The following is a 144,179-nucleotide window of genomic DNA, read 5'->3' as shown; positions in this document are numbered from 1 at the left end:
TGACCCAGGTCAGCACCTCTGCAGGGAGACTCACACCTACTTCAGACAGCATGGAGATCCTCAGCCCTTTCCATAGGGCCGAGCCAAGTAAGTCATAAAGTACCTCTATTTGGGGGTGGGACTCCACTTGCGTGTGGAGTCTTGTCTTCCCACTCAGGAAGAATATACACATTTGATGCCCAGGTGGCCCCAAAAGAGTTTCAAACTGGTCCCATCATAGCTTAGTATTAGCCAGGAACTCAAGTATTATGTAACATGAAATATATAATTCCCCTAGAAACATCAAATTACAAAAGACAAGTCAAACACCCAGCTTGTTTTCCCATTTTCCCCTTCTCAAAGTGCATGATGAAGAGCAAGTCCTTGGTGAAAAGCCAGACTTTTGTGGGAGACAGTATTGAAAATCTCCAGGCTGCCAGAGACAGGTGGTGGGAAATTCCTCAGCCATCCAAAAGCTGGACATCTAGTTCTCCCTGTGGACAACCTCAAGAACCAGGCACAGGCAGAGCAGATTGATCACGTTCACTGTGATACAGAGGGTGGCTTAATGCCTTCCACTGTCACAAGTGGATGGGGCACTGGAGGCACAGCCATTCTCTGACTTCAGCTTGCACAGAGATGAGCTTCATCCAGAGCAGCATCTGGGGCTTTGTCATGGCACAGCTCCTGACATCGCTCTCAAATGTACCTCATAAAACTGTGGGGGAGGCGGGGAAGGGAAGCTGGGAGATCGTTCTAATCAACATTCTCACTCCTGGTTTTCCTCTCAATCAGCTCTACTGGGGATACCACCTTTCTGTTGCTGAAGGTGTTGGTGACATGCACTGAACAAGCTGCATGCGCCCATCCCCACACTCTCTACGCCTACATCTCTGCTCTCAGGAGCTGCCTGTTTCTCACAACTCACCAAGTCGATCCAAAAGTTTCTTTTAGCAATTATGTCTGGAGCTGTCTGCTACACTTCCTTGAAGGCTGGGCTACTTGTATTTAACATCAGGCAGTCAGGAAGGACCATGCTCATGGCTAGGGGAAAGGCAAGCAATTTATCATATTGCAAGGCAGGGCATGCCTCCACGTTTGTCATAGCTCATTACAGCAGAAGAGGGAAATGTCCCTTTTTCATTGAAACCAGGATTTGGCCTCAGCTTTCCTTCCTATTGCAGTCTCCTCTATAAAAATGATAAAATAAAACCTCAGTGTTCTCAATTCTCTCCTCTGCTACAACTATCTTTTGATCTCCACAGTATCCACCAAAGTAAAAAGAAAATCCAAGTACTACCCCTTACAAAAGTCCTCAGGGAGCTCAGCACTGGTGAGATGCAAAAGGCCAGCCCTGAGAAGAACATCACCTATCTCAAAAGAAAAGTTCAAGAATGGGCTGTGAGTTCCTTCAGAGACAAATCTGGCAGTTTTTTCACTTAGAAAAACCCTACCATGCACCTGGTATTTGATGTCTTTTTAAATAGGAAATTTCTCTGAGTTTTTGGGTCATGACCTATGTGATGCCGAGGGCCCAAGGTCCTCGGGTCATCACCACTTTGTCAGCCAAGTGACAAGGATAAATCGAAGTCACACAGAAATCACAATATCTACTTCAACATATTATTATTACTGTACAAAAAGCTAAAACTAATGGACCTGCTTTTTCAGTTCCAAGTCTGGAAAGCCAGTGAAATCACCAATCCCTGGCTAGCACATACATGGGCTGATTCAGCAGCTACCCCCCAACCCAAAATCTCAGAAAGGCAGAAGGGCTGCACAGTAGTTCATTTTCCTGGTGGTCAGGAATTTCTTTAACTTCTTCTCCCAACAGCCATCTTTGTTCAAATTCTTTGTCACCCCACAAGCCCCACCAAGTCACTCAAAACAAATGCGTGATGATTTTCTTGCACTTAAAACTGTTATTTTTTTTATACAGAATTCTGACTTTTTATTCAAAACCAAAAGTTTATTTTTAGATTGAAAAAATATAAAGGAAAGAAATTGCAGTCTGTGGGTAGGCAGAGTTCTCCCACAAAATATATGCAATTTTCTGACTACCACTTTCTCTTATTTCTAAAATTTCCATCGGTGCAGTAATTGAGCAGCCTGAAGACCAGATCACATTTGGTTTCATTTCAAAAGTGCTAAAGAGATTAAACAGCTTGCAGATTGGATGATATTGCATGATATGCCCTATACATAATCATATAGAAACTGGAGCTCAGCTTCCCATTAATTGTGCATTGATTCACTTTAAACAGGCTCTGGATACAGACTGCGATGTATTAATAATATTTTATTGTATTTTAACTCACTTCTGCTCTTATTAACTTGTTAATTTGTTCTAATGAATTATTGAGTTTTTCTCATAAGATTTATTAATGTGTCAGACCTTACTTCCACCTGTAGTTTTATATTATATATATATATATATATAATATATGTGTCTGAGAGGAAACACCAAGGAAAAAAAAAAAAAAAACAGGAAGAAATTTTGTAGAGTATCTTTGTTCTGGTTGTACTATGTTTTGTAATTTATTATTACCATTTTGTTGCCTTACTCTGCACAAGTAAATTAACCAATGAGTGCCTAAGGACATGTAGCACATGTTCAGGGTTTGTGGCATAGGAGTGGATAAACAAAGATGGTAATATCGGCTAATAGAACATTGCATCCCATGAGGGGTTTTCATTTCTTTTGTTTGTACGGTTCCAATAAGCAATGCTAACCCTTTAAATGAAGAGAGGCCTTTGTGCCTGTGAGTTTTAGGTGAGCATGCCACAGGCTGTCCAGTTGCATGTATTCTCTTCCTGATCATCTTGCAGTGGGGTGCAAAGTCATGCAGTTTTGCAGTTCCCTTACCTTCATATGACCTTCAAAATCTTCTGCAATGTTATCTCTTCAGCATCAAAAATCGCAACAGACTTGGGTAGAACTGGCACAAGAATCCTGGTCAAGAAACCACAACACCTTAAAAGAGGGTAAGGAGAATTATGAAGCAGTGACTACTTCCCTGCAACTGAAATCACTCCTTTCTTTGAACAGAAAGCTTCTGGTACCCCTCATTTGTCAGAACTGAGGATAATAGGGCAAACGTGAAAAGTTTCTGCAGCACTATCCTTATTGTGAAGCGTCTGATGCTGCCATTACACCCAGATCAGAATATTTTAAAGTTTTTCTGTGCTTGTGATACTTGGACTTTGACCATCTAATATCTTATTCCCTTGTAACTGACTTCTTCCAGTTAAAGAATCACCCACCCGAAGCACCACCCACCTGAAGCAGCACAGACCCTGAATCATAGATGCACTGCCTTTCCAAGAACAAAATAGCCCATTCTCTTATGCTCCCAAGTTGTGATGACTCATCTACAATGAAAGATTTATCATATTTGAGACTGTATACATACAAATATTTATTCAAGTAATTTACTCACCAATTTATCTTTGCTTAAAGACAACAAGAAACAAAAACTCCACCAGTTCCCTGGCTACCTTGCTTCACTTTTAATCACCTTCTCTATTAAGAACCTGCATGTAGCTCCTTGCGTGAATTTGTTTGACTTCAGCTTCCAGCCACCAGCACTGGCTGGAGCCCTTTAGTACCCAGTATTTTTCCCTCTGAAGGTCCTCACACTCACACACCATAGCTCAGCTATTTGTAACTCTCCAGCACTGTTTTCACTGGTTCCCACCTCCCCTTCACAGCACGAACATCAGAAATGCAAGCAGCACACCAGTACAGCTCTCATTTAGGCTTTCATAAATAGACTTCTCTGCTCCTGCCCATACAGACCTGCACAAGGAGCTCACTTCAACCTTTTCTGAGTGCTCCCCTTGTCCCTGCCTTACCCTATGGACTGCTCCAATGCCCGTCATGTATAGTGTGCATTCTTAATACTAAAATGTGTTTTGTTTAAACGGGTGCATCCTTTCAAATAATTTTGCTCACTTTGTAATTTTACTGCTGTTTATCACTTAGAGTTGTCTGCAAATATTGTTGGCAGTGGATTTGCAATTCCAGACCACTGGAAAAATGTTGAAGACCATCACCTTTAATATCTCCTTTTTTATTTTCCCCTGTTGGTTGCAAACCACTGATTTGCTGTGCTCACTCCTTCCTCTTTTGTAATGTCTATGGTATGGCTTTTGGGGGTGACGTGCTCACTCAGACTATCAGAGGTGAGGTCTTCTTACACAGCTGTGTCACTGGGAGAGCAGGACTGGGCTGGTGGAAGTATCAAGTCTCGGGTTTGACTGTGGGTTCAGGCCCTGGCCTCTTCTCTCTTAGTGCTGTCTCCAGGTGGCTCCAGGCTGACAGCAGGCTGCGTAGCTGGGGGCAGGAGAAGCACAGCAGGGTACCACCGGTGTGTGGCTTTTGGCTAATCAGGGAGAATGGGCAAAGCAAGCCGACATCTGCCTGCTGTGGGCCGTGTAGACATACCTCGGGGGCACAAATGGCCAAGCTGCTTCATGCGGTCTCCCCTTCCACCCCAGCACGCACCAAGGCAGCCAGCTAGAAACCCAGAATCTCAGCACTCCCACAGATGGGAAAGCAACCAACAAAACCCAGCCGAGAGATGTGCCTGGCAGCCCTCGAACTGTAGCAAAGGTCTGGGTGGCAGCATGCTGCAGTGGGGAGCGAGGAGGCCAGGGGTGGCCAGGAGCAATGTCCTGCCTCCAGTTTTGGCAGGACACCTGACAGGCAGCCCAAGAGGTGGGTGGGAGACAGGACACCATCCTGGGGACCGCTTCTCCCAACCCTGGGCATCAGCCAGCTGCATGGCAGAGGTAGCTGCAAGACATCTGCCTCCTTCCTCTGGCCTCTTACCCATGCCCTTATTAAAGCCAGCCAGGAGTTCTTCATGCTGCATCTTTAAGCAGACTGAAAGGAGAAGAAAAAAAAAAAAAGCAAAAAAAAAAAAAAAAGGCAATTGGATGGCATTTGCCTACCCTCCGCCAAATTTCAGGCAGAATTTTACTCATTCAAAGACATATAGATAGCAATCTTGACTGTTTTGTTTTCTGTTTGGATTGCAAAAGTATCAGGAAGCAAAGGTGCCCTGGAACTAATTTCTATTGTGTTCTCCAGACAGATTGCTCTGTAGCATAAATCCTATTAATAGATGACCTCAGATGTTGCCTTTTGAGCGGTGGTGAGTTTTTGAAGAGCATGAGCAATGCTTTTCTGTGGCTCTGTAATTTCTGTACTGAATAAACAATCCTCTTTCCTCTCCTACCCCCACGTGTGACTCCTTCATCAGCACTTCCCAGGCTGCACATGAAGCACAGGCACGCTAAACAATACACCCTCTGTTTTCTACAGCTGCACATATGCCAGAAAAACTCCTTATACGACTCATAGATAAAAAGCCCCCATCCCTCTCCTCATTCTCTTGGTGTGCACACCACAGATCCCCAGAGAAAAACCTGGCTTGTTCAGCTACAGCGAGCGGTACTTCATTAGCCCTTTAATTGATGAGAAGAAAGGCAGGGGAACAAGTGCCAGAGCTGCCGTCCTGGAGAGGGCTGCTGAGCCCTGCTTCCTGAGGGAGGCAGGTAGCTGAGGCCGGAAATAGTAGGTGGTGCTACTAAAATCATCTGCTGAGCACTCAAAACTGAACTTGTCACCTGCTGAGAAAAAGTCCCCTGCAGTCTCATTAGCAGTGGTCAATGCAGTGAAAACGCCTGTGTACGTCTCTCTTGGAAAGAACCCTGATCGAGAGATTAAAAAAATAACCTCGGGGCTTATTTTGTCTCCCTTTTCTTCTGTCAGTCCCATATGCTATTCTTTTCAAGTTCATGAATACCAGACATGGTGATGGTAAGGGATCCACTCAGAATGAAGATGCAGCAAAAGAGGAGAGCTGACACCAGGAAGATCAGCACTTCAGCTCTTACAAGATTTTAATATAAGGATGTGCAAAATTCATTGCTAAAGCCTTCTCTCAGTTTCTTTTGCTTACCTACATGAAGTGGGCTCTTACTAAAATCCCTTTTACACAATTTGCCCCAAATATGACAAAAACAGGGAAGAAGGTCCACAGTGGAAAGGAAAAATTACAGCTGAATTTTCTCAAACAAACCTCCACTCAGACAAAAGTACACCTTTTGTTATGACCTGGTCTGAGACATACACCCTCTCCCTGCCTCCTCTGCCTCAGCACATTCACCTTGAAAAGCCACGGGGCCTGCTGGGCTGTGAGCTGTGCATGGGTTTAACACACATGTTTGTGCCCTGCATCTGTCGCTATATGTAATTGTGCTTCCCCGCTGCTGTTTGCACAGTGTGGGACCACCACGCAGAGCTACAGCTCTCTCGTTATTAGAGCACTTGGATTTAATCAAGGGTACTGTAGCTTAGGGACGACACAGGCTGCCCATGGAACAGACAGCATCCCAAACTAGATTAACTAATGGAATAAATAGATAAAGAGGAGAGAAAGGAAGCAGGGCTTTTGTTCCTTTCACTTTGCACTTCTGCATTCCAGCTGCCAGGGCTGAGGGCCAGCACTTGCTTTTCCAGGCAGCCAAAACTGCAGGCTGTGTGTGTGTGCTTTCTCGTGTGTCAGAGCTGCTGAGCTCTGCACTGGGCAGACCATGGTGGATGCCAGCATGAGGGAGGACATCCCTCGGGCCACCCCTCCAGCTCGCCCTGCCTCTGGGGGAGGCTGGGAGACAGACATGGAGAGAGAGAGGCTAGAGGAGTGAGATATGAGCCAGGAGCCCTGCAACCCTGTGGCAGCCACAGTACTGTGTGCCATAGTCTTCTCATGCCTAGAAGCCTGGCTAGATTTTTCCCATCTGTAAATATTGTGCTTGCCACTGTCTAGCTAATTTTCCAGTGACACACTGAAATTTTCATAGCAGGGCATGGATTCTGCAAACAGCTGTGCCTGTCAAAGGCTATCATTCCTAGCAGGGGTTACCATGCCCCTACCAGAAAGCATTGTCACCTCCATTCTTCCAAGGAAAGGGCACAGGAGCCCTTCCTCATCTGCTTCAAGACAGTTAGCAAAACTATCTTCCTCAGCAGTGTAACCTCACCCAGCACCCTTGCCCAGGAGCTCTCACTGAATCACGTCTTGTGGCAGGAGTAGCACCTTCCAGCAGCCATGACAGGAACGTCTCCAACCCATGCAGCTCAATGCAGGGAGAACATAAACCGATAGCTTCATTCTGCAGCTCCAGCCACAGGTACAAGACCATGTTTGCATGTGCATCTCTTTCCTAGTCATGCCTACCACCTGTGCTTCTGCCATGTAACACCATCCCTGTGTGGACGTACACCTCAGAGGGCTCTAAGGCTTCAACAAGAATAGAGATGTCTCAGCTGGACATCCACTTCTGCTGTTTCCAGCTTTATGGCTGTGGAAAGGGGATGTGTTTGAAGTGCACTGGTATAGAAACCATGTCATCACTCTTTCTCATGGTCATGATGCTTTGGATATGGATTCTGTCATCTTTCCCAACTAGTCAAAATCAAGCCTAATCACCTGGGGGTGAATTCCCCAGTGAGACAATAAAGAACGGTCAGTGGGCACGGTTCCCTCCTGCAAGTTGGTTTGCCTGAAAGCTGTGTTCGTGTTGCTGCAGCACCATGCCTGAGCTTTTTAGCTTCACAATACCAGTAAATCAGGTAACATAATGTTTTGTGTTGGTGTTGAACCAGTTTCTTAATATGTGGTATGGACTGCTCCAAGCTTGGTCTCTAAAGGCACAAAAGATGTCTTGAATTTCTTCCCGAGGGGTGATGCTGTTTGCTAGTGGCCCAATTTTGAGTGACTGATCACAGCAATAGCTCATGTCAAAACACACTACTCTCATAACAAGTGCCAGAACAGTCAATACACTTTGCAATGTAATTGCAACCTCCTCATGCTTAGCACAACATGGTAGGAAACTCCAGACAAACAGGTGTGTCTTCGTTTTACTTTTTTCCAGGGCTGGAGTAATTAATCAGTTGTAGGATACAATTAACATTTGTTTGGGATTCACTGCCTGGGACCCTATCCCAAGTGGACCGTGGACCACTCCATTTTTAACAGTTGGCCAGAAAAGGAGCAGGTCATTTCTCCAGCTGGAGCTGCCTGGGATGGAGGACTTAGCACACAGGGGAACCAGCTCAGTGACCCTCATCCTTCAGGCTCCCCTGAGCTGAGAATAAGAGTCAAGGTCAAATCCCCTTCAACACAGGAGGGCAGAGAGCTGGAGAATATATCTTCATAGCACGTGTCCCACCTCTGGTCTCTTCTTACCTGGTCAGGGCAGAGTTTGGGTTTGTGTGCTTGCTTCAGGAAGAGCCAGGCCTTGCTTCAGGGGTGGCTGTGTGCAGTTGCGTAGCACTGAAACCATCACTGCAGACAACGCTTATAAGTAAAAGAAAAGTATAAGTAAGGCTGCCTAAATAATCCTTGCACAACTGTAGACTACATAACCACTATTTATTTTATTTTATTTTATTTTTTAATATGGAAGTTCTAAACTATTTGTGCCTGTCCTCACTTACCCAGAGCTGATTGGGACACAAAGGCTGAGGAATTTTAAGCACTACCACAAAGTACTGTTCCTCATTAAATTCTGTCCTTCCACACCCATGTCCCCTCTCCTCGCAGTATTAGGTGCGGGTGCTACCTCGCAGCACAAAGCCATCAGCCCCGAGAAGTGATGATAGCCTATTTCAGGACTGCAGCACTGCTGTGAACAAGGTGCTCAAGTATGATACATTATCCCTTCAAGGCTGAAAATATCACCTCTGCGATGCTCCTAAACTCTGAGCTTAACACCACAGCACAGGTTTCTCATGCGATAAAACATTATGCTCCTAACAAAAAAATAAACATAAAAATAAATAAAAAATCAAAGCTGTTTACACATACAGCACACTGGAGCTTATTGCTGTTTGCACTGTTCTGTGTGTGATTTGTGCAGCATCCTGTGTGGGCAGAATGGTTCTGAGCTCACAATGCTGTTCCAATAAGCTTGAACACATATGACACAATTTGGTTAGTGGAAACCCCACTACAAATTAATGTATTTTGTAAATTCTGAGTTGTAAAGACTATTAAATAAACCAGTACAGGATGCTTCACCAGATACTGGACTAATTTTCTTGACAGATGTGGTATAGTTTTAATGCCTATACTACATTTAAGGAAAGAGATTACATTGAGAGAATGTAAGCTTATACTTAAAACAGTTAAATATATTTAAAATGATACAACAAGTTCTGTAATAAAAACCCAAGGTGGTCCACTGAAATAGAGTTCCACTATTGCAGTGTCTTATACAGCCTGAATTTAAAAAAAAAAAAAAAAAAAAAAAAAAAAAGGATGCCTGCCACCACCTGTGCAATAAAGAACAGATTTATTTTAAGCTAATTTTTTCTGCCCTGACACATTAATGACCTGTACTGTAACTCATGTCATTCAAACGTTTAAATAAAGGTTTAAGTGGGCACTTCCATAACAGCAACCACTTTTCTCTGACCCTGTGTTTATAAAATTGGAGGCACCTGAAATATGACTCTTCTAAGGCTTCATTTGAACTCAAAATTCTCCCCCACAGCTGAGATGAGTCTTCCTCCAAGCAGAATGCACTTGCTAGACCTATCATAGAGTAACACCACACAAAACTGCTGGGAAACTGAAGAACACTATCCAATTGCAACTGCCTCAGGTCAATGAAGAAGATATTAGTTTTATTTTTAGCTTGCTTTTGTAGCCTGATTGAGTTTTCCACGAGATAATCCAGTAGACATTCTCCTCTCTGCTGCTTTGGGTTTCTTTTTAATCATCAGGTTGGCCACATAATTAATTAAGAAGTTCTTAATAAATCATTGACTCTTTAATGCGAATCAGAAGAAGCAAACACTGGCATCCCTTGACTAAATTCTTTCATAGTTTGTTATTAGAAACTTTAAGATGTTCATTACTGAAGTATCCCAGCCACTCTCAAACAATAAAGAATTTGGTCTCATGATACCGATGAGAAGTGGAAAAGTGATGTAAAAAGAGTCTAACAAGTAGGGAACAGAGCACAGACCAACTAAAAGACTCGCTTGCAGTCCCAGAGGAAATCAATGCCAAATTTAGCATCAATGCCAAAACATAGTAGGCCGTTTATCAGTTAGTCTTACCTGATGACCATTTTATAGTCTCTTGACAGTCTTGGTTTTATTTTTTATTTCAGAACAGAAGACTACAGAAAGAAGAACAGGCTGCAAAGAAAGTCAAGAGCCAAATTAGCTTGCAGACACATGCATTTGCTTTTGTGTGAAGCTGGGGTCCCAGAATGGAAAAATCTACAGCATGGTATTTTTAGTAATGTTAGCAGTAAGGGTTCAGAAATCATAAGACAGATTTCCAGAAATCATGAATTTAGTGTAAAAAATATCATGATGTTTTTATAGAAATACTCATTTGAGTTTTCATTTTTTCTTTTGTTCATATTTGCTTTGAAAAAGTCTTGAAAATTGTATGCAATGCCTTCAGGAGCTGGGTTTGTCTTAAAGACAAATGCCCAATGTTGTAAAACTCATGGAAAAATTTGCTAGAGTCTGTACTGTATTTATTCAATGGCATTGATTATTCAGGAGGATTAATTCTAACAACTTAAAAGGTTATGCCTTATAGAGCCTAGTGGCAGGTGAACATGAAGATTTTAGACAGAATTTCAATAATATTGAGTTGTCCGCTTTTGAGCCAAGACAGAGGTTTGGATCCCAAAGCAGTGTTATTGGTGTTGTCAGGTCTTCTCTGGCTATAAAGCCCAGGCCCACAAGAGGAGGAGGAGATCAGGATTTACTGGTGCAGTGGACAAGCACCCAGGTGCTACTGCCTCGTGCGTTTTCCTTGCTGCATCTGGCACTGAATTTGGGTGAGGGAGGAGGTGCTGAGGAGGTGGCACCATGCAGCTGCCTGTACAGAGGGGCTGATACCCCTGGGATGCTGGTGGGTACCCAAGGCTGGGCAGCTGGTGGGTATGGCCACCAGGGTCCAGCGTTAACCAGGGTCCTCCACATCTCCCATAGCACAAGTCCCCAGTGCTCAGACAAATGCGTTGAGCCCAGCTCTACCTACATCTACACAACCCTTCTTTGGATGGACGCGTCTGGGGGAGCTGAATGAATGCAGATCAGGATGAGACCTAACGAAGCAGAAACTTGTTTAGACATTTTTCCCAACCAAAGCAATTAAATCCTTTGTTACAACTCATGATCTTTCTGTCTTTCCCTACCAACATCCACCTGCCGTTGCCTCTATCTTTATTGGGATTCCTTAGACAAGTCACTCATCATAGATTTTGCTTCCCTGGTATTAATGGCATTGGGTTATTGGCTTTGTGCGACTGACAGTCAGAGCATGGTGTAAATCACAAGGAAGGAGAAAACTCCCACTGTGGAATTCTGAATCTTTTTGTAAAAATATTTAATTCTATGCACTTACCTGTCTTTTCAGTATGTAGAACATATCTGGTTCTGGTCTTCAAATGGTAGTTTTGTTCCTGTTAGCTAGTTCACAGGGCTCTTACACAGGGCTTTGTGGTCGGGAGCATTTAATTCCTCTCCTCACCCATTTTTTTTTACTCTTAAAATAAGTGTTTTGATCAGAAGCTAGAACACTGGAGCTGGCCGAGAGTTTATGCAAATCCAGCCAAAGCCTTTTGCCTAGTTGATTCAATCTTCCCTTTAATCCCCACGATGATCCGCAGTAATGGATAAAAATTCTGAGCAGGAGCAGGGAAAAAAAGCCCTCAGGAAGCAATTTTGATTGCTGTGAGGAAGCACTTGAGGCTCTTGGCCCCGGGGAGCTCTCCCCAGTTCATCGGAGGCATTCAGATACCATGGTGATGGGGGTCTTTATATGAATAACTAGATAGATAAATGGTGAGTGCTTTTGATCTCTGCTAGCCTGTATTTCATGTTGTCAGCTGGGGAAGAGGCTATTCAAATCTGTCGGCTGCAGGAGGTCAGCCAGGAGAGAGAAAATGTCTTCATTACAGCCTTCTGTTCAGCCAGACCTCCCAGCTGACCCTGCTGCCCAGGCTTGTCAGTCAGATGAGGAAAATTTTCTGACCGAGGGAAGGCATTGCTGTGCCAGATTTATTCCCAGTGTAGGAGCTTGGAGGTAGCAGCGTGAGACCCAGGAAGACTTCGCTAGCACTGGGGCATGTCCCAAACCAGGACAAATGTGTGACCACGCCATCTTGGTCTGTGTTGCGAAACCAGGCTGGCTTTTCTTGGTGTTATTTTCAGTGCCACTATTTGGAGGGCTCAGAAGGCAGGCCTCAAGCTGAGTGACTGCAGAAGAAAGCCTTACTTGGTAGTTAGAAGAACCTAAATATTAATTACACTTTCTGCATGAGTCTTTTCAATCAGTGAGTCCCCTTTCATGGGTCTGATATACATTCCAGGCAATGGAAATGGAGTTCATTCTAGTTTACATTTCAGGCTGGGAGTGAATTTATAGTGTTTCTTTAAAGATAGTGCTCTGGCTTTGTGTGCACAGCCCCACTGAGATCTGTGGCAATGCTCAGGAAGGAAACCTGGGCAGATCTCACAAGCTTCTAACAGAGAAAGAACACTTTGGCTATTGGAGGGCATGTTTTTGCAAGGGGATGCATGCAAAACTGCAACAGGAATTCCAATCCCATTATTTGTTAATGGGATTTTGTAAACCTCATGTTCACAGGCTGAGATAAACAATATATGCTTCCTGAATTCCTCTTGCAAGAAGAGCTCCTTACAGCTTAGCTAAATTACACAGTAGTTATCATTTACAAAGAATGAAAATGAGAAAAAGAGTCAGTGAAATTAATTTACGTCTGAAAGATTTCTCAGTTTTTGGATTGAAGGGTGGGGGAAACAGAGTGTCCTCCAAAACCACACTCTTAATGGGGATAGTTTTACTACGTTAGATCATTTCCAGAAAGCATTATAAAAATGTTCCCTTTACTCAAGCCAGCAAGGTTTTAATAGTATCAAAGCAAAATATAGTCTGCTATTAGCATGAAATAACATTAGCATAAATAGAAAAGAGTCAGGATGCTAAAAAAGAATTCCACATAATTGGCCTGCTCATTTCACTAGACATCACTGTGGCTGAGAAACTGTGAAATTTCCATAATAATCGAGTGCAGAGGAAAACAAACAACAATTTTATTGATAGGGAAATTACATCCTGTTGCTGAATATAAAACTACAGCACTGTTCAATGGCCCCTTAACAGCACTGAAAATATATATTAATTTTTAAGTGTAAATGAAATGTAAATAAAATATTCATTTCAATCTGGACACAGAATTCTCCTGATAGTGTTTCAGGGCAGAAACCCAGGAGATGTATATTTGGATTCCATGTCCTAGACTCTAAGCTAGTGGCATCTGATACCTTTGTGGAAAAGATTCACTCAGCTTCTCTGTGGTGATATACTTGTGCTGGAAAGCATGGTACCAACTGGTCTGTGAGAAGGTGCTGGCTTGGGAGAGAAGGGCTCCTTGGGATTTTTTCTTTCTTTCTTTTAAAAAAGACAATCCTTCAGCACTTTGTAGCAATAATCCCAGATATTACATCTTAAAATAATGCTGTTGCAGTGGTTAGGACTGTTACAGCAGGGCTGGATTGTGTCCAAAAAAGCAACCAGCTCCTTTTCCAGACCAGGGAGAGCAAGGAAAGCAGCTCTGGGAAACAAGTGACCACACCAGTCGTCACCACATGGACTCAGGGCTGGCAAATGGGCGTCCAAGCCCTGACTCCTTTGGGGCTGGGGCATGCATGGTGACAGCGAAGAAGCTGCTTGGGTTTCTCAATCAGCTTCACTGTGCCAGCAGCAGCAGCGAGCCAGGCAGCAGCCCTAGCAGAAGCAGGTTTCTCTCTTCCCCCGTCCATGTGGCCAGGCACTGGAGACCCCTCTCCCCACCACCTCCTGCAGCCAAAAGCCCTCCTGCACAGCCAGCCAGGAGCGCTGCCCCGCCAGCACGACTCTGCTTTGCATCCCCTATGCACTCTGCACAGCAGTAAATGATTTCCCCCCAGGGCAGCGCGATGGAGAAAAAAGGGCCCTGAAATTCAGCCGTGAGCCACCCCGAGACGGCTCGTCCTAAAAACCGCGGCTGGGGCGGGGGGGGGAAGGTTGGGAGGGAGATGGGAGCGATTGTGTGGCTGTACAAAGCCAGCGGAACAGTTAATGCTTTAACCTTGCGTATAATTTATACAATAAACAAAGTCACATGTTTCTCTAATAATTTAGATGTAAGCAAATGTTGATTTATTCAGGAAGGCTACTGCCGGCAGCAAAGCCTGCAGCACTGAAATTTGAATTAAACTAGGACAGAAGCAGGCTAGTCTATAATAACATTTGTATAATTTTATTTTTGCCCTTGGCTCAGTTCATTTCCTTCTACAGTAGATGCATGAAATTGGTTCTTCAGCCACCTTTAGCTGATGTTCATTGATATTGGGGGTAGGCAGAGAAGCAAGAGAATGTAACCTTTTTAGACTTTGTGTTTGCAATCACAAGGCCATGAATTCCTAGGTCATTTACAACAATAATTTTCTGCTCTGCCTTCCCTTCCTGCAGTAATCTCTGAGCAGCACCATTTAACCTGGGGTGATGGGGCTTTTCCCCCCATTTTTTCCTGCATGGAGACTTCTAGAACAGAGCCTGTTAAACAGATGCAAATGTTGTGTTGTTTTTATCCTTTTATTCAGGCCCGAGGGCATGAAATTGGAGTTCTCTTACTCTGCCTTCAAAAAGAAGGAAAGGGACTGTATGATACTTTAAAAATGATGCTGAAAAAAAGAGCACTAGCATGGATATCTGGAGAGGATCCCTTAGTTTGGCTTCCCTTCCAGAGCAGCCTTTGAGGAGCAGAAAACATGCTGGGTATGGGGAAAGATGCAGAGAAGCATGAGGCAGCGATATCATCAGGGAGATCTGGTGGAAGCAAAAACCCAAGCCTCAGAGGATTCACACTGATGAGAAAAAACATTTTACATCTACCCAGGAAGTCTGCAATAGGTCTTCAAGGGAAGTCAGAGGATGCTGCTCCGGGATGGAGATGTCACTGGGCACCATCCCACCATGGAGGGGACACCTCGTGTCGCATGGCTGGGCTGAAACACACAGCGAGCTTGCTTGAAACGCTCCCAAGGGCATGGTGTTTGCCTTTCCTGAGCCAGAAGGGACTGTCTTATGATGGGGGTAGAGGCGTGAAAGCGAAGGGGCGGCTGGAGAAGTGGGAGGGGAGGGGAGGGTGAGGGGAGCTGAGAGCACGCTGGCAGAAGAGCGATAACGTCTCTGCCTGGCAATGTGACAGGGATCATCTTTTAACAGCCGCCAGGACGAGCAAGATTGTTGCACAGGGATGACTCAAGTTGTTTTTTTTCCAGACTTAAGCCCGGCCAGGTGCAAGAACTTGAATGCCTATCACAAACTGAGGTAGTGGTGCTCTTACTCATAACACCCCTGTATTCGGTGATTTCATGGCTGTGGTATTTGCTAAAGAGTAACTTCATTCTCGCAGTCCTCTAGGTTACAAAGAAAAACTCCTTAACGTGACTGAAAATCAAAACAAGCTCTGTGGGCCCAGGGCAGTTCCTGGGAATCGGGAGCTGTCCCCAGTCATCCCAGCATGCCCAGACCCTGCATCCTCCCCGTGACACTTCCAAAGACCAGGAAAATAAGCATTTCAGCAGAAACAGCCACCTGACTGAGGGCATGGCTGACTGCCAGGGTTAGAAGTGCCAGCCTCAAGTTCTTCCCTTAAAAACATAGACAGGCTACATAAATGAAGGGTTTTCTAAACAAACTGAATCCAAAATGTTGGATTTCCTACCTGTATTAAACATCTCCATTTCAGTTCCTGTAACTTCGATTGTTATTTTTATTTCCTTCTTACAAATGGAAAACCCAAGCTGTGGGCAGCTGCAGTTTGAGATAGAGATAAACTCCCAGGATTTCTTCTGGTCCTCAATCCTAACATTATGTGAGCGATGGATACCTTGAGTCTTATGCCCCCATGAGTGTTGTCTTGCATATTCTCACCTGAAGGCTAAGGGCCATGATGTAGTCATGTTCTTCAGCAGCCTTCCCTGACCACAGCGAAGAGAGGAGAGCCACACCTTCGTGCCTTCTGTGTCTATCCACCTCTGCCCATGACAATACTTGCAGAACTTTCTTCCAGATTCCTCTCCCTGTGTGCTAAGCACCACAAGCAAGGGAAGGGCAATCCAGGGAGCAGATTGCCTACACTGACAGTCGCAGCTTCCCAGGCTGCTCCCTGGGTCAGGTGCTGCCCCTGACCTGGGGCAAAGTCGTGGCTGAGCCCTTCGTTCCCTTATTATAACTCAAAAGATTGGATGAAATCCTCAGCTGGAGTAAATACTCATTACTCCCGGCCCTCACCCACTGGTTTGCAAAAGCACACAGAAGTAGCCACATTTCTGCTGTTAAAACTGAGCTTGGTTCACACTTCTGTGGTTAAACAAGTAAGTATCGCTGCATTTTATTTAGCTCTGTTAATGCCACACTAAGAATGTCATGTGTTTTAACATAACCACACTTTCCCCCTTTTTTTAAAAGCCATAAATGAAACATTAAAAGTCTCAATCCATCACGGTGACATCAGATCAGTGGACTGTGACTTTTATGACATCAGAGCAATTGATTATATGACTCTTTTATGTGTAGCTTGCTATGCAATGATTGCTCTCCTCTCCATATATTACATCCTAACATCCTGGAATAATCTCTAGAGATAAAAAAGAATCGCTGTGAAGCAGTGAAGTACAGTAGTTACAGAATTGCCATAAAACTGTCATAAAAAAATTGTAGAAACAGAAATGCCTTTAAAGATAGCAATGTTCCATTATGGGTCCCTAGCTACTGGGCTGTATTTGCCCTATGCACACCTTACTATATTTACTGCTTCTGGATATTTCTGTACCTTTCTCCCAGCAGCTTAGATGGTTACCAAGACATGCAAGGGTGTTGGTCTGTGTGCTGCAAGTCCCTCCGTCCCATTATATCATCTCTAACAAGTCTCACACCTTTTGCACCACGCTACATGCAGAGCCTCTTCTCAAATCACTAAAAAGAAGCTGACAGTGAAAGGAAGGTGTGAGCTGTTTGTTGCCATGAAATTGCTGAAAGAAGACAGATATTCTGTAGTGCTTATAAATAAAGGTGCTGCTAAAATTCGATTCAGGGCACAGAATAAGTAGCTCTTTCTTACTGAGAGCTGATGTGGAAAGCTCTGCCCAGAAGACAGAGCTCCAACTGGATTTTTTGCTATGAAATCACACGTGCTTGAGCCCAGTCAACATGCAAGGTGCTGTGCTATGTAGCCGTGTGTTTTCTTGTGTTCTCCAGGTTATCTTCCACAGGGTTACTACTGGGAGCAATGAGCAAGCCAGTGTTTTTCTTTGCCAGTTACAAATTTGTTGCTGTGTGGGAGGATAAGTTCCAACAGGCAAAGACAAATGCTTTCTCTTTTTTTTCTCCCCCCTTTCTAATCTCAAGGCAATTTAATGTAAGCAGAAAGGTGCTACAGTCCTAAGGAAGGTATAAGTCATCTGAGAAGTTTATGCCTCCAGGTCCTGAAAGCCGAGCTCTGGCAAATCTCACCCCTGCTGCTGCGGATGTCCGTGTCCCCAGCGTCTACCCTGCTACCTCTGCTCCTGAAAGGGGTGGCCTCTGGCAGAGGAGAAGGTCCAGAGACCGGGGCAGGGGCTGTTTTCCCTTGAGGATCCGCAGCTGCTGCTGTTCTGCATGTGAGCGGGCACCTACAGATCATTCCCAGGTTGTCTGCCTTGCCAGAGAAATACAACAGCTTCAAGAAATACTTTAACATCTGCAAAATACTTTGGGATCCTTACACAGAAGGCACCAGAGAAAAGATGTTTGCACAATAAAAATTCCACAGGCAGCCCTTGATGCCAACATCCTCTAGTCACCCTCAGAAATGATGCAGTGCAGCCCTCTTCTTCCTCTGTCCTTCCCAAAGAGGCATATTTTGGCAATCTGAGAGACAACCTAAGCTATCTAAGGTGATGAATGGTTAGTACTTATCCCACTCACAAGGATCTGAGCTCTGTTTTATTAGGTCGGGAGGGGAGGGGGGGCGGTAGAGATGAGTGGCCGGGACCTTTTAAGGGTCCTTTGCAGAGTCCAGGGTGATTTCAAGGGCAGCTTATGGCATAGGATATTGACAACAACAGAGCCCAGCTTGAGCAGCCACCCTTAACTCATCCTAATTTATATGCAGACCAAGCAGCAACATTATTGTTCAGCTGGGGGCATATTTAATTGCTGAATGTTCTGCAGATGTCTTGCAGGCTGGATAGATAAAGGCATTTAAGTTGCTGACTTATAACAGCACATCTTTCTTCTTTTAACATAAAAATTCGTACCTTCTTTGATGGATGTGGAATTTATAGGACCGAAATCTTGTGCTAGTCCTTTAGAATATTTTAGCAAGCATTCAACTCCCCAGCACTGCAAAGGAGCAGCTAAACCACGATGCCTTTTCATCAGGAAAACAAATGAGCTTCATTACTGTAAAAGCAGTGCTTCCGCCTGGTATGAAATCGAGGAAGGTCCATTATTGTTTCTTTAAACCCAGCAGTACAATGTGTCGGGCTCTATCCAGACACCAAAGGGACTGCAGTTCCTTCAAGTGCCATCAGTCTGTTCAGTGCTGAATGAGATGTACAAGGACTCACGAGACTTGCCCCAAGGAGTGTGTGACCCCACGGCAGTCGTGCAAAGCACTGCTGGTGCCAGGGTCCTGCACAGCTCCTGTTTGTAGGAATATTGTGGGGTGCCAAGCAGTATGGGATCAGGCCCATGAATGTAAAGGTCTCTGGGAAGAGAAGTGTCTTGTCTGTCTCTAGGTCACAGCTTATATTAAGGGCTACATAGTGCATAGTGTCCTTTTTTTTTTTTTTTTCTACATTCTCTTTCAAATCCCTCCCAATTTTCAGGAATAATCAGATTTAAAAATGGACGTCCCTTATATTTTTTAATGGCACCTTTGATTCCCTTTTTGGCTTGCGTCACACCAAGTCTCCTCCATCCCAGTGACTTAGGTGTCTGACAATTTGTCAGGGAGATAGCCATAAGTTAGGCAGAAAACCGGACTCCATTAAAAAAACATAAAAGCTGGGAGGAGGCAACTTGATGTGGCATGGCTCCTGGCAATGAGGAAGCATGAGTGCATACTGAAGCTTAGAAATAGAAAGTGATGTCCTCATAAAAATATGGCTCTAGGCTGGTGTGCCACTAGAAATTCTTCTGTCAGTTTAGAATATTTAGCTCTAAGGGATCTCTACTTTCAAATGGATCTTTTGATGCAAAATAGGCTGCACAGACGGAGATAGTGTTGAAGAAGGGAAAGTCACATTTGCTCCCAGTTATGCTTGGTAAACTGAAGATTTTTAGATAGACTTTTTGATCTTAAAGTATTGAGTGGGCAGGTGGGTTACCTCGCTGGTGTGTTAGCTCTCCAGGCCCTTCTAACTGAAAACCTTCACTGATGTCTGGGCAGCTAAATAATACTGAAAGCCTCAACACCGCTGGTTATCAGGGGAACCTCTTTAGCCTAATTTGAAAGCTCAAAGCTCCAGGCAACTGAATTTTTTTGGTTACAGGCTCTTTTGTGTGATGTTCCAATGCAGTATATCCAATCAATGATGCGATATCACGCACAGTACCATCATGTGGATGTTTATTCCCCCCGTGTTTTGTATTTGACTTGTTAAACTGCAAGAAGAGTTCAGGGAACAAACGGGGAAAAAAAAAAAATAATAAAAATAAAAAGCTGCTCCTCAGCTCCCCTGCTGCAGAAATTTAAAACTAGCTAACGCACAAGCCTCAGCGCTCCAAAAGAAATGAAAAGAGCAGAAAGTGAAAATATATACATATGTATACACATGAACAAAACATGAGCCACAGTCATGGCAATCTGGGCTCCAATGTGCCAAACAAAAGGGGTTATTCCTCCAAGCAATCTTTGCACCGTAAAATTTAGGACACAACAAGGCTGGTTTATGATCATGTTGTAGATTCCGCTAGAAAACCATACAGTTGCAGTACAGTAAATTCCACTGAAGGTTGGGGCAGGCTGGTTCTCTGGTTGTTTTGTTTTGTTTGTTTGTCTTTTAGTATTGTAACTTCTAAAAGAATTATTGTTAAGGAACGACATTTTGGATGGGGCATGTGAGCAAGGCTAGTGGTCAAGATACTCATTTTTCCTTTCTTCTCTAATTACACTCACGCAGCCCCATTGTAATTTAAGATCATTTGGGGGAATTACAAGAACTGTGAGAATTCTTTCCACACTGATTCTTTTTTACACAAATAGTAATAGGCCAGACCTTCATATGAAATAAATCAGCCCAGACTATTTCATTTACAGTGTGTCTGTGTAAACAACCTTAAATTGATTGTATTTATTAAGATGCCAAAAATAAAAGTAAGAGGAAGCTCCATGATGAATGATTCATATAAAAGGGTGCCTGATACCTCCCAAGGTTTTGGCTCAGAAGAACAAGAGCATTTTATGGAAACTCCTGTGTTTTATAACTCTTTCCATTTAATTTGATGCAAGTTCTTTCATCCAGTCCAGTAAAAACACAGAAGATGGTTCAGAACTAAGATTCAAGCAGGACTACATTATAAGATTTTAAGGCTTTGAAACAGAGCTTCCAGCTCAACTGGAACCAGTGCTTGCCTAAATTATGTTTTCCTATGTTTACAGAATTTTACTGTCAGTCCAGCTTCCCTTTCTGCTCCTATCTAAAGCAAGCCACAAGCCTGCATTTAGGATGCTGTAGTCCCTGGACACTGAGATAACTGTGACACTGGGAGTTTCTCTTTGTCTTTTCATATGGTCTGTCTCAAATGAGAATTCATATTTGAACCCTAATATCTGTGATGATGAGACAAATGGGCAGTGAACAGTGGCAGGCATCTGACAGGGGCAAGCTTCCAGTACGCACTCTGAGCTGTTTTCTTGCACTGTGAGAAGAATCTCTTCTCCTTTGGCTTGATCTTGACAGTGCTGAGTGACAGCTGATGGTGCTGATAACCTTGTTCTGCCATTGACATGAGCCAGATGTGAGGCTACTCCACCCTGCAGGGCTGTATCCTGCACTCACCATTACCCTGGAGTGTTTACTAGGTAGCCAGATCTTACTTTTATCTTTGGCATCCAAATAAAGTAAAATCATCTTGCCATTATTTATACAGTTCTATTGAAGCAAAGTTTCCATGGATGTACACTGGCCTCAAATTCAATTAGCAGTGCTGACACTTCCCTGCCTTGTGATTCTTCACAGCTAGTTCATGATTCCTTTGTTGGTTTCTGGAAGATGTCATGAGAGAAGCTGTGACAGTGAGGCAACGAGGAATGAAGCAACACTTCCACTTTCACACTGGGTGTACTAATCTCATCCATAAGTGAAATGTTATCCCAAATTAAAAGTATTCACTTAGTAAATGAATCACTGTTAAAGTCAGCTGTACTGCAAATGGGCATAATCAGATGAGCCCTTCTTTCTCTCTTAAAGGCTTTGGCATCAGAGTAACAAACCAAAGAGCATGCCAGGAGATGTTGAGCAAATTCTTCCAAAACAAGTAAAATTGTCTTTCTTACAGCTGCATGTCTTCCTCTCTGTATTCACAAGGTTCAGATCCATTTGTCAGCCTTTTAGGTGGTTTCGAGTTGTGCCGTTTATAAGCAGCGGGGAGGGTAAACATACGGAAGCAACAATTGCCTCTCGGGATACTTAAACAACAAGAAAACAGCACTCTCCAGATAGGAAGCACCACAGAAGAGCAAAGAATTAGCATGATTAGGAAATGAGGTGAGCCAGCTAGCCTCTTACCCCAACAAGGTAGAAAGGATCAAAAGGTCTGCCCAGGTCTATAGGGGATCTGGGCAGGTCCCAGGAGTCCAACTGTGCCAACACCTGCCAAAATGTGCCTGGGATGGCACATGGTTGCCTATGTTTTGGATTGCACTCAAACCTAAAATGAAACTCAGCAGAACCAAAACTGAATAAATCTGGCTGGTTTAGGCAGGCACTCTGTGAACACACAGGGTACAACCAAGCAGCAAGAAACTGGGGGGAAAAACAAACAAAACAAAACAATAAACACAACCACATAGGGATTGTATATTTCAACACTGTAGCCAAGAGATTCGTGCACGTAAGTGCCTTACAAGCCCTGTGCCCAAACGATATAGTAGGTGGCATTAGAAGGGATGTTTTCTATACTGCTGAAGGTAATCTGGTATGGAACTACCTACAAAATTCAATATGTCCACAGTATAGCAACAGTAACTATTTCACCTACTCCCAGCTTACTTTGCCAGTTGATACATGACTGGTTTGGAGAGACATTTTACTAAAACCTCATGATCCAGACAATCTGTAAACACCAGCATAACCCCGTAAACAAGGGTTTCCCCTTTTGTTGTTAATTTTCCCTTCCTGCTGAGGGAATGTAATGAGCATTTCTATTAAGTCATATGGTACAAAGTATGCACAAATGAACATTCATTCTAACAATAATGTCAGAAACAACTCACTTTTTTCCAAATGGTAAATTTTAATTGCTGGCTTAATCTAGTGTAATAACAATGTGGAGGCTTTAGGCCTCAGTTCATTAAAACATTTAAACATGTGCTTAAGTATCATTGCACTTAATGAGACTTAAGTCTCTTCCTAAGTGTTTAGCTAGTTCAGTGACTTGATAGAAAATCTGGGGAGTAAATATTTACTGATTAATTCAGACCACTGATAATACGATTCCATCAAATAGCATCTGAATAAAAACTTCTAGGCATAAAATCTAAGAATGGAAGGGAATTAGCAGGCTGAAGGGCAAAACAAAACACTTAAAGCCAGTGAATCATCTTGTAGCTACTGTGAGCACTGTTTCAAAGGAGGAGCTGGTTGGCATATACCCATACAAAAAAAAAAAAAAAAAATCAGAAAAAAGTAATCGAATACCATCATGCAGCAGAATCCAACAAGTCAAGCCTAAGTGCTAAGAAAACACCTTCTGAGAAGGTGAGATTCTCTGCCAGTGATAGGCAGGAAATGGTGTGCCTCCCATCACTGGAGATCCTGTTGCACACAGGGATGGTTGTCTCCTACAGTTGCTGAGAAACACTCAATGGTTGAGCAGGATGATAGGCATCTGGACTTGGAGAAAGCCTTCAGGTTGCCTGTGACCCAAACCACCCACTTTAGAACACGGCTTTTAGGTACCTTCCTGAAAATTTCTCCATGGTTTGCCCAGTGGTCTTTCTTATTTTCCCATTTTTCTCAAAAAAAAAAATATTTTAAGAGGAGAAAACTATTCTGAATAAAATATTGATCACATAGCTCATCATTTAAATCTAGAAAAGTAAGGATTTTGTGGGTCTTAGCTTTGTCCTCTTTGTTGCTCATACATAGATATATAGATAGATTGATAGAGGTACACATGTTTATATACACACATACACATATGTGCAGAAGAGTACTCAGTACTACCACACCTGTGAAGGAGTGCCTATAAAACTGCATGATGTTTAAAGCCTGAACAAAACATTAACAGAACATGTTTACCACCAGTACTAAAGTATGCAGTCTGTTTGTTTCCACGAGCTTACACTTGGATATGATCTCCACAGTAAAATGAATTTACAGAGCAAATCAGAAATGAGAAGTACAACCCCGTGGTATTTAAAGCCATAGGAACTTTGTTATTGGCTTCAGTGAAAATGATGTTTCCCTGGGACATACAAATTACTGGAGTGAACTAAGTAAGTCTCCGAAGGGTCCAAAAGGGTGATGGGCAGTACCCATCTATTTGTAACTTCCTCATTCACCAAAGTGTTATGGTTAAAAGAGACCAGGATTCATTACAACAAGGTTTGAAACTCAAATCTTCCAGGTAGTAAAGTTTTGTAATTAAATTAGAGAAGAAGAGACAGCTTAAAACACATATTAAGGGAAAAAGAAAAAAAAAAGAAAAAAAATCCTGCAGCTTTATAGCTAAGGCCAGAGAGGGAACTCTGTGCAACAACTTTATTCGAGAAAGAGATTGTGCCTTTGTGATCTTACAACATCATTTCTCGCTGAAAGCTGGCAAGGCTGCAAGTTTCTTTCACAAACATAAGTCATCTGCACCAACATAGTTAAGATGACTTATGTGGATTTTCTTCAAGCTTTTGACAAGATCCCTTGCTTAAAAAAAATTGTAAAAGCTGCACAGTAGAAAAGACGTGTTGTTCTCTGTTGTAAAAACTGGACTGGGAGACAGGAACTCCTGAGTTCTCATTGTATTTCCTTTGATCTATATGCCCTGTTCATAATAAGCCTGACACTTATTCCTTCTGTGGCTTTGGGCAAGTCATATAATCTCTCTGCCTCCTTTTCCTATCTTGGGGGGTATTGCATGGATTAGTTGGTCAATGTTTGTAAAGCAGCTGAAGAGTATTGACCCGATTCTCCCAGGGAAGCAGGGACACTCAGCTTCTTGGAAAGTCATGACCAATAAATTCTAAAACATGCTACAGAAAATAAATACCAGCAGAAAAAAAAAAATGAATCCAGCCGTGACACCAACTATACCTGTTGTAATTCAGTTTGTTCCTGCAAAAGGCTGAACACACTAAATCCCCTCCCACAGCTGTCACAGGATCCCAGGACCCTCCTGGTGTGGTTGGCATCTTTCAGGTTTTGGACTGTAGCTGTTGATGAGAAAGAAGGGAGAATGGACTGCTCCTCAGGGGGACACAGAAACCACTCCCAGCAAATGTTTGCACTAGTGAGCTGGCAGGGGAAAATAAACAGTGATTGAGCGACACTTGCTAATGGTACTCATTGTCCCATGCAGCTGAAGAGGATTGTGAGAAGCCTGAGATGAATTAAGAGGCATTGGTGTATCCTGAATTTGGGGATAACTGACGATCAAATGAGCTTAGTCTTGGACGCGAGTAAGGTAATAAACACTGGCACAATTCTCTCTGTGACATCATTAGTTTTACTTTGAATTAAGTTTGGTTTGACTTTGCTGCACAGTAACAACCTGCATGTTTCCACACCTATCTGTACGTGGGCACAGAGAAGTATCAGAGAGGATTGATCCTGTACTCGCAACAGAGTGGGTTCGTTAGCTGACCATTGAGCTAAAAAAAAAAAAAAAAAAAAAAAGGCAAATTGAGCACATCTTTCTGGAGCATATCTTTCTAAGAGAGAAATCGAGAGAGACAATATCATGGCCAAGGCACTGGAGAGTGGCAGCAAATGCCCAGGCAAAGGGGAAAGAATATTTTCTTCATATTCATGCCCTTTTCTGATCATTCTGAATAGCGCTTTTCACTGTTGGCTGGTATCACGAGGAGAAAGACAGCAGCAGCTGCTGCATTAGCAGAACTCTGCATTTTCTGCTGGGGCAGAGAAGTGCAGGAGGCAGAGAGATAAGGCAGTTTTGCCTGTGTGAGTGCACTTTGGAGTGGCTATTTTTGTGCACAGGTAGTGTAATTGCAGAGAGAGGAGAAGGCAGTCAGCAGCCTTAACACAGAGCTCTATTCCTTCCTTTGCACCAGCAGCTACGCCAGCTACATCAAGCCACTGACTCTTTGCCAGCACTCCTTGCTATTATCTCTGTCAGGGGAGTGTTCCTAGTATAGACGTGGCCTTGGCAGCAATGTTTCCTTGCTAATGTGCCCTTGTGAGATGCCTCTTTCATGCCACCTTCACCTATATATGTTTGGTGATCATTGTGTCCTTTCTTCTAGAGGCTCTCTAGGATGTATACTGCATGGTTCGGTCACTCCCAAGAAGACCGAAGACTGGAAGAAAAACAACAACAAAAGCCCAAGCAGAATAGCAGAAGGTTGGCTGACAAGGTAGGACTTCTCTCAACATCTGTCTCATGCTGGCTAGGACACAGAAGGGTTGCCTGAAGGTATCTACGGGAGTACCACCCTTGCATGAACTAGCACAGCAATTTTCATTGACTGTGGCATGAGAGGGAGAGTTTTTCCAGATGGGCATTTTTCCCTGGCAGACATTTTCAGCATTTGCCTTAGGAGATGACAGTCTCTATTTTCACAGGCAGTCAACTAAAATCCTCTTTAAACTTGTAGGTCTCCTCATGTCCCCCTAGCAGCTGTGACAGGACCAGCAGGGCATGGATTAAAATATCAATGAGCTTCTGGCAAGCCACTACTTTTGACCATAAAAATGAACAAATAAGAATAGTGATGAGGCGGCAAGGTTTGTACCTCTGGCTGCTGTCTCTACCCAAAAACCCACTGTTGTCTAGTACTACTCAGTGCTTACAAGTTCCTTGTATAAAACAAACTATCAGGCCGTTACTAAAACATAAAAATCATCAATATAACTGCAGGTGTGATATCCGCATTACATATGGAACCAAGAATGAAGCAGACAGTAGCTTAACATTTTTGTACCACTCCTCCTTTACATAAGCTCATCCATCAAGTAGGACTAGACTAGCCCAACTCCTATAATACCTTGCAAGCTTGGGAAATGACAATGATGTAAAATCGGTGTGAGGTGAAAAACGGCTGCTTTTCATGAAGTGGCTAGGAGAAAAACAACATTGATTTAAAAGTGGCTTTCTCCAAATTATTCCAAGCAGAAAAGTAACACTGCTTTTCTGCAAAGAGGGAGCAAAGGTACATTAGCAACGTCAGTTTTTCAAAACTCATGCATAGCGTTGAAAGCACAGGGTAATTTCTGTCTTACAGAAATACAATACAAACCAAAATACATTTTTGATTTGGAAAGTGCTACAAGCAGTACCTGGTCTTTCATGTGTATTTTTTTTAAGATATATTCAGTCTACAATGAGTGTAGAAAATAAGTATGGTTCCAAAATCTGCAGGTCACTCATTGCAATCACTATTTGTAGGTCTAAAACCTTGGAATGAACTGTTTCTGAGGGGTGGACGTAATAACAGCCAGGTTCAAATGCTACAGTCAGACCCTTTCTTTATCCAGATCAGCCACTTGAACATCCCAGACCAATATATGCACTCCCAGACTTTGGGATATCCAAAACACAAATATGAATCCAGATTTTACAGCCTGAGTTTCTCTTAAAGCTGTATTTTCTATCCCTCTGAAATATTTCCTCAGTTGAATAGGATGGTTTATTGAGTAGAAATTCATGTTTCAAATAACTATCTCAATGCATTACCATATTTTGCTACTATCTCACACTTTCCGGAAGAGTGTGTATAGAAGTATAGCTATACTGAAAGAGAGTACTATATCATCAGTGCCAATTTTCTCTCTGAAAACTCATGGTACAGTTGAATAACAACCCTGAAAATGGTGGTTTTAATGTTAAAAATCTGGAAGGGAAGGTTGTTGGTGTGTTTTGTTATTTAATAATACCAGATACCTCTGCTCATTTTCACTACGTGCATAGGTGTGCTCAGGGAATATTTTTATGGGTAGGAAAGCTAAGAGGTTCAGGCACCCAAAGGATGAACAAAGAGAGACTCTAACATAAATTTATATGGTGCCCTGAAGGTACCACCAGTGTATTATAGGGCTTCTCATGAGCAGTTTTGGCTCACGCAATAGGACCGTGAAGTGAAGCTAAGTGGTTCTGGACCAGGTGAACTGAGAATGAGGCAGATTATACTACCTCTAGAAACTGTGTGTTTTGTTAGAGAGTACTAAAATACAAAATAGGAAAAACAAGTTAATCAAATGCACATTTTACTCCTTACCAATCCTCTCCCCCTTCTGCGCCCCAGCATGCACACACATACATGCACACACACCCTTTACCCTCTTTTCCTCAGCATAGTCTTTAATTAGAATTAGTTGAGCAGTTCAGTTGGAATGGTCTTAGAGCAATTTGTACAATCTCATGAGATACATTATCAGTTATGTCCTGAATTCTGCATGCTTTATCTACCAGACTGACTCAAATTTCTTACATGTTCAATTCTGCTGGTATTTCACACAGTCCAGCCCAGAAAAGCTCACAGTGACCATATGGGTACATTAGTCCTTTGGTAAAGTGGACACACTAACCTGAATAAAACATCTGGCTTGTGTTGGGGTGGAGGGAAGAAGTTTCAAATGTGCTTAGGGAAAAGAAAAACAAACAAACAAAAAAGTAAGTAACAGATAGCAAGAGAACAGGTGAACTCCAGTTTGGTGTCTGCCTTCACAGGTTGTGCAGAATTGGTTCTTTTCCACCTGTTTTGCAGAATTGTCTCTTTCTCCACAACTTTTCTGTGCAACAGCTTTCTGAAGGCAAGAAACAAAGGCACTGTGGTACTGTCCCATTCTGCTCCTCAAAAAGCCTCTCTGCAATCACCAAGCAAGGAGAGGGGTATGCTTCTCAGGGAAGGAGTAACTGGGGAGGGAAGAAAAAAGTGGAGAACATCAGAAAAATGCAGAGGATTTCCCAAAGTTCATTATAGATGCAAATATACATAGGAGGCAATTATACCCAGACTCATAGTTTCAGTCCTGCATGCTCAAAGACAATCTTCTAAGCCTTTCTTTTTTAACCTGTCCACAACTGTCAAGAATTGCCGGAGTTCTTAGCATCTCCAGCTTCCTTCACTGGCAGAGGGATTTAGGGGCACTGAAGGCTTCTGAAAGACACCCATAGAAGAGACCCCCCAAAATGAAGAGAGGCTTTCTGTAAAACTGCTCTGTGGTCCCTGGATTACCCATACAGTTTCTAAGCTTATCCATATCTTCACAAGGGACCCAGAGACTCTCAGGAGATTATGATACACCAAAAATCGATGTTTCTGGGGAAGAACCTAATTCAATCTCAGTTTTCATACTAATTAGAAAAATGACATACAAAGTTAAATGAACTTTACCTCCCAATCCAGTGATGCTATTTGTCCTTAAATCAGCTACCCACAGACTGTGCTCTCATTCCCTGAAGCAGATAACTGAGAGCTTGGAGCCCAAGGTGCAGGGAGGGACATCATCTCCTCCCACGCTGCATGGCAGGCAGAGTCATCATCTCTGGGCAGCTAAGTGCAGAACGAGGGGATCCACATGGAAATAGCTGGCAACTGTAGAGGGATACAGAAATACCCCTATTCAGTTTCTGTGGTTTTCCTAAATGCACCAGGGCATAAATGGCATAGCTGGTAGTGGAACAACTGGACCCCTTAGAAGCAGGGTAGAACTTAGTGTTGAATGAGTTCAGACACCTTCCTATAGTGCACTTATGGCTTGATTTCCAGTCATTTCTTCTCACAAGTGCAAAAAGGATATCATTGCTTAGGCTATTTCCCTGCTTGCTATGGCTTGCACTGTTCAATTCACATTACAGTTAAATAATAAAATCTATTTCTTCAAACGCTGCATCAAAATGTTACTGATAATAAAGAAAAAAAAAATACGGTATTTTTAACAGTCCTTGGGGAAAACAAATCTGGAGAAACTGTGTTCATAAATCTCCCCCTTTGCATGCAATTTAAAATCCTCCAATTTTTACTAAAAAGGAGAAGGAATCACTTGCAAACTATCTAATGTAGGCAACTGTTGCTGGCTTTTATTTCTACACTAACCAGCTCTTCTTAATATTTTTGAAACGAGATTGATACACATATAAAAACCACTGAACTGCAGGAGGAAACTTTGAAAAGAAGGTCAAGCTGACATGAGGGCCTTCCTGAGAAGAGCCCCTGTACTTGTTTCCAGACAGGATTACAGATAAATCAGAAATAATGCCCTTTAGCAAGCGGACACATATGATCCGCAGCCGTTGGAAACCCTGCCTCTTCAAAAGCTGCAATTTTCCAAACTGTTAACATTGACAATGATGCAGCAAAACTACTACAGTTTTCCAGAGGCTAATTAGGAACAGGTGATGATTTGAGCAAAAATTCAGAAATCAAATATTGAACTCAGTTTGTGCTCATTAAGGTTGCTATTCAGCATCAGTAAAATATTTATAATGCACAAACACAATGAAGTTTTATGTAAACCTGTTTTTGAAAAAAAAAGATAACTCCAAGTAAAATAGAAAAGAATTTGGTTTAATGCATTCTCCTTTACATGCAAATTACCTCCAAGCAGTTGATAAAGGTAAACACTGCTAACATATTTATATATATGTATTTATATGTGACAGCCCTTATGAGCTAGGCTGTCTTTTTGTGAACTCTACTGAAGTCAAAAATACATCTGTAGGTCACAGCACGACCACGCCAGCAGTAAAGTGAGGCCTGAGCTGAGGGAGGGAGGGCTGTGGGTAGCGGCTGCTGGGAGAAGGCAGGATAACGACAGGCTGGGTCTTTCCTCTGCTCCGCTTGGAAAGTTCTGTGGAAATGTTTAATTTGCATGTAAAAAGAGATGCAGATGGTACGTCAGCATAACCATTAACCTTGGCTTCTTTGAGGATATCTCCGTTTTATTTATGTGCATTCATATTTTTCACCATCATTCAATGGGAAGGAGGAGGCTGCAGTCCCGTCATGGTATGGCAGCAGACAAACAAAGGCAGCAGTATCTACCCCTATATCTACTAGTAGATATCTACTACCCACCATGATTTGCAGCTACCCTCAGTGAGCATGTGCCCTATCCTGTTAATGTGATGTGAGACTTAAGCCCATCATTTCTTGACTCAGAGATGAAAGTTTTACCAAATGAGCCTTCATGAGGTAACGAACACATTTTCTTGCTTATGAAGAAAATATACTTTTTTTTTTTTTTACCAGCTGTTGACATGATTTGATAAAGCCCTCAATGCAGGTAAAATAAAGCAAAATAATATTTTTAACTTTTTTTAAAGGAAGGTACATTTCTATTTTCCCTCATCTTTCTTTCTAACAGCCACATGCAAGCTTAAAATTAAAATTTGTTCCCTTCCTGATTTTCTCTCTGTATTATGCAGGTCGCTAATGAGTACCAGGCTGCTGGCATTGCTTTATTTATTTATTAGAAAGAGAAGAGCAGTGAAGCATTTAAAACAGTCACATACAAGGAGCCATAAAATTTTTTGCAGTGACACACAGTGAGACAGAAATAAAGTTGGGTCAAGACACAGGTCTACTGAACTCCATAAACCGCTCATTTCATCTGGATGGAAAACTTTGAGCATTTTCTTTACTGCATTTCACTGGCGAGCCATAAGACTTTAAGTTATTAAACCAGCGCTAAGTTCTTAAAATGGACTCGGTTGCTAAAGCTGCATAACGTCAGTAAGAGTTGCAGTGACCGTGGTCCACAAAAACCCAAGTGGGGAAGGCACAAATGGTTGAGGGGAGCTCTTCTTCCTGGGTGCTACTGGTTTGTTTGGAAGAATATTAACATTAAAATTTGCAGATGAGGCTAGGTTCAGTATTTCTTGGGGCATGGAAGTGTGTGGTTCCTTAAAGTTTTTCCTTTTAATTTCTGTCAGCCACTCTCGATTAATTAACCATTGTGGTATATCACAATGGCAAAGCAGTTGCAAATGATGTGAGTCTTACGTGAGAAATGTTACCACGTTATTATTCTTCTGTTCAGAGAGCAAAAGAAGGGAAAAAGAATGGATTGGGTTGGATCTACTTTTAAGCAAGAGAATTAGTCATTCCTTAGGTTACATCAACTGCCTTAGGAGGAAAAGGCAATTGTCATATTTTGCATTATTTTATTTAAAATAATAAACACAAATATAATAAAAAGCTAAATGTAGGTATTTGCTGGATATGTCTGGTCCTATTCGGGGGCTTTATCGGGCAGCTTTGGCCTCCCAGCCTGGTCTTTTTCACAAGAAATGTCAGCAGAGTCTCTGAATTAATGGACTGTGAAGTGCTTAGAAACATACCGTTTCAAAAAAGTGTACTGCAAGGATGTGACACTAATGGGAGGTGACCCATGGGTTTATGACAAAATAGCCCACTGTAACAACAAAAAAATGGACTTCTATACACAGGAGCTTTGAACGACGCAACATGCAATGGAGTGGGAGTATAAGCGGGAGGCAGTATAAGTGAACCCCAATCAGGAGAAAGATTTTCAAATTATTTTGTTATCCCTGGTTTCATTTTCGTCAGGAGAAGGGAGCTGCAAACTCCCAGCTGAAGAACAGGAAATGTGCAAGGCTCCATATTAATTGGGTAATTGGGGAAAGAAAGTTAGTAGCATTTGCGAGCAATGTCACACGAAGCTAAGTGCTAAATTCCTGGATTTGCTTACATGGATTTGTTTTCTTTTAATTTTGCTGCTTCCAAAAAAAAAAAAAAAAAAAAAAAAAGCAATGCAACTCCTTCAATCTTTTTGCAATTCTGCATGGTTGAACATTTGAAATGAGTTTGTGTATCACCCCCAGGCATTGATTCAGACTTGATTGGGGCAAAGCAGACTCCATGTGCTTATTTTTATACACGTCATTTGGGAAGTTATATAGCCAAGGGAACAGAAAATGTGTTGCTCCACTGCCAAATTATCACATATCCCTCGATCAAAACGGGAGGTGATCCTAATCAACAAGTTGTGCGACCTTAGTGCAATGGCAATGTCAGGTCAGCTCGGGAAAGTGAAGAGACAGCTCTAAATACAAATAAAAAGAAGGAGAGAGGCAGAAAGAAAGAAAGAAACAACCAACAATCCTTATAATTATCATCATCTGCTGCTTTTCCCTCTTCTGGCAAAGAAACACTCCATCCATTTGCAGAAATCGCCCGCGGAAACGTTACATCAAAACTAATCACAACGATTAAAATCAGCTTTTCTGTGCAAGAGGAGAGTAAAGAGCAAGTTGGAGGCTGGAATGAGACTGTTTTTTCCACACACACAAAAAAATAAAAAATCCGAAAAAAAAATTACACGCGGAATATATATATATATCTATCTATATGCACGTTTCGAAGGAGATCAATTTTATGCCCGTGTGATCAGTTAATTTAATTTAACTTTTATTTCAGAGATTGATTCAGACTGGAGGTAGAGACATGAGCTAATTGTATCCTGATCCTTGCCTTGAGGGGTTTCAAAGCCCTGGAGCAACTATTCTCTGTATTTTGCTCTGTCTACCTTAGCCAAGCTATTGCATTTCTCTCTGGTGTAGCGAGGAGAGCAGACCGCTGCCGGGAGAGAGAGAAATATCGGAAGTGTGAGTTTGGAGGGGGGGGGGGGGGGGGGGAGGTTGGGAAAAGGGGGAGAAAAAAAAAAAAAAGAGGAGGAAAAAAAAAAAAAAAAAAAAGAGGGACAGAGTTTGTCGGCTCCGATGTTCCAGGTAAGGGCTGCTCGGGCTTGTTGTTGTTTGCGGCGGAGGGTGCCGCTCGCTTCCACGCATGTGCCGGGCACCCCGCGCGGGGACGCGGCCGCCCTCGCCCGCCGCGCTCCCCCGCGCAACCCGCGCCCCCGCGCAGCGCCGCGGGGAGGCGGGGAAGGGAAGGGAAGGGAAGGGAGGGAGAGAAGGGAGGGAAGGAAAAGGGAAGGGAAAGGAGGGAGGGAAGGGAGGGAGGAGGACGGGTGGTGGGGGCTCCTCCTTTCCCCGCCGCCCCTCCAAGGTGTGTGCGTGTGGCGGGGGGAGGGTGTGTGGGGGGGTGTTTAATGGGATCGGTCCGTGTTTGCGCGCGGGGGGTGCGCGCCTCGCATTGTTCTCCGGCGGGCTGCGGGAGGGGGCCGCCATTGTGTGCGCGGGTGGGAGCTGCGGGCACCTTCCCCTCACGCAGCCCCGCCGGAGCACACCCCCCCACCTCCCCCCCTCCGCCCGCGGCGCCCTTTGTTGCCGGGGCGGCGAAGGGAGGGCGGCCCTGCGGCCATTTCCCCCTTGCGCGGCCCCGGAGCCCGTCCTCCGCGGCCCCCGAGGGGGCTGAGGCGCCGCCGCCGCCTGAGGGGGCTGAGGGGGCTGAGGCGCCCGCCACCGTTGGCGGCTGAGGCGCCGTGACCGTTGCCGCGGGGCGCTGAGGGGGCTGAGGCGCCGCGACCGTTGGCGGCTGAGGGCGGCCGTTGTGCCCTCCCCCCCTCAGGGCCGTTCGCGCTGCCCCCGGTGCCCGGTCCCGTCCCGAAAGAATTCTCTTGACCCCCCCCCCCCCCCCCCCCCTTCTCAAAGAAAAAATAATAAATAAATGAAAAAGCCGCCCGCCGCCTGTTTTCAATCAGCGAGATACAAGTTTATTCGAGAATGCCCCGCGGGCACCCAGCGTGCTGGGATTGTTGGGGCAAATTAAAAATGGGCGAAGCGGGGCAGGGCGACCCCTTCCCCCGGCCCCTGAGGCACGGAGCCTCCCCGCTGCACCTCGGGCATTATTATTTTCCTTCCTCTTTTATTATTTTTCTCCCTCACGCATCCTCGCTGTCACAAGCGCTTCGCCCGAAACGCAACTTTTCCGCCTTAATCCCTCCCTGCCCGGCCGCCGGGGGAGGGCGAGCCAGCGGGGAGACGGGGGGGGGGCGGTTACTCCGAGGGAGTCGGTGCCTTGGCCGGGGGAGGAAAGAAAAAGGAGAAGGAAAAAAAAAAAAGTGGAACTTTAATTGATGCCGATTGGGTTAAGCTGCTCCCGTGCGAGGATGCTCGCAAAGTAGTTGGGAAGCACTTGGCGAAACTTCCCCTCGCGCGTTCAAAATGACTGCGGTGGTTGTGGTGTATTAATGACGCCCCGAGCACCAGGCGAAGCGGCGGAGCACACACTAGAGGTCCCTCTCCTAGCTGTCACAGCGAGGGTGTGCTCAGGTTGGGCTGTCGGTGGGTTTTTTTGTGTTTTGTTTTGTTTTGTTTTGTTTTTTTTCTCCGGGTTTCACTGCTGGAACAACGCGGGCAGTGCTGCTGACGCCCGCACAGACGCGTTATTCGGGGGTGAGGGGAGGCAGACCTGCCACGTTTGTTGGTGTGTGGTGCTCCCAGCTCTGCAAAACGCATCTAAACGGACCCCAGCCCGCGCAGTGAGATCTTTCGTGGCAGAAAGCCTTGCAGGTCGTCGTTGTGGGGGGCCAAGGACCAAATTTCACCCTCGGTTTTCTGGTGTGAATCCCGCTATGGATTTAAAGAGCGGAAAACTTGAATGAGGGTTTCAGGCTACGGTTCATGGTTTTTGAAAGAGAAATATGCAAGCCAGTGAAAAGATGAGTATTAAGATTGTAAAGAGCCAAGAGAGTTGATAGAGGTGACCACAAACAACTTATCCCAAGCAATTTTCATATCCAGACCGTGTTACAGAACTAACTCATCCCCCAGCCTTCACGTATTACAAGCAGTATTATCACCATTTTACGGATGGAGAAACTGAGAAATAAAAAGAAGGTCACTGACTTGCCTAAAGCCATATAGCAAATAAAAGATAGATCTGGAATCAGCTAGGACAGATTTAGATCTCTTGCGGATTTGCACTGTTGTAACCGTTGATTTCAGGAGAATTCTTCTGGATTTGAGCCAGATTCAGAGCTTAGGTGTTGCTCTGTCCCTTTGAAACCGCCTCCATTTAAATTCCATTTTGAACACGACCGAATTAGACGCGAGAATTTAGGAGGGATATTTGGCGTACATCTCATTTTCAAAAGACAATTTACTGCAAAACTTTGGGACTGTGTTGGCTCTGGATTCTTTCTGTTCTTTTCGTTACAATTTCATCTGTCACATCAGCATAGTTCCCTGGTTGGTTTTTGGTATTGTTTCTTTAATGAACAATTTCCTCATGTCTAGTGCAGCTTTTGTTTCTGGCTTCTGAGAAGCGCTACTTGCCAAATGTCTCCGAATGAAGCCTTCGGTTTTAGGCTGGAACAACCTGAGAACAAACAGTTTTGCATGAGGCAGGCTTCCACTCATTGTGGGTCTTACGCAGAAATGAAAAATCTCATGACTATCGTGTATAGAAAAGCCAACCCCTCATACTGGAAAGGCTGCGTGTAGAAGAACTGCACACACAGGCTTTTTATTGGATTATGTTAAGTTTATGTATGGAGAAAATGTGTCGTGGAAGGAAATACTCAGTGATCATAACAAATGTGAGGACATTATTCAGAGTGGGGTCTCTCACAATTAACAAAATATCATATCTGCTACTCACAGTTGGGCACAATTTCGCATAAGCCCATCTGGGAAGGAAAGATATTTCTGCTTTCTGTAGTCTAGCTACTTTAGAAACATTTTCAGGATACCGCAAAACAGACACAGGTGTGCAGATTGTGATTATGGTGCTTTGCTGTTCATTTATTAATGTGTGCTGGTATATACAAATCACGGCCACTAAAACGCAATGTAAAGTTCCTGCTTTGGTGTAACTAGTCATCAGCGGGATTCAGTAGGATGCTGATGCTTCGGGGAGCTCATAGTCGTCCAGTGTTGCTAACACTCCTGCAGTGAGGGTCCCACCTTGATGCATGGGGAAGAGGGCACAGAACACGGGTGAAATTAAGAGTATTCCCCCTCCCTAAACTTTGGCCTTATGTGTTCATGAAATTAAAAGCATTTAGGTGGGAATTAGCCCCACAGAAGGCGTGCAAATTGTTTAAGACCATGCACTGATTCACTGGCTGAGCTGAGCTTTAAATTCCAGAGCTTTAGCCCCCTTTTTCACATTCTGTGCAGTAAACTTCTGTGCCTTGCTGGCAATATGTGTTCAGCTCTGCGCTGGTACCAGAGGAAAAATAATGTTGATCAGAAGCAAATTTTAGCAGAGATGCCTGCTGTTACTTATTTTGGACACTTTTACACTGCTGCAGTGGAGCCAAGTTGGATCTCCTTCCAGGAAACAAATTTAGTTAGTTGTTTCTTTTTTTGTTTCTTTTTTTTTTTTTGACAGAAACATAACTCTTACTTTAAATGGAATCTCTTCTGTTGGTCTGCATTGTACTTATGTTTTCTTTTTACAGCCTGGATAAATTTCATCTCTGGTATAGTTCCATCAACTTCTGTGTTGTTTCACAAAGAATTAATTTGCCTTACTGTGCTAAAATACAGCTTTCTGTTGTCCTACTTTCTGTAGAATACAGTTGTTGTGTTTTTTTTCAGATTGAAGGTGAATAATATAAAATGCAAATCTTCATTTTTATTTTGTCCACTTTACTACTGGTGCAGGCAGAGGTACCTCTTCTTTCCCTCCTTCTCTGGTAAATGATGTTGAACATATTTATATGCTTAGAGAATGTGGGGGGGGGGGAGGAGGGGGAGGGGCAGTAAATACTATCTTTCTAGCTGGTAATACCTTGAGCATTTTTTAAATATACGTGAAAGCCATGAGCACATTCCACGTTGATGATGTACATCGTAGTTTTAATAATCTTGGGTTGTCTGCTGTGAATTTTAGTCAAGCTTTTGATGCAGAAATCCAATCATCCCCTACCCAACTGAACCAAAGTGGGTGCCGATGCATGTTCAGTCACTTTAAACCCATGTTTATGAAATAAATGGCTCACCTGATAACCTTCTCCTGATAGCTGCTCGTAGGGCTGGTTCCCCCCACTGGCAAAGGAAGCTGCCAGTTTGATGTGGTTGGCAGGTTAGCACAAATGCGGCTTTGCAGGTGGTTTATTTGTAGCCGAAGTCTACAGGTGAGGGATACAAACCTTAGAAGTGCTTGTCGGGGCAGAGGACAACTCATCCTGATAATTTATTCAGTGGCTTTTGCTCAACTATTTTTTTCCTTGCCCGATGCACTCACACTGAATAAGAAACAGCCCTGTGGAAAAAATAAAAATAAAATAAAAATAGCACTGCACAAGAGGGTTGTCCCCTCTGATAGGGAAGGAGCTCTGTCTCACCTAGGCTTTCTGCTTGTGGTTCCCAGATGAGACCTGTACAATTGCAGTCATTCTCCCCTCAACCAGCACTGGTGGCCCCAGACGTTGGGTTCAGTGCGAGCGTCTGTGGGGTTTCCTTTATTTTCACAGGAACAATTCCGGATGACTTACAGGACAGCTGTGATGTGGGGCTGTAACTGGCAGTGCATAGGCTCACCCATATGCAGCCCACTCCTGGCTCAGGGTGAGTATGGTGGCCCTTGTCAAACACGCAGCTGGTGTGGGGACAGAACTGTCTCCTACTGCTGTAGCAAGATTTGCCAGGCTTCATCTGTCATAGCCTTTAGTTCTCCTGAAAGAACTGTGAAATCCCATTGTGATTTGGCTGGGCAGAAATTATGGGAGGTTGTCCCAGGCCAGGCATTTCCAGCAGACATGAAGAAATATTCATACGCTCGTATGAATTTCACCCGTAAGGCACGGGTGAAACAATCTAGAGCAGGGTGTGCAGCTCGCAGCATCCATCCTGGAGAACGATGAACCTAAGCTGGAACCAGAGCTAGAAGGATGACCAGAGAGTGGAGTATCTGTCTTGTGAAAGGAGGTGCAAAGGGGCTTGAATGGCCAAGTTAGCAAAACACAGTCTGGAAAGAGATACGAGCATTCTCTATGAGTATACATAGGTAGTAAATCCCAGAGAGAAAAGATCTGCTCAATCTAAGTGACAATAAATGTGGCCCTGTTTAGTGTTTGTGTCCAGGAACAGTTTTGGATGCAATATCTACAAGATGCAGTTTAAAGTGAGATACCTTTAATTTGGTAATACTCTGCTTTGGGCATGTCTTCAAAGCCTCAGCTACTTGGAGAATATTTACAAAGAGCACAGCCAACCTCGGTGAGCTTACCTGCGCTGACCCAATAGGCTGTAGTTGACTAAGGTTTTTTTCATCAGCATTTCTGTCAGTGGAAAAAAGTTTACTTTTCCTAAGCAAAAAATACATTTTAATTAAAAAAAAAATCACATCTATCAAAAAGCAATTTGGGATTCTGTTACAAAACTGAAACCAGATCTTTCTCACAACTGGAAGCCACTATTTATTTTGAATTTTAATTAAATAGAAGTATGAAAAAGACCATCTGACAGAAAAAAAAATCTAAAAAATCATCTGAATTTTTCACAGGAAAAATCCTCAGTCAATGCCTGTTGTTCTGATCAGTGAAAATGTTGCATGTATTTGTCAGTGAGAAGAATTTTTGATTTGCCCTGTAGATATATCCTTCATTTCTTCTCTGTTCCAGCTGCAAAACTATTTCTTTTTCTATATTTTTTTTTTCTCTTCAAGTCAAACCCTTCATGCTTATTGTCTTCCTATGACTTGTTCAGTAACGTTCATTTTATCATGAGTTCGCTTGCTCAAACTCACTCCCTTCCACATGTGTTGGACTCAGTAGTACTCTCAGGTCCTTTCCAACTTGGGATGTTCTCTGATTCTATGATTCATTTTCATCATACTGTATAACAAGGAGAGGACAGACTTAATAAAGAAACATGCTCAGAGAGCCTTTTTCTTTTCCTCACTTTCTTACGAACACTTAAAAACATCCTCCTCATCCGATCACCTGGCAAACTTTCTACACACTAGTTCACTTGTGTACCCAGCTCGTAAGTCCTGCTGGGGAAGGACCACCTCTCCTGCTGTAGCAGAGCACTGCAGGTGTTCAACAAGTAATTAACAATAGCTCCAGCTATCAGTGCTGCCAGAGGAGTGGGGGGAAGAGAGGAGAGGCAGGCACTGAGACCGTATAAATAACTGTTGGAAACCAAAGTGTTCAGGGGCTGTTAAAATTGCTCAAAGTTAAGGCAAAGTGCTCGTATGAAATGGGAAAGGTGTTATTTCTCTGTGTGAACCGTACGTGGAGGTGGCATTAGATGGAAGAGGAGCGGTGCATGTTGTGCCTTACAAAGGGAATGCAGGCCCACCATCGCAATCAAGGGATGGAGGTAGGAGTGCCATGGTTGCCATGCCCAGAGGAAGGAGTGAAGTGGGGTCTCTGGCTAAAAAACTGATTCCTGTCTCCCTAAGGCTTACTTCTTTCCAAGTAACCCAAAGGGTTAGCCTAGAGGTTTAGCTGAGGTGTCTTACTAAGAAGGATTGATGGTCTAACCATTCAGCATCAGGGACCAGTGCTGAGGAGTTATCAGAAATGATCGTTGTAAGTTTTGTAACCATTCATGTACCCATTATACAAAATGCTTTTCTAAACACTGAAGAGAGATACTCCCAGCACTAAGGATCACTCACACAAGGTAGGCACAGGCCTTCCTAGCTTGCCACCAACAGGCAAATTTGACACCATTTATATACAGCAGCCTGATTTGTTCTAAATGGTGTGGCAGGAAAGGGGCTAGACAGGCTTGCAGTCTGTATTGGACGGGGCTTTGCGGTACAAAGAGAGTTTGGGGTTCCTGGAGGCAAAATGAGGACGTGATTTGGGGTATTAGCAGAACTGAATCTTCAAGGTTGTTGATGCTGTTCTGAGGAACAGGCTTCCTGAGAAGTGTGTAGGCAGGAGTGCTCCTCTTTTGGGGATATTTGAGAAAGCAGCTACAGTTTTTTCTGGGCCTCCTGCACTCGGGAAGGTGAGACTCAATTGGGAACGAGAAGAGTTAGCTCTTTCTCAGGAAAGGAGGTGGTTCTTTCAGGGCAAAACTGTAGCTTTGAAGAAGTATGTTCTGTAGCCGCCAGATCTTCTGTATTTATTACTGGTTATATATAATCATTCCTTTTTTCCTTAATCTTATTGAACCATTTACATCAATATCCTGCAACTGAGAGTTACATGGGTTGCTTAGAGATAAGCTGGAGAGTGATATCCTTACCCATTTATAAGCTAATGCCTTTTTAAATTCCATTAGGTGCCCTCTTGTTTTATGAAGGGCATCTGATTTCTCCTTCACACCATTCATTATTTTATATACCTCAATTCTATCATCTTTTACTGTTTTCCTTTCTAAATAAAATAGTTCTGGTCTTAATCTTTTCGTTTAGAAATACCCCCACATGTCTTTAATCATTTTTGTTGCCTCTGGCTATCTAGTGCAGCTATCTAGCACTCCCATCATTGCGTCTCACTGGATCTTTTAAAGCTAGTTCCAAAGTCATCGGTGTGAAGGAGACTGAAGGATGGTCTTGTGGTTAAAGTACATCACCAGGAGTCCAAAGTCCTGCTTCCACATCTCCTGCCCTGTGACCCTGGGCTAATCACTCAGCTGCAGAGATCCACAGTTCCCCTTTTTGTCCCAGGAAACAGCGCTGGGAATTTCAAGTAAAATATGTTAAGTGTTTCTCTATGCCTGGATGGAAATTGTTATGGAAGCACAACCATATTACATGTAGTAGTTTTGATTGTTTTTCCACAATGCAGCTGCATGTGTGTTGAAATTTGTAACTTCTCCCTGACTGTTTGATTGCACAGCGCTTAACTGTTTTCTATTTGTTACACTGCTCTGATATTGGGTTCCAAACAAATTCAATTAAGTCGTTTCTCTGTGTTATTGTATGGTGAACTTCATATGGAAAGTATGAGTTACAAGCGACTGGGGCCAAACAGGCACATGGCTTTCATGCGTCCTTAAGGACTTGGAAAGCCAGCACAGTCCTGCTGAAAGTGAGAAACAGAATCAAATTCCAGCTTTTTACGTGTAGGACACGGCCCGTTCCTGGGAGTTGCTGGGTACCCCCACTCCCACTCGTACTTCAGGCATATGGGATCAAGGCTAAGGTAGTGCTGGCTTGTCTCCAGTCTAAATGAACTAATTATCCACAACCTGTCAAGACTCTTACAAAAAACAGAAGACTCACCCATCTGGCTCCCTCCTCAGACATTTGCAGCTAGGCCTGGCTCTTACACATTTCTAGCATATCCAGCACTCTCCAAAAGCCCAATTCAGGTCTGGGGCACCTCGGAGGCTTGAATGTCCCATCATTTCTGGCACATGGGATCCGAGGTCTACCCAGCTGCTACAGCTCCATGCTGCAAGGAACCTTACAAGAAAACACGTTCCCAAATGTCATCGTGTGCTGGAAAATGGTCATGCCTCAAGCACAGGGAAAGATCTCCAAGATATCTGAGCTATAAAACCCAGCTTTTTAAAGCATCTTGTGTCACAAAAGGTGTTTAAGTGGTACACTTCTTTGATAGGATGCAACTGTAGCAGAACAAAAGCCAGCTGCTTACATATTTGTGGTGCAAAACCAGGGATAGCTGAATTCTGCTTTAAGCTGCTTTTCTTCCTCTGGCCATTCTCCTCCTAGTCCTGTAACTCTTTGTGTTGATGTCCCTCTTCCATTCTGCAAGCAGTCAAAACCCCAAGTGGCACTGCAGTCTGCTGGCTGGCTGAAGTCTCTGCTCATAATCCCACACAGACCCAGGATTGTTCAATGCACTTCTGGTCTCTTTGAAAAGAGACTACAAGACCCTTCTGATAACCCTGGTCTGTCAATTGTCCTGTTTGTGTAATTCAGGAGAATACAACAGGGCTCAGGGGTTTTGGTGCATCGAGGATCTTTGTGGCTTTAAAAGAGGAAAAGGGTGGTTTAGCCTTCGGTAGGTCGTGGAGGGTTTTGTTTCCCTTGTGCCTTGTAGCTGGCATTTTTTCAGAGCCTTCTGCTCCCTAGCATTCCCACGACACATGAACATACTCAAAGAAAAATTTCCTGTGAGAAATCACTGGGCTTCATTAGATTTTCAAAGTTCAGAGCTGTGATCCTCCTTGTCCCTCTCCGGCAGCTGGCCCTGCCAGATTCTGACTGCTTATGTGAACATTTGATAAATCTCACTGTGGACTACATTTGCTCTTTCACCCGAGCAGTTATCACACACATTTCCCTAACACTTTAAAATTATGCCTGCCAAACATTTTCTGATGTAAAGTTAAAAGTCATCTATTACTGAAGTGATTTTTCAGCCCTCATGGGCATGTTTTTCTTTCCTTTTTTTTTCTCCTTATGTAGTTCAGATAGTTTCAAGCTCTTTTAAACAGGCTGCCAAGGGTCAGTTTCAAAATACGTATCTTTTTTTTTAAATTTTCGGTGTCCTAAAAATACATCGGTGCTATTCTTCTCTTTTACACATCTCCTTTTAAAGCCAAAGTCCAGTGAATGCGATGCTGCCGGACTTCAGCCACCCACAGCCAGATGGGCCCCACACCACTGAGGGGAAGTCAGTGACACTCTTTCTAAAGTGTCCCCTGCTGTGCCTGGTGGCACCCATCACCTCCAAACTGCAGACACAGCTTGGAGGGTGCCGGCTGGTGGGGAAGGGCAGTGGGTTCTTGCCCAGAGCTGAGCTGGGATGTGGCTGGATCAGGAGTCCGGAAGGAAAACCCTCTCAGTTCCCCCACTCCAAGCTGGACCTGTGTGGACTTGATTGTAGCTTTGCAGCCCACCAATTTGGTGTAATTTATGGCCACCCTCTGTATGCAAACTGTTTGTTCATATTTGGGGTCTTGTGTGACTCTTTCCTCATTTTTCCCCATTGTCTCCCCCGGTATGGATAACACTCTTACTTTCAGTGTGTGAGCAGAAGGCAAGATGTCAATTCTTTCCTCCCTGACCTTCTCATTTCATTCTTTCTCAGTGCTCTTGGCATTTTTCTGTAAATGCCTTTTTTTCCCTTTAGGTTCCAGAGCTGTGCACGTGTTTTGCTTCACTTTGTTTTGTTTTGAAACTGATTAAAGCAGTTTGTCCTACCATGGCAGAGAGATGCTAAAACAAAGCATGTGTGTCTGTTGGTTTTAAACCAGGATTTTTCCTGCTTTTTTTTCCCCCAGTTTCTTGTTTAGCAAACATAGTTAAATAGGATCACAGTGGAAAAAAAAAAACAAAGCAACTCCTCCCTTCCTGGATAATGCCAACCTGATAACACATCCAGATTTTTTTCCAAAACCTGGTGGTGCTCTTGAACTTATTGAAGCATGCTCCAGCATCAAACAGTCTGACCAATCTTAATTTGTCATTTCCCCTCAAAGTGCCTTGGCAGGACCTTTGTTTGAAATTGCATTTGCCACTTGTTTGTGTCACAACTGTGTTTCATGCGGTACCTAGAAGTGTACAGGCTTGGGTCTGGGCCAGCCTTAAATAAAGGAGCTTATGCAAATACCTCCCCTCCCGCCCCAGTATAGCACCAGAAACCCAAAACATCACACAAAGCCTTCCAGGGTGGAGAGAGAAATCTAATAGCCAGCTAACACTTAAATTGTACTGCAATTAAAATATAATCCTTTAAAATTCTTGGATTTGGAGGAAGGAGAGGGCTGGGGAGAAGTACAGAGAAAGAAGCCAGTTAGAAGTGAAGACGCTGCAATCCTGAGCCTCAGCATGGAACTACTTAAGCATACCATAATTGCATCACAGAAGGTATGCATACCCTGAAACCAAAAAGGAAGCAGGAAGGCAAGAAAAAACAAACACAGTATGATGAACCAAACAGGTAACCTTCAGGAAAAGGAAATCTAGCCCTGGCTAACCCGACAGAAAGGAACATAAACTGGCAAAGGAAGGTGAAAGATGGGAAACAGGAGGATGGAGAAGAAGTTTCAAAAGAAAACAGACACATTTCTACTACAAACAATTGAGAAATACAAATACCTGAAAGAGAATTAGTGGATTTGCTGAATCAAAGGGGCAATTATAAAATGACAAGTGTGTTGCAGAGACTACATTATATCATCCCATCAGTCTTTACTGGCTGGAAATATCTTCACTCTCTATGTATTTCATTTAATTACCAAAGATGAGGGCCTGTCAAACACTGAGGTATCAAAAGAGAAACTGCAGGACTGACATGCTAAAGTAACAAGCCTCCCAGAGCAGATGGCATTAATCAAGGCTGATAGCTGTTGAGAAAATCATGCAACTTTCCCTTAGAAATATACATAATATTCTGCTATGCCAGCTAAATGGAACATGGCAAGTATTTTATTTTAAAATCGAGATAATCTCACACACATGAAAAGGGAAGAACTACAAGGTAGTGAGTTATAAAACCTGCAGATGAGCTTAATGTTAGACATGACGGAGCCAATAAAGGAAAAGCACGCCTTTTTAATTTCCTAAAAAAAATCTTGAAGTTTCTCAATGAAGCCATGGATTATGCAGAACCTTTTAATGTAAACATTAGAGGGGATTTTGGAAAGTCTATCATAGCTTTTCTCACAGGAGGAGAAAAAAACGTTATGGTTAAGAAAATCTAGCAGCCATGGGGAAGATGCAAAATTCTGCTCTGCTGTTTGGTTTAAAATAGAAAGGAAGTGAGAAAGAGAAGTGAAAGGTTAGCAATGTTAGCAAGGGTGGCAGCAGAATACCCCCAGATAGCCCCTGGGGGTAATCTTTAATACTTTGATCAATTATCTGAACAATAAGGTGTGGTATTTGGATCTAACAAAATCAACAAAATTGTCTAGCCCCTTGATCACCCAGGGCAAGACAAGGCTGAAAAACCTGGGGACCCAAGGTTATGCTATCAGGTTATGAAAACCCTCTTAAGGCTTTATTTCACGTGTCACCTGAGAGCAGAGCAGCAGCCAAAGGGGCAGTGATGCCCGGCTGCTAAAGGCAGAGCCACAGCAGCGGGGTGTGGAGGGCAGCGCAAGGGGATCCTGCACTGCAGCCGGGCTCCTCACCCTGTGCTGGGTGTGCTCAGCCACAGGGTGCTCATCACTATCGAATAAACTGGTGTTATTCCTGAAGGATTCACTCAGCTTTTCTGTGATTCTGCCCATACCGGCTGCAGCCATCACTCCCACGTATCCATCTGGGTCTCCCTACCTTTGCAAACTGACACAGCCAGAGCAATGTTCTCCCAAAGAATAAAGAATAAAGCAATAGAATAAAAGAATATAAAGAATAGAGAATAAAGCAATATTCTTGCAAAGAATAAGCAGGGAGATGAGAGGAGAGAAGGAAGAAAAAGACAAGTAGAAAAGAAAGAAAGGCAGAAGTGGGAGAAGTGGGAAAAGAAAAAAGGAGAAAAATTGTGCTAGGATGTGGTCAGAATGGAGTTGCTATCATGGGCTGTTCGAGCTCTCCACTGGAGGTGGGGACTTCCCCAAAACAAATCTGGAAAAAGCCATGTCTAGCACCACCGGTATTACAGCTGAATTAAATATTTTTCTAATCCAAAGGTTCTTTTCACTGTTCTTGTGTCTTTTCCTTCCCTTCCTCCTGTAGTGGTCATGCTCTGCTGCAAAATTGCTAGTGAAAAATGCTCAGCTCAGTATGGGGTTATTTGATGGTGGGTTTGTTTTTCACAAATGAAAAAAAAAAAAAAGAAATGGAGAGCCACTTGAATGAGGAGAAATCCTAGTTCATGGAAATGAACAGGACATGATTAAAGCACAGAGTAAGCTCCCTTCATCTTACTGCAAGTACAGTATTTGTGGGTTGTGAGGAGTACAAGTTTCTTGTGAATAACTGGAGTTCAAAATGCTATGATTGGTAATTTTGTGGCTGGTAGCACTTCAAGGTCCAAGAGTCACCCGAGGAAATTATAGAGAAGGAAATAATTTAGAGGAGAAACTAAAGTTTATTATGACACAAATCACAGTGGAGAAAAGAACAATAAATTTTGTTCCCACATACAGTATGTGCTTTAGTCTGCAAGATAAGAAATAATAATACACAGCCCCTCTCCCAACCTGATCTACCAATAGAAAGGATTGAATTTGTACACTTTTCTCTGGTACCAAAGAGTGACGGTATAGGTAAAATATAGGTGACGTCAGAGTGATATTGCTAACATTGGCATTTTTCTGTTATTTAACTAAAGAACAATGAAAGTCCTATTTTGTCCCTTCTAATCAGTGCCCCAGTGGGTGCTTCTGGTCAGGCTCTTCCAGAGTATTTTATAGGAAGCGTGCAATATGTGATGATCTACCCACCAACTCCTTTACAGAGGCTTCTAGGGCAGTGCCTATTGCTGTGTGTCTGTAAGAAGGTGAGGGGAGAAAAGAGAACAGCTGATCATGGCTCTGTTCACAGTGGCAGATCCTATAAACCCCATAGGCGGGTGCACATCTTTAAATATATCCTGGGTATTAATGAACTTGGCATTCAGGCCTGCCAGCCACAAAATAGCCATCCGTGAGCTGCTCAGGACATCCCTTGCTGTCTCCAGGTTTCGGTGGAGGTGGCCAGAACTTCATAGGGTTGTGCACATGGGACAAGACCTGCCATATTTAGCTGTACTCAGGAAGGTCCCCCATTTCCTTGGCTATCTATCATGCTCCCAAATAAATGTTCTGCTGAAGGTAGTAATAAATCCTATCAATCACTTCTTTGATCCGTGGACAGGATCGGGTTAAAGCTGATTGCTAGGTACAAAGTACACCTGTGTCCTGGTAGACTGGAAAACAGACCAGCAGGAGTCACTGTCCCAAGGCAAGGAGCTGAGCACCGGGGCCTGTCCAGAAGCTCAAACAGAGCAGGTGGAGCGTTCCCTAGTCACACATGGAGGAGACACAAGGGTCGCTTGGTACACCGTGCCTTTATGAATAGGTACCGGCAGGCAGCAAAGCAGAGGGAAGTGCTTTTGTGCTCTGTTCTGGGTGAAATGAGTGAAGCAGGTTCCCAAAGGACACAGGTTTATCTGGAGAGGCAGCCTTAGGTTTCCATTGTGTCAGGAGACCACGTCTCTTCTGCTCTGAGGAGATGACACCAAAACTATATTTAAAGCTATGAGTATTTGCATGGAATAACCACACAACAAGATCATGATATCAATAATGATGGCCATCTCTTCTGTGGTGCTTTTTATCAGCCAATTTCAAAGCCTCTAACAAAGGAGCTGTTTAACTTTGGATGCATTTTACAGAGAGGAGAACTGCTGCACAGAAGATGGAGTGGCCTATCCAAATTCAGCCAGGGGGCATTTGGCTCAGTCAGGATGAGAAACCAGAGTGCCAGCCCTGGGGAAAGCTACCTGAAAAAGCATGGAACCAAGGAGAGAGGGGAACAAAGTCTCCGCATTTCTGCAGTGAGAAGCACCAGCTGCCTTACTCACCCTTTGTTTGGATTATCAGTACACACATTTTTTTAGAAGACAAGTATTTAATTAATTACTGAGCTGACGCTGCAGTTCCCCTTCAGGATGAAAACAAACACTTAAACAAGCCTCTCCTGCCAACCCCACCCAACACCTACTCAGTTACAACAGATGGATGGGTGCCACAGACCAGACGTCAAGATGATACCAAATTTGACACTGCGCAAGCAACTGTAGCACGCTGCAGAAGAGAATCACTCTCCCTGTAACGTTGCCTAAAAGCCAGATTGCACTGATCCCTGTTAGAAGCGACATGCACAGGACCCAGACAGCAAAGCCTGTAGTCACTGCCACAACCTGCTGACTTCTTTCCATCTCTTTTAATAGTCTTGCCTACATGCCTACATTTTTTCATCCTCCAGGGACTGCTGAAAAAGGGTACAGAAATACCTGGCTGCAGTCTAGGAGGGATGGGCTGACTGAGTCCTCTGCTCGGAAGAGCTTTGATTACCTGGCTTGTGCAGTGCATAAACACGGCCACTCCAGGTGATCGTTGTCTCCCCTGGGCACTGGCCTTGAAGGACAAGTGATCTCTCTTCTCTGTCTGTCCCTGAAAGATGAGGAGACCCAGAGGCAGTGTAGAGAAAGACATATGTATGTGAAGAAGGAATAAAGCTTGGATGTTTATAGAGGCTTTATTCTAATAATTTATAGAAATGTGTACCAAATGAGTACTGTAAGTCAGAAGCAGGGTACCCTTCTGAGGAAAACTGAAGGCCTCGCAGGTTGAATAGATGGCCCAGGGCTACCGGGCTTTCCACGAAGATTGGTCACCCTCCAAGTCTGTATCATGGGGTGATGACCTGAGCCGGGTGACCTCCTCAGGAGCTCTGGAGCATCCAGAGTTGGCACAACAGAGTTCAGATGAAAGAGATGCCTTTGCAAGCCTAGTTTGACTTCACCCAAAACAACAACCTTTGGAAGCAGAGACTGGCACGCTCTTCTCAGGGAATCCTGCAACAGTCTCAGCAGTCCAGATAGAAAATGTGCATAAGGCAACTGTCTGGCAAGTCCTCAGAGATCATGGCTAAAACCATCTCCTAATTTTAAGTTTGAGCTTCCTAGTATCTACCTTTCCCTGAACACTTAGCATTTTGGAACACTCTGCTCTGGTTGCATACAATGAGTGTTTAGTTCTTCTGCAAATGAGATCTCGAGTGATTTGAGTCAGGCGCCCACTTTGGTTTGGTTTAAGTGAGTAGCCCTGTATCCTAACACAGGAACTTTGTGGCACAGACAGGGATAGAATCAAAGGATGTATTTTAAGCTCCAGGCGAATCTGCAGACAAACTGTCAGACTACAGATGCCTATTCAATGAGCCCCATCCATCCTGGGCACTGAACGAGGCAAAGGCCCTGTAGAAAAAAGAGGATGTGATTAGATCATTAAGTGCACAAGAAAATGTGGCAGTAAGAAGAAGAAGCATAGCCACGCTGGCTTTAATCTAACTAGCGGGGAAACTGCTTTATTGTAGCCATGGCTGTGTGGAAGACCTCAGTGTAGGGTCACTTGCACTAATGTCACACCCTCAGTTCCCTGAGCAAATTTACCATATCCCCTTCGATGCCCACAAACTCTCAACAACACAGTAAAGTCAGGATCCAACCTCACATCAAAGCTTAATCATGATCCTTCTGCTTTATCACGTTCTCTTTATTTCTAGCATGTATGTGGGATCACACAAGGTAGGCATGACCTGAAATACTAAGGCACTGCATGTAAAATAATGGCTGGTCGGGAAATGTACACATTTTTAATGTTCTGTAAAGTCTTTGCTTTTAACCACTATGCAGTCTTAAAAAATATTGTCTATTTCAAAATTCTTACAGTATATCTGTGTACTTCTGCATTTTGGGGAAACCGTGGCATTATGTCCATAAGGCACAGGAGTTAATCTGGGTAAATCATTAACTGGCTCCAGAACAATGGCATGTGAATACAAATTCTTTGTGGGTATTGGACTTCATTATTTTGTTCCTGTTGGAGTGGTGACCTCACCATTTAGGCTTGTATAGTGTTAGTGCTGTCTAACACCATAGAAATCGAGGTACTGGAGGTTTTTAAACATGGGTATTGATCTCCGTGTGCATTAGTAGAGGTGATTCTTTTTTTTACGTCGCATGGTTTTATAACACAAAGTTTGTAACACGTCACTCTAATTTTTAAGTCAAAAGGCAGGTTCAATGATATATCTCAGGAAAAAAAAAGAGGTATCTATTTGTAGCTGCACAGTGCTTTGTCTGGTGGTGGTGGTCTCATCAGAAAGGTGACTGGTGTGGGTCATCTTTAGAACAATGCAACTGGGATAATGGCGATGAGACTCTATCAGTACAATCGTTGGTCAGAATAAAATTAAAATTGTTCCCATTAATCAATCACATGAATAAAACTGTCAAGGTTAGACTGGACCTGAAATGGCACAAGAAGCCTATTAGCAGAGAAAGGAAGAAACATGAGAGGTCTGTTAGAGGTCTGTAGTTGGTCATTTCATATTAGATGGTTAGCAGATCATTACAATTTCTAGTAGTAAATGCTTTCTTCATGACAATTGTGTTTGATGAAGTGTTGGAGAGACTAAGGGAAAGTAAAGAAGAGCACTGTGAAAAACATAGCACTTCTTCAGATCATGATAAAAGTTCAAAGAATGGATGGAGAAGAGGGATGGTCTTAAAATGAACTGATGAGGAAGGAAAAAATGGGAAAAATGAGGCAAATGAGAACTAATCAGAAAATTTTCGTGACAGCTGATATAAGTGGTATTAAGTAAGTGCCCCTAAGCTGCCCAGAGTTCCTGGTGAAGCCCAAGGTGGAGTTCAAATCAGTTTCAAATGTTTTCCATCAATGCACTTTCCATCCCATAGTCTGTCCCCAGAGCCAGCTACCTACCCCCAGCCATCCAGCAGCCCTTCAGGAGCCCTGACAGGTGACAAGAGGAAGGGGCATCTGTGGCTGTGGTTTCTGTGGCTCAGAAGATTAATTTCCCTTCATTTAAAGATTTATCTTTTTTACAGTCCTAAGGATGACTGCTCAAATGTTCTTAATCATGTGTCTGCTTGCCTGATGGGAAATGTGCAAGAGCATTTGGGGTCTGTGGCTTTGGTACATGGCAAATGGCAATTAACAGAGCAAAATCCGCCTCTGGCAAATTAACATTGCACAGATTCTAGAGTGTTTTTTTTTCATTGTTTTTGTTTTGAAGTGATTTTATTTGCTGAAGCACAGGAAATTGAGGTTATCATTTCAAAACGTTTGTGGGGTTGGAGTCCTTCTTCCCTGTCAGGTGCGTGTATTTTCTAAGCCCTCCTTTCCTGCTTGTATTTGCCTAGGTGTTGGCCTGCGTCCTTTAGTGTGTATTGCCTCTGATGTCTGACTCATTATGGCAACAGAAGCGTTGATGCCAGGCCCAGAAGCAGTACTTAAAAACCTGCTCCTTCAAGCTCAAAGCTAACTCAGTTTGCGGCAAATGAAAGAAACACAATCATTTGGCACCTTGTCCATGCATTAGTTTTGAAACATAGGACCTTTCTCCTCTGCTTTTCTGAGAGCCTTTTCCTATTTGACTAGGCTGTCATAAAGACCACTAACTCTAGGGTGTGGAGTTTAATGCTTGGGAAGGAAATGACTGGTTTATTGCATTCTTTCTTGGGTTGCCAAGCCACTTCCCCCACCTCACCTCCCAGTATATTTATTTCTCAGAGCCTTATATCCAGGAATGAAGAGACTCAGATTTCAAAGGGGGAAATGATCTTTCTCAGCCTTGTGTTTGGGATGGAGCGGGAATTGGTAGGGCAGTAGAAGAAGAGAAGACAGAATAGGACTTGAAAACAAAAGAAATGCAATCTGAAAACTCAAAAACTCAAAATCAGACGTTAAGTGAATACCCCCAAATATGCTGAAAAAAAAATAATTAACAAATAATCAAGGTTATTGGGTTTTTTTTGGTTGGTTGGTTGGTTGGTTGGTTTGGTTTGGTTTTCTTTCCTGATGCTTCTTTGTTTGGGGACGTCTTGTGCTTATGAATACTGGAGGTTGGCAATGTCTGGGCACTGTTGTACCCAAACACTTGCAACGACACACAGATGGAAGCATAGAGGTTCCCCTACACCTGGCCATGGGGATCAGTACTGGCAGACTGCCGCAGCACATGGTGCCACTGCGAGTGGAGCATCACGGTTGTTTCATGTCGTATGCCAAGAGGAGGAGGTGAAACCTCCCAAGGAGGCAGGCAGGATTACACAAAAATAATGGAAGCACTTGGAGAAGGAGGATGAGGAGCATCCTGACTTTCCCACAAGTGTCAGCACTGTGTTCATCTGGTTGCGTGCCCCATGGGAACAAGAGAGCAGCCAAGGATTCTCCCCAAGAAGTGTGGGAAGCCATCCCACCAGGAGATATTAGAAGAGATGTACAGGGTAGCTTTGCACACCAAATCAGTGTATTTTCTCCTCCACATTTCTGCCTTTCATCTTCTCCATCCCACAAATAGAAATCTAGGAAATGGCTCACTCAGCTTGGCAGGTGCCTCTGCTCATTCCTGAAGGAATAATAGGTAGTGCAGGAGAGGGGATGGGAGAAAGAACAGGGGATTTGGAGAGAGGGGAGAGCAGATGAGGAGAGGAAGCATTTTCTGAGCTGGGACTGTTGTGTAGTATTTCAGTTACCTGCTTGCGATGCACAAGGGAGAAGGGAAAATCTGGGGAGTTTCTCACAGGAGAACAGCATTGGAAGGGAGAGTGACAGGCACGGGACATTCATCAGCCATTTTTACCAGCGTGGGGCTGGACTGCTGAGAGCGGTATCAAAGGAATAAAAACCAGAAGGGGAATGAGATGAATTTCTCCACAGCTGCATTTAATTGGAGCGAGGAATAAGGAAGTGGCAGATTTTGTACCTCTTTGGGTGTTGCAAAAAAAGGTAAATGCAAGAAGCCTTAATGTGCCTTAAAGCCAGACTTCCTGTTCATTTTTGGGGCAAAGCAACCCTGTCTGCCGACGGAGACACTTGCAAGGGAGACACATGACTTCTGCAAGATGTGTGCCACTTGGCACCACTGTCTAGGGCTTTTATCAGTGTCCTGGTCAGAAATCCTGTCTTGCCTCTGCAGGCACAGCAAATTTACTTAGGCTTTGCTTGGGACACCAGGGGGTTGACCTGAGATGGGGTTGCTTGAGGGTTTGAGCAGAGCCGACCTGAGGCTCTAGAGATGCAGAAGCCACACAGGGCAGCAGATTGCCATTGGGAAAACACCTGGGTCAGAGCCCTGGAAAATGAGATGTACTCCTGCTGCTGCCATCACCAAGGGAGAGTCACTGCTGGGAGGGAAAAGAGTCAGCTCCTGCCTCGTGTCAGCTGTGGGATGAGGCAGGCCTGGCTCTATAGCACCCTCCCTCTGGCTCTGTCACACCTGTCCCTTACTCCCCATCACTGGGGCAGTAAAGTTCAAATCTAGTTGACCTACTGAGAAGCCTGCCCCTGTTCTGGGTATAGACCTCACAAATATATCTGTACATGGCTATACCATCAGGGCTATAGGAATGCTCCCACAGTGACTCTGTCGGCTGGGACAGCTGATGGGAAGAAACTGCAGGCAGCCAGACCACATCTTCTTCTGTTAAAGGCTCCTCTCAGCAAAGTATCAGATAAATTGCACTCGGTCTGACAACAGGATGGCTTTAGGGCTGTAAAGGTTCAGATGATTGCCAACAGACCTACAGGACATGCAGGGACTGTTGGAGTAAAACACAACCTGAATAAGAGCAATTTCAGAACCACTCCATATTCTTTTGTGGTCCAACACCAGCGCCCCCGCCTTCTCCTGTCATTCACCATTGTTCCCCCTTCTTTTCCTTGGCTAACCCAAAGTAGCCTCACGTAGTGGTGTTGGATCTTCTCTGATATGGCTGTGGCATTGGTCAACAGGATCAAGAGAGGATGCTGTTGGAGAAAATAGCCATCTGTTTGGTCTCGGTTTCCAGTGTTTTTTTAGTTTGTTTGGGTGGTTCTTTATTCAGAGGAATGTCCATGGTGAAGTTGTACTTCTATCTGTTCTGCCTTCACAAGTCACTGTTTGCCAGACTGGTTGTCATGAGTCCAAGCTGAGCTCCCCCAGTATGGCTGGTTTTGCAAACATGGCAGGAGATTTTCTAGAGTTCCTTCTCTCTCCTAGATTTCAAGAATCTGAGCTCTGTATTAACGGGAACGTGAAGGTCCCACATATGTTTTTATGGCACGTCAGCAGCCTTGGCATCCCCGCTGTTTACTGAGAATGTCCTTTAAAATAAAGGAAAAAATATCTTTTTTCTTTACAAATAAAATAGTAAGCTGAATGACAGCTGACTACGCAGAACAAGGGAGCTTCCTATTTCTCCCATGAGGAAAATAAGCCAAGTTTGTGATGCAGATTATTCTACCAGAAAGTCTTTAACTCTTGTGCCCAGATTACTAACGTTTTCCCCCTAAGGTGCTTACACTTGCAGTGAGCACGAACAGCGTGGCATAGATCACCACAAGGTCTCAGATGACTGCAAACTGCTGAGACCCGGTTCTCCTTTGCCCAGCCTATTTGCCAAGCCATACTTTGTTGGGAGATCTTCTGTGTCAACCCAGAACACAAGTCTGCTCCTCATGGTAGGAAGCAGAGGTGCAACCAGTGACCTTAGATTTGGAATTTTCCCTTTCTTGCTCTTGAGATGATCCTTGAAGTACTGCCTTGCTGTAATTGGTAACTTCCACATGACAAATGTGTCTTCTTCATTATCCAGCTGACTGTCTTCAAATTCACTATTCCAATACAATGCAATTATTGCTCATTTCTGCATACTGTTCTGTTGAGTCACTGACATTTTATATACACTTGAGGGAAAAGATCCTCTTTTAGCAGTGTGTAAACCTCTTCTGTCACCCAAAACAGAAGTTTTATTATCTATTTTTATTCAGTTTGCTATTTATATTAGTCTATCTTCGGCTTAGTTTTTTATTAGTAGTAGTATTCAATTTTAAAACAAATCCAAAGCTGTAGAACATTCACAACTTTTTGTTGTTTTTTTATCATGTCCTTTTGGCAAAGCAGAAGAAATTGAGAGGAATGGTTTTCTCTCTGAGGTTAAAATGAAAGGTAGACCCTTCATGTAGGAGAGTGCTTGTTTGCATGTTGCCACTTAAAATGGTTGTTTATTCATGAGACTTGTTGAAACTACTCTAGGGCTGGTATTTACCACCTTTGATTCAAAAAAATGTATTTTTACTGATGTACTATATGGAGGAGACTAGATTAATATAAATATCATGGTGCTTATGTTCAGAATATGATGAAAGATGTTGTGTTTGACTTTTCTCAAGCATTCAGAGAGTGAAAACTCCTATTGCTAATTTATTTCAAAATTCTCCTGTTGACTAGCAGATAAAGATGTAAAAATGCTGTAAGGAAGTGTGCAGAATCAGTTAGGCATTACTCCACTAAAATGTCCACAAATACTGAAAAAGTATAATTTGGGGTGTATTTTTTTGTTTTAACAAGTCACCCGGCTTTAGACAAAGCCTAAGAGACTGGACAGCCATACAGAGAGCCTGTGCAAAGCCAGAATTCATCATCAGCCTGTCAGCCTGGTGGGCTTTGTAGGTAGTAGCCTTTGTCCATGGTGGTAGGGAGGGCATTCATGAAAGCTCAGTCTGTGGTCAGAAAGCAGGAAGAGATGAAGACTGGGCAACTTTCTGCTATCTCCTATACACATGTGCTTTCCAGGGGGTCAGTATCTTTCTGTTTAAGCAAGTACTTGGAGCAGTGACCGTGCATTTCTCAGTCAGAAGTGCTCTTTTCCCCAACATCGAGGTGGCCGTGTAGCTTCAGTGTGTTAAGGATCCTACTGCTGAGAACAGAAACTCATGATGACTTCCCGAAATGGTACCAAGCTTCTTGGACTTCACAGACTTCTCTCTACCTGGCCCTCAATTATGCCATGCACTGGTGGCCAAACTGGAATTCAGAAGACAAAATCCCATTCCTGGCTGTTTGGGGTCTGACAAGCTCATTTGGAGTGATGGGTTAACAAACCAAATCTAGAAGTTCCTTTAAAATAAAGTGCCCATCCCCAAAACATTACAAATTAATCCAGATACTTTGATCCCTTTAGCTTCACAAACAAAGCTCCTGTAATTCTGCCTCTCTACTTTACAGTTGACTAAGATTCCTAAATACTTAAATATCATTACTTCTGATGGGATAAAACTACTTAGAGAATATTACTAAACATTTTCGTGTAATCCAAACCCAATATATCTAGCTGAATAAAAGAAAAGCTCTAGAATTTGGGAATTCCAGTGAAAATAGAAAGAACTGAGCTAATTAAGCACTATAGCTAGAGCTGGGCAGAATAATCCAATTGTAGTTGCTGAAAATACAGTGAAACAGAGAGAGTTTTTGTTCATAGTCCTAAAAGTGACATCTAGCTGGTTTTAGAGGCTAATATGGAGGTACAGGATAGGTAAAGCACAGAAAGGATGTATTTTCCTTGACTCTTCTACCAGTGTGCCAGAAAGACCAAAGTTCAGGTTTTCAGAAGAATGCTGTGTTCACTAACTCTAATTTAATTACCTACATAAGTAGCCATGTTTGCAAATGGCTAAGCACCAAGCAGCTCCCATGGAAACCATATCAGGTGCAAGCCTGTTTGAAAGTACAGCTGGTTTAAATGCCTCTACAACCGCTTCTGAATGCAGAGACTTTCAAAAAACCCAAGCAAAGTTACTGGTTCTGAGAGCTTGAAGAAAGCTGGATATGAATTTCTTGAGGTAGTTGCTTGTGATTCTTTGGTTCTTCAAAACGTCTTCCCAACGAGGTAGCAAAAAATGGCTTGCGCACCGTTTGGATGGTGTAGCGTGTTGTTTTCGTTTGTTTGTTTTTTGGGGGGGGAGGTTGGTTGGTTGGTTTGGTTTTGTGTTTGCTTGTTGTTTTGATTGTTTGTGTTTGTTTGTGTTTGTTTTAATATATATAAAGAAGTCTTGAGAGGGAAAAAAAGAGTCAGTAATTTAGAAAAACAAGTCAAATTACAAGCTCAGTCCTCATGGGCACATTGTCCAGGAAATCTCAGGAGCACCAACAACCAGTATTCAGAGTGAGAAGTCTATCTTAAAAATCACAGGGATTTCTCCTTTGTGAAATTACCAAACTGCTTCTCCATCTGATTTCCAAGCTTTTTACAGAGCAGTCATTCAAGGTTTCAAGCTTTTCTTCCTTCCAATCACTAATTTTCAACCCTTCCGTTCCAACATATGGAAGAGGAAACTCCAAAAACACTATCATGAGACTGCGCGAATTGGCAGCCCCCCTATCAAGATGTTACTGTCAAGGCCAAACACATAGGAATGACCTTGGAATAAAGGCCCTATTATCTCTCAGCAACTCTTCAAACTCTCCATCCCCCGAGAAACTTCACAATTAGAATAGGATGCCGGGCTGTCTGGAAAGAGATTAAATTGTTCACAGCTGCCTGGGAATTAACAAACTTCCTCTCCTTTATGTTGGAATGCAGCATATTTGCAAGCCAGGTGGAGGATGGCATGTGAGGTTCTTGCAGGACCTCGAGTTGGCACTAAGAACCACATTTTCATGTCTGCACATATATCTGAGTTACCAGGGCTCAATAATAATTTTCTGGCAGATTACTCCTGCCCTACAGCAGGTTTCTATGATTACTAAAGCCAGAATGAAAGCAATGGGTCTGGATTTCACACTTTATATCCTTCCACACTGAAGCTTTGATTTTAAAAACTGCTTTTTTCCTTTGACACCAATCAGCAAGAACAAGCCTGACAATGTACAGGTAAACAGTCGAGTAAACTGCAGGGACAGTCTTGTAACAGGCAAAGTGACACCCTCCCTTGTAACTTGGAGGAAATTATTCGGAATAACTTGATAAACCTTTGCCAAGATTGCTAATGGAGAGATTGTGCACTGCAAATTGCAAATGTGACCTCATTTTGTCCAAGGCAAAAAAAAAAAAAAAAAAGAAAAGAAAAAAAAAAGAGCTTATTATTTTTTCTTGCTTATTTTAACAATGCTCATTGATCCTAAGAAGCGACATCCTTGCTGTCTAATAACTTCCTTGCCTGTAATTAAATAATCCAGTCCATGAATGTGCAAGATGCCAGTGCTGAGAGTTTTCTAAATGATTTTTATTTATTTGATGACACCTTCAGTTCTGTAAAAAGAAACGGAATTTTAGCCTTGATCACCAAATAAGGAAACTTTGGAGAGGGCACAACTCAATCTTTCGTGAATATAAGAAGGCAAGGCTATTCAAAACAAGATGTGCTTCAAGGATGGACAAAAAGCTTGTTTCATTTAAGCATTCTCAACAGCTATAGAAGTAACGTTCTCATAATGCCAAGCCCTAACAAAATACTGTTGCTCACCAGCTGTTAGAAGGTATTTTTCATCTACTTTAGTATTATTTGATAGGGGGAAAACAAGAGAGGTAATAACCAATGCATACAGTCTTTTTCACTAAACTTTGTAATGTTCCTTTGTTTTAAACAGAATCATTTTGATTTTATTTTTATTTTTTAATATGTTTGTCCAAGCTTTACCTAAAGAGGGCTTTATGCTCTAAAACTTAAAATACAGCTTTTTATTGCAGTTTGCACCTTCTGGTCTCTTTTACTCCATGGCCACTGGCTTCAAACCACAAATGAAAGTCTGGACAATACCCTGAAGATATTACTACAAATTGTTGTCTGAAATCACACACTCATTAAGTTTGTGAAAGTACTTTTGCATAAAGGACCAGTCCAATTAAAATCAGTGCACAGTTAGCTCTGCTTATCTAGTAATATTCCACCTCATTCTCTTCTACTTCTTTTTTCACGATATGAATCAAATCAGGGACTGATAGAGGACGTGGCGAGGGCTGGCAATAAACACATTATACTTTGTTATCCCTGTACTCTTCTTCCAAATGATGTATGAATTTATTCCCTACTGCTAAAATGCTGCTTTATAGTCAGCATAGTCTGTGATGCAGACCTTATGTAGACAGTTCCCGTGCATTTAGGTCAATCAGGATAACTTGGGATACTTTAGCATTTCACACGTGGAGAAGGGGATGTGGAATCCCATTATTAGGGCCAGAAACCATTGTGGCCAGATAACGGTTTAAAAGAAAATAAGTGTAAAAAATTGCACAGGCCAACATCCTACCAAATTGGACGTGGGTGAACGAAGAGAGGGGCATAAACAGGAGCTAAGCAGCTCCTGATTTTAATGGTACAACATACAATGAAACATCCTGATCCAGCAGCAGGCAGGTGGGTCTGGGTGACAGCCTGTGCGGGGCTCTGACACTCGTGAGCAGGCTGGTGACACTCTCTGTGTGCTCCGTTTGAACTCACCCAGTTTTAAAGTTGCTTGAACGGGGTTTGTGTCAGCCCAGCTGAGACAACTCAATCGAGGGAAGAAAATCCAAGTAGACAGGTCATTGGTGCTGTGGTTTTTGCTACATAAATACCTGAACAGGAATTTCCAAATCCACAGTGACACAGACATAATACTGGTGGAAAAGGGGAATAATCAGTTTATTTCAGTCACTAAGTCAAAACAAAAGTATATTGACTGTGAATTCATGGTGTAAAGAGGCTCTAAAGCCACGAGCTGGCAGTGGGAGGAAGATTCCCTTTTCCAGGCTGTGCCGAAAGCCAGCTGTTGCCCCGTCCCCCGAGGACCCCAAGCCCTGAAAAAAGCCTGGTGTGAATGAGGGGGGTTGGGTGTAAATCCCCACCGCTGGCCCCATGTGCTGAGCCCCACCTTGGAGCGACCCAGAGGCTCCAGCTCATTCCCCAGGGATGGAGAAAATAAATAAGATGAAGCAGAACCCACACGGCACGGAAACAAGGTGGAAAGTGGCATTTCTTCACAGTCTCCAAAACAACATTTTGTTTGTTAAACTGTGAGGGCTCAAGTTTTTCTTCCTTTTTTTTTTTTTTTTTTCTTAAGGGAGTGTTTCAGAAATCTTCTTCTTAAGAAGCCTGGCTGCCATATAACTGTTCATTCCCCACTGCATTTATAGATTTCATCCAGCCCAGTTTGACTTCCAGCCTCCACTCTTAGTTCAAAATAAATTTTTATTGCAAGATTATGAACGGAAAATAGGATTTTGAGAAGTCCATATCCAATACAGTATTAATTTATGCTCCATTACATACTACTAAAAGCACTATAAAAAGTGAAAACCCGTACTTCCACAGACCTACAACACCTATAAATGAGGCTTTGTGGTTTCACAAGGATTTTTTTTTTTTGAGGTTTCTCTCTGAGTTACTGGCTTGGTCCTTCCAAATTTCCTTCATCCCCATCCCCCATAGCATTTATGGATGCCGCTGAGAAGGACTGAAAGCTACCCTACATTATCAGCCTGGATGGGAAGAGCTGCTTTCCTCCACAGAGGACAAATATTATGTCCCTGCCCTACTGGACTGCTCAGCGTCAGCAGTTCCTACAGATGACTGCACAACCGCTGGAGCCACTGTACCAGCCGTGCCTTACGGAGCGGCTAATTTGTTTCGAGTGCCATCATCACCACAGAAGCAAAGACAAACACAAGCTCAAACACAAATAAATAAAAGATTAATATATCTCCTGGCAACCTACTTCCAGCACATTTTAAAAGCCCCTTAAAACCTTTGTGCAGTGCAATGCAATTTACTACCGGACTCCCTGCAAGCTGACAGTGGTCTTTGTTTTTGGAAGCAAAGACTGCTCCAGCTGCTTGACACTGAAAATAACAACAGTTCACAAAGTGTTGGCTTTTAATTTCCCAAGCACTAAACACATGCTTTCTTGCAAAGATGATGACTCGGGTTTTCTTCATTTTGCTTGGGAAACAGAGCAGTCAGAAAATGAGCCGTGTCCTCAGCAACAAAAATATTGCTTTTGTAAAAGAAAAAAAAATAATTAAGTGAATAATGGACAGTACCTGTGGGAAAAAAAGTGAGCGCACTCGCTGCAATATGCTCATGATTCGCAACGTGGAGCTTGGCGAGGGGGGTGGTTTGGTGCTGCCTTCACGTTTCACAACGTGTCGGTAGGAGCCGGCACTTTGATATGCACAACTACCGCTAACATTTCATAATATGACAATCTAATAGGTGAAACAGCTTCCGTGTTTTAAAATTCATTAAGAACAGCTGCAACTTAGCTCTGATGGATACATCATTGCTTTCCTTAATCAATGTCTCCTTTGTTGAGTTATATAAAGCTGTTTCATTGCCACACAAACAGGAGCCGCTACTCTAAAAAAGAAAAAATTAAACTAAAAGATATTTAAGATCTATTTTAGCATGTCAGTATCGGCTGTCCCTAGTATTGAGAAGTAATGAAACAACTAAAAATATCATATATGCAAGTAAAAGAATAAAAGAAAAATGGTATCAACGTTTGAAGTGACAATTCTGAAATGCTAAAAGAGCTTGCCTAAAAACTGAGTATTTCTGGGTGGGAGGAGGATTTCTAGGACATGCTTTTTCCCTAAGTGAATTTTCCAGGAGTCTCGAGCATTATTTGCCTTCAAGTTCCATAGTGTCAGTGTGGATTTCTCATACCGACTTCTGCATAGCCTGCCTCTATGGGGAAAATAGCTTGTGTTTAGAGAACATATTAACACTTTTTAAGAACATGTTTATTGTATTTAAACTAACAGTAAAAGTGTACATGACGAAAAGCTGTTTTCCCAGAACCGTGCCGTGTGGTCAGCCTTAGGGTTAACCAGCAAGCTTGTTTTAAACATTGCTTTTGAAAATCTCTTCTAGATGTCTAGTCTGGATCCCAAGGAACAAGCAGGTCCAGTGGATTTTCTTTGCTTCTTGCCTTCTGGGGGATATTCCATTTTAGTGAGGCTTCACAATGAAATATGTATGGAGAAACACAGAACAGGGAAGTCTTAGATGGATCTAAGTCAAATAAACACTTACGGAGGCTACAGGAGAAGTAGCCTGTGCTAGTCTGAAGGAGAACAAGGCTGTGGAGAGCTTCAGTACAATGGTTTAATTGTCAAAGACTGCGGCTCTAGTAAGCTCTGTGCCTGCCAGGAGCCAGACCAGGGGCCAGAGGGAAGAGGAGCTTGAAAAAGACGTGAGGAAAGGCCTGAAACTCTTTGGTAGCACGGTTACAAGCATTACCTTTATTGTAAACCAACTGATTCAGAGAGTAGGGTTTTTTTTTTTGGTTTTGTTTTTTAACCTGGAATGCTAATTCTGTTGCATATAAACTGATCTCCGGGTATACGAAAGGAAGGAAAATCAGGTCTAGAGTTTCAACCCTAGTGGGGCAGGTGCATTATTAGTGTTCTGCGGGTAATTGCATCTTCTTCGCTGACAGCAGTAATAAAACTCATTCTCGTGGTGTGGACAGAGCTCACATTAGAATCAAACCTCGAGTCAGAGGGGAGAAGGCTCTCTCTGCCTACGTGGAGCACTCCGCAGGATAAAATTTTGATTAGTGATGTGGAGGGTGGAGTAGATTTAAGTTTAATGTCATTATGCCAACCTCAATTAGACAACCTTGTGCAACTCTGGCAGTTGTGGAACGCATTTCGATTACCTGGCGTAGCTTGAGAGCTGGAACAATAGGATTTAGACTTCTGGAATACAACTGACTAGGCTAATTTTTATCTTTAGGAACCGAGAGAGATAGACAGCTTCACCTGTATATGTGAGTAAAATGCATCTATATACATATGCATACACACATACACATACACATAGGTTATACAGATATATAGGTTATATGGGTGTCTTCCCAATTATGGTCACCTGCAGCACCCTAAACACCTCGTTTGCTACTCTCTGATTTCCCCCTGGCTGTTGAGGTGCTTCCAACTGATGTGTGTAATATGGATGTTCCATATATATTTTTCCCCTCCAACCTCACTGCAAGTTCTTTATGTCCTTTATACTTACTATTAGTATACTTGCCTCCATATTCATCTCCAAGTCTGTCAACATAGTTCACCTCCTGTAATCAGGAAATGGTGATTAAATGAACATCCAAGTACAGAAGCTGTCAACCTGGTGTTCATCTTTTTTTAAAGTTTAAAAAAAAAAAAAAAGTTCAATTACCTTTTGTGCTCATATGGCTCTGAAAACCAAGGAAAGGGAAAAGGAAAGAGAAAAGGAAAGGGGAAAGGGAAAGGGGAAAGGGGAAAGGGGAAAGGGGAAAGGGAAAGGGAAAGGGAAAGGGAAAGGGAAAGACATCACCTCTTCTATGATCCTTACACAGAATCAAGTTCGAAGGTCATTGCCAGTCATGTCATTTTTAGCATTTACTGGAACAATAAAGGAAACTGAAGATCTCCATAGAAAACATACAGGCTGCAAGCCCTGCAGTTCTCTGTCTCCTGGGATGGGCTGTTACAGCTCCTTACAGGAGCTCGTTTGGGGCATTTAGGTTTTAATGGTCTTTCTGCTTGATGGCTGTCAGTTTCAGCATCTGGTCCACCTCATTGGAAGGTCTTAGAGATTTTGACTCAGTGTTGGGTTGCAAATAGCATGGGGGGGGGGGGGTGAATATTTATATCCTCTTTATGTGCATAGGGGAAAAAAATCTAGAATATATATAAGCCATCGACATAATCCGCTCTCAAACTACAGAGCAAGTACAACTTCTTCAGTGCATGCAACAACTCTGACCTCCGTGTAATTACTCCGGGCTTACATCAATATAACAGTGCCGGCTTTCTCTGCAATTATTTTCTGGGAGTGGCAGGCTTTCTTCCTGGAGCGCTTATTTGTTTCGAATTGGCCTCGTTTGCTCGACAATTCGCGCATCCTTTCTGCCTGCCCGTTTGCGCCGACTTGCGAGGGCAGGCGCTGCCCGGGACGCCCCGTCGGGGACGGGGACGGTGCTGAGCCCCCCCCCCCGGCCCACGGTAACCCCGCGGCTGGTGCCGGGCGCTGAGCAATCGCCTACGGATGAGTAAACCCCAGATGTGGTAACTCAGGCCGGCAGCTCTGCAATTAAGACTTTAATTTCAGGTGTAGCCCGGTGGTGGTAATGAATATTTATTTCAACGGAGCAAAGAGGAGAAAATCTGCCGGTCGGGGAAGGGGGGAGGCTCTGAAAAAGCTCGGGTTGAGCAGCTGCGGAGCTGCTGGGGTCCCGTACAGGGTCCCAGCCCGGCCACGTCCCCATCTGCGGGGAAGGGGAAAGGATAAGGCGAAGGCAGCTCCCCGACGGCTCTCCCAGGGGATGCTCGGAGCCGGCGGAGGGCAGAGCCGGGCTCCCTGGGGACTCTGCCAAAGTCCTCTTTTCGTCGCATCGCACCTTCCTGGGGGTCCCGCAAGCCCTGCGGGGTGGTGTGCGGTGTTTTAGGGTATTTTTTTTTCTTTTTGGTATTATTTATTAAAGTTACGAGGACGAGGTACTGGTTTTTTTTGGTATTATTGATGAAAGTTGAAAGGGCGAGGTGTTTAGAGGCTCGCCGACCTCTGCCTGCATCCTGGCTGAGGATTTCTTTTTAGCTGCTGGGGATGTCAAAAAAAATAAAAATAAAAAGGGGAAGGAAGAGCGGAAAAAGAGACCTCGGGGCGACGCCTCCGGACAGGCGAAGTCCCGATAACGATTTTAACCTTCCTACTCTTTTATTCACAACCGCCCACCCCCAAACCTCCCCGGACCGGCCGCCTCGACGTGGGTTTGCCTCCCCGTGCGGAGGAAAAGCGGCTTTTCGGGGCGGGGGGCTCGGCGACGGAGCGCGGCACATCTGCAAGCCATAAAAAGCGGGGAGGAGCCGTCGGGGCGAGGCGCAGCGGGACGGGCGAGGGGGGAGCCCCGGCCCGGCGGCTTCCCCCCTCGCCCGTCCCCTTCGCTCGACGGGACGGCCCCGAGGTGAGCGGCGCGGTGAGTACCTGCGGGCCACCCCCACCCCCCCACTCCGGCACCTCGCAGCCCCGTTTCGTGTCCCGTCCTTTCCCGTCCCGTCCCGCCCCGTCCGCTCCCCGCCGCCGCCGCTGGGAGCGCGCTCCCTTTAAGAGCCCGGCTTTGCCTCCCGGTAGCTGAAGGTCATTAAAACACAAAAGCGCTCCGGCGCTGCGGTCCAATATAGCGCATGCGCCCTGCCCGAGGACTGGCAGGGAGACGGCAATATGGCGAGAATGCCTGGCAGCGGCGGCGGCGGAGACTGGAGCGGCGGCGGCGGAGGGGGCGGCGGCGGCGGGGACAAGGCGGGGGAGCGGCCGCCGGGCCGTGTCCGAGGCGCCCCCCGGCCGCCCCGCTACTGCAGCGCCGGCGAGGAGGAGGAGGGCGAGGAGGAGGATGAGATCCGGGAGGTGCAGATAACGGGGGACGAGGAGGAGGAGGAGGAGGAGGACGGAGCCGATGGGGGGCTGCTGCTGGACGAGGAGGAGGAGGAGGAGGAGGAGGAGGAAGAGGAGATGGGTCTGGAGTGGGACGGCGAGGAGGAGCCGGAGCCGCTGCCCCCCGCTCCGGGCCGTACCGCGGGCGGCTGCGGCGGCGGCGGCGTCGGGGCGGCCCCGGGGGGAGCCGCGGCCGCTGCCCCGGGGGGCGTCGGGGGCGGCGGCGGCGGCGCTGGGGGGGCGCCGTCGGAGGACGCGGAGCTGGAGGCGGCCCTGCTGCTGCAGCGTCCCGAGCGGGCGCGGCTGAGCGAGAACACGCGGCTGGCCACCCGCTACGCCGTGCGCATCTTCCGCGAGTACCTGAGCGAGAAGGCGCAGAGCCCCGACTTCGAGACCATGGACAAAGGGGCGCTGTGCAGGGTGCTGCGCTCCTTCTACGCCGAGGCGCGCTCCAAGAGCGGGCAGCTCTACTCCAAGTCTTCCCTCATCAGCATCCGCAGCTCCCTCAACCGCTACCTCAACGAGCCGCCCTACTGCCGCACCCTCGACCTCACCAAGGACCCCGAGCTGCGCGCCGCCAACCTGACGCTGGCCGCTGTCATCCGCAAGCTGGAGGAGCAGGGCGCCGGGCCGGTGGTGCAGAAGCAGGCCATCACCCGCGCCGACCTCCGCAAGCTCTACACCTGCAGCGTCTTCAGCACGCAGAGCCCCTTCGGGCTCCTCAACAAGGTCTGGTTCGAGACCTGCATGTACTTCTGCACGCGGGGCCGGGAGAACCAGCGGGAGCTGGAGGAGGACTCCTTCGGGCTGGCCGTGGACGAGGACGGCCGCAAGTTCGTCTACTTCAAGGCGTTGGGGCCCTACCACAAGTCACGCTCGTCCTCCTGGAGCAAGAAGCGGGCGGAGAGCAGCGACGAGGAGAACCTCCCCCGCATGTACGAAACCGGCACCGAGTTCTGCCCCTACGCCAGCTTCGTCAAGTACCTCTCCAAGCGCAACCCCCTCTGCAAGGCCTTCTTCCAGCGCCCACGGGACCACTGCAGTGAGGGCGACATCACCTGGTACGAGAACAAGGCCATCGGCAAGAACCTCCTGGGCACCCGCATGCAGATGCTCTCCAAGGCGGCCAAGCTCTCCAAGACCTACACCAACCACTGCATCGGGGCCGTCTCCATCGCCACCCTCAACAGCATCGCTGGCATCGGCACCAAGCTGGGGGGGCCGCCGCCACCGCACCACCACCACCACCCCCCTCCCCACCACCACCACCACCACCACCACCACCACCACCTCCTCCACCACCCCGCCGGTGGGGGCTGCTACACCCCCGCTGCCCTCAACGGCAGGCCGCGGCCCCGGCCACCCGCCGCCAACCCCTACGTGCTGCCCAAAGACGGCGACGCCACGCCGGTGAAGGCGGAAGCGGCCGCGGTGGCCCCGGCCAAGCGGGCCCTCTACGAGGCGGTGTTCCCGGCGGGGGCTGCGGCCGGCGGCGATGCTTGCGGGCCCTCGGCCTCCCCCAAAAGACTCTGCCGCCGCCCCGCCGAGCCCCTGGACGCCGCCGCACCCGCCGTGGTGGTGGTCTCAGTGAAACACGACCCCCTGCCTCACCTCCTCCCCGAAGCCAATGGGCACAGAAGCACCACCTCACCCACAGTAGTTTCACCTGCTCTTGTTTCCCCCACACAGGTAACCGGAAAAAGGAGAGGAGGAGGAAAAAATAGAGATATATACAACCCCCAAGCTGGCCACCCTGGCCCACGTAGCCTGTGCTCCCCCCTCGCTTGCCCATCTCCCCCAGGGCCGGTGGCAGCGTTTGGGCAGCCAGAGCCCCCTGCGAGCCGGCCAAACCCCGCTCATCCCACAGGGAGGTGCCCAGGTACCGTCCTGCTCCCCCTCGGCGGTGGCACCAGTCCTGCAGCTCCCCCTCTCCCTCCTTTTTGCTTTCTTTTCCTCTTTCCTTGTTGTTCTTTTTTTTTGTTTTTTTTTTCCCCCCCCCTCCACCCCTCCTTTTAGCGGAAGTTATGAGTTACGAAAGTCGGGCCAAAGTAGTAGATAAGGGTGTCAGATATCATTAGTGTGTGTGGTGTTCTTGATGTGCTAATGAACTATTTGAATAACCTCAAATGCAGGAAACAGCCAGGAGAATACTCAATTACACACTAGTAATGAGGGTGTAATTTTAAACTTCAGAAGTTAACAAGAGGGTTAATATGGCAATTGCATTCATCTTGTATTTGTTTATTTAAAATAGCTCTGTTTCCTGGCAGTGATCCTCTTTTTTTTTTCTTTTTTTTTTTTTTTTTTTATAAGGCAAATTGGCTTTAGTTGCATTAGTTGCCATAGTGGCGAAATATACAGCAGCAGCGCAATTAGGCGGGTTAGGTGCAGCGAGACCAAGTTTGATGGAGGCGCTTCGCGTGGCTGAGGCGGGCCGGGCGAAGCGGAGAGGTGCCCCCGGCCCCGTGCTGCGAGTCCCCTCCGCCACACGTGCTGCCCGGCCCTTTCAAAAGCTGGCTCCTCTCAGGGTTTTTTTTTTTTTTTTTTTTTTTTTTTTTTTTTTTTTTTTTTTTTTTTTTTGACGGCTGGAGCTAAATTACCTCGCTGCGTTTCAATTAGGGACTCGCTACGCTTTTGTAGTTGGCTCCGAGTTTGGAAGTCCTTCCAACTCCGTCTATAAAACTTCTGCAGCTACGCCGCGCCCCATAAAACCCCGTGTGTCGGGCAGTAACTTTAATGCTCACTGCCCTGCGCGGTCACCAACCCCCCTGTGACGTGCTGGTGTCGAGCAGTAACAGGGATTTCGGTGGCGGGCCCCGTGCTGTGGGGTGAACGCAGGTATCCGACATGCCTGAGCTGCTTCCGAAGTGGAAATACCAGTTCTGGACAGAGTGACCCTTTCAGGGAGCTTGCCGGCTAATCAGCCAGCCCCGGGCTAATTGGGGAGGGGAGAGGGAGAGGGGGGCTTTCTGGGAACGCCTGCATAAGCATCTATGTTCTTTACGGTACCTGTGACCTCTCCTTTCTAGCGTTTTGTGGGTTTGGGGTTTTTCGACCACTTCAGCGGAGCGCTGCCGTTTGATCTCCTGCTGCGTGGGTCTGGTGTCTCCGAGTGGCTCGGAGGCTCAGTTGCGTGCAGATAGTGCTTTTGTTCTAGCTCCTTCTTTCAGGTATTACATCAGGTATATTTCAGGTATATTTTCGTGATCTTGAGGGTCATTGGGGAACTTCAGGCGTGGCTTGGCTCCTAGGAAGGTCGTGCACATGAGGATGTGGCAGAGGGACCCGTGGTGATGGAGAGAGCATCGCACGGTACCCGTGCCCATAACCTGCATGGCGAGGTGTCCCAGCCTGTCACACAGATCCCGTAACTCTCCCATAAAGCTCACACGAGGAGAAATCCAGCTGTTGGACGGCTCATTGTGTGGCTGCACAGTCGGCGCTGCGATTCTCATTAGTGGCTGGCTATCGGGGGAAAGGGAGAAATGGCTCGAATAGACGGGAGCGTACGCGGCCATGTGCTGCCTTCTTAGCTGCAGCAAGGAGGAAAATGAGCAATCAGCAAGGATACTAGACAGTGTGGGTTTTCTCAGTAATTATATGGAAATGTTCATCTCCATTCACAATCTAATGAGCTAAACAAGCTGCCCAGCCACTTTTGTAGCTAAATCTTGCCTGCACTACAAAACTCGGTAATTTGAGTCTTTAGGAGAAGGGAGCTTTTTTTTCTTCCTAATCGCTGGTTCTTGTCGCGTCAGTTTTTAACTTATGCACTTCTTCTTGGGATGCGATGAAAAAGCATTGCCTGGGAAATGGGTTTCCTTGGGAGATTGTTAATGCTAAACTTTTTCTCCCTAGCTACCTTTTGTAATAGTTACGCTAATCGAGGGCCAGGGCATTTCCTGGGGAAATTAATGACTGGCTGGGGTTAATGGCCCAAGGCACTGCCTCAGGCCATCAACTCCCCCAGCTGGTCATTAATCCCCAGGAAATGCCCTGGCCCTCAATCGTTATTGCTTAATTATAAACAAAGACTTTCCAGGCCTTTTCACTGAATACATCTCATCAGGCAACGTGACACTAAATTCTGCTGTTGACAAATATCACCGATTTCTTGAAAACACTGAGGTCAGAAGCTTGTGTTTTATTGGTCTTGTCTGCAATTATTCGTCCAGGGGACAGATTCTGCTGCCCCGTGGGCAGGTGAAAAACCCTGTTGAATAAATATCAGTGCAATGAGGGGGCTTCTTAGTGTGTTTATGCTGTTAGTGTGTACGTATGTTTTCTTATAGCATTAATACCTTAAGCAAGGTATGGAAAAGGTTAAATGGAGGCACTAAACTGAAGGTGTTGAATTTGCACTGGCTGCAAACTTTAAGAATCTGAGCAAGGATATTAATTTTACTCTCTCCTGTCGTGGCTGCTCCCTTCTTTTGTTTTAGCCCCAAGATGTGTTTGTAGCACTTGGTTTGCAGGAGCCTCCTCCAGAGCTGGGGAAAGGTACGTCAAATGCTCAACTTGATCCAACGATTGCTTTTGGTTGCAGCCGTGAGAGCAGCATTATACAGTGTATTTTAAGCATCCTGTGCCATCATGGTACAACTTTCTTTTCAGTCCTTATTTGCTCTGAAGTGTAGCAATTTTCCTGCCACTGACAGCAGTGCTTCAGCTCAAGCTGATGACAGAGGGATGTAATTTGTCTGTTGTTCATCTCTCTTGTTACTGAAAGATGAACAATAGCTAAAGTTTAAGCCTTTGATGCTACAGTCTGGTGGTAGCTGTTGAGATTTATAGGTCTGGTACGGGCTGAACTTCCTGCAGTAGAAATTCCCCAAAATAGGTCTAAGGAAATACATTGGCTTATGCTATGGGTGAGGGGAGTCAGGGGTCACTTAAATGCTTCTGTTACATTGATTCTCTGACTTGGTTGGGTTTTTCTGGGCTACTTCGGAAGAGTTTCATTGGCTCTTAAGATATCTACCAAATGTTTGGTCATTTAAGCATGGTTCACGTGCGTTTGTCATGGGTGTTCTGAGCGATACCTGAACATTTTTTCTTTCTGGTTTCAACCTGGGGATAGCTATTTTTTGTGTGTGTTTTCTCTTGATCTGACACATGCTTTTTCATTGCCTTATGCTTTCTTTGAAGGGGGCTTACTTTGACCAGATCCAGAAAACTTGTTCTGACTGCAGGTTTTGCAAAACAAGGCAAAACAGTAGTACATGATGAATATAAGTAGAGAGCAGGCACAAACTGCAACAAATCAACGTAATTAATAAGTTAGTCTAGCTCTCTTTAATCTTTCTCTTTTGGAAGTGGATAAGAATCTTTCTGCTTAATGTTTACTGTGAGAACATCCCACATTTCCATAAAATGGCCACAAAAAAGGCTCCTGTTCTGCACAAATTTTCTTGGTACTCTGTCCAGGATCATCACTAGGAGCTTTCCAAGTGTGCAGAATAGGAGAACTGGTCAGAAAGCTCCAGGGATGCTTCGGGAGGCAGCGTTAGGATGCTGGGCTTTATTTCTATACAGATAATAGATGGGGCAATATCCCTATCTTAACGGCTTAAAACACAGCAGCTATTAAGACTGATGACTTCTAAATACCTTGTTAGTTCTCGTGGGAGTATATCTGTTTACTTAGTTTCCAAGGTTAGTTGTGGCTGTGCTGCTGCCTAGTGAGTGCCATCCTCTTTGATTAATGGATTACCAGAGTTTGCAAGAAAACCTAGGGTTTGCTACGTGTCTTTTTAAAAGGAGCACCAACGTTAAAATCTTTAAGTGTGAGGGTTAAAAGAACAATAAAAACTGTACCTACTTTACAGGCTGTCTGTTTCATGGTTGGTTTTTGGCTGTTGTTTTATTGTTTGTTTGTTTTTCTTAATGGGAAATTCTTTCTTTTTCCATCAGTTACAGATGTGGAAAGTGATCAACTGCAGGAGGTACCTGTTATACCTGCTGGTCATTAAAGTTGCTCTTGGTGCAGGGGAGGCAGGGGTATCAAACCCCCAAACTGATGTTGTTATCAGTCTCCATAGCAAAATCTTGGCTATTGCCCTAGTCGGTCAGTCAGTGCTGTAACTCTCAGTTCTTCTAAAAAAAAAATCATGGAACTGGGCTGTTTTTTTTTTATCTTATTTTTTGAAGATGGTAAGACAACCCAAACTGTGCTCCTTATAACCAACAGGAGGTTTGTGGGAATATGAATGTGCCCCAAGACAAGCTCAAGAGAAGCAGAATAGAGATTGGGGTCAGTGATCTCCTTTAGGCTCTGGGGGTTGTGCTCGCACTGAAATGAATGAAGGGAGCTGGTCTTCCTTTCCCGGAATGGAAGCGGTCTGTTTGGGTCGGCTGCTGGGGAGGAGATTGCTTGAAGGTGACTCGGGGTGAGTTTCTGTGAAGATGTGAGAATGGTGTTTTGTTACACGCAGGTGGAATTTAGATTTTGGAGTACAAAGTCTAACACACCTGCTATATTGTCTTTGCAGGTGGTCTTAGATGCAATGGGGTGTTATATTGGAGAAAATACATTACGTAACAATTTCAGGTGATGATTTCATCCAGTAACACATCAATTCTTAAAATACTTTCGCTTTTTGGAAATTAGAGTTCTTTAAGTTATTTGCACCGTGTGAACTAGTCAGAAACTTGCCTAGTCCAGCCTTCAGTGACACTGATAAGAATGCAAGAGGTGATCCGTTTTGCGTAAACCAAATGAAGATGACCCTTTTCATACCATTAGGGGGAAAACAGCATCGACAGAGTGCTGCTGTATTTTGATGCTTCTGTAATTGTATAGAATCTGAAATGACTAAGTTGCTACTCTCCCTCTGTGAACATCAAAGGTAAGCTGCACAAACTTAAAGGCAGTGGAGGTGTTTTTTTTTTAACAAAAAAGTCTTCTGTGATTATCCTGTAAAAGATTTCCCATTGCCCAGTGCTCTCCTGCTAGAGAGCAAGAGATCAGAAACTGCTCGGCCTAATTGGTGAGTCTGTATGACAGTGAGCTGCCTTATTTCATGTGTGGTGTAGAAATAAATGAGTGCTTAAACCCTTTGAAACACACCACTACTGCACAAGCCATAGGCTGTAATTAAATTGAATGTGGGGTTGTATTGTCTTGTGCCCTTGGCTATAAACTTGATAACAGACCATGGTACACCCACTATTGTGTTAGAAGCTGGAACCTAATTAGCTATGTTGTAGATTTTCAGTCACTTTCGAAGCCCTTCTGTTCATCCTTTTCCCAGTGTCCTTTTTTTCTTATTATTTTGCTTTTCTGTTTCTGAAGCAATAAAAGCACCCTGCTTTTCGGGAGGAAATCATTAAGGGCATGTAGCCAAATATGTACGTGCAAGATAATTTTTTATCGCATTTCTGGATTCAAGGGACAAGTGTTAGTAACTGCATTTTATCTGATGTAGAAGAGATTTATTAATGTTGTGATAGTAAAAATATATAATCATGTTTTCGGGGAATGCTTTGTAAGTCTCAGGCGTTCGAGGGGGGAGGAAGGAAGGGATTGCAACTTCTCACAATACCTTGATCTGAAAGTGATGTCAGAAGACATGAGATTGAATTCTGTTGTTGTTTTTCAGAATTATCCACACAGAAAAATGGCTCTTACAGGCTTTTAGAAATTCACGTGCTTTTGCACTCAGCCAATTTTAGTTAGTTGATCTGAAAACCTTCACACTTGCTAGGGACTTAATCCCTAATGAGGACAAGTGCCTTTGATCTGTTCTTAGTGCCATTTTTAGTTTGGGAAATAATCAAAGTTGCAGCGCACAGATGCAGTATGTACATTTCCAGTAAAGTCTTGGTTAATTGATATGCCTGCTGACTGTGTCTGTCTGTACACTTCTGTGGCTGGGACAGATCATTGCAGTTGGACGCGGGGGCCCTGGCGGTGCCAGACCCACGCGTTCCGCAGTCCTCTCGTGGCTTTTTGTTGGGAGCCAGGGGAGTGTGGAAAGACAAAGCCCAGGGATGCTCAGGAATGTGTGGGGATGTTCAGGGGTGCACAGGGTGAGGGCAAAATGAATCTATGAGAGGTGAGGCATAAAGATGAATTCTGGCTTTCCTTCTGTTTCCTTATCCCAGAGAGCTTGCGGAGGCACTGGGGCAGTTTCTGGCCTAGCATTCGTGTGCTCTGTTTCACTCCCTCCTCCTCAAGCACCCAAACCCAGCATCTGGCGATGCTGTCATTTGTTTTAGTCTGTGGGTTGTGGTTTTTTTTTTTGTTTGTTTGTTTGTTTTGGTTTTTTGGTATGGGGAGTGGGAGGAAGAGGAGGCTATGAAGTTGTGACTCTTGTGCTTGGTAGCTCTAATGAAGGGGCTGCAGTTCATGGACTTCCCCGTAAATTGGCACCTGTGTATGCTGTTACTACTTCTGCGTCTGCCTGTCAGAAATGCAATGTGTAAATGAACGACTTCTTTAAAACACCACTGTATTTTAAGCTTCTCTTTTTGTGTGTGTGTCCATTTACGTATGCTTAAAATTAGGGATTGCTGGAAAAATTTCAAGAGTGATTTCTCAATCCTTTAGCTGAACCCTGAGCTTTTAGGAACTGCAGTTACGTAAATAATGTGTATGTTGGTATGTATGCATATATGTGTGTATATTTATATACATATATATATATATATGCTGCTTTCACTGCTGTTGATTTTTCTCTGTATGTTTCTAATAGGCTTCAAAAGTGGCAGGGAGGAGGTGTTCCGAAGCAAGACAGCATGCTCCATCTGATGTTACTAAGGTCGGATAGAGTAGTCTTGAGCAGTTACTATGATTTTGGGTTACCGGCCATGAAGCCCATGCCCGTCTTGCTGGCATGAGCTGTTGTTTCACAGGTGAGGTGCCTGCAGCGCACCTGAAGGAATGGCCAACTGCACCAAAACTATTGCATGCAATCAGTGGCTAATTACCAAGCGTCCTCTGGCTTGAGGCTCATCTGGAAATGAAGCAGCAGAAGCATGCAGGGGGAATGGTGTACGTGGGTTTGGCACAAAAAAGGAGGGGAAATCCGCTGGTGTCGCCCTCCCCACCTGGATTTTGCTTGGGCTGGGCTGAGGCTCCCTCCATGTGCCTGCGGGCTGGGAGTGGGGAAGGTGAGGTGGGTTCAGGAGTTACCTCCCTTCTCGACACAGCCTTCCCTTGTACCAAAGTCATGCCACCCCCAAGCGTGTGAGTTGCCCTAAGTGCTGTAATTAACCCACGTGGCTCTGATGCCAAACACGGAGGACCTAATTTTGATGGTTAGGTTGGCAAGCTGGCAAGTGTAAAAGGGAACACAGATGTCGTAACAGACAAACCTACAGGCTGTAGCGTGGATGATGCGTGAATGTCAGATGAAGAGGGAACCTGCCTGAATTAGTTGCATTTTTGAGGGCTATCCTATGTTTCTAATAATTTTATTACTAGCGGCATTCACAGTGTATATTTGTGTGCTGTTCCTTTTGTCTTCATCTTGGGTATCACAGGTAGCTAGAGAACTATTGCAGACCGTGCTTGCTTGGATTGAGAGATGAGGCTTTCTGTAGGCTTTTATCGAGTTCATGAGTTCCCATCTTTGGTTTAGAAAATGTGTTGCTCTTTTCCTGTCATCGTAACACCGGTTTCTAGAAGCTCTTCCAAGACCCAGTTAAGACCAGGTTCACATTACTACTCGACTTTTTCAAATGCATTTGGGGGGGAAAAAGGTAGTAAGATGCTCTAAGTGTATGGGTTTTGGCAAATAACTGGCTGAGAAAGAATTGTGTAGCCTCTTACTATCATTTACGCCTTCTTTTTGTATTGCCTTTTAATTTGGTAATGCTGAAGTAACTATTTTGCTGATTATATCTCTGAAAATAGAGTTTCTCTGAAAAAGCACACTCTCTAAAAATACATGGCAGTCGGTGGCTGGCAAACACGATCGCAAGGACTGCGGGGAGCAGAGGAGCGGCTGCTCTCACGGCGGAGGGGGTCACGCACAGCCCTGTAGCACTCCCTTCTGTACCACCGGCCGATGTCGGTAGGAATGAGATTTCTCTCCAGCACAAACGCTTTACAAGTTTATATTCTTTAGCGGGAATTGCAGTGCAAATCCCTCCTTGCTCAGCCTTTGACTCCGGCTCTTTTGCCTAAGTGCTGTTTGAAAATAAAATAGGCAGAATGGGACTGAGGTAGGTTTAGGTGTCAGACTTGAAAAAACACTGCTGGAAAATCCGTTTTTGAAGCTGTTGCCAATCCAGAGCAGCATGTGTAACATAGTTAATGTTTGACTTTTAAGAAACAGAGACAACTTTAATGTCTTTTCAAAACACAGTGTAAGTTTTGCTTTCCTTTAGAGGCATTTGAAACACTTCTATAACAGCATAATTTCTGTATTTTTTTTTAATCTCTAGAATACCTTGCAGATTACCTTAAAATAAAATAAATTAAGCATTATTTTTGAAATGCACCTCCATTTGTCAGCTGCTTTGAAATTAAACATTCCCGGTCTTTTTGGTGTTGCTTAAGGAAGAACTGCATGCAAGTATTTCCATTAAAAGTACTTCTGGACCTAAACTGCTCCATTTGTTTTTAGGCGTTGGAAAGTATCAAAAGTGAGGAATGCCAAAACAAACAAACAAACAAACAAAAAGCCAGGTTCATTTTAACCAGCAAATATGAATCTGTTGAAATGGGTATCAAGTTTAAAATGCGGTGATGCGAATAATACTAAATGTAGCATGAATGAATGTGCTAGTGTATTGCGTTGGTGTGTGGAAGTAGCACAAAGCTATAATGTAAAGGGTGAAAGTATCCACATAGCGGAAAGGATAACCGAATGCTTTTTTCTAAGTTTACTATGGTAATTCATTAGACAAGGATTCCTCATGCCCATGCTAAAGTGGAATTTTAACCAGTTTTCCTGAGTACAGTGAACTACCAGACTGCTAACAGGTGCCTTCAGGATCACCAATGTAAGAGTGGGCTAGGTTTGCAGTGCAGGATAATGATACGGCAGTAACTGTTGAAGTCATGTGAAGTGTACAGAGAGGCTTTTAGAAGCTTCTGTGGCTTATTTCAGTAGTTGAGAGATACTAAAGCATCAGGTGAAATCCGTAATATGTCCAGGTAAAGGTACAGTAGCTGATGAATACATGTGTCTGTTGTAGATTTCACAAGGCCTGTGTCCACGTTTTAGCTAAAACAGAAACAAACCAAACAAAAAACACTTCAGTGCTGTTGTTTGAGCAGTGACTGCGGAGCCCTGCCTTGGGGACATCGGGCGCTGGTGGTGAGGCAGCCCGCGGCTCCCTGAGCCCCCTGGGTTTTCCTCCAGAACTGTAAACAAGTGCTGTAAGGAAAAACTAAAGCGTTGCCATTTGCCCCCACAAACACTCGTTGTAAAAGCCGAAAAGCTCCAAAGCAAGTGTGCAGTCTGAAATTACTTTATTCTCTTTTAATGGCAGTGGTCTGAAATAGCTGTTTTACCTGAATGTGAGAAAAGAGCGGAGATGAGCCCTCTGACCTATCTGGAAGCCAGCAAGCAGGGCTAAATAACTGTGCCAGCTGGCTTTTGAAGCTAGGATGTGGGAATTTTGTGGTAAGGAAGAGAGCTGGAAAAACGTTGACATAGGAAATGAAGAAGGGAGAGAAAGCAGGGTGAGAAAATGTTACCATCTCCTCATCGCAGCATGTCAGGTAGGAGCTAGATTCATTTCTGTAGGGCCAGTGCACTGCTGGGTTAGTTTGGTGGGTTCAAGGGTGGGAAATAATGCTCCTGTTTGAAGTGGAGCTAGAATTAGAAAACTAGAAAATTTGCCCTTCTTAATACTAAATAACACACGTAAAAAGGCACTGAAACACAATTTGATCAAGGAAAAGATAGAGCTGAGAAGTGGCAGAGAAGAACTGTGTGTTTTCTTTAGAGCAGAAATGCTAGAGCAAAATGTGAAAGAGTTGTAGTGGCGCTGTGTTTTTTGTGGGGAGGTCTTGGTTTTCTTCAACTTCCAAGTCAGTTAAAAGAAACTGAGTGTGGTGTAAATTAAATACATTGTATTATTGAATTTGGAAATTGAAATCTAAAAGGTTTTATTTCCTTAACCTTAAAAAGGAGACATTTCAACCCGTGGTTGCCTATAGAGTTTTGTTTCAGAGTAAGTGTTGGTTCTTGGGTATGCATCCCAGAAGAGATCCACTGTCAGCACTGCGGTAAAATGGCATATAAGCATTGTGTTTGTTGTTATTCCTAATGGACAATAAACTAGTTTCCTCAAGCTACTTGAAATACTCCTTGTAAACTAAAGTGTACAGATCAATTTCTCATTCACATCTTATTAAAACTCAGTGAGGAAGTTGGGGAAACATGGTTTTGATCAACATGCTGCGTGAGCTGGTGATCTACTCCATTAATTTTTAAGCTACTTCATAAAATTGCTCGAGAGAACCCACTGGGTTCCTGCTTCCAAAGAAAGCTTTATCCCACCTGGGTGCCACACGGGCTCTCGTAGCACCTCAATGCTTTACCGGGACCGGCACTGGGGTCTGGGTTTTCCTGTATCTATCTGGCTTATGGTTTCCTAGTGAAATACTAGCTTTGTTAAATTTCTACTACGAAGAGCTGTCTGCATCTAAAATTACTTGTGTACGCTGGTCTATGCTGTGTGTTAATGCCTGTGTTTTCGTTGCGTAGTCAGTTCATGCTATATATCACAACTTTAAGTGCTCTGGGGGTGTGTTTAATCAAAATGCATTGTTTTTCCCCCTAAAGAAACAAATGCAGGGGCATAGCTCTGAGACGTCGGGAATTTCTTGTTGGATCTGGGGGTAGATGGCTGGTTGCTAGCTTTCAGCACGTAATTCTTCAGTAGTAGTTAAGCTGCTCTCATACTGTAGTCCATTTTTCATAAACCCATTTTAAACTTTTATACAGCGTCTTTTCAGATCTCTCTTCTATCAAGCTTCTGCCTGTGCATCTTAATGAGGAGAAGACCTCAGATCAGTGTTTAAATCATCTGGTTCCCTACTTTATGTATGTAGCTGTATCAAGATATATAATCATGCGCTCTATTATAAACTTATTCCAGGAGAGGTGTTCATCTGATCAGCAGTGCTTTTGGCTGGCAACGGCAGGCAGATGCTTTGAGTGCTGTTGCAAATCAGTAGCATTGTTTCGGAGACGCTGTCGGATATGCTATTTTTGTCGTGCTGTGAGAATAAAAGCTCTGTGTTTTGCTGTGGGGGAAATGAAGCACACGAGAAGCGGCCGACACAACATAAAGCCTCCCGGAGTGAGAAGTGTCCCTGTGTGCTGGCGGGACCGTCCCGTAAGAGTGAACGGCGTGCTTCAAGGGAGAGATGAGGGTGCTGGCGATGGTGTACCAGCTGATTCAAGGCTGAAGGGAGGAGATGGGCTCCGGGTTGAGAGAGCTGATAAGAGATGTGATCAGGGAGCACCGGCAATTTTAGCCCAAAGCGGGGTGTGGAAGGAAGTCTTCATCCGAAGTAACAGGAAGCTGTTAGTTCTTAAGGCAGGCTTTTTTGTGATTTAGGGGAAAGGTAGAGGTCTCAGTCAGGACCCTAGTGGGTGAGTGTGGTCACTGCATCTTCCACCTCTTCCCCAGGCAGGGGGAGGAAGAGCTGCCTTCATCCCCAGAGGTGAGCTGCTGCTGGACAAAGCACGCTGGTGGCAGTGGTGCGTTGGCTGTTGGGACAGTCTGCTGGGCTGGGAACATGATGGTATTGAAAAGCAGCAGACTCCTGTACCAATTTAAGTGGAAAAACAAGACTAATGGCCAAATTTGTCGTCTTCATGTTTTTGACTTGTTGTGAAAAATAGCCGTTTGCTTCTCCATCTTCCTGGCTTTACCATCTCCTTAATACAACTGCTCTGACTTCTACTGATGGCTTCTTGCGTCTAATCAGTTCTTAATGAAGCAGAGGGGTGTATTTTACTTTGTCCTGCATGGGCTTCTTTTTGTCACTCATTGTTTTCCCTCCACTCCGTTTCCACCCCAGGCAAAAATTATTTCCAGCTGAGAAGGGCTGGATGTGTGTTGTTGCACAGCAAAATTGTAAATGGCCCTACAGATTTGCTTGCAAGCAGCAGAACATATTTTCCCTCTGTTTCTCACCTCATGTGCATGCAAGGAAGGGTCATCTGGGGCCAGACCCGAGGGCTGGCTGTCCTGGTGCCCCATCCCCAGACCGGTGGCCAAGAGCAACCTCTGTAGAGGAGGATTGGAAACAGGCAAGGAGACGATGCTTGTGATGAGCTCGGATGCTTCTCGTGTGGGTGCTATAAAAAGGCTTGCCAGTTCCCCTCTGAGGTGTAAGTGGCATGGCAGGAGGAGACTAATTATTAAAGATTAGATGTTAACACGATGGTGTTGGGTCTGTGGGGTGAGCGGACCCCTTTGCATTTTCTTCTTGAGCTGTTTTGATGGGAATGTTGATTACAGACAAGGTAAACTTGTTTGTACTTTATTCATTAATGACAAACTATAAGCTGCCCTGCCTCCCCTCCCCACAGGCAAGGCACTTGAAGAAAAGCCAGGCAATTAAAATACTTAAGACAGTAATTACAGTCAAATATACAACAAAAATAAAACCATTGCACAGGATTTTTTTTTTTATGCTTGGTTTTGTTCTCTTCGTTTATTAAACCACAACTCTTGCCTCACGGTTGAACAGGATTGTCTCAATTGGTGGCACCAAGGCGTGCGACAGGCTTGCCTCAGTTCACTTGGGTGTTTAATAGCCTCCTTGAATAGGAGCTCTTACTGGCGAGGTCTTCACGGCTCTGAAATCTGCTTTTTAGATGAGTCTTATTAGGTATATAAAGCTGGCACATCCCTGACTTTTAGCACTGATCGGTAGGAGCATGAAACTAATAGTCTCGTGAAACTTATTTTTTTACTTTTCTGGTTCTCGCTGTATGTGGAAGAGCATTTCTGAGGTTACTGCGATGCTTAGGAGGGGAAGACTGAATTAGTTGGCTTCAAACATTTTAATTTACCGCGTGCGTTTTAAAATTCAGAAATAAGCATCCACAAACTTGAGTTGTTGTGAATCTATCTAATGAGTTAGCGTAGTGCAGCGTGAGGCTGCGTGTGTGCCAGCTGAACATATTTTAAGTGGAGTTCTTAGTGACTTGAGTATTCCAGATAAAGTGCGCTTTAAAAAGAGAGAAACGGAGCGGTAATGAGATCCAGCTGGTGTACATAAACCTTTCACATTACATTACATAATTAAGTTGGTAAGTAATGTATGGGGAAAAGTTCTTGTTGCTTATTCTTTTGTACTGGAGTTTTACAAGGCTATATAAATACTGTAAGTATTTAATGGGGGAAAAGCAGGATTAAAAGCAAACAGCAGAAGATGGATGGTATAAAAATGTCATAGAAAAAACGTGCAGTATTACCATCGTGATATTTAATATTAAATGACCGAAACTTGACAGTGTTCTCGATGTTGGAAGCGATCTCTTAAGATCGTTTTCTAATTGATCGGTTTGATTACCATGATTGGTTTAAAGGTAAATTGTTTTCTGCTGAACAGTAGCAGAACACGCATCCCCCAAAGGGATGTTTTGGCCAGGCTTTCTGATTCAGTGAAATCTACGCCGCTGTGGTATTCAAAGCAGGGCACAGGCTCATAGGCTCCTCACCATAACTTAACAACCTGTTCTCTTTTTAACAAACTGTAATTAAAGAAACATAAACTACATCTTCATTTACTTCGGCTGTAGAGCATGGGAGAGGAATGTGGGAAGGAATTCTTCGTACCGCTGCGAATGTAGTTGCCTACCTTGCAGTTGTTTCATAAACATCCGAGAAAGCTTCTGAAAAATACCGAATGTGGAATGTGCCAAAAATGGTTAAAATGCTAGACTCCGTCCTCTGGCAGACAAGCCCTGGCAAATCTTCGCTTGATGTTGCTGCCCTCGGCTGCCCTCCTTCTTTGCTGAAGCTTTTTGCTCCTTTGCGGAGTCAGCAAAAGGTATGGCCGTGTGTCTGGGCTTCAGCAGCTGTGCTGAGCCTCGGTTGATGGCTTTTGGGGGCTGTCATTGTCACCAGCACCATGCTGCCTGGTCGGTGACCCAGCAGGCAGGTGGCCCCTGCTTTGCCAGCGCCCCTGGGGAGAGGGATGCTCGCTTCCAAGGAGCAGTCCCAAAGTGCCCAGCTGTTTGCAGAGTTGGAGTTGGAGCCCTCAGCTCTCCTTATTCAAAAAGGGTGGTCAGGCAGGTATCGTACCTTATTTAAAGCTTAGGCTGTTGCTCTTGTGAAGAGTGTAAATTAGGATAATTGCCCTTTTTTTTTTAAATAATGAGATGATCTATTTGAGATGTCTCAATACCCGTTAACCAGTTAAGATGACAACTTAATTTCCAGCTGCTGTTACCGGTGCTGGCCCCGAGCTGCTCAGGCTGGGTGCTGTGGTATAAGGTGATGTTGCCTTCCCCAGAAGGAAAAGGGAGTTTTGAACTATACATAAACTTTCGCTTACTTGTGTGAGAGTTATTCAATGAGAGGTGAAAGGAGCACTCAGGATATAAGCGAATACAAATATCTTCTGGTTTTGTGGGTTTGTAAGTTCCCATAAATCAGTCGGCAAGTTCCTAGTCCTTGTGACAACCACATGTCCCATGCTCCGACATCGCAGCCACCACAAAACCCTGGTGAAGTGTGCAATCAGCCCGTAATGAGAGCAGCAAGCCAGATGAGTGGCATTTAAAAAACAGGGTGCTGCCCTGCACATTTCTGGCTTGTTTTTTTTTTTTTTGCAGACTGCCAGTGTACTGGTGGACTTCTAAAATCTCCCTCTCTTCTGTGCTGTCTGTGTTGCCCCTTGCTGCTTGATAAAGCAACAAAAATCCACAGTGGGACTTTCTGCAGAAAAAAAATGGGCTGAAATCCTTTAGGGGCTTGTTCATAAGGATTTGAAGTGACTTGGTATTTTGTGCTGCTTGCTTTTAAGGAATGCTTGGGTTAATGAGCATTTGCTGTGAAATACAGAAAAGAAATCGGCTAAAAGTGAGGAGGGGCGCAGTGAGGCCGGTCTCGTGGCTTCTGGACCTGCCAGGCAGTGGGAGCAGCAGCCAGAGGTACTGGTCGGGATGTCCACGAGCATCCAGCACCTCGTGGGCTCGTGCTGTATGAAATGGCCTTGCTGGGGGCTCGCCCCGATGGGGCTCCCTGCCCAAAGACCTGGGCTGACCCCACTTGGCTGGAGAGCAGGGGGATTGCGGCGTGGTGCAAACAAGAGCCGCTTTGTTCCGCATCCTGGATGCACTCTGATTAAACCCCATAGTCATGAGGATGGATTTAGTGGTGCGCCCTCGCTCTCTTTGCATTGCACAACAGCAGAAACACCCAGCAAGCTAGCTGATTTGACCCGTGTTCCCTAAGGGTTGTGAAATTCTGGCTGTGTATAAATTTGCTGGCTGAATTTGGAGCGTGATTTATGAAGGGGACCTTGCCTCTTGTAGAAGGCATGACTTCCCTTCCTGCAGGACCGTAAGGCAAATGTTCTCAGTCTGCAAACTTCTTCAGTCTGCTATCCTTAACGTGGTTTTGGTTCATCTTCCCTGCTGCATGTTTGCTTACTGAAGCTGTTTAACTGAAATGCAAAATAAATTTATTTTCTTTAGCGTTTGGGTCTAGTGCTGGCTCACAAGAAATGCAGAGCAATGGATGTGTGTTTTGCACTGTTTAGGAGCTTTCTAAAATACTCCAAAGTCTGCTGTGCTTTTTGGTTTTGTTTTTTTGTTCTGTTTCCTCAATCTGCCGTTATAAGTGCACTTTCTCTTGCTAATCTGCTGCCTGAAATACTCTTTGTTCAGGAAGGCAAGTCTATTTCTGTTGTAATCAGGGCTAAGAATTCAGCTGCAGGGTCACTCTGTGGTACTGCAGAGTTCACTGACCACGTTTTGCTGCTGGCAGTCCAAGCTTTGGCCCCTTTACACAGATCAATGCCAGGCTAACCCCATTTATTGCTACTACTGAATCAGAACTCTGCTGCTCCTATTTAATTTAGCTCAAAATAGACGTAATGCAAACAAGCGTTATCATGGCAAAAGAGCTAGGAGAAGGAAGGGGGGAGAAAAAAGGCATTCAGTGGTTTGGGTTTGTTGGTTTTTGTTTGTTTAGTTTTGTTTTTTTTAATTCAAAATACCAAATGGTGCCAGGCTTCAGATGGGAGGAATTAGCTTGCGCTGCATCGTTAGGCCCTTTATAAAAAACAATAGTCATCATTGATTGTAATCTGCACATGAGTATTAGAGTTCATCTGGCTGTCTTCAGTTTCCTTTTTGTGTTTAAAAGCCTTTTCTTGTGTCACTGCTACTACTTCAGCTTAGCCATGCGTTCAGCCTTCTTCTGGGTGTTGAGTCCTGGTGATGCATCTCTGGTGTGCTTCATTTTGGCCCCACCAGGCGAGCCTCCATCCTTACTGCTGGGTACCGACCACCAGCTGCCACTGCTTCAGCCTCCTAGAAACCTCCAGACTTGCTTGTAGTCAAGTGAAATCTCTGTTGGCAGGAGCGTTGTTCTCGGTGGAGCTACCCGGTGCTGAGCCCTTTGCAAGGTCCGTCACGGTGAGATGGGTCACAAGGTTTTGTTAAGACAGGTGTGTGGCGGGTAAGACTGCTCTGGCTGTCGGGCCTCTTGACTGCAGCGCAGTGTTTTTCTGTACCTGTGGCACGCTTCGGTACGAGAAAATGTCGGGATCGTCAGGACGTTGCTTGGAGTTGAGATGACAGGACCTTTACGGCGTGGTTGGCATCCCGCCACAGTTTCCAGCTAGGACTGGATGTATAAATTCCACTGCCACGCCTCATTCCACACGGCTTCTTAAATACGTGGAGGAAGGCATACCCTCACCGCCTGTTGTCTTTTGGGCTGAAGCTCTGCTCCCTCTGTGAGGCAGCATGGGTGGAAATCCTGAGATTTGGGGTTTCTGCTGGAAAACAAAGCAATCTCTCCGCGCATCCTTCCACACTGCCCTCTCTCTCCAAACTAATCCCCTTCGGTTCTGCGTTCAGCAGAAATCAGGTGCCCAGCCCGGGTATGTCTATAACGGGGCCACAGATGACAGCCACGAGACGAATCCAAAATTTAGGAATTGTTGATGAAGTTGTTTTCTGCTCCCCTCTGCTAGATGGTCATCGCAGGACTTGTGAAACTTTTCCTGTTTGTTCCAAGTGCTCGTACTCGTGTTTGTCATTTACAATTCATCTGTTCCTGAAGGCAAGCTTTTGTTCCAAAGGGGAGACCAAAGCCTTGACAACTTAAATGTTTTTTGTGTTTCACCACCCTTCTCCCCACTCTTGCGGATTAAACGCTGCCTCCGCCAGCCTCCCCTTTTCTCTTTTGGCAGGGCTTTGTTGCCCCAACAGGGGATGCTTTGTCTCCCCTCTCCCACTCCCCAGGCACACTTGGCATCCCGCTGCCTGCTCTCCTCGCCTCCTGCAGGCACTGCAGCCTCCCTGCTTCCCTCCACTCTGTGCTGGGAGGGAGCTGCTGGTGTCCTGCACCGCTTCCCTGGCCTTTCCCCCAGATTTGCCTGCTTTCAGAGAAAGTCCTCTGCAGGTGCTATCTTCCAGGCCTTGTCTGGAACTGCTCTTTAAAGCCTTGAGATGTGTCACTGTGGGCAACCATCCCCTCTTCAGCCCCTTTAGCTGCCAAGCCTTTCTCTTGTGATGGTTTCTCCTACTTTTCAGGTGTCTGGAATGCAGTGCTTTGGTTTAGTTTTTCACATTAAAGCGGTACTTTTGTGAAGAAGAGTTATTTTTCTCCCTCTGACTCCTGCAGGGGTGAGGAAGTGTGTCCTCCGTCCTGCTGTCCTGGCCACTAAGCGTCGGCAGCCCGCCACGTGCTGCATTAGGTGGGCACCGCTGATGGGGTCCAGAGCTGTGTTCCTGTGTGTGCCTAGGGAGAAAGCCTCTTGTGCTCTGTCCTCTATAAAGAAGGGACAGGGTCTTACAATCGTTGTTTGCTTTTGTTTGTTTTGGTGTGGGGTTCATTTCTTCTTTTTGTGTGTGTGTGGTTTTGTGTGTTGTGTTTCTTGGGTTTTTTTGTTTGTTTTGCGTAGAGGTAAGATTTTGTTCTTTTGTGTAGAAAACAGCTCCTTAACCTATTTTTTTTTCCTTGGAAATCAAACTGATTTTGCTCTAGTAAGTGATTACCTTTTAGTAACACATCCCAAATTACTCTGTCTTCTAAGATCTAGAGATCTTCTATCATATACTCAAACTGCTGTCTTAGACATTTTTAGATACTCTCAGATCTTGTGGTCCCGATCCTTCCCTAAAAGTGTTTCTTTTCTATTGCAGAAGGCAGGTGTAGTTTGAAGGTGTCAGTTTTGGACCTGAGCTCTTTATAGAGGATGCATCCCCTTGTTGGCATGCTCTTACTGGCTACTACCAGCGGTTGCTACCACTCAAGGTTGTGGATTTGTTTTCTGCAGCTTTAGTTAAGTGAAGTCTTCCCCCAAGACCAATGCAAGATTTCTTCAAGTATTGTTTTGAAGGAGAATAATTTCACATCAAGCCTACTGCCTCATCAGTGGTTAAATTAGCCTAACCTCTTGGCAATGCCCAACTTCTCTGAGAACCCAGTTGCAGAACAGCCTACCAAAGAGAAATTTCATACCTGAGTGGTTACCACACGGTGGTTGAACCAGCTCTGGCAAGCGGCAGTGAATGTCCTTAGGTTGTCTAATGTAGCTTCTGCATGTTTTAAAGATGAAGTAACTGTGTGTGCTATAAGTTTGGCTTTAATTTTCCTGGTGAAGCTGCCCGTTGCCCTTTTTCTTTCGAGCTGTCCCAGAATCATCTTGTTAGGTCGTTCTTCTGTGTTGTTGGCTTCTGCCATAGCGCAGCTATCTTTAGCATGAGTTTGTTAACATGTCTTTATTTCTTGCTTGTCGATTTTACTGAAACATTCACTGAACATTGGAGGCGATAAAAGCCAATAGCTAGAGAAAGTAAGATAGGCATTTCTTGTCGATTAACCAATGTTGTCTTTTATGCTTCTTTAGACACTTTCAGTTCCTTTTGTTCAAGCACTGGCAATTCACGTGTTAGTAATAACCAGAGAAGCACAAAACAAGGCTCAGAAACAGGACGTGCAATCCAAGCTAATGTAGATAAAGATACCAAGATTCTGACTGGTGTTCTGAGGATGTGTATGTGATCTGTTGTGGCGTGGGATCAAGTTAAAGCCTTTTAATATGAAATAAAGAATTTACTGAACTAGTTAGCAGCTGTCTAAAACTAGTTAGCCAGTTGCTGCTTCATGAAGTTGACGGTGGTGATGATGGCTTCTGTTAGCATATAAGCACATGGTTATATAGATTGATGGTTAATCTACCCTCGTGGGCAAAAAAATGCTAAAATTAGCTGCCAAATGGATGTTTTTATCATATGAGCTACAATGACTACTTGGAGAAATCCCTACAGGTCTGAAAACAATAATAATCAAAACTGTATTTCTTAGCTTTGGATCCGAAAGTATCTTTTACACATAATGGAATCAAATGAACCAAATCTAAAGTATGCTTTGTTCCTATGCCATACGGTCGCTGTCTTGCCAAGCATGCTTCTCGCCTTCCAAAGCAGGATCCTGCATTCTCCTCTCCTCAAATCCTGCCCTTCATGCTACCCAAAAAAGTCGCTGCTTGATCCCGATAGTTGTGTGCGCAGTTCCTTTTCTCCCTTCGTCCTTAAGTGTTTTCCCAGCATTTAAGAAAACCTCAAAAAAAAGAGAAAAGAGGTAAAAATAACTCAAAACCTTCATGCATTACTGCATGAAGGAGCTTTTTGAATTTAATTCAAGACTTCAGCCCCTTCCCACCAGCTGCGTACCTACTCCTCTGAGGACTTCCACATCCAAAGAGCATCACATTTCTGGTATGGGGCAGGGGTAGGAAAGTATCTGGGTGGCTGAGGGTTTTCAGCTCTGCTCCCATATGTGGCATGGCACGTGAACAGCACGCTTAGAGAGCTCTTGGGACCCCTCAACTGTCCTGTGCCACCTCGTGTGCGTGTCTTCAGCAAAAGCCTATTTCCTCTCCCAGCACCTGTTGTTGTGCCGCCTGTCCCGAGGTATTAAGTAACCTACGTGTGTTTTGAAATAGTGTAATGATAAATAATGTGATTTCTCTCGTGATAGTGCTTGGACTTTTTCATTCTCCTGCGTGTTATGAAATATGTAGGCTGATAATTTCAATGAGAGTTACAAGAGGAGAGAGAAACTTCCAGCCAGCCCTGGAAATGTACGGAATCATTTCAGAGCCGAGCAAACTCTCCTTATTGCAGTCTGCGTTCACCAAGACTCCCAAAAACCCTGTTGCTTCAGTAAGTTCAGTCTTTACCATTTCCTTGCACTGTCTTCTCGGTGGTCTCTGTCCATCTGGCAGGTTTTCAGCAGATCGTAGTTTTTTGAGTGATGGCATCGTTGCATTGATAGCTCAGCGTTGGGAGGGGAAGTGGGCGGGAGGGAGGAGGAGAGCACTGTGACAGCAGAGGGCTCCTGAAAGCCGGTCCTTTTTGCCTATAGTGTTGCGTTGCATCAATTCTGGAGTGAGGGATGTATAATTTAGGATAGCAATTTTCCACTGTATTTCTAATTCTGCACCAGCTTGAACTGTAACTGTCAAACGCAGTTTTGTTTACATCTTCGTTGTAAATTAGATAATTACGAAGGTATGGTTTTAAAGCCCTTTTGTGCCTCTTTTCTGCAGTGAGGTTATAGATGAAGCTATCTGTCTGTTGTATTGTCTAGTCTCGTAATTACTAAGTGGACGCAGTGTCTTCAAAATTACGATTCAGGCTGAGAATATTTTATTATTGGTTGCTGCAAGAAACATCTGGAGAGTGCTTAGAGCTTGAGTGTGCTACCGCATTTCATAGATACAGTTTTATTGGATCCTTATAATTTGTCTGTTTCCTTTTCATAAGGCAGGAAGGGCTAACAGAGGCTTTTGGTTTTTTATTTTTTTTAAGGTGATTCCAGATATAAAATTCTTCAGCTAGTCTGGAGATGGTTCTTTCTGTTGGCTTCTTGTTCAATCTGAAGTAGATAATGTTCTGTTGATATGTCCGAAAACGCGTGTGCTCCAGATGGGTCAGTATTATCTCTTTCTGCTCCTAGGCAAATTAATAAAACAAATTTAAAAAGTGCAGAGGAAAGCAGGCGGCTGGCTGATTCAAAGGGAGAGGCTATGTTTTTCATCACCACCCTTTCAAAGCCTCTCTGAATCAAAAGAACCATTGGATTGCGAAGGCAAGACCTATGCCACACCAGAAGCTCCCAGTTCAGCAATTTTCCCAGGGTAAAATTATAACTCATGTTTCCTCAGCACAGGCTGTAACTGGCAGCGTTCCTTCTACTTCTAAGGGTGAAATTGCTGGGGGGAGAATAGACATCTAATGTGCCTCTGGAAGTTTTACAATGGGTGTTAGCCTGGCTTTGTGAAAAGGTAGACGTTCTTCTGGAACATGCCCAAGGGCAGGTGCTATTCAAACTGTAGTGTAAATTAACTTTAAATAAGGTAGTGTGGGCTTATTTCTGTTGGGGTTGTGAGTCAAATTTGCAGAAAAGGCCCATTTCTCAAGTTCTGACAGTTAATGACAATCTTCCAGTTATCCCACTGAAGTCTGCATTTTTATGAGTCTTTAAAATCTTCAGATATGACTGCAATTCAAGATGGTAATCTTTATTCATGTACTGCTGATAGGATCTTAACTTGCAAACAAAACAGATTTTAGCAATGCTTGTTTTTTGGTGTTGCTTCTCACCAGAAGATTATGGGACAAATTGCAAACTCAGTACAAGAAGAATGTAACCAGTTGTTGTTGTTTGGTGTTGTTTTTCCCCCCGCTCAAATTTTGACAGCATCTTTAAGGAGTTGTTTAACTTTGCATTCAAATGTACCAACATGGTCCTGGCAAACGTAAGTTCTTTTCTTTTAAACCCAGGAGGGAGTGTTGTATTTTTTTTGTTGTTGCCTTTTTTTTCCTTGTGCTTTTATTATGTAAAGACTCTTACAAAATATGCATAGAGTGCCTACTAGAAGTGGATGAAAGGCAACACTCGAGTGAGAAGTCTGACAAAAATTAGGCTATTAAGCATCTAAAGCTGCGAGGTGTCCACCTGGGAGGAGTAGAAGATGGTTTCCAGTGTTCGGAGCTTCCCTGCCCCTTCCCACCTCTGTTCCTGATCCAAACCCCACGTACACACGTGGGGTTGAGGTGGCTGTTGCATGGTCGTCATCAAGAGCATGAGCTGCTGGCTGCTCTTGGCTGCCTATTCCCAAGGGCTGGGGAGAGCTCCTCAGGCAGCTGCCTCTTCCAGGAAGGAGGTACAGGCCCTGGACGAGGGCCCAGAGCAGGTAGGTATCTTATCTGCAAAGGCACTGGCAGGCCACACCTCCTGCAGCAGGGATGAAGTGGTCCAAGGTGTGTGGATCAACGCTGCTGCTGGAACAACTGAAGCCTTGTGCAGAGGAGAACGGGTCTGTCACCTCCGTCCTTTGCCAGAAGGTGAAACTCCCTTCATGTGCTTGCTGTGGTACGGAGGGCAAGAGAATTCACCTCCTCTCTGCTACCTGAGGTTCGATAGAGGAAAGAGAAGAAAAGTGACCTATTTTCCAGGTTTAAAGGGAAGTGAATGAAACTGTCCTTGGGGCAGCAGAAGCAAAGGCTTTTTTGTATCAGCTGTAGTGTTGTGGGCAGGGCTGCCAGGCTGCTAAACGCTCTCAGGCCTGCAAGCCTCTTTCCCAGGGACTGCTCATCTTTGTGTAAGTGTTTCCTTTTAAAAAATAAAAATAACTGCATAAAGGTGTCTGAGATGACTGTGGCCTTCCTCCATCGAGACTGAGGGATCTGTTGGCAGTCGGTGGCTTGTGAAAGTTTCTGCAGGATGTGGCAGGATCCACTTTTTGTCTGCAAGAACACAGGCGGCTGAGTGAGGTGACTGAGGTGTCCGGCTATGCAAACCTTCACGTATTTGGGGCTGGGCACGTTACTTTGGGAAGGCTCAGGCTGGGGCCTTGCACTTCCTTTTGGTCACTCCTAAATCAGCTTTATTGTTGGTTTGAGTAGAAGCCGGTGCAGAACAAACAAGCTCCCCGTGGAACAAACGGCCTGAAATTGCAGGTATCTAGCCCATCCCTATCTTGGGACGCCATGAGAAGTGGCACAGCAGGTCTGTTGACCTTTGGTCTGATGTCCTCCTGCGTCCTCCCGCGTGCTTACGGGATGTTTTTGCCAGCTGCGTGCTGGGATGCGCACCCTGTGATTATATGGTGTCGGGTGGGCATTGTGTGCTGCACGGTAATTGGGAGCAGCTTTCGAATCCGGTTCTGCTTGTAAATTAAATTGCCACTTTTTCTGAGTGAGAATCCAATCAGCAGCAAGCCCGGAGACCGTACAAGTCTGCTTCCATTAAGAAAAGCAAAGTGGATGTGTGCTGGGGGAGGGCGATGGGCCGGGGCTGGGCCCCTGAGTTTCATGGGGATTTTATTTTAACAGTGCAGTGGGTTGCATGTATGCAGAAGATCCTGCTTGCAGTATGGGCTTAGGTCAAGTCCTGTGGCAGCCACGCTCACCACTGGCTTGACCAAAGTGTAGAGGGTGTGCACAGCAAGAAATGGGTAGGTAGTGCAGAAGAATAGAGCTTTACTTGCAGGGCCTGAAGGTAATAAAAGAAAGCATTTGGGCTGGCCTCAGCAGTGCCTACCCAAACAGGCAAGGGGCTGAGTTCCCATAAAGAGTACCAAATTACAGAATAACTTGAGGGAGGTATTAAACTTTTGTATGCAGTTTCAAGGCCTACGGGAAGCCTCAGAAAAGTTTATAAGCACTTGAAAAGATATATCCTGTCTCTGTAAACTTGACCTTTTCCAGATTTTGGACTTGCTGCACTAGTGGTATAAGCATAGCCCCTGCCCTTATCCCTAAAGCCTTCTTCTCAAGTTAATTAGAGATTTTCTTAAGCTCTCAGTGGACAGTTTCTGATGAAGGTGTGGTTAGAGCTGTTCTGCTGAAGTTAGTCGTGAGCTACATGCTCGGCTGCTGTCCACCTGGGTGTTGGGGTTTTCAAAGCATCTTCAGGCTCCTGTCCAAGGGCACTTTTAGCTGTCCTGAGTCTGCAGGTAGGCAGCACTCCCTCTTCCCTCGATCCCTTGCCTTGCACTTGGTTCTCTGCACCTGTGGCGTTTATTCTAGGTCCTGATCAGCTCCGGTGAAATCCCAGCAAGGCTTGTTATGCCGAGGAAATGCAACCATGTTCTCTCCAGCGCTCGCAGCACTGACTGCCAGGTGTGCTTGGCAGTGCCCAGATCCTGAGGAGGCTGTGAGCAGCCAGTGTGCAGGATATGAAGCAAGGGATCCCCGTCTCAAGGGATAGAATCAGCTCCACTGCTGGGGACAGCACCTCTGGGACAAGGAGGATATAGCAATTAAAATTGGCCTGTCAGGTAAGCGCTCCACTCACCATCGCTGTAGCCACTCTGGTGTGACAAAGGTTCATCATTGCCTTTGTAGATTTGGTCTGTGTTTGGGCTATTGCACGATGCAAAAGACCTTACCTCTAGGAGATGGTTTCAGCCATGTCATTATCTTCTGATGGCCTGTGCGTTACCCCCTGGCTATGATGGACTCCGGGTACCTGTGTCCTCTCTCTCAAGCAGCCATGTGGCATCCACCTTGTTATAGAATGCATTGGTGCCTGTGTTTCTGCAAATCGTACTGGTTGCTGCAGACATGGCACTGGTGGCGGGCAGTGAGCAGCTGTTTGGTGTAGTAGTTGGTCTTGTGCTGTACTCAAGTGCTTCAGCATCTCAAGAAAACCCTCCTAACTTCTCAAGCTCTCTGTTGTACTTGGCTTTCTTGTATAGAATAATTTGGTCTTCCATCACATGTTGACAGACATTCAGGATGTAAAATGAGGCTTTTCCTCCAGAGGTCTAAAATAATTCTTCTGCTACTACCATTGCATCTCAGGGGACCTAGTATCTCAGCTTACTGTGGCACTAAATTGCATCTGATAGTGTTTTGGGCCTGTCTCTCATGCAGCACTCAAACACAATTGTTTTGGAGTTTTGCTTTATAAACGCAATTCTTAATGTTCAGAGTCAGCAGTCCTAAAGCTCGCAGCTGCAAGGGAGAGAACACTCATTATATTGATGAAAGGCAAAACATTACAGCACAATCGGCAGATTTTCACTGGGGAAAGTGATGCATTACTTCTTTGTTTTGCAGACCCAGTGGCTCCAGTACAGCCCAACCATCTCCTCAGAGAGCTACCACCTGTCAGGGTAAGGGTGAAGAAGCAGAAGAAAGAGAATTGATATGCTCATGTGTAAACACCTTTTGCCAAAGGCCTGGGCCACTTCTTGGTGCCTGTGTTATTCAGAACGAAGGTGAAGAGAAGCATGACGATGGCACACATGACTTAGGAGACTGAAAAGCATCTGGCACACTCCATACTGTGCACATAGTCATCTTTTGAACACCTTGTGGGCTCTTTCTGAGGGGCCAGCACAACCTGGTGTCATCTGTGGACGTGGTATACCATGGCTGTAGCCAGAGAATTCTGTGTGAGGATTCAGCCCATGGAGGAACCCAGGGCTGGGTTTTCCCCTTCCAAGAGAAAGTGTCTGGGCTTCCTGGACACGTAGCTCTATATCTCTGTGTGCTTGTTAAACCTTCCAGAAGAGCTGTTTGTACTCTACTGATATTGTTTATATTGAATAAATATATTCTCCAGCTTCTTTGTTGTGGTGACTGTTTTTGCTGAATTGAAAAAAAGTGGGGGGTACTTGCTTAAGCATTGTGGTGAGACATGATCATGATTTTTTTTTTTAATCTTTAATGAAATGTTTATTTTGAAAAAGTGTGGCCTCAAAACGAGGACGCTTCTGCAGGAGCCAAATCTGAGAGAGTCATCCTAATGTTCCTGGTTTGGAAGAGGGACTTGAACCAGGGTATCGTGCATCCCCTCAGACACCCCTAAGCATCAGCCCACTGTTTATTTCAGTGTTGGGGCACACAGCTGTCCATGAGATTTGAGTGGTTCCTACTTTGTACTGAAGGAATAGGCATTTGTGCCTCTGTCTTCTGAAGTTTTTTTCACCATTTGGATTCATTTTCCACACAGTGGGGTGCATATCTTTGGAGGAGATGTTTCTGCCAGAGATTGCTGGGGTGACTATGCTGTCTGCTTTTGCTACTTGAGGTGGTTCCTAAGCACGGAGCTGCTGTGAAGAGAAACCTCTCTCTTGTGACTTTCTATTGTAAGAAAAGATAATGGATACAGATGGATTTGATGCAATACAATAAGCTGTTGCATGATTGTCTTTTCTGCTGCCTGGTCTAGATGAGACAAGCTTGTCCCACCTTCCCCCCAAAATCCAAGAAACTTTGAAATATGTGATTTTGAGTTTCTCAGCAGTGATAATCGTTTGAATTGTGACAGGGAGGATCTGATAATTTTGCAATTTCATACAAAGCCTAGACCTGCAGTATACTGAGTAGCATTTATATGCTCCTGCTTGAGCTGGGCTGGCTCCTGGGCGTATGTTGGCTATATTAACCCTGACCAGATATGCCTTGGCCCACAACCAAAAATGATCCCCCCAGTCTTGTGGGTCAGGTAGGTTCTTTGTACTTGAGCATGGGTCCTCCAGTGAGTGAGCATGGGTTGTCTTGTAGTGCTGTGTTTTTTGTCAGGGTTCCCGGCTTAAGAAGGGAACTGAAATGACTTTGCTCAAGACCGCAGAGTGTAAATAACACTTCTGAAATGCTTCTAATCATAGAAGCCTAACACGAGCACATATTTTCAGGGGAGGAGGAAGCCTCCTGTCTCTTCGATTTTGTACACTTAGCAGCACATTTTAATAGCTCATGTTCTCCAGGTATCTCTTATTTCTTCCACTTGCTACCAGAAGACTGACATGGCTTCTGTGTTGTTCTTTGGTAAGCCAATGGCATTGGTGCACATCTCAGCCCTACAGCTACTGTGTTTTTGTCAGCCTGTATGTAAAGGCTCATTCTTTACCAACGCTCTTCAATGGAGTTGGTGAGAAGAAGACAGGGAGGAGAAGAGATCTGAAAGCTCTCCTCCACGACCCTCAGTCCCCTTTGGTAGAAAGGCTTCTCAGTCCTAAGGATTTTTGTACGTCCAGGGAGGAGGAGTTGAGGCAAGGTTGCTTTTCTGTTGAGCCTCCAGAAAGGCTTGCCTAGGGCAGAAAGTGAGAAGCAAGTTCAAATATACTCTGACATCCTGGGCCAACTAACTGCTTGCTGTTGAAAGCTAAATATCTTTAAACTGCCCAGTGCATAGATTTTTAGTAGCCCTTCTGAGTTTGTAGTTTCAGTAATGAATTCATTCTCTGTTTAAAATCTGAACTCATTAGCTTGAAAAGTTGTTGGGAAAAAAAATAGAGTGCTAGTAATGATAAATGTTTAAAAGGTATTTCAAGCATTTTGGTCCACAGGAAGTGGTGTAAAATGTGAGATTTCCTGTTCTTTTTTTTTTAATTCTCCGTGGGGTAAATATTGAAATATTTGAAAAGATACCAAGTGAAAAATGAACTGCTAGCAGAGCGGGAAGGTTGCTGCCCCTATAGCCTGCGTGGGCTTTGGCTGTGCTTTGTGTCCCGCTCGTGAACAAAGTCGGTGCAGTTCCTGGGGCGCAAAACAACCTCTGTGATCTCCCTGCCGGGTGGGAGCAGCAATGACTGAGCTACAAACCCTTCTTGGGTCATGGAGGGACCTATGTGAGACTGAATACCCCAAGGAAGGCTGCTGAAGAGCCTTTCAGCCCTCTTTATCATCAGCTGTTTTAAATAGCTTGAAATCAGCTGGGTCCCACCGAGTTTGATTTCCATGACTGCTTTCTCTCCTCCTCTAACTGTTTCTAAGGAATTGTGTTTGTAAACACTTCATGTTAGTGGATGCTTAATTTACCAGTAGTGTCTTATCCTAACCGCTTTTTCTTATCTAAGCTTGTTCACCTCATATTTGCAGTAATCCAGCAAAAGCAGTATATTTTTTCAGAGAGACTATCTGTCCCTATCATCTTTTTCATAGCTGAACTAAAACAACAGTTTAACTCCAATCTGTTAAGCAAATGTCAGAGCGGTGATCTTCACTGCTGCGCTGGTGGATTGCGCCACATAAAAGAAGCTGGTTTTCAATTGCCCGGTTCTTTGAATCCCACTTCTGCATTAATTTCTCCAGGGCAACTGGATAGAAATGGTAGAAATAATAGTAATACTATTGCTTCATTTCAAAGTAGCCGCCAAAACAGCAGTGAATACGTTTCATCCAGGGAAGTGCTCTTTGTGAGCTAAGGCTGGAGCAATATTAGCATTAGAGTTTTTAATATCTAAATATTGAGTATATGGGGCATTGTTTTTTGAGGCATGACGACTGCAGGTAACTTGAAGGGGGAATGTTGAAAAAGGAGGAGGGTGAAATAAAATAGCAAAGGTTTTAATGTAAAATTATATGTACTTTTATTATATGTTTCTTGGGAGTTTTAGTAAGCAAACTTCGTAAAGGGCCGCTTGGTTATGTCTCACTTTTGGAAACCAGTTCTTTTTTCGTACCTCTTTCTGCCTTGTGAAAGGCCCGTGGTCCTTTGACCAATATCCCATCCTCGCGATGATGTTTATCCTACGCCACCTTCTCCCATTTCATACGCCCAGTGCTATCACAGCTATGCTGAACGAGGTCCCAGCCTAACTATAATATTAACCCTGCAAATCTGTTCGTTTTCTCCTGAGCAGCCCCAGGCAGGATATACGGGAGACTGTGTCCAACTGAAAAACTATTACAGGCTCCGTGGTGCTGCTGTCTGCTAAATTGTAACAGGGCTGTGTTTTTCTGACAGAGAGGATCCTGGTGAGGGGAGTGATGTTATCTATTTCATACAAGTTACAGAATTTATTTTTCATTTTAGTTTCAGCCTTCTTTGTTGATTTTTCAAATTGTTTGCCAGCTTTTGAGCACTGAAAAGTGTTCCCTTCCCCACAAAGTGTGCTTTTTCCCCATTTTGTATCGTTTCTTGCCTTCTTACTTTCGCCTTTCCAGTTGTTGTTTTTCATTTTTTCTTCATTATTTTACTAAATATCATGCTGCAGATCAGTAGCATCTTGGGTGGTGGTTGTACCACATAGCATTTATAGCAGACATTAGTTTTGCATAGCGTGTGTACCTTATTTTGTCTGGACTTGTCTTCATTGCGCTGCAGGCACCTCCTCGAGCAATTGTAGTGATTAAGAGTGGTATTTCTGCAAATAATATATTAACTTCTGCTTATACAGAAACAGGGGAAAAAAAAACAAAACCCAACCCTCCCCCCTCAACATCTAAAGTAGGCATTTTTCTTCATCCCCTTCGTTTTTATCGGTATTTGACCTAAGCTTGCTTTTGCGTATGAAAGAAAATTAGTTAAGTACCTTGTGGTTTATAGATGCCTTTTGTTACATATTAGTTGGATTTATTGTGCAATGCTGGCCTGTAAATCATTTCAGTTAGACATTTACCTGGCTCACGCTGCCTTTATGCTTTGAATCTTTAACAGCCATGAAAAATGTATAAATGTTTTCGGCAGCGGAGGGCTTCGCCGGCCCAAATTCCCCGCCATCCTCTGCTTCTGCGAGGTTTTAGTACCCGGCTCTGCGGAGATGTTTACAAAGAAGCCATTACCTTGTGCAGCTAAAAGATGTGTCGAAAGAACAAAGAGAGTTTTGTGATGAAGTGTATCTGACTTCTCGCTGCTTTGCTTACCTTTTAAATGTAAAACCTGGTAATTTGCAAGGGCTTTTAGTTCTCAGGGCATCTCTGTAAGGTTCCAACGTGCGTGGAGCTTTCCTTCAGCAGAAAGCTCGCTTGTCTCAAAACCGCTCTCGAATGCATTTCTATTTTAATCCCCAACTTTGAATGCAGCCTGCCTTACTGGCTCCAGCAAATCGCTCTGCCCTGCCCCACCCTGCTGGGCGCACAGACTACGAGCGCGCTGTTTACCGGCGTTACATCTCTGCCTTTGTGACTAAAAGTTGGTTTCATCAGCAAGCATCTGCTCCTGCTCCACTTTCCGAGCTCGCTTGCCCGGGGAAGCCGCTCAGACCCGCCGCCTATGTGGGGCACGCCGGGGCATCTGTCGCTATACGTATAACTTTTAAATGGAAAATGTCTTTCTCAAAGGCTGTCGATGTCCAGTGGTCTGCAGTGCATGAACAGTTGACTAGTCTGGGTGTTTCTGCTTCGGTTTCCGTGATATGTGAGTTGGAAATTCGAGAGAAGAGTGTGCAGAATGGAGGAGTTGAGGGTTTGTATTTCTCTTCTGACTGCCTCGCAATGACTGTGGAGGGCTTGGGAAGGAGTGCAGATTCTACCTGTGGGTTTTAATTAAAACAGTAATTGTTCTTAGTCTTTCTCTCGTGGCGTTTTTGTCAGAGCCTTTATCAGCTCTGAAATGCAAGAATGAGATTTTTTTCTCTCTGTCATGAGCGGCGTTCAGGAAGAACTTGTTGTATTGAACGTGGTTTCTACTTTCTGGGTTTGGTCGTTGTATTTTGCCACACTTTACCTACTTAAAACGTAGCCAGTTAAGACTTCTGGTTTGATTTTTAAAATTGCCAAATATTTGTCTGTGCTTTAATGAGATGAAAATCATAAGCTGAGACTATGAGACAGTGCTGTTGACTCGAGACTGTGGGTTTCTGTGAGGTTTTCAAGGAGATCATTAACCCACATCTATCTCTTCACAGGACAGTCGGCCCAATATGTCAAGACCTCTGATCACTAGATCCCCTGCATCTCCATTGAACAATCAAGGCATCCCCACTCCAGCACAACTCACAAAATCCAACGCACCAGTTCACATTGATGTGGGTGGGCACATGTATACCAGCAGCTTGGCCACGCTTACAAAATATCCTGATTCCAGGTAACTTTAAAAAGATTGTTCTGCATGTCTGTGGCAACTCTTTTTCTTCAATTTCATGCTTGGACATCCCTCGGCTGTCTTAGAGTGATAAATTTAGTTCCTTTTGTTTCAAAATTAAATTAGGTTTCTTTGTTCGTAGGAGGTTAGAGACTGGCTTTTCTTTCCCTGCTCCACTGTGTTCCAGACAAATGGCATCTCTACAGATCCATATGTTTATGTACTCAAACAAAGTTGATGGTAAAGTAGGCTGACTTTCTACCACATAGGATTCTGGTTTGATGCCTGGGACCTTTTCTGTGGTTTATTACAATCAAAAACTGTATAGGTACTGAATTTAAGTCTAATGTGGGAGTGCTGGGATTTTTTCTTTTGGGTCTACTTTCCTGTACTGTCAGAGTATATTTGCAGATGTGTCACTTGAGGTAAAGGCAAGGTTGTATGTAACAGAATATAGGACAGCATTAACTTCATACTTTTTATAGAATCTTAGGATCTTTTACATAATTAGACTCTTCACTCTCACTTTATATATCTTCTAAATGAGAATTTAGTGGCTTTGGTATCTTACTAGCATTAAGCGGTTAGAAAAATTTGGGGTGCATGAGCAAAGAGTGTATGTAGAGTAGATGTAATAAAAGCACAGCTTTAAGAGAGCAAGAGTTCATTGAACATACGGTATGTGGATGTTTCGTGGTGGTGGTGGCAGATAAACATTGTAGTGATATTATAATTCTAAGAGTGGTTATCAGTTATCAGAGGTTGATTGTGTCTGCAGTATTAGTCTACACCTTGCCCTTCACTGCCTGATCCTGTGGGAAGACAGTGTTACCTTCATGGTCTTTCTACACCAGCATTTGAGCAGGGAGCAGAGAAGAAATTAAGGTGCAGCTCCCATTCCCCCCAGCCATTTGCACGCCTCTCTCTCTCAGCTTTGCACTGCTAAGGAAGAAAAGAAACTCTGTGTAGCATCATCGACATAAGTCTATGGGTTCATTGGAGTGGAAGACCCAGAGGGGCCCCATTGCTACCTTAACATGTCTCCTTCTGCAGAAAGGTGAGGCCAGGTCTCATTACTTCTAACAGGAAAGATGGGTTGGTGCATGGGGGTTTAGTGGAAGAAGGAAGGTGCAGTCTGTCAGATCCTTGGCCAGAGGCACTTGGCAGCGTTGTCATTCTTGATAGCATTGAGATCCCTTTTTTTGTTGATTTTGTGAATGGTTTGAGTGATATTGTCCACCATGATGAGACTTGTAATTCTTGTACTGGGACATAAAGAAATTAAATCCGTCCTGACTAAGGCTTTAAGAGAAACTTAGAATAGAACTATTCAGGTTAGTCCATGTCTTGGTGGAATCCTATTGCTCCAGTTGAATCTCAGTTAAGTGGTTCATTTAACAATTACCCAGAAAGATCCTTATTGCAATTCAAGCAGCCAATTCTCTGTTTCTGCTTCAAGAGCAATTCCCTCTATTAATTATTGTCCTATCACATGACTGGTCTCCAGTGTCGCTTTTGCCTATTATTTTCAGCTATTTTAATAACGGCAATTCACAACTGAAGCGTTTATTCAGAGAATTTCTTTTGTCTGCTCAGATTTTGTTTCCATCAGCCCTTAGCTACTGGGTTGTAGAGGGTGAAGACCAGAGGCGAGTTTGTGAGTTTCTTGATCCCACAACTCTAACTTGCCTTTCCGGAGGGTACAAGATACACTTCATGGGATATGATTTTGTTCTAAGCATAGGTTTCGCTGGTACTACTGCCTCTGCAGCATTGTCTAAATAGTTTTAGGTAGGACTGGGACAGTGCTTCTAACAGTTAGAGCTGACAATGCTATGGGAAGAGAATGGTAAATAAAGGCATATGAAAGAGAAACAGCTGAACACATGGCCTTTCTTCTGACAACCTCCTCAAGGAAGGCCAGGCAGAGCAAAGTAATAGCAGCATTGCCAAAGCAAAGGCCCACCAGGAGAGGTTGAAGCAACGTCTGGAAAAACTTGAACTGTTCTTCAAAAATGGAATCTACCCTTTTCAGAAACTTTTCTTAGGACCTGATTGTGTTCAGCTACTAGGAGTGGTGATTACTTAGCGTTTTCTCAGTAGTTGTAGTAGTGATGGTGTCTGAAACTGTAGGGGAAATGCCTTCCTGTTGTGTATTCCTTCTTTCAGTGCAGTAGAAGAGGCAGTTTCTATTAATAATGCATGCAGCTTCTGTTTCCATGTCAAATTCACCGGGACAGCATATTCCTTTTTAAATGAAGAAACACTGAAATGTCTTTCATAAGTGTGTTTGGTGGCAGTGGAATTTAAGCTTAATGCATTCTGCATTCAATTGAGCTATTGTAACACTTTAAAGTGGAAGCTATGCCTCTAGTATCAAAGCTGGTTTAATAAATTAAACATTTTAAAGCTCTTCAAACATAATTTAAAGAAAACCCAAACTCTAAGTTATAGTCATTCTGTTTCAAGTCGTTCTGACATGCGTTTGTGTTTCAGTTCTGACAGTAAGTGTCTTTTGAACCCCTTGATGAGTGAATAATTCCAGCACAGCTATTAGAATCTGGAATTCCCAGACACTTCCAGAACTTGAGATTTTTTTTTTTTTAACATTAGCAGCTTCAAAAGAACAATTACTAAACTCGTTTGGATGTCAAGACTGTGGCGTAAAGCAATAAGCTGGCAATCATGATACTGTAGTTTGTTTTTTGTCTGTGAGATCTTACCTTAACATTTATTTCCAATGCTGTGTGTGTATAAATATGGTGAGCGCTGGGTACACATTATCCAGTAATATATGGGCCTTAGTAGAAATTGTTCCTTGTAGCCTGACCTGATCAGTCTGTATCCACAGACTAACTTTTTTTATGCTGTTTTACTCTAGTCCAAGGTTTTGGTCAACATTGCTTTATTTTTTATTTTTCTACCAATATCGTGTGTGTGAATGAAATCGAAACTAAGACAGGGTCTCACCAATCTCTTTGGGTGAGTTGAAGCCTCCTGAGGCTTACTGTCACATGAAGTATTGTCTTTGAAAAATAAGGTCTTGACTACCTTGCCTGAAAGAGCACTGCTCCAGGGATGAGTCAAGGCATAGGTTGCAGGCTCCAGCATCTAACAGGTTGAGACATGAAAGTCATTAGGCTCCTGACTCGTATTACATGCAGTCTAAGGGCCAGAAGCCTAAAATGAACCTTTCATCTGTGGGCCAGGTACCAGAGTCATCTTTCTTTGCGAGATTGAAAGGGTGATATCCAAAGCAGCAGCTTTGGAGTCACTGTGACTTGCCGGTATGGAGGAGACCTATCCTGATAGAGCAGTCTTTGCTTTGGAGCAAGTGTGCTCTTCCTTCTCCTTCTGGGTTCAGTAACATCTCTTCTTGTGCCTCTCCATTCTCCCCTTCTTGGACAGTATAGTAGGAATTGCAAAGAGTGCTTTAAAAAGGGTTCCGTAAATGGTACCAGGTAAAGACTTGCAGTTTGCAGGGCACGTTTTCTGTAATTCTTTTGTTAGATCCCCAGAACCAGTTTGTGACTTGATATGTAAAATGCCTACTGACAAGTATCCATCCATTCCTCCAGAGAAAACCTAGGTGAGAGTATAAAAGCATCTTGCTGCTGATGCTGGGTCCTTGCCCTTTGCTATGGAAAGACCATCAAGGGCTTCTCTCAGATACTCTTACAAAGAAACCAAGGAATTAGGACCTAACTGTATTCTGGCCAAAGGCTGATTGCAGTGAAGAAATCCAGCAGACAAGCAGCTTATCTTTGAATTAAGTAATCTTGGAATGTAAAATTCTGAAGCTGAAATAATGCTTAAAAAAATACAATTCATAACGAATCAGCAGTACAGAATGCAGGGGAGCCCAGCTGATATTTCAGACCAGGGAGAACTTGCTGTTTTCACAAGGAAGATCTCATATGATTGTTTTATCTCATCAACAGACTTCAGGTTCTCCCAAGCCATCAGTGAAACCATGCCTCAGACATGATCTCATGCAGCTGAATAATAAAATTTGCCGGAGTTAGGCTTCATGAAAAGGCAAATTGAATCAGTATATCCACCAAGAAGGCCTAATATAAGGCTGGGGGAAAAAAAAAAAAAAAGCTAGTTTTCTTTAAATACCTGAGCAGGGGCAAGTGTCCTTTTGTGCACCTTGTCCCTACAATACTGTAAACTTTGCTGCATTTACTCATGTGTGGATTGTTCCTTCTGTTTTCCAGTTGTTGACCAATGGTGGTGCATATGTCCATGCGAATGGACCAAATGTGGTTGTTTCTACTCTATGAGAAGTCTGAGGTTTTAGAATTTGTTGTTTTGAACTAGATTATGCAGGATAATATTTGGCAACGCAGTTATCTGTTAAAGATTTGGATGCACTGATTTTTGTTTTTTTATCGTATTACTTTGTATTACTTTTTTTTGCAAATGAAGATTTTCAAAAATGAGCCTGCTTTCTACAACCCAGAATAAGCCTCACATTTTTTAATGGGAATATGGATACAAGATGAGGATCTCTTAGAAGTGCCTTTCTCACCTGAGAGCTGAGGCACATGCAAGTTCTTCCATTGTTCCTTACGGTCACCAAAGAGTCTGAGGAAAGTGGCTTGAGTTTGTAGAGTTTATGATTATGAGTAGAGGAAGTACAGGTCTGTTAGTTCTCGTTTGGACCTGAGCAGCCTACTCACCTTCTCTGTGTATTATCATCTTGCATAAGATCAAACCCTTTGCTTGGAGATGGCAATCCTACATTTCTCAGCCTTTATGCTGTCTGTATGGTATCTACCAAAAGTTGTTGTGCACCAGGCTAAGACAACCTCAAATGACTATCGTAGCTAAATGAGATGTTTGACTTTGATCCATATGAGCATCAGCTCTCTGATATCTCTGTTATCAGCAATATCAGCAGTGTGGTCTGTCACAGGTTCAAAGCATCTGGACTTTTAATTAGTTCTGTCCGAGTCGCACAGTGCAAACCTTTGCATAATTCTATGGTGTCAGATCGGGACATCCTGTATTCCTACTGTAGAATCAGAAGATTTCTTAAAAACCTTAGATATTTTTCCTTCTAAAACCTTTTGGGGTATTTGATTGCGTTGCTACATCTCCCATCTTGAGTTACTCCCTACATACAAAGATGGGTTCTTCTTGTATAGTATTTCACAATACTTCCAAATTTCTGCCCAGGGCTGTTTCAGGTTTTCATATGAACCAATCCATTCATGTCCCAGTTTTCTTGCCCAATCTTCACTCTCAGCCCTCAGGGAAATTAAATTTCACACACTTGGATCTAGTTAGGACACTGGCTTTTTTGGTTGACGAGGGTTTCTTTTGCATCAATAGCATAAAATCACTTAGCAAAATGCCCAGACAGCCCGTGGCCCTTACTGACGGTTTGGGAGCAGGCCTTACCCTTCGTAGGTTACATATGTGAACCCCTAAGGACATCCTGTACCTTAGGCAGGATACTGCTGTTTACCTGTTCCAGAGCGTTGGCTGTTTCTGCAGTCTGAAGACTGTCCACAGTTCCAGAAGAAGACATGTCCATTGTTTCATGCTTCTGCAGGTTGCAAGGCCGTGCTGGAGACTTCTTGTTAGGTAGGAGGCCTGTTGTGGTGGGGCTGTTCTACACCGTGCACAGGAGTCCCCGTGCAACACCTCCGTGAGAGCAGTCCTCTTACTTGTTTCTGACTCATGTTGGATGGTACCTCTCAAACTATTGTCATATGAGGCTAGTCATTCAAAAAAAAAAAAAAGCTAAGTTTTCTAATTAATGAGCTTTGATTTTTTTTTGTTGCTGTTTTTATGAAAATGCTAATAGAATGCATGTTATTACATCTTTACTTCTAGTCTCCTTATTTGAATTCGTTTTCCTGGAAGGCACAACTGTATCAGCAGAACTATTTGGTGATCTTTCTAGAGTAGCAACATCAAAGCTGGCTGAAGTATTATTACTTAAATCACTGTGCTAAATTTGTTATACAACTTTTTCTTCTGTAAGTTGTAAAGAGCAAGCTCCCTTGAGAGTTTTCAATGTTGTTATGCTCAGGCAGCTGCCTCAGTATGAGTGGTCCAGGTGGCAATTTTTTAATATTTTTTATTTTTTATTTTCCTGGCAAGGGGGAATAGACAGAAGAGGTTGGCAAAGTCTTGGTTTAATCTTTGTTACCTACCCTGGCTTGCTCATCTAATTATTCACTTTTTATATTTCATCATTTGATTGCTGCATGGTCTTGTGGTAAGAAAAAAGGTTTGGAATAGGACAACACTCTACTACTGATGTGTTCTGTGACCCAAGATAACTGATTTGACTTCGAGCTTTGGTTGCTTCCTACCAAGGTTAACAAAAAAGCAATTGGTAAAATGCTTTGTGATGAGAATTGAAAGTTTAAAAGATTGCTGTCTCGAAGCATAAATATTTATAGATGCCAGTAACTGTGATAGAAACAGTTGATGACATTATTATCATCAGAAGCATATATCAGTGAAAAATGAAATGCTGATTCAGAAGGACCATGCACAATACAGTTAGTTCAACAAAGTTTAAAACTTCTGCATTGTCAACTGGTGTTTCTTACTCCTGGGCTGCTGTTCTTTATTTTGTCTTGGTCGCTGTGACCATGTATACAGATCTGGGGGGGAAATAGAACAGTAAATGATAGCATACTTCATTCCTGTTTCAAGAAATTTAGAGAATTTACACAACTGATTTTGTAAAGAGACATCTTTTGTAACACACATCTGTCAATAAATTGCTCAGAGGGGTATTTTCTAGTCATGGCTGAACCGAGATTAATTGTATCTCTAGGTATGTATATTGAACTCAAGGTATATATTGACCTCACTTTGCCTCAACAAATGATCACCACAGGTCAGCCATCACTGTCTCCTTGGTAGAAGTGAATATTTTCTGAATCTTAGTCCTGTGCTATGTTTACCTAGCAAGGTCAGCAAGCCATCGCAGTTGCTTGTGGCTAGTGACTGGGTGAAAGAAATAGTATGGTCAGATTAGTAGGTTTTCACATCATGTGGTCAGTAACTGGTAGTGAGTCATCACTGAAAGGGGCCATCAAGGTGATGTCTTCCTGTTATAAGTGTCAGTAAAATTGTTTTTGTGTACTAGTTATTTGTAGGATTAAAAAAATAGTTTTCTACTTGTTGTAGACTTTTGCAGTCTAATGTGTAAAATAATAGTGAAATCAAGATGGTGGATTGTTAGAGTACTCCTCACACATATGCAGACCCAGGGACTTTCTGTCACAGGTTCATGCCATGCTTAGCCATGGCTGCATGAGTATGATGGTGTGGATAGACAAATTCAGAAGAAATTTCTACATTCATGAGTGTTACAAAGTGAAAGGCTTCATCTCCTTATTTCTGAGGCTGGTAGTCTTCTGAGGTAGCAAATACTTTTCTAGAGGAAAAAGAAGAAAATCTGTATCCGTATTGTCAGCATGGCTCACAGGTCCATGTACCAGTAGGCCATGTAAGTACCCCTGTGAGGTGGTATGGTTTGGTTCAAGCTGTCAGTCAGCAAGAGGAGGGGATATTAATTACTGCTTGTGAAGGGTCAGTGCTCCAAGAAATCTCATTGCACAGGCTGCTTGATTTCAGCTCCATGAGTGGAAATCTGTTAGTGAGGAGCAGTTGTTGTAGCATTCAGACTTGTAGCCCAGTAGCGTGGCTCATAAGACAGCATAAAGGCACCCGAGCTGTACTGCTCATTCTAGCTGACCAAGAAAACACTCAGAGAAAAGGGAGTGCTCAGCCTGTGGGTTGTGCTGCTCTGATAAGGACAAGCTCATGAGAAGCTGAGGTGGCAGCTTCCTGCTTGGCACTGAAGTGTTGGGCTTATCGGTCATTTCTGATTGGGTCCAGATTTGAATCATAGCCTTGAGGTTCACCGGTTTGTTTTGTCTTTCGCTGTACTCAGTCCTTGCACTCGGGGACCTCTGTACGTTAGCACTAGGTTCTGATTCTGCTGCCACATGGGCTGTTTGCTCTTCTCTGGTCTTTCATGAACTGCAATGCAGTTGCTAAGGAAATTGGCATCTTCTACGTACGCAATTGCAGAAGTAAACATTTGGCTTCCAGTTTTGCTGTCAACGCCTGGCCACCTATTGGGTGTGTTTGGAGCTTTGGGACGTAGATTCTGATTTGTCGTCTTTTTGGTAATGATCTGTTTTCGTGTTGGGTTTCAGGCATACAAGCATGTTTGCCATTTGGGGATATATCTGCGAAGTTTGCATAGGAATTTGGAAAAACTGCTTAGGACCCAGTGTTTATCTGTGCTCTTTCTAATACAAACAATGCATAAATACTGTGGGATTGTCACCAGTTTCTGTTATGTGAACACATCCTCTAACTTAACTGGTTTGCAGTGTATTCAAATGCAGTTGTGTCATAACCAGACAACTGTCGTCTGACAGGCTTGAGTTCTCCTTTGTCATTCATTCTCAGTCTCTTTCCCTATAATCTTCAGCTCTTGGGATGTCTCTGTCTCTTCGACTGCATCTTTTTTCTGTCCGCATTCAGCTCTGAGCATCAAGCTTAATTTTGCCATCTGAATTCCCTCGTTGTTTTGTCTTCATTTTTTCTTCACCTGCGTTTTTCTGCCTCTGTCAGAAGGAGTCAGAGCTCACAAAGATCACAGGTGATCCTTACCTGACCAGATCAAGGCACATTGCTTGCTTCTTGTCCCTCTTTCCCCATGCACCATTGGGTTTCTGACTCCTGTTAATGGTGAGTTTCCTTGGTAATCAGCCAGCCTATTTTTTTGGATATCTCATATGATGCTTTCATTCATAGTGACATCAGCTGAAAGGATGCTCTGAGACTCATTGATACCAATCTCTTCCATTGAATCTTTGAATCGGTGATCTAAGTAAAGTATTACTAACTGTGATGCGTATGTTAGCTTAGATCCAGCACAGTTGTCTCTGCAACTCATTTGGACGATCTTCTAGACACTTTTGAGGCACTCTGCCTGCCTCAGAGAATTAAGGGGTTCCTGTAACAGCTGGAAAGTGCTTGAGTTGAGCTTGTAGCTAATTCTCACGGCCTGCTTTGCAGGAGCATGCCTTTAGGAGAGCAGTGGTCTGACGGTCACCTTTCCACCCAGTCCTTCCACTGCACAGCTCAGTCTGCATAGACACTTGGGTTAGCTCTGATGCTCAGAGCAATATAGTACAATGCTCCACCTGGACTCGTTTATCCTGCTTCCAGCTAACTCAGCTCTGCTGCCTCTGGTACCCAAGCTAATTACTGAAGACCAATACTTTATATTTCTATGCACCACTGCATTTTGCAGCACAGGCACTCGGTTGAAGGAAAGCAATGCTGGCAACTCAGTTTCTGTAAATCAACTTTGTTTGTGAAGGAGTGAAGGAGGTGAAAGGGGAGAGTGATAGAAAGGTACAGAGATTTTCCTCATAAGATTAAATGGCAGAGCATAGCAATATTAAGTAAAATGGCAGTATGCTTCAGTAGCTCATCAATTTATAAAGACAAAGATTAATTCTACTTCCTAGACCCCAGTGGGGTTTTCATGCTAAAATGTGACTCATCTGTCAGTCAAATGGTAGGCATAATTGTTCTTTAAGTGACCTATTAAAATACCATTCCTTTTAATTAAAAGTTGTATTTGTGTTCTGGCGCAGTCTGTACCCGAACTGCTGAAGCCCTTTCCATGCGAGGCGCGTTGCAGGCAGGGAGCTGGCTTGAGCTGTGTCACACACACGTGTGAAACGGGAGTGATTGAAGTCCAGAGCAGCAAAATGTGGCTTGCCTTCAGCTTCCGCTGGCAGGGAGGGAGATGGAGGGAGAAGCAGCATCTCCCAGGACCGCACCCAGGCTCTTTGCATTCCTTGCCTAAGACATTGCTTGTAGTTACTTCTTGCGGCGTAGAAAGTTATAGTACGGGGCATTTCCCGTAAGTGTGTCACTTCAGAGCAAATGATGGATTACGTCCTTCCACACCCCAAAAGCATTCTTTGTGCTATAATTAAAAAATAAATGTTGCAACGTTGAATTGGAAATATTTTCTGCCATACAGTGAATGTGTTTTGTTAGGTTGCCTGGATGTAATTGCAACAATGTCAGGGTATTAAAACCTTGTCACGGGGCAATGGTTTCCTGCCGCTATGCGAGTGCCAAGGACTGCTTTGCTTAGCAGCAATATTGCTGTTTATCTCCATCGGCAGTGGTGATGATTTTGCTTCTGTAGAACTTTTCTTCTTATTTTCTTGCCGATATGCACATGATAAATTACAGTTCTGCGCGAGCACTAACCTCAGAGCTTAAATGGGGGGAAGTGCCGCCGTGCCAGAGAGCAGCCGGGCTGGGAGATGGCTCCTGGTCTGCCCAAACTTGCTGGCGATCCAGGGGAGAAGCCTCCCAAAACAGCCACCCCATTCAGGGAGCTCCACCAGGCCCCTTTCACCCATCTGAGAATTGATTTCTCTTAAACAGTTCAGAGGGCCCTGGGGGGCTCTCAGCGTGCATAAAAAATGAAAACCCTTCCTGTCTTAGAGCAGTGCAGGCAGTCAATACAAAAGAGAAAAATGATCTTTTGAGTGTATCCCGTTCAATCCATTATCTCGAGGGCCTGCGTGTGGTGCTTCATCAACACATCATCATCTCAGTGATACGTGGGGGGAGAGGGTGAGATGGTGTTTGGGGAATTCAGAGAAAACTCTGCGGTGCTCCCAGTGCCACAGGATAGGCTAAATACGATACAAGCCAGAAAATGAGAGCTGCAGCAAAACTGATATGTTCCTTTTTATAACAAATTGATTTCATATTTTACATGTTTGAAACACAAGCAAATCGTTCAGGAAAAGTTTTGAGTGCCTCTTGTGTTGGTAGGAAAGCCCTGTTGGGCATCTATTACAATAATTGCTTTGCTTTAGATCAGAATACAAACTTTCTTTCAGATTTTTTTTTTGCTTTACGATGATAAAGAGAATAAAAGAGGAAAGAAAAAAACCAGTGTCGTGCTGTCAGTGCATTCTAGCCTTGTTTTGGCAGGTTGTCAAGGGGTTAGACTGCGCTGTCATGAGCTAAACTGGTGTTGAATTTCAAATTCTTGTGAGTTGAGTGTGTCACAACTGTTAGTTTTTAAACATTGACGTTTTTTAAATTTTTTGCATGCCTGTATTAATGATTTGTATGTTTTACTTAGACGAGCATGAAAGGAAGATACTTGCTTTCAGCTGTTCTCAGTTTGCAGTGTTTGCTGGTGTTATTTTACCAGATTGTGTGGTTAGGAGCTGATTTTTTGCTGTCAGTATTTCCTTGCTGCAAGTACTAAGCATGTTGCTCTTTGTTAAATTATATGAAGTAAAAGAGATAATAAATGAGGATCAATTCCAATAATCAGTAGTATCAATAATCCAGGAGGACTATTGAAAAAATGTATTTTTGGAGGGCAGCTGCAACGGGAAGAACGAAGACGGTATTCCAAAATGCAACTGACTTGTCAAGCTTACGTCCTTCGGGGTGTCCTCCATTTCCTTTAGAGAAAGGTTTGCTTAAATAAACTGGGCAGTAAGCAGTGGGTGTGTGCTTTTGCACAACATCATCCACCCAGGTGCATTGTTGGCCATGGTGATCCTAAAGGCAGAGTGCTGTCAACATTCCTAATTGGTTATTACCCAATAACGCACACCCTCGAGTGTCTTGGGACTACAAAATACTTTCTACCTAGCCTTCCTACATGAATAATGAAGCACTTCAAATATTCATCCAATTATATTCAGCCTCTCTCTTGACAAAGGGTTGCCAAATGCAATTGGACATACTTCTGACATAGAATTTCAGGCTGCATCTATGTTGGAAGGGCTTAGTCATAATTCTTGACTTCTGGGGAGAGATTAGATAACACCGCGATGGTAATTTCTCCAGCCTCAAAACCTATTGTTTATTCACTTTTGCTGTTAAATTCCGTTCTACTAGCTGTATAATTGCAGAATTTCAAAAATGTATTTTTTTAATTTTCTACTTGGAGCTTGTCGCGTGAAACACCGCATGTTCTGTTTGAAACAATGAGGTGATTTGCGTGTTCTCCAAGTGCTGCTGGTACAGCTGGCTATGGCTGAAGTCACCAGCAAGCATTTGAAAAGCAGACAGTTACTTTTCAAACATATCTACTGTATATGTTTTCTGCTCTTTGGTTTTCAAGTCATTTTGCTGCCAATCATGATTGACTCCCAGTATGCCAGTGTCTTATTTTTGAATGAATGTTTCTTAAGTCTTGCTAACATGCTGTTACAGGCATGAAGTAAGCTAGGGGAAAGATGCCTCCCTGCTTGTATTTTCCTTGTGGAAGACCTAACTCAAGGGAAAGGACAAGGAGAGAAAAGCTCCTGCTTTTCAGTAGCTAATGTGTATTTGGAGGCCCCGCTTTTTGTCAGGCATTCTCATTTTTCCAGCTTCTATTATTGTTGTCTCATAAAGCTGGGCCCTGGGCCATGCCTTTCATGCCGGCCTTTCCCTGCTTAGTAGCTAACCCAGATAAACTCATCAGCAGAGCTACAATTGCACTTTCCCCTTTCCACTTTGGATTAATGGCGCAGCTCCCTCTGACTGAATGGATGCTGCTCTCCAAGCTGCAGAGGTCTGGTTCCAGGTGAGCCTCTAATTCCTCACTTCAGATACAGAAATAACAGCCCTAATCAGGTGCGTTTCATGCTTCTCTCTTTGGTAGGCTCAACAAAAGGAGAGGTGAAAAGGATGTTGCTGGAAGTCGCTGCTTGTCTGGTGTCATTATAAGGTGTAAAGCATTGGTTTGAAAATAGAACAGCTGCTATGGCTGCAACTTTCAATTGCATTTAGCTTCTATGTGGGTTACTTTATTCGCTGTTAAAATGCGAAGCAGCTAAATAAGGGGTGCGAGTCCTCCTTCCTTCTCTTACTAATGGAGTCCTGAAAACACAACGGGCCATAGGAATCGATGGAGAACATACGCCTGGCTTTTTTACCGTGCTAAAATCGTAAAGCTGGTGGTGCAGTTCTCATCCTCAGGAGAAAAATTAGTCATGTTGTTTTCAAAGCCTGTCCCTGAATCTGCAGGAGGAGAGGGCTGCAGCACTGTGAGAGCCAGGCTGAGGCTGCTCCAGGAGCACATCTTCCAGCAGCCCCATCCCGTCCTGTGAAGGACCTTCGGCTCGTGTGCCTCGGTGTCTTTCTTTGCAAACTGCTTCCACTGGGGAAGGTGAGTGGTTATGAAAGCTTCATCAGCTGGAAGCTGAGGAGGCTGCAGACAGAACAAAATAAACGGGGTGGGGTCTGGAAAAACAGGGCTGGTGAAACCCAGTGCCAGTAAAGGTCAGGTCTGTTGCAGTACATCGCTGACTAAACTTACGTACAAAATGAGGGCACATCCATCATAGCACGGAGAGTTTATTTTCCTCATCGCTGTGCTAATGTTATTCTGCCGTAGTAACAAAACATTTGTGGGACTGTGTGTGAGCGGGGCCGGTCCCCACGGCCAGAAAGGGCTCTGCGCCATTCCTGACAGTCTTCTGTGCTCCGTGGGTCCAAGAGAAATCCCCTCTTTGTCTTCTCTATGTGTCCTGTGATGATAAGCCAGCGATGTGCTCCCAAAATGAGATCGGGAGTTTCATTTTGCCTTTGTTTGCAGACCTTAAGGAGCGAGCATGTCTTGACTGATGTTAATCAGCAGACCTGCAAGCAGATCCTCATCCCACTTGCTGCTTTCCTGTCAGCTGTATCGTTGCAATAACGGTGCTAACATCGCAGAGCCCAACCTGACCGTAAGTGCCTTCTCCCTCCTGGTAAAGCCCATCACGAAACTGGTGCTCAGCAGCAGCTTCTGCTTGACAACTAGGGCACCCACTTTCAGGATGCTGCAGAAGGACGTTTGCCATCTGTGATTTTTGTTGGTAGGCATCTTGCAGCGTACACCAAGGGGGTAAGAAAGCTGCGCAAAAATCAGCAGTCAAATAGGGCAATGCATAAATTTCCCTCATAGAGGTCTGTATGGCTAATGCAAATAAAGACAGACTTTCATGGATGCAGTTAGCAAGAAAATATAGTTTGGTGGTCTTGCTTCATGGTTGGAATTGCTTGTTTTAAAAGACATTATCTTTTCCAGACTTGTGTTGTGCTAATTGGCTTCTACCCGCCTCTAAACTCCAAGAAAAGTAGGCTTTCAGGAAGGTAGCGGTAAATGATCAGAACCTTCCCACAGCCCCAAACCATTTATTGCAGCCTCGACAACTTCTGGAGAGGTGGGGGGTGCAGAGCTTTGATGAAACAGCACAGCTTTTGATTATCCCAAACTATTTTCAGGCAAACCAGAATGTGGTTCTGTAGATCTCCTGTAAAGATAGCAAAAAACAATTATATCTATGCCTTGTGGTGATGCAAGAAAAAAAAATAAAATCTAACAAAACACCTGGATTTCTGCTAAATTAAAATTTTATTGCATTCAGGAATAGAGAAAAAAGTATCAGTATTAAGTAGCTACACAAGTGGAGGGGATAATGCAAGGTTGTTGTAACATGTTTTATCTTCAACAAGCACAGAGAGGAAGAAAACACTTTGAAACACTTTTCTGTCCCTGGAAATGCCTGTGTTGGGACTTGTGTTATTCTCCAAAATTGCAGTTCTGAAATTCAGGATTTTTCTTATAGAATTGCTAGGTCTTTTTCTTGTTGTTGGTAAGGGAATTGTGGCCTTGTGGTGTACACTTACTCATGTTAGCCGTTGATCAGGGTTTTCAGTATCCATCGTTAGTGCAAGCTGCAACTTAATCTATTGCTAGAAGAGTTGTGCAGCAGTACCCGTGTCTGGGGATGAGGACAGATACAGTATGGAAAGACCCTTAGGCAATGTCTGTTTCTTCCCCCCTTTTTTAATCCAAGTGTATTTAAATTTCATTCTTTTTAGAGAAGGGTTTCAAATTAAGCATAGGAAATAATAAAAATATATAGATTCAAGCAGTAGACTACTCCATGAGCAACGTCTAGCTGATGGATTAAAAGCAGTGCTCAGCTTTCCAGGGAGGCAGCTTGTTTATTAGCAGCCTGGTGGTGCCACAAGGAAATCCTAGCTGTTGGGCTGCGCTGGTTTCTACTAGTAAGATCTGGTCATCCCATGGATGGGAGATGCTGGCTGAGTGTGGGCAGTGAGTGCTCATTTACGGCTCTGGCTGGGACTCTGTGGCTGCTCCATGAGCCTTCGGCAGCTTCCCTGCATCATCCCCCAGCCCGTCAGGGGTCGCTGGGATGCCCTCGAGCGTCCGAAACGACACCAGGCACCTGCGGTTTGGCAGCTGAGTCACATCCTGGCTCTCCTGCTTTGAAAGAATGGTGGTGTGACATTCACTTTGGACATGGTATTTTTGAGGGTTTTATTGGCTGGAATAATGCTGTGTGTTTTCACCTACATTGATTAATTAATCCTCATCTCCCTATTTACAGGGCTGTATTGCTTCTGTACTGTATCTCAGTTCTTATCCTTTCTTCTTTACCTCCTCCACAGAAATACATTCTTACTGTGGGGTTTGGTATGGCTGCAGGGACTATTACACCATGACAGCATCTAATTTAATAAACAATAAAGCCACTGTTTAGTATATGTAAAGTCTGTCAATGGAAGTAATGTTATCTGTGTGCTTTTTATCACCCCCACCACCAGCAGAATATGCAGGCGTGGCTTTGGCATTTCTGACCTATGCTTTAAGCATTATTTGTTGCTCAGAGCCACTGTCTAAGCTGTTTTAGGTGGACTTTCCTGTCCTCTTACCTGATTAGCACACAGGTTTTGTATTAACTGATTTGGTTAATGGTGTGATTTTCCTAGTTACTGAAATGCTTAAATCATTTGAACCTCTAGCGTGGAAGCAGTTAAACATGTAAATGTATGAGAATAAATTAGACAGGTATAAACACGTCTCTCTATGTAGGCACACGGCTGTCCACACTAGGAATCGAGGCAATGTAATTGTAATGCATATAAGCTGGAGTTAGTCAGAACAATAGCAGTGCGTGGCCCTGCGTTTCTCATAGTAAATTCTGTGGTCGTAACGCCCACATCTCCCTTGCCTCTATTGTGTGTGCTCTCATGCTATCTGGGTTGCCTTTCTCAAGGAATTTGTAATCTGAAATGCGTCCTCAGTCCGGGCGGAGGAATGTGGGAGCAGGTGATCTGCGCACTAAAGCAGGACACAAATGCTTGAGACGCATGTAGTAAACCTGTTATCAGGTAGCTGGCCTTGCAGCTTTTCTCCGTGCAATTAAAGTCAGCTTTAATAGGAAAAGAACGTTATTAGAGCTGCCAGGGCAACCTTAGTCTGTCAACTTCGTGGTATATGTGCAGTAATACCATCTCCAAGATGTGATTGCCTGCTGCTCTGCACAAAGAAATATGGTGCTCAATTAATAAACATCTCGTCAGCATCTCCTGTTCCTCCTCACTGTTCAGCATGTGTCCTTGGGCCGTATTTTCTGCACATTATTCAAGTCCCGTTCTGAGGAGTCGTTCTTGCATGCTTTCTTGCAGCTTTCCGTAGCCTGGCACCTTCTTGCTTCACTCACAGCAGATTGTGTTTGAAGGCAGAGATGTGACGTGAAAAGGGCTGAGGTGGCAAGGCATGGAAGTTGTGCCTGGGTTTGTGCTCTGGCCACCAGGCCGCTGCTCTCTGAGGTGTCGCGGCACCTCAGGCTGCGAGCTGGCGGTGCTTCTGCGAGCCGGCCCCCACGTTGTAGGGTGGGAGTTCACAAAATAAGGCAGGCACACTTGGTAGCATCACGCAGGAGATCTGTATGGAGTTTGTTTCTCCAGCACGGCCCCTCTCTGCCTGGCCTCCGCTCCTTCCTGCCTCCCCTTGCCTCATCCGCCAGGCCTCTCCCTGCTCCTCCAGCAGCTGAAGCGGGGGTCCCATGGGCAAGGGTCTGCTACACTGTGCAGCCCTGGCTTATCCCAGGTCCCATGCTGCCCAAGTGAAGGGTGCTGTGGGAAGTCTGTAGGTCGCGAAAGACCACAAAAAGGTCACGTTTCAGGCACAGGGAGGTTCGCAAATGGCAGCTGCAGAAGGACCTCCGGTGTCTGACATCTTAACTTGCGACGCTTGTTTTGACTAGGATAATAATGTTCTTTACATGTGTATTTTTTCCCCGTTTTGTCTATTCTTAGAAGGCTTTAAAAATCCTTTCCATCTTCCCTGGCAAATTTGCCTTGTGACAGTACGTGGCAGTGCTTTATTCCATGCTGGGTTCTGTGTTTTCTGGGGACACAGGCTCATCGTAGTTAACAGCTAGAGGTTTCAGAAGCGCTTTGAGTTTTATTCATTGGTGAGAAGCTGTTAATTAGGCTGTAATGTAGAAGTGGCCTCTCGAGAATTAGTCCTCATAGGACCCCCTGTGCAGCACGCAGAGGTTGGTTTCGCACTCTGACGCCTGTATGGGCAGAAGGAGCTTGTGCAGCTCTTGGCAAGTGCCTTCATGTCCCATCTGCGGAGATGAGTTGTCTGTCCTTCTAGAGGAGGCAGCAGCTAGCAAAACAACACAGGTAGGGTTTCTGGGTAAGTAGCCAGAGTTGTGAAGATCTTGGAAAGCTTGATCTGTTACAATTTCATGGCAGTATTTCCTAATTTCCAGTGATTTGTATGTGGAATTTTAATGCTGAGCGTTCTTCAGGGTACAGAGGAAATACTGAGAGCTAGCAGTGGTTTGAATGAAATTCATGAAAGCTGAGGGGCAAGTTTGATGCACGAAAGAATACATCAAAGAATTTCCCCCATTCTGAGAAGGTTGGTTTGGGGTGATTTTTTTTCCCCAGTGCCAAGATTTTTGAAAGGAAAATGTCTCTAGTAGCTTTTCTTAATTTTTTTTAGTGTTGTCTCTTTGTGTAATCTAGGTTTACAGGGTATATTGACAGAACTATGAAGATGGCTATTGCTAACATGTCTTTTTTGAAAAAATTGACAGGATTGAAGGAGAGTGGGTTGGAGCTGATATATTTTCTGCTTTCTACCTAAACACAGTCCCAAGACACAAGTTCTACTTCAGTACATTGCTACTGTGAAGGGGCTCAGTCTTCTGAATATATAGAGCATCATGGCCTTTGGGATGTTGTGCATTCACCAGTTCAGCTGCTTTCTGGCTTTTGGTATTGAACGATAAACACTCCAGTTCTGCTCCTATCCTCCATTATCTGTACTCACAGCAAACCTGACCTTCTTAAACATGATTAAAATATAATTCAAAAGTTATTAGCTAATTATGACGCAAAGTACTTAATTTGCCATTGCACCCTAATAACTTAAAGGTACTCCTGATAACTTGGTAATAACCGTATCATAAGCAAAAGGACACGGTTGCTACTAACCTAATAGGCAGCTTCCCTCAAGATAAAACATAAATAACGTACCTCAATGAAATCGGATTCGAGCTTAGTAAAATTATCTTGGCAAGCAAAGAGAATATTTGTTAATTTTTCTGTGAAATGTTATCATTGCCAAGAAAACTTGGTTACAAAAAAATAGAGATGGAGAAAATATTTGCGTGAATAATTGATTTAACATTTCATTGGCTTAAATGATTTTAGGAAAAGTGGTTTTGATACGCGCTGGAAAACTAAAAAGTTTTCTGGGACTTATTTGCAAGACATCAAACACTGCAGGAGATGTGGGGCTTAAAGGCTTGCAGCCTGCTCTGCAGCAGATCTAGTGCATGAGTGAGCCTGAAAAAAGGAGCAAGGAGAGGTGGTACTGCAGTCTGGGGTTAGTGCTCTAGTTAGTTTAGTTTTGGGGTTAGTCCCATCATCTGCAGTCTGGGGTTAGTGCTGTGCTGGCCTCACCCAGGCTGCAGCTGTGCAGTGGGGGAGAGGGTTTCTGTCTACCCACATATATATACTCTTCTAGCCTTGAGTCACCAGCTCTTGACATCCCATCCGAATTATTTATTGCCTTCCTTTCTAAAACATCAGTATTTCTGCAAGTGCCATTTGGGTCTGGGTGGCTGATGGTCCTGAATGTGGGTATTTGAACGTCCCAGGAGAATTATTATTTAATAATTATTTACCTCTGGTCTGAATCTCCTTGGCTGCAAGATCACCTGTTTAGTGGGGAAAATACAGGTTTTAATTTTTCTTGGAAAAACTTCCTTTTCAGGCAAACAGATCAGGCTATTTTGTCTTCTGGGGCCTTTGCCATCCATTGTTTAGTTCACCCCAATGTTTTCTGTGACCCACATGTTCTTGTTTGTCATTCAGTTATACATCCCCAGCATCTCCTCACTCATCTGCAGCATATAAAGCTGCAGTTGTCTCTCATGGAAGTCTCATTCCTGCAACATGACTGCATGGAGTTGTGCAATTTGTTCTCTCCCAGTTACTGTGTCAGTTTGTCCATGTGGGTTAGATCCAGTGGCTATTGGTTCCTTTTTAATAGGCCTGATTTGCTTTTATCTCTGCTCCTGGTGCTGCCGCTGATCAAGCAGGTTATAGCAAATCCCACATTTCATTTTTTTTTTTGTCTCTGATGCCTTCCCTCCTGATACCACCTCACTCATCATTTCAAATCCTTCCCATCTGTTCCTCATATACTTTACTCTGCATTTAAGGCTACTCACCGCCTCCCATCTATCTCAATTCCTTCTAAGTGTTTTATTAGCCCCTTGAGCTTGTCCTTACCCTCTCTTTTGCCTCCATGCTCAAATAACAATCATAAGATGTTTGAAATGGTCTCCATGTAAATGATCCAGTCCTTTAATCTTTGGCAAATATTTCCACAAAGGTTTCTGACATCACTTCCACTTAGTATCTGGGATTTATCTGTTCTTTAAAATGCCGTGTAACATTCTCTTTTAAATCTCATAAGACCTGGTGTTTTAATGTCGTCTTCTTGCTTTGTCTGCTTTGGCTCCTATATAAATACCTTTTCTATAGAAGGCTTAATAAGATTTTAGGTTTTAATACACTTTTCCCCCGTTACCTTCGCTTTACAATCATTGTATTCATGCCTCTCCTAATAACTTAGGAACTGTCTCTGCCAAGGAATTCCTGAGACTCATGGACATGAAACCTTAAATTAAATGTAAGGAGGAAGAGATAAGAACAAATTATAATAGCACTGAGAGCAGGAGATTACAACAGGGTATTTGGTTAAAATGTGGTTTTCATAATGTATGTCTTACTGAAAATTGCAAATTTATTCTCTTATATCATGTTTATGAGGCAACTTTTGTTATGCAGAGTTATGAAGGTTGCTAGGTATTCAGTCACTGTGGGTCCAAATGACATGAGATGTTGGAAAAAAAAGACGAGCAGGTTGTTACTGCTAAAGTAGTCCTTTGAAAAATGAATAAAAGAAAAGCCTAGTCATTCTCCACTTGGGTAGCATAGCATTTCTCCCTGGTGTGGCTACCCCTTCAAATGTACTAGCTTCTAGGGAGAGTGCGAAATTATATAATTTAGACATATGAGGAAGTAAAATTAAATAGCCATGAGATGAGCATACCATTAAACAGATCTAATTTATAATGGGCTCTTATGCAAATTGCCTTTGAGCACTCAGCAAAAGAAAATGAAAAGAAATTAATAAGGACAATGTGGACTAAAAAGTCGCAGAGAAGAAAAAAGTAAAAGCTTCTTCCAACTCACTCTCTGCACACCCTGGAGTGTTAAATAAGCATTCATTCGCATTAGCCACTTAAATGTAATGATGAGATAGGAAAACCTGCATTCACTTATCCCTGCTGTCTTTGATTCCGTGGCTCCAACCATGTAAGGTTTCAACTTTTTTTTATTTATTTATTTTTGGTAATTATTTGCCATGTAATTCATTATTTGAGGAAGGAGATGAGGATTTGCTACTTGGGTGTCAGAGCACAGTCAAGTCCCAGGCAGGTACCTAGCATGGGACTGCGGGTACCACATTGCCAATGCTGCACCTCTTCCTCTGCCAGGTTACTGAAAGGACTTTGCACCATGAGTTTTCCTCCCTTTTTGCTGTTTTGTGAAAGGCACGGAGAACAAGGAAAGCTGACAACTTGGAACAGTTGAAAATGATTTATTGGAAAAAAAAAAATCAGTTCTGAGTTAGTAGTGTCCTCTTTAAATAATAATAACATGAGCGATAATATGCTAAATATATTCAGCAATAAGGGTTCTGTATTTTCTTGAGGAAAAAAAAGGATTCATTTCTACCTCTTGAAATGATTAAACGTAAAGCAATATTCTGCATGCTTGCAGATAACAAAGTTTGTTGCCTTTCCATGTTCCTTGTATCCTTCTGAGAATACAAAATACAAAAGAGAAGAATTTTTGCTCTGTCCAGTGAAGTCACTCAAATAATCTGCAGAACTGTAACATTTTTCATAGTGGTAAGAAAGCTGTGCAGTACTTGGCTTGTTCAAATAATATTGGCCATCTTGTTCTTAATTACTGCGTCTTTCCCAAATACTCAACTGAGGCAGAATATACTAAATGAAAGACTTTCTCTTTATGTCTATAATAATATATGTAAATATTTATATGTTCAGAGAGCAAGGATATAAACACTTATGCCGTGCAGCTTTGCTGCAGACTGAGTGTATTTTTATACTCGACAAACAGGAGTTGTTTCTGAAGAACTTGAGAAACCCTGTAAGCAATGTCATCTTCCCCTGCTTTTTGTTGTAGAAATGCTGTTCTACGAGTGCTGGTCTGTGGGGACAAGGGTCCCTGTAGTATTTTATAAAAGTAAAACACTGATCTTCTCCATGTCCTGTTGTTTTCTCCCCACTAAAACCACGTTTGTGTCCGTAAAGTAAACCCATGTTCTCTGGTGGAAGCTGAGTTTTACAATGGTTATATTTTCAACCCTTGAAGCATTTGATTTCTGACAGTGGATTATGATACTTAAAGCCAAAGATGTTAATTATTACCCATTGGAGGTCGCACTTTCAACCCATGGGACATTAATTTTCCATATATACAGAAAATTCCAGCCTGTTAGTTTTAATTAAACATATCAGAAGTAAATTTCCTTATAAATGAACTACATTTTTTTATCCTTTACCCTTGATATTTGGCTTATTCTGCATATAATTATCAACTTATTTTGCAAGCATCCTTCAAAGCATTTTGCTGTTTGGAAATCCATTCAGCTGTTATGTGTTTGTCATTTAAATATATATATATATATATATATATATCTTTGTCAATCATCAGCTGAAGTTGTCAAGAAGGAGATGGGGAAAAGCATCTTCTAGGTTTTCTTGGGAAGCGAAATTATAATGAACATGGCTTCACAGTTTTTGCCTCATGCCAGCAGCCTGGTGTCACTTAAGCATTTATAATTTCAGCATGAGACCAAGCAGAAGGAGAAGCAGAGCTGTGGGAGACAGGGAGGATGGGTGCTCAAATATTATCGTCTAGAAAGTGTGCAGTGCAAGGTAGGGCAGAGTTTGCTGCTGTGCTTCTTCTGGTCTCCAGTCTCTTCTCATGGCAGTAAACGCAACTTAGACCCTGCCACTGAGCTATTGCAAGTCCTTCCCTGGGGGCCGTGAAGCTGGAATCTGTGGTTTTCAGTCCAAAAAAGGCTTAAATTTTATTTACAGAAGTCTCCTGAAGCTGCTGTACCATTTGAAAGTATGGTTGTGTACCGCAAAGTGGTCCTGGAGAGGGGAGGAGTTGGTGCTTACCAGTTCCTCAGCTCTTAGCAATTCCTCGTGGTTTGCTGCTGCTGGAAAGCAGCAGCACGCGAAGGTGGCACTTTGCTAGCTCCTCCAAGCCGGATGGACTGGCTTTTGGGTCCCTGCTGTTTGTGCACTGGTGTCAGCTTTGTGATTTTGTCAGAAGGCTCCAGCCTCCGATGCTATCTTGTTCTTCTTCTAAACAATTAATAAAATGAAGACAGAAAGCCTAGAGGTTTAAAATATGTAATTATAACAGTAATTTAGAACTAGGGAAACACTGCAGAAACCAATTACAATTATACATTTCAGTAATGACTGACTTGGCCAAATACATATGGTTTGTGAGTGAATACTGTGACAGATTCCAAGACAACGTGCTTGAGTATGGGAGAAAATCAAATCTAAATGCCTCATGTTACAATATTAGACATAAATGTTGCTCATCCACCTAGTGAACAGAAGTCTGTATTATATGGCCTGTCACAGCTTAAATTTTGAGCAGCGGCGCAGGCACTAACAAGTAACCATAGAAGAAAGCTTGAATTGTTCTAAGGGATAGCTTTGAGAAAAATGTTTTGTGCTGGATCATACTGGAAAATATGTTTAATTCCTTATATGTTACAGATTTCTCGTGGTTTGAATTGATTCTGGCATTTCCTACAGAATTTTAAATGGCCAACCAAGGTTAATGGGTTTTTATTTCTTTCCCAGTCTTCACCTCTCCCGCCCAGTGAGAAGGAAGAGACAAGACTTGTATTCTGTCCAAAATGTGTTACTGCGTGTACTGTTGTGATGCCTGCTGTGAGCATGAATGCCATTTCCGACTCCGTTTGGGTTGGCTGTGCTGTTTTAAAGGAAGGATATGTGACTGTGGGCACGAATCATCCTCTGCTCACATCCTGCACTGGGTCGGAGCGATCCCAAACATGAGTACAGACTGTGTGATGAATGGATTGAGAGCAGGCTTGTGGAGAAGGACTTGGGGTACTGGTGGATGAAAAAATGAGTATGAGCTGGCAATGTGTCCTTGCAGCCCAGAAAACCAACCATATCCTGGGCCGCATCAAAAGATGCATGACCAGCAGGTTGAGGGAGGTGATTCACAGGAGGCTTCGTTGCCTTATGAGGGAGAACTTCTTTATGGTTCGGGTGACAGAGCCCTGGAACAGGCTGCCCAGAGAGGTTGTGGAGTCCCTTCTCTGGAGATATTCAAAACCCACCTGGAAGCGATCCTGTACAACATGCTCTGGGTGACCCTGCTTGAGCAGGGGGGTTGGACTAGATGATCTCTGGAGGTCCCTTCCAACCCTGCCCATTCTGTGATTCTCCCCCTTCGCTCTGCTCTCACAAGACCCTGCGTGGAGTCCTGCATTCATCTCTGGGGCCCCAGCACAAGAAGGACATGGGCCTGTTGGAGTGAGTCCAGAGGCGGCCACGAGGATGATCAGAGGGCTGGAGCACCTCTCCTATGAGGAGTTGGGGTTGTTCAGCCTGGAGAAGAAAAGGCTCCAGGGAGACCTTACAGTGGCCTTCCAGTACCTAAAGGGGGCCTACAGGAAAGATGGCGAGAGACTTATTGCAAGGGTCAATGGTTTTAAACTAAAAGAGGGGAGATTTAGATTAAACATTAGGAAGAAATTCTTCACTCAGAGGGTGGTGAGGCACTGGCACAGGCTGCCCAGAGAAGCTGTGAATGCCGCGTCCCTGGAGGTGCTCAAGGCCAGGCTGGATGGGGCCTTGGGCAACCTGGTCTGGTGGGAGGTGTCCCTGCCCATGGCAGGGGGTTGGAACTAGGTGGTCTTTAAGGTCCCTTCCAACCCAACCATTTGATGATAATGTGAAGCCCAGTTTCTCAGCAGTTCCCCACAACCTCACTGCAAGCCCTGCCATCCTTCCAACTTCGGGAGCTGTTTCTGTCTTTTTGCCTCTTGAACCCTTGCTGGAGATTGCCTTTCCTTGCTCAAGTACAGGTGTATCTCAGCCTGGGGTGCTCTGTGCAGCCAGGAGGGTTGGTCATGTCTGGGCTGTGCTGGTTTGGGGTTTGGTTTTCTATGAGAGATCAAAGCAGCCTCAGGATGGTGGTGAGGAATGGTGTTTCCTCGCTTCTTTTAAAAGGAAAAGTGTGTGTCATGGCTATTCGTTGTGCTTGTGGGATCCATCCTGTAAAAAGACAGACTTGTACCTTGCCTTTGTATGTACGCCAAAAGCCGAGTGTGATCAGGGAACAAGAGTCCATCCCCTAGCTGCACGCTGGTGTACGGTGGTGATATTGCACGTTCCTTAGTGAACTGCTTAGGTTTTTCTGTGCTAATTCCCAAAACATATTAATTATATTAGGACAAAAACTACATAAGAATGAGCTTTTTCATTAAAACAATGAAGGTGCAGAATCTGTGGAATATTGCAGAATGTAACAGCTTGTGACAAGGCTCCAAAATCATGCCCAAGAATGTCAGTAGTGTTTCATGCAAAGCCTCCACGTGACGTATCACAAGTTAGCTATTTTGAGAATGTTTTGTTTACAGTTCTTTGGAGGGGTGGCATCGGGAAGAGTCAAAAAGTGCTTCCATATGCATGTATAGGCACATAAACATGCACACAACATCAGACGTGCCAGTCACCCCTGGTGATTTCACTGGGAAATTGTGAGTAACTCCGGAGTGTTTTGCAAACACCTCAGCGCAAAAACACGGTGTGTATTTCATGTTACTGTGGCAGGGGGGTTGTTCCCAATTTTTAGCCCTTTCTACAGCTCTGACTAAATCAGGTTCTGCAAGGAACACCTCTAGAAAACGTGTGTTCAGCCAGCAGCTGATGTTGCAAGTGTTTTTAGCAAGCAGAGGCTCTCTGGGCAACTGCGTGGTGGTGGGTGGTCTCTGTAAATGCTGAGGCATTTCTCCTGATTAATTTAGAGCATGCTAATTGATACCTGCCACAAATGGCTGGGTTTTGCTGTGAAATCATTACCTCACATTGAAACTTTATAACTTTTATTTCCCCAACTACTTAGTACCCACTGCTTCCTCAATTGTGGTGGTCCAAGCGTTGGTTGCAGTAAAGAGCATCCAAAAAATGATCTGGGTTTAAAAATAATTTAATAACAAAATAATCAAATAAAAAGCTTTTCTTGAGTGTAATTCTTGAGCTAATTCACCATGTACTCCTCCAGGAAGCAGAACAGAGCCGATCAAGGAGGTTGGTGCAGCAGGGTGGGATGGGGTCTGCTCAAGGGGCCATTGAGAAAGGTGCCCCAAATACTCTTGCATTGTCGTCTCATGAGACAAGGCAACAAATTTTCCTGGTCACTGCTGAGCTGTGCGTGGTCTGACCCTGACATTATCCTCTTCTTTCCTCTCCAGAATCGGCAGGCTCTTCGATGGCACGGAGCCCATCGTCCTCGACAGCCTCAAGCAGCATTATTTCATCGACAGAGATGGGCAAATGTTCAGATATATCTTGAATTTTTTAAGAACATCAAAACTCCTTATTCCTGATGATTTCAAGGTGAGATTTCAAGGGATTTGGATGTTTTGCATATACCTTGGTAAAGCAAGAATCTGATGTATAATCAAAACAGAGCCCCAGATGGGGGCACTTCTGGAATACGGTGCTTGATTGCAGGTACTTGGCAAAAGTGAGCATGGGGTTGCTATAGTGGCATCTGTCAGGCTTTCCTAGAGTGGCATCAATATTAAATTTTCCCCTCCTAGCTATGGTGTGGTGGAGTAATCTTGCCACATTTGACCTAGGGAAATTAAACATTGTAGGATGGTGATGGAAACAAAGGATGTTACCATCTGCAACCAACTGATCGTGAGCTTTGCTGGTTACTGGTCCTGTCATCCTCTTTTATCATTCCCTTCTGATTGCAACAACTCCAGCTTCCAGTCACATGCTGAAATTCAGAGAACCATTTGGGAATCATGTTATTGACATAATAAACAGCACATGTGGTAATATTTGAGCATTAAGTCATAGAATATTTTCTTCCCCAGACTCCTGGATGCATACTGGAAATTTAATTTTACATTTTTAGAGAAGTCAGGGATGAATATTTCTGTGTTTATCATTTAACCTTTATTAAAAAGTCTGCTTTTCTCTTTTTGATAACAAATTTGTAATAGTTCACCATGTCAGACGTCAGCCTACAGAGGCAGACCTTCAGACTCTTGTGTGCTTGCAGGTATGTAGGTGTAGCTGTGAAGTGAGTGCTGGAGACCAAAGTTGCAATCAGAAGAGATCTTTATCATTACTTTATGAATGCATATCAGCATGGCTGGGTGCACCATTAGTTCACCATACGAAATGCAGCAATTTAGACTGAACAGAAAAGGTGATGTGGAAGGGTTAGAGCAGTTCACACTGGAGTGCAGTCTTTTATCCCTCATATCTGAGACATTTTCAGGTGTTCGGGGCGTAACAGGTGTGAGGTTCAGTTCAGGAGCAATCTTTGAATTGTCTGCTGTAGATACCTACATACTTCTCCCTGGGTGATGTGGTAGACCTACCCAAATAATGTGGGGGTTTAGGAACAGCTGATAGCATCATGTCCCTCTTTTGAAGCCTTGGAATGTCTTTGTGCTGTTCTCAGCACTTGTCCTGAAAGCAATCAGAAATACAGAAAAAGGAGAAGCCACCTTCCGTGCAATATTAAGAAGTGACATATGCAGGATCGTTTAACGACATAAATATACCATAGCTCAGCTGAAATTAGAGACATTATCTCCTGGCACATTCACCCAACCACCATGATGTTCAAAGGGGTGTCCCTTCCAGTTGTGCTGTAAGTCGTCCAACAGATCAGTGCTTAAAGTAAACTGCAGCCCCTTGTTTTTTAGAAATATATAGATGACTTTGTCATTAGACATTAAATATAAGCAGTATTCTGAATAGGCTTCAGGTGTCCTATACTCATCAAGTATTCAGTCTGTAGCCCAAATCAGGGCTGTGTTGGCTGTTACCAGTCATCTCTTGTGGTCATTTGATTCCTCTGCCTTCCCTAGTTCTCACTTACTTCTTTTTTCTGTATAAATATTTTCCAAATGGTCTTATGGTCTTAAACGTAGAAAAACAATATTTTGATTTTTTTTTATTTATTTAAAATACAGCAGTAGACAAACTCAGGATCATAAATTCTAAATTACATCTGTACTGGCTATGCGTAGAAATGCATTCTCTCTGCTCTGGTGTTTGAGATGATGTAGTAAACAATACTGTTGGCAAAATGGAGAGGTATTAAAAAATACTTAATTTTTAAAATGCAGTAATATGTGCAATTCATTATGCAAATATCTGAAGCATTTTGCACTGAGAACCATTGCAGTCTCTCTCATTTACATTCTTATACCTGTTACAATGCCTGCTAGTATTGCTGTAAGAAGCGATGGATCCTAATGATGAATTTTCTGAATCCTGATTGAATTCTGTTCCATCTGTTCAATGAGGTCATTATTTTATGACATCACTGTGGGGATAAAGATGTGGGGAAAAGTGGAATGTGACTGCCTGGATTATTCCATAGCATGAGGCACATGATCAAGTGTAACTTCCCCCTCCCCACACAAATGCCGCTATACCCAGTCTGTTTTAAGTTGCTGATGGTGGAGTTTTTTTGTTTGTTTTTTTTTCTTGCACTATTATTTTATTACACCTTCCTATGCAGTAGCTATGAGCTATGTCTGAAAGGTTCCAGATATAGAGCAGCGTTAGCCTGAATAACCATATACATTAAGTGGTACGTTATCAATGCCTCTTTCTTAATTGTGCACAGTAATGTGTGTGTCTTTCAGGACTACAGTTTGCTATACGAAGAAGCAAAGTATTTCCAGCTTCAGCCCATGCTAGGAGAGATGGAAAGGTGGAAACAGGACCGGGAGAGTGGCCGCTTCTCAAAGTCTTGTGAGTGCCTGGTGGTGCGAGTTGCCCCAGATCTCGGAGAGAGGATTACACTGAGTGGTGATAAGTCATTGATAGAAGAAGTGTTTCCAGAAATCGGTGATGTGATGTGTAATTCTGTCAATGCCGGCTGGAATCATGACTCAACGCATGTGATCAGATTTCCACTGAACGGATACTGTCACCTCAACTCAGTTCAGGTAGGAGGTCACATGCATTTATTGGAGGGGAGATTGTTGACCAGGTACCTGTGGGTTGACGCGCTTCTCTCTCACTGAAAGGTTTCAATGAACAAAATCAGCTGGAGTCTCTGAGCTAGTTATTTTCTTCTGTGGGCTGCTTTCTCAACTAAATTCTCACACATCGTCACCAAATCTCTTTGCAAAACAAACTACGCTAGTGTTAAAAAACAGCTCTTAGAGGTATGTTTCCCTCAATTTATAAAGACACTATATTTGGAGAAACATTTTTGACACTTGAACATAAGGCGACCATTCAATCCTGCTTCCAGTCCCATGCCTTGCTTGTCATAAATTGTTTTTTGGATAGACGAGAGGGCCTAGAGACATCTCAAGCTGGGGAAGGAGGGTGCCACTTCCCTACAGAGCTATTGCGAGCGCATCAGGCTATGTCCCTTCACCTTGGAAGGCAGCAATCGCCATGCACTAAGAAAGGTGGTGGAGGTGCTCTGATTTCCGAGAGTCCTTAGGAGCTCTGAAACTGAATAGAGAGAAGAGAAGAACAAAAAAGGTAAAGCCCTGGTCTCTTATTCTGGGGAACACAGGAGAAGTGAGGGGAAAAGGGAATTAATTGGAGAAGGAGGTGACTGAACGCTAGTGTCAGCGTTGGCCAGCCTCTAAAATGAGGGCCATGCATCTACGAAGGGAGAGCACAGCCAGCCTCCTCCTCCTCCTAATTCTCCTCCTTCTCCTGGAGTAGCACCCAGTATTTCTGGAGAAGAGAGCAGCCAGCAGCCACAGGAGAAGGATTCTCTCAGCCCTCTGTTACACCTCAATGTGGGGCATCCTGTGGGGCTTTGACCCTTCAGTGAGACTGTCAGGCAAGCTGAAATGTGAAGGATTCTTATGGGGCAGTAGGGGGGAAGTTATCACAGACACATGGTAAAAACTAGCATATAAGTTTTCCAGTGTTACCCAGGTCTTTTGCATAATGATATCCCTAAATGTTTCTTGAACAAACGTACCATGTGCTTTTTACCTTGGACAAAAACAACTGGTTCATTCTTTCTCCTTCATGAGGTGGCAACAATGACACACATCTGCTTATTGCAATAATGGACCTATCTAATTCTGTGATCTTAGGAAAGGGCCTCCTTTTTCACATTCAGAGGATGTGGCAATAACTAAAATCAGTAGTATTTGTTTAAAAAAACAATTGTGAAACGGGTAAAATAATCTGGGAGACAAACGCAGGTAATTTCTGTAAGAATTGCATTAAGCTTACAAGCTGTAGTGTCATCTGTTTTATCCTTTGTTAGTTTAAAAAAAAAAAAATCCACACCCACCTTCATCTAAGTTAGCACATCATGCACAGGCAGCAATTTGGAGTGAGAACACTTTTTAACATCTGGAATCATCGTTAGCAGTATTGATGCTGTTTGGTTTAGGTACACCTCCTAAATGCTCCAGTCTTAGGAGCAAATTACATGGAGACTTGCCAGCTGAGCTTGACATCTTTCTGCTGCCAGGTCTTGCTCTCCAGGTAGCAAAGCTCTGCTCCCATCCCCTGATGAAGAGGGTTGAGCAATGTGGTATGTGCTGAAGGCTCTCTAGATGCTGCATATAATGCTAGTGCTTCAACACAGGAGAAGGGATAGTCCTATCTGACCTGTCAAGACATGGTTAATGCATGCTATGCTTGGACAGTTGTGTCTCAAATAATTGGCCTTTATTGTCGTGCTGAAACATCAAAGTTGTTTTCTCCCAGTGACTAATGCAAATTTAGAACACCCCTGCATGCAAGGTTATAATGGAAATGGGATATTGCATTCAAAGATGGATATTTAGCCACATGTCCATGGAATCACAGAATGGCTTGGGTTGGTTGGAAGGGACCTTAAAGATCACCTATTTCCAACCCCCCTGCCATGGGCAGGGACACCACCCACCAGACCAGGTTGCCCAAAGCCCCATCCAGCCTGGCCTTGAACACCTCCAGGGATGGGGCACCCACAGCTTCTCTGGGCAACCTGTGCCAGTGCCTCACTGCCCTCTGAGTGAAGATTTTCCTCATAATATCTAATCTAAATCTCCCCTCTTTTAGTTTAAAAACCATTCCCCCTTGTTCTGTCATTATCTGGCTGAGCAAAAAGTTGTTCTCCATTTTTTTTATAAGCCCCCTGTAAGTACTGAAAAGCTACAATAAGGTCTCCCCCAAGCCTTTTCTTCTCCAGGCTGAACATCTCTCAGCATTTCTCCATAGGAGAGGTGCTCCAGGTGCTCCAGCCCTCTGGTCAACTTCATGGCCCTCCTCTGGACCCGCTCTAACAGATCCACATCCTTCTTGTGCTGGGGGCCCCAAACCTGGACATAGTACTTCAAGGGGGCAAATGTCGTATGATATTTGTCAAAGCAATTTTATCCTTTAGCAGCTTAGTTTTTTTCCTGATGTTTACATTTTTGTCACACAAAGATTGCCAAGCCTATTTAATGATGTGCAAAACTCAAGTCAGAGTGGCAAAATACACACAGGCTTCAAGAGAGATGCTGATCCCATGCTGATGATGCCACATCTTCCATTTTGGGGGAAATAAGCATCTCTGTCCAAAGAACAATATAAGGCAAGACAGGGACTGTGGCAGGCCTGGAAAGTGGGGTGCAGACTCAGTGATTTGCCCAGGGCTGCACTTATTTCCTGATCCATCACATTTTCTCTCAGGACTTAACTTCTCCTGTATTTTTCAGTGGCTTGCATTGAGACATATTTGGGGAATTTGGCTTATATTATTAAATGCTAAAGATCAGGTTAAATAAAACACACTGAAGTTTTGATGTTTGATCTCCACTGGGGGCTTCTGAAACTCTTTTCCCACCTCCTGCTTTTTGAGATTTGTCTGCTGTGTAATTAGCTGTATTTTGGAAAGACATTTGCTGACCTGTAGCAATGCATGTAAAAATGTAACACGTCTTGTAGTTTTATAGACATTATGAATCCCAGCTTGCTTCTGCCCCCGTCCCAGCTCTCTGCTTGCCCTTGCTGTCCTAGCACATGTCCTAGCTAGGTCACAGGTTTTACCACTGGTACACGTATAGCCACAGATCTTTGCAGTCCTGGTAGCTTCTTAGTCTCTAGAAAATCTGATAGTAACTCTTCTGAAATTACGACCACAGTATCTGCATTATCACAATTGAACTGAAGTGTTTGCTTAACATGCTTCAATGTCTGGTGTGCAATCCTGTATTTGCCCTATTGTACTGTAAATTGTGTGAAGCAGAGAATGCATTTTTTCAGGCATGAATCTGCGAGTAGAAGAATACTGTATTTGCTGACAGTACTAAAGAATAACTATTTTTCTCCGTTTTTCTTCTTATTGCTGTGTGCCCAAAAGTCAGCAGAAATCAGACTTAGGATGGAGCTTAGGGAACCAGTTAGTGGATCTGTGTAACCACATTTGTTTTCTAGCTGGATCTATTTGAACACAGCACCTATCATCCTTAGACAGCGAATAGTCTGTTTATTTACTTACACATTAGTGTTTTGTTTCCTTTTTTTGCAGGTACTTGAGAGGTTACAGCAAAGAGGGTTTGAGATTGTTGGCTCATGTGGAGGTGGGGTGGACTCTTCCCAATTCAGTGAATACGTACTGAGACGAGAACTCAGAAGGACATCTCGCGCACCCTCCGTCATTCGAATAAAGCAAGAGCCTCTGGACTAAAATGGACATGTTTCTTTATGCAAAAAAAAAAAAAAATAGATAGGAAAAAAAAAAGAAAAAAAAGGGGGACGTTTCATGTGCAGTTTGGACTCCAAATAAGTCCTGGAACTAAAATTGAATAAAAGACACATTTATATCAAATATAGAGACCACACCTGAATTCATATGGGAACACTTGGAATAGTAGTAATAATAATAACCTCAAGGTGTAAATCAAAACACACACACACACACATATATATGTATGTATGTATATGTATGTATATACATACATATATGTACGTATATGTCAAAGGGTAGGAAATGCAACAACAAAGTGGTAGATGAGGTTGGTGCTGTGATGGCCATTAAGTGTCCTAGGCCTTACTCGGGCCCACTTAACGGTGTACAAGCCATTACCATTGGGGAATACATGGACTGCTCATAATGCATTTTCCATTGCCAAACACCATCCAATTTTTAATGTGTACACACCTTGATTCAACTTTATTTGCATATGGAGGTTTATGTCTGTCTTTTTTAGAGGTGGATGGGCAGGCGTTCAGGAGACGACCATCCATTGCGTTGGAAAGCTAGTCGACTGAAATTTTAAATGTAGTTTGTACAGAAGTCGCACACGTTTTGTCTGCCCTCACAGATGTGAAAGGTTAACTTTTCTTTTGAATGAGTTTTTCGTTGTTATTTTTTGTTGTTTTGTTTTGTGTTTTTTCAAAGGGGGCCAGAATAATTAATATTTGGTGGAGATGCTCTGGTTTGAATCTGCTGCTTTCCTACAATTTTTCAAATTTTATAATGTATTAAATACAATAAACTCTGTTTAAAGTAATGAGGGTCTGATTTCAGCCAACAGGAGCAGAGAAGTGGGATTTAGCTCACTGCAGTCCGGCGCGGTGGAGTGAGCTAAAGGCAGCAAGTGCTGTTGTGGGGTTGCTTTGGGGGGTCAGTCCAGTGTGCTGGTCTTCCTTCAGCACTGTCCCTTTTAAGCTTTGTCCCAGTTTGAAGAGCAGCTGCTGGCCAAGCTTGGAAAATACCAGTCCAGCCCAGGGAAGCTCGTCAAAAAGGGGTGCCTGGTTCTGTAGGCATCCATGTTGCATCATTCCCTCTTAACTAAGGAGTTGGCAGCTCCAATTCTCAAAGACCTTGCCCTGCTGAGTGTTAGCCAGCCTGTTTGTTTCAATGTCTTTCATTTCCCTTGTTTAGAGCTAGCGTTCTTCTGCCTAGAGAGAGTGAGACCGCCAGCCCCTTGTGTTAGGCCGTCCCTGTGACAGCAGGCAGTAAGTTCTGCGTGGTTGTCCTGCCAGCTACTCCTTTGCAGAGTCTCGCTGGGGCCAGCCCGGCTCGGCGAGGCTTTGCAAACATGCCACGTAATGAGGCTGCTGCACGGCCCCTTCGCAGGGTGATGCTTTCGCCACGTAAGATGCACCAGCAACCACCTTCTTTCCTCCAAAGTATCTTTTTATGCAATATTCCAAAATATGACTGTGTACTCATCCTGGTATGGAAGTTTCTATTGAGGCAATGGTGCTGGCGTTCCATTCATTTTGGTGACACTTTGCTATTTATTTAAGAAAAGAAAAAAGAAATTGTTAAAGTAAATACATGTAACAAGGTTTTTAATATAGTCTGATAACTCAAAGCTACAATTTTTCTGGTTTTTATTAAAATTTGTCAGAGGGCATATTTAAATAACTCTGTCGGCACATAATCAGTGGGGTTTTGAAATTATTGAAACATAGAAATGGGAGGGGGAGGGGGACTCCAGAAATTAAGGTTCGTTAGCAGATTATTAGATCTTCAATGTGACGCTGATCGGTCTGTTCCCAGTACTGAAACAGCTGCCGCAAACAAGCACAAGTGCTTGCTTTCTATCAGCAGCAAGTAGTCCTCTTAACAAATAAATGTTTACTCTTCCTGCCCAAAATTTGGTTGTTAGTCTGCGTAGAAGTTGGTTAGAAAACAAACAACAACAAAAAATGGGAAATAAATATTTTTAACAGATTTTCAGGCTTCTGGAAGTGGTACGGAGTTAGCAATGTCAACAAAGAAGCCGGTGCCGTGGGCTGACAATATGCCGACCGCTGTTGGTGCGAGGTGATGTGGTGTTTTGGAGACGGTTTGCTGCAGAAACCCTTCCTACACTCCCAGGTGCAGTCCCACATGCACCTGAGGACACGTTTCCAGGCTGTTGAGCCCAAACGTCCAGATCCAGACCTGCCCTGCTGGCCGCTGTGCCTGTGCATGGGCTCCGGTGTAGGCTGGGGGCAGAGCCCAGGAGCACCATCAGGCCCGAAATTGGCCCCACAGTGCCTTTGCACAGCCTTGGTGTGGAGGAGGCAGGCAAAGGTGGCATCCACTTGATCTTCACCCCACTTTTTGCTCCTTCTGCTTCTTGCCATGCTGTTCCCCAAGCCATCAGGCTGTGCTCAGCCAGCAGTTTTGCTTGCTCAGTCCGTACCTGTTTGAGTTGACAGCACTAAGGGACACCCCTGTGCTCCTTCCACACCTCTGGCTGGCTGGCTGGCCTCCCACTGAGGCCGTGTTCATTGTTAAAGGAGTCATAAATCACCCTGAGACCCTGGATGTAAATGTCTCTGCAATTACAGTGCCATCGCGGAGTCAGAGATCATGAGTAAACACAGCCGTGGCTGATGGCAAACAATACGCAGCAGTAAGCTGGACGTGGATTTTGGAGAAAAAGTGAGGTAGTCCTGTTTGCAGTTGCGGCTTGTAACCATGTGTTTCTAAAATGTTCTTTAGAAAAAATATTAAAAAGAACATTTCTTAAAATGTTCTTTAGAAAAAGTGAGACAAATGAGAAATATTTCAAGGGGGTGGGAGGTGGGGAAGGACCAGACTCTACAATCAGCTATTTTCTGGAGGTTAGTAGTGTTGGCATGTACAATAGCTTCAATTTACCTAATTTTTTAATTAAAAATGTTGCTATCAGTGGTGCTGTGTTCAATAAGAGGAAGAGTTACAGTGAACAGTACCTGCCAACGTTGTACTTCAGCAACTTGGTCAAGCAGTTGTCAGGAGAACCGCTGTGGACATGCAGAGATGGCAGATGCTACTTGCCACCCTCTCATGGTGAGACACAGGCAGAGGAGCTGGCTCTTCATCGCTTCTTTCTGTAACGTGACAACTGGATTCCTGCAGTAGCCATCGACCTGAGGTTTAATTCTTTCCCTATTGCCTCCTTAATGTATTAAACAAGTGCATAAAATAAATATGGATGCTGGCATGCTTGGATGAACCTTTAAACCATGAGTGTCCCATTGAAGACTGAGCTGGCTTCACCAGCTGGGAGGCACGAAGACCCACAGAGTCATGACTTCCTCTTTCCAGCAGTACTGCCTGTGAACAAGTGCTGCTAATTTATCTCCAAGATCTTGCTGGCCGGGCATTCTAGCCCAGCTGATGTTTTACCTTTCCATTGCATATGTCTAGAACAAATTTCAAAATTGCCACAAAAACGTAGAGGTGAGGCACTATTTCTTGATGTCTGGTTAAATCCATAAAAAAATCCAATGGGGACATCTTACTACCCACTGAAAGCATGAAATTTGAGCCTGCCTTACTTTTCTTTACACTAAACAGGCCCTGCTTTCAACTGGAAGAGAAATATTTTGTTCATGAGCATAATTTTTTTACAACAACCTTTAAAAATGGATTGATACACTAATTACAGGGGTTTTACTGTCACCTAGATAAGTTGTCAAGTGCACTTTTCTTTGATGTTCACTTTTTTGGGGACTTGGGGGAGGAAGACTTGATTTGGGGGGCAAGGACAAGGAAAGTATTTTTATTGACAATGGGGCAGGTTTTTTCAGAGAAATAAAAACATTTATTTCCATCTGTCGTTTCTTGACTGCAGAGTTCTATATTATGAATTATTTCTAGGGACAACTGGTATTTGTATGTAGTCATTCTTGCAGCCTGAGGTTTATTTACAGTGGAAATGAAACCAAGACACCCTTAGGGCCTGTAGATCAGTTGCTTTTTCTCAGACTTTAGTTTGAGTGGTTTATTATTTCTTGAGGGTGTGGAGGGATCGCCACCACCAAAAATCAATACATTGCATCAGGTCCCTGTGTTGGCTTTGGCTGCCACCTCATTGATCTGGTTACTGAAGACCCCAAAACTGATTTGGCATTTCGGGACCTCTATTTGAGATCAGAATTGTTAAAGTCACATTGCTTAAAACCATACATCTTCCAAATAAAAGATGCACGTGCATAGCACAAAAATTCATCCATTTGTAAGCTGAGCTAGTGCTGGTAACTGGGATGCTAATGTCCACTCTGGGGGAAAATGCTAATGCCAACCCCCCAAAGCATCCTCCATTTGTACCAGAGCAAGCTCCAGAAATGGGGGTGTCCTCTGACAGATGGAGGAAATCCATTGTCTTTGAATATGTGTTTTTCTTCACTTTTGTCGTCTAGAGGCTTAATATGTTACTGAGTTCTGTGTCCCTAAAATACAGTACGTTATTTTTCAGCTGATGTTAGATTCTATGGGCCAGATTCCATTTTCTGCCTTCTATATTTGTCGTGAATTTGCCCCACACTCAGGTTGTGAACCAAATGATAGACTGGTGTAATTTGGGGTTATGAGAAGAGGCACCGCATGGTGGTCAGCTGTACTGTTGCATCAGATGCAATTGTGCCTTGTCCCTGTGGTGTGCCTTTTTAAAAATCAACACTATTTCCCACTGAAGGTTGTTGGAAGCCTAGTTCAATCCGAATCCTCTCTCCAAGCCCTGCTGAGCTGCAGGTCCACAGGGTCTTCTCTCCACATAGCCCATCACCGGTGGCACACAAGCCTATAGGGCAGGGTGGCAACATGCTAAGTGTGTACCTTGCCGTGGGCACTGACATAAAGCAAAAACGGCATTTGGTGAAGTCCCCTGAACTCCCATACTGCACTCATTCTGGCTCAGCTCAAACCAGGGGGCTTAGCAAGGGTACAAGGGGATGTTTGATGCTTTCTTGATCAGCCCCAAAGAAATTAAAGTCAATAGAAAAGCAAAAGACAAAACAACCCAAGTATGGATGCTGATTCTGAAGATCTGTAGCAGCGATTTCACTAATTCTTACTGCCTCCGAATGAATAAATACTTAAGATCTGGCGGGCTCACGTTAAAAACATGTATTGCCAGATAATAAATAACAAAACTAGCCATGCATTTCTTTCCCTCATTTTCTGCAGTTCAGGAGGCTTGGTTTTCTTCTGCTTGAGGCTAAGCCTAGGCAGCTCAAGAGTAATAATTTTGGCCCTAGCACTGTACTTGGTTTCTTCAAAGCATCGTGCAAACCATTGGTTAAGCGTCTCTCTACCTGTAAGGAGAAAAGGCAGCAATAAGCTCGTCTTACAGCTGGGGGAGGGACTCGTGAGGGCTCACTTCCAAACACATGGGTGGCAAGCTGCACTTCAGGATTCACCTTCAGCTGCCTTCTGCAATGCCCGTACACGATGGAAGGAGGCTGGAGTTGGTGAGGTGCTATGGCACCTGGTTTTAAAGCTGAGCACATACAAAGCATCTCTGAGACACATAACATGCTTAAAAAGTAACACTGTGACCGTGTTAGCCTTGATACACTTTGGGATTATTTTTTTTTCTAATTCCTTCCCAGGCAAGAGAAAAATAAATGAATATCTTCAAAGGCACCTGGACATGGTCCCGGGCAACCTGTTCTAGGTGGCCCTGGCTGAGCAGGAGGTTGGCCCAGATGACGTAATTTGTGAAAGAGCTTTGTTCATCAGTAAAGTGATCACAACAAAATCCCGAGATGCACCAGGTTGGTCAATATCAGGAAGTTTTCCAGCTGTGGCTGCTGGCATCGAGCAAAACAACGGCTGGCTCCTGGCTTAAAGAGCTCCAAAATCAAAATGGCAACACCAGGAAACTAGGGCTAAACCCTCCCAAACTGTCTTCCTCCTGAAGCATCTGCTCATGTTTCTTGAAGTTGTAGCCTTTAGAGGAGTAGCTTGAAATCTGTGCTAGCGTATCCGCCGTAACCAGTGCAACTCTTCCAGGAGAAAGCTGCTTGGCTCAGGGACCGCTGTTGTGCAGAAAAATTCTCTTCTGATGCATTATTGATAGATGTAAGTTAAAGCCATAAAGCTTGCAGCTTTATCAGGCAATATCTACTAAATCCTGGAAGCATGTAAGATAACCTAAATGTAATCTACTGCATACCAGCTCCTTCAGTGATGGATAGCACAACAAAAGCAGGACTAATGAAAAATTAATGAAAACAGTTACTTCCATAAGAAAAATGATCTGTTTTCTCCCACCTTTGTATTGATTTTAACTGGCCCTGTAATTGGAAGTGTATAATTTTTTCCTAAGGTGAAGAGGATTGAGGGCGAGGGAGAGTGAGCCTATAATTCTATTCATGTTTGTGACATACTTTCAGGCTAGAAAAACAAAGCATTTTCCTTAGGATGTTGAAGCCGGCTGTGAATGCAGACTTCAAGCATATTTTCTCAGCTCAGGCAAACTGCCACACTGCTTGCCTGAAACCAGATAGTGCATGAGCCGAGTTCTTTGAGTATTTTGAAGGCTAGGGAGGAGGCACAAAGGGACAATGTTTAAGAAAAATCAAACATAGCGCATGTAACTTGGTGCTTTAACATGTTGCATGCAGTCAAGTTCATTCCTGATTGATCTTCTCGTTTCTGGAAAGGAAAAAGAAAATCCTATGGTTGCTCTTTGGAAAGTGAATGAATATCAGGCTCACGGGAAAGACCTTTCTGTGAGCCCAAATCAACTGTACCACTGTGTTCACACAGCAGCTCGGCATGAGATCCTCTCTCTGGATGAGACAGTGTCCCTAAGGGATCAACGCTTGTTGTCACACCTCCTCCTCACTGATGCCTTTAAACACAGCTGGGTTTTTGCCTAAATTTAACAGAGCATTTCTGGCTGTTGTTTTGTTTTGTTTTGTTTTGTTTTTTTGTTTGTTTGTTTGTTTTTTTTCCACATCACAGATCAGTCTGATCTAGAACTCTGCTGCAAGCTCTGTTTTAGTTGATCCTTAAGTCTTTACCTGTTAATGTTAATATATCCATTGAGCCTGAAGGCTGAGATAATAAATCAGTCAGATAATAAATACTTTGTTTTGGTGGGAAAAGAAAAAACAAGTGTTTCTCAAACTGTGTAGGAAATGCTTCTTTCCCGTTCCCCGGGACCAGGATTGGGTCTTTTTCTCACTTATTCCATGAGATATATCAAAGACATGTTACAGGGCTGTACTGTGACAAAGAGGTAAAAAGCAAGATGTTTCTGCACGTATTGGTAGTAAATGTTGTTCTTTGTCTTTTGCTAGCATCTCTTAGGCAGTATGCCTTCACTTTAAACATACTTACGTTGCTATGTATTCTTAACTTTAGATATTTAGCTACATCCTCAGCTGTTGCTTGCCTGCCGTTTTCATTGGCCTGGTAACAGCTGCAGTACAAGATGAACCACCTCTTCCAATGCATGTCATTAAAAATTAGGGTATTTACCGCTCCTCAACACTTGGCTTGGCTTTATTTTTAATTGCAGCAATCTCAGGCGGTGTGGTCTTGTTAGGTGCCCCGCAGCACTGATGTGGTGGTTGAACAGCATGGGTGACCAATGGCCACCATTTAATGGTGCCTTCCCCAACTCACTGAGCTTTGTAGCACGCCCAAGTGCTGCAAGAGAGCTCCAGCATGGAGAAACCACCCAAAAGTCACCACGGATGCAATGCCCAGCAGCAAGGGAGAGCCAACGACCAGGACGGCTCCTGTACCTCCTGCTGGGGACTGACCAGGCTGCAGGGATGGGAGGGATACCCAGCTCCCTGCCTTCAGGCAAATTCTCCAGGCAGGGTCCTTCAGATCTTCAAAAGCTGCTTGGACATAGCTCTGGACAACCTGCTCTCAGTGTTGCTGCTTGAGCAGGGGCTTGGACCAGATGGCCTCCAGAGGGCCCTTCTCACCTTAGCCCTTCTGTGATCATGTTATCTCCTGAAGGATTGGAGTGACCCAGATGTGAGAGGTGTGTCAGGAAGAGAGAAATATGGTCCTACTCCCCCAGTTGGTGCTGCCCTCCTCTTTTTGCTGAGAGGTGTGCCTGTAGTGCAAAAATAAATAAATAAATCCAGAGAGACAATTATCCTGTCTACAGAAGTTATGAACAGACCAGGAAAAACACTCTTTACAGCACTGCTGTAAGCTTAAGCAATCGTTGTTAAAAATAAAAATACACCAAGGAAAGCAGACTGAAGAAGAGCATCAAAACCTGTGCTGGACAGTCACTGGGGCCTCCCGGGTGGTTACAGTACAGGCAAAGAACTTCAGGGTGTCAGAGGGGCTTTTCTGGAACAGGCCAGCTGTGTCCCCAAGTGACAACCAATGCATTCTGAGTAATTAGGTGGACTGAGGGCTTGGCATCCTGTGTCCCAGCCCTGCCATTCCGCAGGCAAGCTGAACTTTGCAGGGGTAAAAGCAGAGTATGGGAGGCAAAGTGCTGTGTAAACAGGGAAGGGTCCCGACGTGGGAGAACGAAGCTGTAAGTCATCAGCAATGTTTAACAAGCTTGTCGTAAAAGAAGCATGTAGGGTCACTGGGAGCTCTGGTATCAGGTTTGTATTTTGTGTGGTTAGTGACAAGAAGACACGGGAATGATAAAAGATGAGGGCAAGGGAAATGTTCATCAGATGAAGGGATTAGCACACACTTTTTGCATAGCATGCCAGAGTGGGAGAAGGACAGTAACCTGAGGGACAGTGCAAGGAGGAGAAAATGCTCTTGATTGTTTTCATTCTTTAAAGAGGAAATCTTAAAGCTATGCCTGGTACTAAAAGAAAGAAGAAAAAAAAAGAAAAAACAAAACAAAACAAAAAAAAAAACATGATGTTGAGTGGAAAAGACAACCTGAAAAAGCCTATTTTGTTACAGAAAATGTTCTCATTACTTTCTTCTTCCAACATCTCTACATTAATTACAAAGTCAGTCTCCTGCCTGGCCATCCCTTCATTCTTTCTTGTTCAGCAGCATGTGCTATGGACTGTAAGCAAGTTCATCAAAAGCAACAGAAACAATATTCTATTTTTTTTGAAAACAAACAAACAAAAAACAAACGAAAAACATTATTTATACCTGTTTTTCTTAATAAGTGATTATGCACTCTGCATCTATCCATTCTCTCACCTTAGAATTTCATATATTTTGAGAGAAACTGGACGTGGCAGAGTCTAAGCCAAGGTTTGCTTTGGGAAGTGCCGTAGCATGAAGCTGTTACTCTTTTGTAGGAAGAGCTCTTCTCGCAGGCGACAACCAGGAACGCTCATGAAACAGGGGTAAATAAAAGCAGAGCCTTTCGAACAGTGCTGGAAAATGGCTTCACTTTTCAGCTTCCTTTATACAACAGTAACTGTAACTGCTGCAGTTTTTTGTAGTATTTCTCCCTGAAAACAGAACAGTCTGCATGTATTGCCTCAAAAACAAACAAACAAACAAACAAAAAAACAGCAGGAAAGGGTTTTTATGCTTCCTTCGTCTTACAATGATCCAAAGAGGACACAAATGCATTTCCCCCTCAAACGTCACTCTTAAGTTACACCATTTGTTTCTGGATCATCAAAATGATCTTGCATTTTCTTACAGTTAAGATATGACTTAATTCTGCTTTCCTCACTTAGTCATATTATCTGGGATTTTAATTCTGCCCTCTGTTTTTTGGTTTTTGTTTGTTTGTTTTCAATTGAGAGAGGTCTTTTGCAATATTTTTTTTTCAGTAGGGAACTGAATGGGGATTCAGTCCTACCGGGGGCTGAAAGCCAGTGCTGAGCTTGATGCAATAAACCATATTTAAAGCATTACTCACAGAACATCTGAGAGCAGCAAAGCTGTAGCTCATAATTGCATGGCATTGTCGCTGGAGAATGAAAAAGTGAGTAGCAGAACATTGAGAAAGGTAGACCCAGTGCTCACCACGAGTTCTTTGTGGAGTCCCACTATGGGAAGGCATTGAAATATGTCCTTAGCTGTTGGTACGATAGAAGTTTAGTCTTTATCTCCGTGGGACACTCACAGTGCTAAAACAGTGCATACATTTCCATGTTTCTCCAAGCTAAGGCACAGATGCCTAAAGGAATGAGGAAAGTGAAGGCACCAGAGAAAGCTTTTCCAAGTGTTTGTTCTTGCTGATCTTTTTGTTTGTTTTAGTGATGGTAAACTGTCAGGCTAAATATTGATTTCTCAGCTCTGTAAACTGAAGACATAGCATCTTCTTCTGCCATGTTCTCAATATGCTTAAAAAGAAAAATCACTCTGTAACCACATTTTCCCCTATAAAAATGCAAGCAATTAACACAGCAGGTTCTGAGTTCAATATGTATAATTTATTGTAAAATGTATATAATTGGTTTGGCAGACAGTGAATGCACCAACACAAGCATAAACCTTTTTATGAATCCATATGTAATACTGGATGTTGATGGATTATTACTACAGCAAGATGTCATGTTAAATAACTGATGCAGATGTACAGTAGCAAATTACTGTTTTTGCCATTTTCATTAAAAAAAGAAAAAAAAATATTCACATCTCCATTATTTATTGAAGTTTTTTTTTTTTTTTAATGTAGTCACTGCTGGAGCATCTGGGTGTATTAAACAGATGAATTCAGTATCACATTAGGCTAAATTGCTCACAATGGACAGCTGCCTCATTTCATCATTCTTAAAAGTCCGAAATGCACTTCCTGAATGCAAGGCATTCATCTCCTCCAGTCCCTGAAGCTGTGTGCTGGCAGGCATTTCACCCAAGAGAGAGGGAAGCAGGAGGGAGGCAAGTTGCTTTGCTGTGGACACCCTGGCCAGGCTGGGGACCAACAGTTTCCAAGCATGGGAGAGAGGGCAGCGACCAAACCATGCGCCCAAATTCATGGCCGTGGACCTGTTTTAGAAAATGGTGGCCAAGGACCATTGTGTGTGGTCACTGAGCTGTCCGGTCATTATGGACTGGGTCCATGGGAGAAGCACCGTCTTGGGTGGGCCAAGTAGAGCAACTTCTCAAGCCATTTGTTGCCAAAAAATTTACCTGCCAAGGTAGGGGTGCATCAGTGGCACACCACAGCAGTGCCACAGCCTCTTGGACAGGGCTATCCCCGGGTGTGCAACGAGAGGTGCGTGTATGTGTCAGGCACAAACAGCTCAGAGTCTCCAGCCTCTCCAGAAGTGTTGGTGCCCCTCTCTTCATGTCACTGGTGGGGCTCAGACCCAAGATTTGAATCTCCTTTGTCCATCCCCATCCCCAGGATCTCCCGCATTTCTGCCACATTTTCACACCAATGTTCCTCCATGTGGCCTCCTTTCATGTCTTCTTCAGCCTCTCCCTCATCCCAGAGTGGATTTTCCCATTCATTTTCCCACCTTTTATATCTTCCTCCTCCCTTAACCCATTTTCCATCATCTCCTTCCAGTCGTCTGTTTTCTTTCTTCTCCTATAATCCTGTACATTTGGATAATTTTCATTTGGACTGTTTAACATAACCACCCAATTTGTGTTTTAGCCTTGTTCGGCAAGTTAAAGTCTCCCTTTTCTATCGTCTGCTTTTTCTTCTGCCTCTTAATCTAGGCTGGGGTTGACAGACTTGGGATCCAGCTCAGCGTCAGTGGGAAACCTCAACAGTGATTTCCATAGGATCAGGGAAAATATCCAAAATGTTCCAATATGAGAGACTAAAACTAAGTTTCTGGATTTGTACATGGCCACATTCCCAGGCTTCTCTCTGAACCCAGCACCCCTTTGCAGCTTCAGGTGGATCTGTAGGTAGAGAGGACACTGTGGAAAGCAGGGCACATTTCCTCAGGTTGCAGATGATGGAGGCTTTATCCTACCAGGTTTGATCCAATGTGTCAGAGCAGGGACTTTATCTCTGGAAAGTCTTTCTTTGCTAGGCATCATGCCCAGTCCTTGTGCTATATTTATGCCTATCAGTAATACCTTTGGAAAGGAGGAGAAAGACTTTTTTGCCTTTCAAGGTGTTATCAGGGGCAGCTCATAGAGGTTCGCTTGTTCCTGGCAAGCTAGAAATATTTGTCCCATTGACCTAGATGACAGGCTCACACGTTGCCTGACTGTGGTGCTGCCCCACAGTAGCTTTCTGAGCCTGTGTAGCCTGTGGACACGTTGTGGTCTTCCCAAACCAACAGCAACGATGGGTGAAGCCAAACTAACAAAAAATTTATAATGTGTATTCACTGACATTTTGGAAAATATGCTTCTACCAGCAGGATTTGTTCTGTGGCCTGCTCTCTTCAGCTAGCAAAGCAAGGACTGATGGGGGGGGATGCCCGCAGGAATCCCACTCAACATCTGCATAAACCGGGCTGGCTGCACGAGCAAAGCACTGCTCATGCAGTACTGCAAACGGCCATGTCTGTTTCTAGCTTTGGTTTGTAGAAGGAAAGACTCCCTCGTGACACTGCCATCACATTCAGAGGCTTTTTTATTCTTCAGTCATGAAACAACCCAGAAAAATAATCCGAACTGATCTCAGGAGTGAAAGACCGATAGAGTGGCAGCTGTTTTTGAGCCGGGCTCCTTTGTCAAATGGTGTCTGTCTAAACCCCTTCTGCTCCGTATGAGACATCCCACCAAAAAAGCCCCGTTTCCAGCTCCCCTTTCCGGTAGCTGCTGTTGCGCTACTCACTGCTCCCGGAGCTGCCGGCACCTGTGTCTCGCCGTGATGCAATCTAGAGGCTCCCACTGTTTATTTCAATGTAAATATTTTTTTGTTGAGAAACAAAAGGGCTGGAAAAAGGGAGGTTATGGGAATATTCAGGATGAGATAAGGAATCTGAGGCAGAAAAGAACACACCAATTACCTCAGCTCACACACTCATCTGCCAGATGAAACCAGTTTTACCGGCTGTTGCCCAAAGGCAAAACACCATAGGGCTTCTGATGTCATGTTGGCCTTTGGTTATGAGCCCGGGTAAATGGGTACCTGGCACAGAGAGAAAAAGGTCTGTGCTGCTTAATGCCAGCTTCAGGTATTTATGTTCGTCTAGCATCAATTAAAAATACCTCTGTCTCATTCTGCCTGCCTGCCTGCCTGCTAGTGTAGCATTCATTTTCTCTCCATAACTCCTCAGATTGCCTTGCCTTACAGTTTACAGCAGCAAAAGTTGGCACTTGCCTCTGGCATGGCAGAGGAAGAGAAACCATTTCACTTTCATGCTACCTTTCCCCTGCTCCGTCTCTGCACAGAGCAGCAAAGGTGTTTGATGTGCTTGTTGTCTTGGAGAGGTGATGTACAAGGCCAGCGCTGTTGTTAATTTGCCATGCCTCAATAGCATTAGCTTTTTCCTTAGGATTTAAATTGAATTGGTGGCATTGATGGGACAATATAGTGCTGTAGATCTGAACCGTGTTCAGTGTACTCATCTGCCTTTTTTTTTTTCTTTATTATATTAACCTTCTTTTTCCTTTTTTCTTTTTATATTGGCAAAACCCAGTGAAGCAGACTTTATGGTGCAATAATTCTGCATGTTTTGGTTATAAATATCCTGAAGCAAAGTTAAGGTTTTTCATATAACTATCAAAGCAACAAACCTGTGTCTGCTTCAGCACAGGGAGTGAAAGGGACGTTTTACACATAAAAGCTCGTCAGTGGGTGGTAAACAGCTTTGGTCCTAATACATATTG

General features: G+C 43.9%; 1 protein-coding gene across 3 annotated transcripts; it reads left to right on the top strand.

Annotated features, from left to right (window-relative positions):
* The first annotated feature begins 33,210 nt into the window (after nt 1–33,210).
* On the top strand, nt 33,211–131,497 carry KCTD1 (potassium channel tetramerization domain containing 1). 3 transcript variants are annotated; one of them, XM_050709220.1, is made up of 5 exons: nt 33,211–33,230; nt 97,882–98,060; nt 124,060–124,204; nt 126,490–126,795; nt 130,332–131,497. In XM_050709220.1, the coding sequence occupies exons 1-5, from the start codon at nt 33,222–33,224 to the stop codon at nt 130,488–130,490; spliced, it is 798 nt and encodes a 265-aa protein (XP_050565177.1). In that variant the 5' UTR covers nt 33,211–33,221; the 3' UTR covers nt 130,491–131,497. The 3 variants fall into 3 exon arrangements, with proteins under 3 accessions (XP_050565177.1, XP_050565178.1, XP_035419945.1); XM_050709221.1 differs by lacking the exon at nt 33,211–33,230 and adding an exon at nt 64,646–64,665; XM_035564052.2 differs by lacking the exon at nt 33,211–33,230 and adding an exon at nt 97,315–97,439.
* The last annotated feature ends 12,682 nt before the right edge of the window (nt 131,498–144,179 follow it).

Source organism: Cygnus atratus, chromosome 2 (genome assembly GCF_013377495.2).
Source record: "Cygnus atratus isolate AKBS03 ecotype Queensland, Australia chromosome 2, CAtr_DNAZoo_HiC_assembly, whole genome shotgun sequence".
NCBI classification, from domain to species: Eukaryota; Metazoa; Chordata; class Aves; order Anseriformes; family Anatidae; genus Cygnus; species Cygnus atratus.
This window is presented reverse-complemented; position numbering and strand designations above follow the sequence as displayed.

Bases quoted from the DNA above. Each gene is read 5' to 3' on its own strand.
- KCTD1 (XM_035564052.2), top strand. The intron at 124,205-126,489 runs GTGAGATTTCAA...TGTGTCTTTCAG, and splicing joins TTATTCCTGATGATTTCAAG to GACTACAGTTTGCTATACGA. The intron at 126,796-130,331 runs GTAGGAGGTCAC...CTTTTTTTGCAG, and splicing joins GTCACCTCAACTCAGTTCAG to GTACTTGAGAGGTTACAGCA.